Genomic DNA, 117,500 nt, shown 5'->3' on the forward strand with positions numbered 1-117,500 from the left:
GAAAATTAAAAAAGGATGATAATATACCTCACATGCCTCACATACTGAATGAAGACCAAACTGACAGAAACATTTTCCTCTGAATGATGAAGTGAATGATCTGGACAAACACATGCAGACTAAACATAGAGCTTTTGTGTACCACGTCTACCGTTGCTACAACCTACAGGCAAGTGTTACCAATGACTAAATTAGTAGCCTAGATACCAGAGTTGTAGGAACATGACTTACAAGCACCAATAACGCCTTGCAGTGCTCTAACTCTGCCTTGTGTCAAAGGTCAACTGTCCCCAGTAGCGGCTAAATTTATGTCAGAGGCAGGCATGCTTTAGAGTTACTTTTGGGGTCAACCGCTCATCCAGCTGTCAAGCACATGTCCACTGCCCACACACACATATAGGGACCATCTTGATTAAGGGTGGCCTCGCGATGTGAAAATCCAACCATGGCAGCAATCATGTCATCATCTCTGGTTTATTTACACAAGGACTTTATAGCATACATCCAGCTCATCACACACGCGACTGCAAGCAGAATCACTGCTCCTATGCAATCAAAAAATCCCACAAGACATCCGTTTCTGGCCGCCAAAGCCAGAGGGTCCCAACATAGTCATTCTGGAACACACACACACACACACACGTATACACACACACACACGTATACACACACACACACACACACACACACACACACACACACAGAGATACACTCTCTCTCTCTCTCTTTCCATCTAGGTCTCACTCTATCTCTCTCCCACCATCTCTCTCTCTCTCTCTCTCTCTCTCTCTCTCTCTCTCTTACTCCATCTCTCTCCCACCATCTCTCTCTCTCTCTCTCTCTCTCTCTTTGCGTGTGTGTCTTTGGCCAGCACTACCAGCCCATACTCAGCACTCCCTCCTTTCCCACATATGGTTTGAATAAATGTGCTTTACACCACTCTCCACCTAATCAAGTTCAGGCCCTAAAGCACAGCAGTTTGACAACTCCCTCACCCCAGTCTCCCTCCTTCTCTCCCTCTCCCTGTTTCTCTATCTATCTATCTATCTCTCTAGTGTAGTATATCAATGTATATTCTCTATGTGTATGTACACACAGTACATCTACAGATATCCCTCCCCTCTTCCCTTCTCCCCATCACCTTTTCCGTCATCCTTCCTCTCATTACCACACTCTTCATCATTAGCAACACTTTCTCTCTCTCTTTTCCTTTCTTTCTCTCTCCCTCCATCCAACATCCCAAACGTTTAATTTACTCTCTCAGACCAGTCTTATTAGCTGTCACATTAACTTTTTTTTTACTGTTTCAAAATCCACGTGAGAAGAGAAAGAGACCGAGAGCGAACATTAGAGCCTGAGGCTGACACGTAAAGGAAGAGAGGAGTAAACGACACAAAGAGGGTTGGGAGAGAGGGTTTGACACTTGTTTATTGGACCAGTATATAGGGCTTTTACCGCACCATTACAGACCTTTAAAACCCTACAACCTCACAACGTGTAAGCAGACAACATATACACTAGAATCCACAGAAGAGAGTGAGAGACAGAGATACATAGACAGAGAGGGAGAGAGAGAGAATGAGAGAGAGAGACAGAGAGAGAGAGTGAGAGATAGAGATAGATAGACAGAGAGAGAAAGAGAACGAGAGAGAGACAGAGACAGAGAGAGAGAGAGTGAGAGACAGAGATAGATAGACAGAGAGAGAGAGAGAACGAGAGAGAGAGAGACAGAGACAGAGACAGAGAGAGAGAGTGAGAGTGAGAGTGAGAGACAGAGATAGATAGACAGAGAGAGAGAGAGAGAGAGAGAGATGACAGAACTACAGGTATGGTGATCTAGGAGCAAAGGGGCAAAGAAAAGAGAGAAAGAAGGAAAGCGCAGGGGTGAGCAAATACAAAACAAATACAGTAAAATGAAAATAATAAAAATAAATGAATAAATCATCTAGGCTGCACAAGGCTTCTCTCAGTCTGCCCTAATCTGATCTAGTCATCTCCTTTACTCAGTCTTGGGACCCAGGTGTGGATCTTTAATCATTTGTTTGTTGATGGATGGTAGTTTGTTGGAGATCAGGAGCTTTGATTACAAATTTAATTTGGTCGAGCCCAATGGCTCGTGTCAGGTTGGCACGCTGTCAAGGGCTGCTGCAGTCCTGCAGAGGCTATTTTCTTTCATTAAAGAGCTTTTAGATAATGGCATAAAGGGGTCTTTTCACCTTTGCTCACGTTGTCATCTCTTCTTTCACATTGGAGTGCAATTGCTAACAGGCCTAGCAGACACTGGGTTCTGTTTAATATTCCAGCTGTGGCCAGAGAATAGAACAGAATAGAATTGAATAGAATGCCTCTGATGTCATTGTGCAGCGCAACGGAACATCTTGGCATGTTCCTCATGTTTCCCCAGGTTTCTGGGCTGGTTCCTCGTGTTCTCTGGTGTTTCTGCAGGCAAAGGCCAAACACCAGAGGGAACGTACTGATTCTTAGTTCTCTGTTCCCTCTCTGATCAAGCTTACACAGCAGACCAACTCACATTATGATGTTTGGATGTGTGTGATTTTTGGATGTGTGTGTGTGTGTGAACTTTTAGATGTGTGTGTGATGTTTGGATGTGTGTGTGTGTGATGTTTGGATGTGTGTGTGATCTTTGGATGCCTGACACACCGCTCCCTTTGCATGGCGGTTTAAGATATGTGTGGTTGGGTCAAGGAAACAAAACCGCGGCTGTAGGCACGAGGGCCAGCCTAACACACAGCCTTGGAATCTCGACCTCCGGGTACGATCCTCCCGGCCACCAACGGCTACAGTACCCTTGCAGCAGTACACAGGAGCGAGTGAGAGAGAGAGAGAGAGAGAGAAAGAGAGAGAAAGAGAGAGAGAGAGAGAGATAGAGAGAGAGAGAATAAGAGACGCTCTTCCACTCTCCTGGAGAACAACTCAGGGCCTCCTTATTGCCATACAAAGCAAGTTCACGAGGGTGAAGAATGTGGGTAATTTAGTGGGCTGCCCCACTGTCCGCTAAAGCTTCAGAAATAATGGGAAGGGGGGGTGAGGCGGCTGGGATGAGGGGGGAAAAAGGTATGCTTTATGCCTACACCTCACGCCCACAGCGCCCCGGGTCAGGTATTCCAGCTATCCTTCCCTTACGCCCATCCTTCCAAGGTTTTTTTTATTTTTTATTTTTTTATATATATGCCTTGGTCATGTAGAGTTAAGAAGCGCTTGCTGTGAAGTCATTTACAGCTGTGCTTTGCAGAAGGAAATGTGTGACCCAGTTGTCAAAATATTCTCAGCTGTTTTAGGAGGTCGGGATCGGCAGAGGTTGTGCCGGTGTGTGTGTGTGTGTGTGTGTGTGTGTGTGTGTGTGTGTGTGTGTGTCCCGGTGTGTAATGGAAAAAGTGGCACTCGTGGGCTGCATGGTGATGAAGTGAGCTTTCACGCTGAGAATGATTTCCGTCAACTTGCCAACATGGCTGGGAGCTTGTGTGTTTATTACAAAAGAAACCAAAGTGTGGCGTCAGGGTGTCTTTTTATCCATTTCCCACCCCTGTCTCGTCCTATGTTTCTGTCTCCACCAATTCTTACACACACACACACACACACACACAGACGCACACAGAGACTGACACAGCTCTATGTCATTCAACACACTCACAGAAAAACAGTCACACACAAACACAACACTCTCACAACACTGGCCGTCTTTCTCACACACATATGCGTTTGCACATACACACACACTCAAACACACGCACACACACACACGCTTCAACTCTCTCCCACTGAGCTGGCAGAGAAGACACGGCTCACTGGCCGGCTCTCTTAAGCATGCTGCCTGTGGGCTGCCCAGCAGAGACACTGAGCCTGTGTGTGTGTGTGTGTGTGTGTGTGTGTGTGTTTGTGTGTGTGTGTGCTGGCTTCATCAATAAATCACAGAGACTCACAAACTCAGTGTTCTCACCTGTTAGAGCACACACACTAGGGATGGGCATAATTAATCGACGATCGATTAATTGATCATTAAGAATTTCCTCGATGAAATTATTTTTTCATCGATTAAAACTAATGCATGTTCTGTTGCGTAGTGTGCGTGTAATTGATTTATTTTAGGGCTGTCAAAGTTAACGCGTTATTCTATGAGATTATTGTGGCGGAGATTAATGCAATCAAATATTTGAACGCAGTTAACGCAACTTTGTTTACTTCCGGTGCGCGTTGACCCGTGGCACGAAACCGCCCCTTGTCTGCAGTCAGTTAGATAGAAGAGACCGAGACGGTAGTTGAAGATGGAGAGAGCTGAGGGATTGTTGGGCGGAAAGTTTCTGTTTAAGAGGCAAAATGACAGAACAATCGACAAAACTAAAGTTGTATGTAGCATTTGTCAAGCTGAATGTAGCTATCACAGAAGCAGCTCGTGTTTAAGTTATCACCTTAATGCAAAGCACCCGACAGAAAGCAGTCCCAGGTTAGATGGTCGCCAACCCACACTCCACGACTTCTCTAGGAAATTAACTAGACCAGTCCGTGAAAAGGTTACCAACGCTGTAGCAGTTTAGGTTGCGGGTGACTGTCGGCCCATCAACATAGTTGAAGACGGTGGGCTGACTGAGGTGATTCGAATTGCTTCAGGGGACAATTCTTACGATTTACCGTCGAGGGGCACCATTGTGTCTCGCATACATTCCTTGGCTGATGGCGAGAGAGCACGAACAAAATACAATTAAACAACAGTGTCTGAATGAAGTGATTACTCGTTAATTTATAAGATTTAGTCTTTAGAAGAAAACAAACTTTTAATCACGATGAATCTAGATGAATGAATTTCAAAATGTGAGATTAATTAGTTAGAGAGAAAAAAAAACGAAGGTCCGTTGTGTTTATGAGCACCGGCTTCTAGCTGTCGGCTCCGCTGCTTAAGAGTACAGCAGCGCATATTTTCAAGTGTAACCATTGAACGGATCCCGTTTAACTGCCACAAGAGTTGTCCATCTTGTAAGTTTAACTGCCACAAGAGTTGTTCATCTTGTAATAAATATCTCAATGAGGAAACACGCTGTGTTTTTTCTATTTTCACTGCATTTTAATATAGCCTATAAATAGTGAATTTTAATATAAAAATATTAATGATTAATCGAAAATCGATCGTTAATTCTCCCGACGATCGATTAAGACAATTTAATCGAATGCCCATCCCTAACACACACACACACACACACACACACACACACACACACACACACACACACACACACGCACACACAGGCACATTTACATATGCACATATGCACATGCACACACACACACACACACACACACACACACAAATGCACAGGCATGCACACACAGGCACATTTACATATGCACATATGCACACACACACACACACACACACACACACACACACACATACATACATACATACACATACACCCACACACACATGCACGTACTGTATACACATATGCACCCACACTTATGCATACACAAACACATATACACACACATGCACACACACACACATACATGCACACAAAACATACATCAATATAGACACACTCACACCAACAATGCTTATTGATTTTGACATATATTGATTCACAGCACTGTGCACAAAATTGTTTTCAAAATAATCCTGACAAAAAAGGTGTTTACATGAAATCAACCAATCTCTCTTGCCAACCAACCAAACTCTCTCAGTCCATCAGAATGCATGAGAACTGTGCTATCAGTCTGCAAATAATCTGACTGCAGCACAAATGATGATGTTTTCTGTCTGTTTTACCTGATAAACACATATAAACCATTTGATATGATAGTATCCATGTGGGACAATATCTTTGCTCGCGTGCAAAGGGCTCGCTTGAAATTGATGTGGCACAAAAGGACTCAAATCAGATAAAGCATTCGTGTTTGTACAGTCATTGGCCCATTTGGGTGGTTGCCATGTCAACCCGTCAAAACACTTGATAAGCTCTCCTCTGGATGTGAAACCTCAAGGGTCTCCTCAGAAATTATATCTGTATGACTGCCGATGCAAACAGAGATAGAGGACTAGCCACTCCACCCAAAGAGTTAGAGGTGCAGACTTAAGGGTTTGGTTGAAAAGCTCTTAGACCTATATCATGACATATATCTTGAAGTATAATAATATTAGACGATTGTTCCTGTGTGTTCTATGCATTTGCTTGAGGTGTTTTTTTCGACAGTTTAGAGCATGGTATCTAAAAGAATGGACACCAGTGGATGGCTAAGTCCATGTATTCATTGGGACACGTCCTCTGTTAGATGATATGATTTCACACATGCCATGGTGCAAACACACAGTCACGCGCAGAGAGAGAGAGAGAGAGAGAGAAAGAGAGTGTGTGTGCGAAAGAGAGCGAGAGAGAGAGAGAGAGAGAGAGAGAGAGAGAGAGAGAGAGAGAGAGAGAGAGAGAAAAATGACTCAAACACATCTGCCTAGGTTTGGGTTTCTCTGACAGCAAATGCCTCATCCTCATCTTACCACTTAAGACTGCAAAAATAAGATAAGCATTCTTAGGAGTTCTTAAAACATTCCGTAATTTCTGTTAACGGGCCTCGACCTGATTATTCCTTACCCTCGTACTAAGTCATCCGGTTTGGATTCGACTGCGATGAATGAACTCTTACAGGCACTCCACTGAGTCATTCATCCTCTCAAACCTGGAGAGAATCACTCAAGACGCGCTCTCTCTCAGACACACACACACACACACACACAGACAGACACACACACACACACACACACACACACACACACACACGGAGACATATAACACACACAGAGACACACATGCACATAATTGCTCATTTAAGTCTTGCAGATGCAACACTTACATTCCATATGGACACCAAAGCTTGGGTAGGAGGGGATGAGATAGTGTTCTTTTCATTTTTTGACCAAAAACCATCCAAACCTAGGTACCCTATATGCTCTGCCACCCACCCTGTCTCACATGAAATGGCAATAAAATTACCCCAGGAGGGGGTTTCAGTGGGGGACTTGTGGAAGTGAGTGTTTAGGAAAACGGTTAAGCTTACACCAACCTCAAGTAATTGCAACCATTTGCAGGGCACGGGGGAAGAAAATTTCCCCCAGTCATAATTATCAAGCTGGAACATATTGGCTCAAGGAGTCATTGGGCTTAATCTACAATTATTGTTTATGTGCTGTCAGAGAGCAGAAGTTAGATAGGGGTTTCTTACCGGCCGGTCATGAGTTGACTTCGGGAAGGGCTGCAGAGAGGCTGTACATAGTAATTCTCCAGCTTGACTCCAGTAGCGGCGAGTCTGTCTATTGCTGGGGTCTTGATTTCGGATCCGTGATATCCCACATCACGGAACCCTTGATCGTCGACCATGATGAAAATGATGTGCGGTTGTGATGAGCTCTTGTCCAGTTCATTAACGTGATTGGGCAGTTTGGCGTTTATGTTACCCCAGGATGAATAACCACATACAGCACAACTGAGCATCGACAAGGTAGTCAGCACTTCCAAAGCAAACATCTTGTACCGCTGGTGTTTCTCCCCCTCAACTTAAAGTCATGAGCTACTAATATTGCGGGACGAAAACAGTCCTCAAAGCTGAAAAAATGTCATCAGATACAACGTGCACCGTACAGAGATCGCCGTATGTCATGCTGACCACGGATCATGCGTTGCATGTGTATGGTCCGCTCGCTCACTAGCGGGTGTAACAGAGGCGCTTGGAAATCGGGTCCGCATTGTCTAACTTGGCGCGGTTGATGAGTTCTACCTCTCCGTTATTCTCTCCACATGTCAACGACAAACAATGCGATCACTTTGTAGAACGAATTCCCCAGAAGAGACCAAACGTAAAACAGAACGGGCTCAGTCTTTAAAACATGGACCTTCCCCCTTTCTCCATAGCGGCGGCGGCGGCAGGTTCCTCTGAAGTTGGTTATCATGCACTCATGACGAAAGCGATTCATGAGCCGTATTGACACTCATGTTCCAATTTTGATTCGAATACTGTGTTTCCTCCAGTATATTTGAATTTGCGCTACCGGTGTGTCCAAAAGTATCCAAAAGCGTGGAACTTAAATTATCCTCATAGGGCTCGTCATGTTAGATCTCTGCATTCTCTACTGGCACATATGTCTTAAATTCGGCATTCCACATTGCTGCAAGCCAATGGTAGTGCGTTGAAGTTTCTGGTTGAGTCCTTCCCTCCAACCACCAGCGTCAAAACGGCAAACAGCCTATGCGTGAGACAGCTTGTGAGATGAGCACGGCAAAATGCAATCGAAACAGCCCTGCGTGCTACTTAATATCGCGGTCACCAAGCCGTAACTATATTGTGTAACCTAAAGCTTGCTAACACCATGTACTCCCGTTACACCACAATCAAAGCACGTCACGAAATCACATCGTTCTGGCTATGTAAGGAATGTTGTCAAATATCTCGGAGGGATATTTTCATGTTTTTTCCGCCGATACACTATTCACACTTCTAACGTAGCAGATTTAATATGTATTTAAAATATAATCAAAGGCTACGTAGGCTGTAGGCTACTGAGAATACTCTCCCGTAATGTGACTGAGGTGTGCACAACGTTCACTGACTCTAAGCACCACTATTTTAATATGTACCCCGGAAAAAGAGGCTCATTTGATAAAGAACATTACTACAAAAAGTTCATCATTCAAATATGAGAGTAAGTTTGCGAACCATTCAGCATAAATGAAGAGCCAGAATTAAATTGGTTCGTGGAATTGGAAAAGACAGCCATCTGTTTGTAACTGCCTTCTCTGACATTAATAAAATTGCAATACACCTTTTTGAAATATCTTATGAAAACATCATACACCAGTGGCTTACTGTATGTTCTGCTAAACTGTCAACAAATAACCAGCTGAGTGACCTGGGATTTCTCTGCCTCGACTTCACACTGAACCCGTCAATTCACCGATACTTTCAGCCGTAGCCATAGCTACCGAGAATGGATTCATTCAGTTCGAGTTATCTCATTGGCTGTGATTATTTGTATAGGCACACGGCAGCCGGTCCCACCTCACACCCCTCCAGCACAGCGGTGTGTGTTGTGACTGCAACCGCGGGACCTTGCATGGGACACAGGTTAAGTAGGAGGTGTTATGTATCCAAACAGCACAGGTACTATAGCAGGTAGCAGGCCAAGTCAACACTGTGGTTTTGTTTCCAGTGCTGCAGTAAAAGTCTAAATCAGTCAGTTGATTTTCTCAGGAGGACAAACATTTATTAACTAAGATGAAATAGTAACCTATAGGCTTATTTTCATAAAAAAAACCTCTCCCTGTAATATGGATTGTAACTAGTATTATTTGTGCGGTCTTGTCATGATGCAGTTTCTTGTATGACTCAGGAAATGGCGTGGTTTCATTCCCCTTACAAAAAGACAGAGAAAGGACAGCTATTGTACATTTCTGTAGACTGTAGTGAGACCCGAAATTTCATGACAGCCATCCTTTCCCAACATTCTTTCCCCATCTTATGCATATTTTCATCTACCAGTAAACATTCACAGTAAGTCTACACTTTCTGAACTTCCAAAACTATCATGTATGTGTACTGAAACTACACTTTTAGATATTCTAGAAATAGCCCAGAGAATTCTTGTAAGCTATGTACACTCCTGTTCTGTTTTTATTACATCAATATTTTGGCAGAGTAAACATTAACTATAGCTAACACACACATAATGAGTCCACAGGCACAGACAAACCACAGAAACTCACAACACATTAACTGCCCTTAATGTGAGACTGTGGAGGTGCCATCACTGATTACCTAAATTTCCCTCGGGATTAATAAAGTATCCATCTATCTATCTATCTATCTATCTACACCACAACTTGAGAACTGCAGATTTTTTCGTACACGCATTGGTGTAGGCCACTGGCACAACTGGACAAATCTCTGTCCGTCAAAAAAATCCTTGAAGATTTCACCGGCACTGTCTCTTTTTATCGACCATCTCCAGCTGCCTGTCACTCAGGGTGCACATGAGGGTGTGCTGCGTGCGTGTTCCTGCACTGGGCACACTGGCCAATCACAGTCAAATGAGTTATTGTGCGTTAACATGTTACATTAATGCAAAGGTAGCGCGCAGCAGTGTTATGGTCAACGAAAGCCATGGACAAGCAGAGAATGTTGAAATGTAACGGAAGGCCTGAAAATAATAGCAAAAAAAATAAATCAGACATCAGACAGATTAACCAGATTAACCTGTACATCAACTCTCCCCACTACCCCTGGGGTCCCCGGGCCAAATTCCGTTCCCAGTACACCCCTGCCTATAGGCCTTCTGCTTCTCTGCATTCTTGTCTATCTGGTTGCGCCTCTCCTCATAGAAAGGTGCAGAGCTCACATTGTTTTCACACAAAAGCCTACAGGCCTCCAATTATACGGGAGATCGTTTGGCCGACCTGATAAAGGGTTGCTGAAAGGAAAATGTAGGAGTGGGAAGATTCCGATTTGAAAACTGCAAAGGGCCCTCTTTTTAGCTGTCAGTTCCACAGAAGTCTGTGGCCTCATGTGGATGGATTGCAAGAGCTTGGTGCATTTGTTTTCTCTTAGAATGTCAGAAGCTATAATCATGGCTGACAAAACACTTTTTCTTCATACTACAGGGAACGGTCCCCAGTGTCCTTTTCATTCATCTTCTCCACAAGATTGGTTGAAGCAGCACATTTGCCGATCTGATCAGCATCAATCTGGACTTTAGCTCTGATCTCCTCTAATGTGTTTATATGTGTTACAGGTGTCTTGCTTGTGGTCTGGGGGTGCAGCAACAAAATAAAAAACAAATAAAACAAATATGGAAGGGAATGGAAGGGAAGAAACACAATAAATAAAATGACATTATGCTTTTTGTTGTTATGTTTTATTCTGAATCAAGCTTCTGCTGAAGTTCATAGCTTAACGTAAATCCAAAGGTTGAGCCATAAGCAACCCCTTTCCTCTCATACTCACACACTTGTGCACACTCACAGACACACACACAGAAACACACACTCACATGCACACACACACACACACACACACACACACACACACACACACACACACATTTGTGCGCGCACACACACACACACACACACACACACACACACACACACACTAATACAGTAACAGTACAGTATATTTAAACACACATGCATGCTTGTGTACACACACACATATCAACACACATACAGACGAGGCCCGTAACAACACCCACTCCATTCTTTTGAGTGAGACACTGCTTGGGTGCCAAACCTCCTCTCTTCTTTCTCTCTCTTCATTCTTATATAGTCTGCCTCCCCCCGAGGATAATTGCCTCATTGGTGATGTGACTCATTTTACTAGCAAAAATGCCCCCTTTAAAACAACAGGCTCACATCTGGCCGACACTCATCTGAATCTCACTCCACCAATCATTAAAAGCTGACAAACAGCGGTATATTGGAATGAAAGAGGATAGGAATTTCACATAAAATGACCCTCGGTCAGGATATACCTGAGAAACGCATACAGTATACAATACACTTGAAATAATCAAATTTTTCAAATTTCCAATCAATTTCAATACCATGTATACTTTTTCAAAAAACCTAAACACAAAATGACTCAAAAATGCAATTTTTTCTTTTCTTTTGCAGTGCAACACTAAACTGTGCAAAAATAGAGGATACAGCAACACATAATATGTGCATTTTGCAATGCTTCAAGTTGCCTGTGTTTTTTAGTTCATTTTACAATAAGTGATAAAGTAGTTTAATGGGAGAGAACATATGATATAGTTATGGCAGCATGAGTCACGTTTGGGTGAAGTATAAAGTGTTTTGGTGGTTGTAAGACAAGGTCAACTGATGTGCTGAAGTGTGTGTCTGTAAAGCCACTTGTGTGAAGAGTTTTGAAAAAGTGGACATGGTATTGAGTGTGAAAATTATTGGAAGTGTAACAAAAAACGGCAATATGACATTTGCACATACTATATTGCCTGACTATCAGTGGTGCAGAAGTCTACTGTTGCCTTCACCTAATCCATCCTATCTTCTGCATTTGGCCAGAGACCTTTATCAACACAGAATGTTGTCTCCTGCCATACAACAGGACAGCATCTCACATACAACAGTGTCTTATCCAGCCTTGGAAGTATTCCACTGTTATGTCCATACACCCAGCAGCCATTGCATCTAAAAGAGACATCTGGTCATGTGGGCGGTGATCATAAACCTTTCATTTCCATGCTGAAAAACATTCTTCTATGGGGTTGAGGAGAAGAGAGTATGGTGGCAGGAATAAGGACATCATCCTGGGATGGGCTGTACACCACCCTGTAACCTGGTGGGAGTGGTGAAAGGCCACTTTGTCCCATACTTTGACAAATGTTGGTAAATTCTGCCTCTCTTGCTCTCTTGCTGCTGAAAGCCTTTCATAAAGTTGTTCAAGAAAAGAAATAAGGCATGCTGTATTGTATGAGCCAATGACGGCCTTACGTGCTGTATTGTATGAGCCAATGACGGCCTTACGTGCTTTATTGTATGGGCCAATGACGGCCTTACGTGCTGTATTGTATGGGCCAATGACGGCCTTACGTGCTGTATTGTATGGGCCAATGACGGCCTTACGTGCTGTATTGTATGGGCCAATGACGGCCCTATGTGCTGTTTTGTATGGGCCAATGACGGCCCTATGCAGCTGCAGTCCATCAGCAGATATTGCTGCATACATGATGATGTTCGCCCCCTCTGGCCTGGAACATCTGCAGTTGCCCTTTTCCCAACCACATCCCTTCCACGGCGGCATATTTTGCCAAGTTGAAGCCGGCCTCGTCCACAAAGATGAACGTATGTTCGTTTTCACTGGCTTCAAGCTCCATGACGCTTCAGTAAATTAGAGAATACACAAAATACCATAAGTCACAAATTGCATAGCTTACAGTTTTGTGCAAAATCTCAAACAAAATGCCTGTGTTGTTCAGTCTTACCTGGATGTATTGGTACCGGAGTTTCTTTACACGCTCAGAGTTCCTCTCGATGGGGACAGTGTACACCCTGATCTGATGCTTCAGCAGCACTCTTGAAATGGTTGTAGTGCCAACATTCTCAATGTTTGCAAATATGTGGTTGTCTGTGATTATGTTATTGCGTATTTCCCTAAGCCTGATACTGTTGTTGGCAATGACCATCTCCACTATCGCATCCTCCTGTTGAGGCGTTAATAGTCTTCCCCTTCCCCCTGAGGGAGGCAACCGCTGGGTCCTACAGTAGTGAGTCAAAGACAGATGTGCACTGATACGTCAGGAGACTTTCCGGAGACTTTTCTCATATGACATGTATTACTGTAATATGCACATCAGCCAGATGCCTTCTGTCAGAATGCTGTACATACTGTATAGTACCTGTTGGTTTGCCTGAAAATCCTCACTATCGATGCCACTGTGGATCTAGGCAAGTTTGGTTGAACCCTGAGACCTGCTGCCCTCATGGACACAGACCACAATGTTAATAACCGTTGCTCTGATTTCATCAGACACAGCTGTTCTTACTCTTCAGCAATGTTATCTTCTTCCTCTTCCTCTGCGTCTGGCTACATCCATTTTACTGACAGCCTAAAGAAAGCAAATGCCAATCCAAAGATGGCCCCTTTTGTATATGTGATAACAAGGCGCAAACAAAAAACACCTGGATAGGTCTTCAGCTGAAATGACAACCAGGTGTTTTTTTAGGTATGTAGCTTGACAACTTGAAGCTTTGTAAAACGTATCCTCTGTTTTTTGCATAAATAACTATATGTAGTGTTGCATTGCAAAAAAGTAATTCCATTCCATGAACTATGGTACACTGAAAAGACACTAAAAGTCTGTTGTAGCCCTACCCAATGCTGATTCATGGTGTCCTCTATATTTTGTCTGTAACAGTAGTGTAGATCCCACTATTGACTAAATCAGTACTGTAGATCCCACTATATACACTTATTTTTCAATGTAAATGGGGCCACTTCTGCAGAGATGGTAACCTGGATAAACTTTCCGCTAAAATAAGAATAAGTTGTCTTATTCAAGCATATATCATTTGTGTGTCAAAATACAGCATCTTTCTATCTACAGTGATCTAAGTTTTGTTAAGTTTTGAACTGAAAGTTAACTGTTTTGAACAAAATATCTAAATGTCCGCAAAAATTGCTGTAGTTGCACAGAGTTTTGTTGGTGGTGAACATTGACTGAGACAGGTATCCATGAACTTTGGAAGAAGTGGTCATTGAATGCATTTTGTATCTAAGCAATAGAAAAGTATCCACAGTTTAGTTTGCATAGTCTACTGATAAGCTGAATGTGTTATGTTTTAAAAAAAAAGTGCACATGGTATTGAGACAAGTGTGAAATTGAAAAAAAATTGCAGGATAGAGCTGTCTTGAAGCATATCGCTGAATTTCATATTTACTGTATTTTATTTTATATTACAATATGAATGTGGTGTCATACTTTTTTCGTTTCTTTTGCAATGCAAAACTAAACTGAGGATACAGCAACACATAACATATGCATTTTGCAATGCTTCAAGTTGTCTGTGTTTTTTAGTTAATTGTACATTGAGTGATAAAGTAGTTTAATGGTAGAGAGCATATGCTATAGTTATGGCAGCATGAGTTATATTTGGGTGAAGTATGAAGTGTTTTGGTGGTTGTAGTGCATTCTGTACCAAAGGTCAACTGAAGTGCTGAGGTGTGTGTCTGTAAAGCGCACTGTATGAAGAGTTTTGAAAAAGTGGACACGGTATTGAGAAGTGTGGAAATCATTGGAAAAAAGCTGTAATAGATTTGTATTTGTGTATGCTCGTGGATCATCATATCCTTTATGTGAGGATAATCTTACTCAAACTTTATGAGTACCTGAGTGTTGACCTGTTCTGTCATTGTGGATCAGGGATGAGTTCTTATCTGTGCATTAAAACAGGTTGCCTATGTGGTATGTGAATGTTTGACCTTTTTTGCTACTGAAAACTGCCTCAGTTAAGACCAAAGTTTCTTCTTGACTTAACCCCTCATTGAGCAGACATGATCGAATTCCATCCCTTATTTACTGTGGCAATGGCTGCCTGTCATGACTGCGGCTTAACCCTGTGTGTTTGGTATACGCACGGAAACAGGATCCCCCCCCCTCCTGCGAGCAAGCAGGTGTTGACACAGGGGATCACAGGTGGGAGACGAAGCACAGGTGAGGACCTGTAGGATCAGAGGCACTCATCTGTGGCTTTTACAGTGGCAGGCATTCCGGGTCGCCAGGCTCACTCGCATACCAGCACTGCCGGTGCAGATGCAGAGGGCTCCAAATTTCCCCCTGACATCTCAACCTGCACATATGGAAACGATTAAGGCATTTTTTGTAAATGTCAGAACCGATTAAAACATCATCAATGCAAGGGCAGCAGAATAAAAAGAATGGATTGTGAGCTAACATGCCAATCACACTGTGCTGTAGTGTCATTTGGTTGTGCATACATTTGAGACCACATCCGCACATCCATTGACACGTCTGACAGAAGCGCTTGCCTCTGTTTCTAGTAGTCAGGAGCTGAAGGAAAATATGAGATTGCACCTGGTCACCAGCACACTGCTGTTATCAGACTAGAGCAGAGTGTGATGGCCCACACAAAAGAAGAGAAGGTCCATTTGTGAAATATACTATTGACAGTGATTCAGAGCACTGAAAGTGGAAACAACAGATAGTTTTACTAATGCTCAAAGAGGCAGGTTAACATGACAACACCTACGTCTGACAACTGTATCTTGCTATCATTCGTTTACTGAATACGCAGAATTAAATAAAACAAACCAACTAACGGAGTTCACAGAAGGGTGGTTTGGTTTGTAGTCCCGTTGAGCCCATGCCATGTGTCTCTCACACAGCACCTAGCCGGTCACATGTGGTAAAGTTTTCCTGGATTGCGTGAGGAACGTCTATGCCAGCAGCCGTGGTCGGCATGGTTATGTTCCACTGTTCTCCCCGTCACTTGATTGACATGGAAATTGAAAGGACTTTCAGTCCTTCTCACAATCACAGACTTACCACACAGTTCAGGAACTTGTGCGATTCAGCTTTACACCTTTACCACTACTCTGTCATGAACAGCGCCCTCTGTGGCTAGGGAGCTGTATTGCCCTGAGTGGACTCGTCCCTAGCGTGTGGGTAAAAATCAACTGTACGTGTTGATTAGATTTTTATCTTCACCAATGACCTCACTGCTGTTTGTCAGGCATAGCACAGACTAACCGGCACATGTGGCTACCTGCACTGGTAGGGGGGGCTTTTTGTTTACTCTTCACAGATGCTGGGCAGGCATGTAGCTATCTGATAGGAATCTGTGTGTTTGGTTTTGGGTGGGTGTGGAGGGCAGGTGGTTATTGTGAAGCGGTGAAGAAAGAGGGAGAAATAGCATAGGGGAAATGCATTAAACCGAAGAAAAGTATTACAAATAGGAAAGCACTGTGTCTGAAATGGAAATAATTTTCAAAACATAGCTGGTTTGAACCTTTCTCCTACAAAAATGCATTTTCCTTGCTGGTTAGGTATATAAGGTAGGGTAGACATAGTTTATAACTGGAAACCTAGACCAACAGGTCTGAACACTCAACATTTGAGGGGGTCTAAGCTAAGATGTGTATCCATGCTATGAACCCAACTCATAGCACGACAGTAGAGCCGATCAGAGACAACAATGTGTGCATGAGATGGAAGGATTTGGTTGTGGGTATTAGATATCTGCTATGGTCAGAGGCATCATAAAGGACTTTGATACGTCCCAGGTGGACCATACTTTGATACGTCTCAGGTGGACCATACTTTGATATGTCTCAGGTGGACCATATTTTGATATGTTTCAGGTGGACCATACTTTGATATGTCTCAGGTGGACCATATTTTGATATGTTTCAGGTGGACCATACTTTGATATGTCTCAGGTGGACCATATTTTGACATGTTTCAGGTGGACCACACTTTGATATGTCTCAGGTGGACCATATTTTGATATGTTTCAGGTGGACCATACTTTGATATGTCTCAGGTGGACCATACTTTGAGTGTTGAGGCATAATTTAGAGGTACAGAAGTGACCTACGGGCACGCAATGGGACGAGGGAAGAAAACAAACATGGAAAGAGGAGATAAATCAGAGGAAAAGACACAGAGAGAAAATGAAATGCTTTTTCAATTATTAAATTATAACTCTAAATCCCTTACAAAGCTGTGTCCTGAGCTGAGGCTTTCTGTCTCAATTTGTGTCACATCTCACACATTCCCCAGATCAAAAATGAAAAATGATGCCCCGAAAACAGACAGATTACCATTTCAGCATTCTTAAGCTGAGCGGGAGCAAACTAAACAACGGCGAAAAGATAATAGTCGTAATACCCAAAGGCCCCCTTGCCTCCGAGCCATGCTATAACTATTAAGATTTGTGTTACTTTTTTTCAGCACAGGTTTTTTTTTCTTTTTCGTTTTCTTTTTTGCCACGTGGGCCTCTGCTGGAGAGACCCGTGCGCGCGTCGCTGCGCAGAGTGCTTAATGTGTTATCCAGTTGGCTCAGATGACTGGATCAACAAGCTTTTGTTTTTGCTCCAGGGCTCCTAGAGTTAATGTGACCTTCAATGCAAGCTGCCAGCTGCTCCAAGGCTCATCCTGGGACTGTGCGAAGCCGAGCTTTACAGCGGGCTTCTGGAGACACAGAAATAAGTCAGAAATTGACAACAAAAAACAATAATAATAAGAAAAGAAAGATGTCCATCAAGTTTAGGTGAGTGTGTATTAAACATGAAAAATTGCACAGGAGAGGGGGGGGGGGGTGGAGAGGGATAATTTAGTGAATTAATTGTGCTTGGCCGGGAACGTTTGATTCTGCCCCAGGATGTCCCTCTGGACAAGATGAGCGTCTGTACACCTCTTTAAGTGCTCTTAATCTGTCTCAGTTGTTGTTTTAGTTTGTCTGTCTCTGACAGAGAGAGAGAGAGAGAGAGAGAGAGGGGTGCTATTCTCCATCTGTTGCTCCAGGTGGGTCCTGGGGTCCTGATTTCTCCACTGACATGGGCACACTGAGACAAAGGATTGCATGGAGAGAGAGAGGGATAAAAGAGAGGTTGATGAAATTAATACAATCTGATGCACACAAAGAATGAAAGTATAACTCACTTTGATTGCTTTACCAGTGTTTCTAAAGGTCTGACATATTCTCTCTCACACACACACACACATATGCACATGCACACACACACACACACACACACACACACACACACGCACACACTAGCTTCACAAGTTTGGGTGTGTTGCACATGGTGCAGCCAAGCTGTATGCTGATGCAACTTGTTAAGTGAGTTTGTTGCTTCAACGGCTGCCAAGGATAAAGTCACTGCACAGCCAAGCTATGCACCGCGCAAGTCATACTACCCAAAGCTGATGGATCCGGCCCATGGTGACTCAAGACTCCCACACCCTGCTGAGTGCACCACCACCTCGGCCTTCATCATCATCATCATCACCAACATCATCATCATCATCCCCACCATCATCATCATCATCACTATTCTCTACTAGTTTATGGTATGTATAGCCTTTTTCACAGCTCATTTCAACTCAGTTCAATTGTATTCTATTTCATTTGCCTATAATATTTATTTAGAAGGAAATGTACTTGGATTTATGTAGACATATTATGTATTCATTCTTGTACACACAGTCAGCACGATGATATTTATAGAAATATTTCCTATTGTTGTGTATGGAATGTGTTTTCTGTTCTACTAAATGAATTGAGTGCATTTGTCACCAGGGCCTGCGTTGTGTACCTTCACATTTCCCTCTGTGTTGATTTTGTTTTGAGCGAGCTGGCTCCAGTGTTTACGGACATTTTTAATCAGTCTCTCAATTTATGCCGTGTCCCTGTATGCTTCAAATCTGCTGTCATCATTCCAGTGCCGAAAAAGCCCAAGATCACCTGCTTAAATGATTACAGACCGGTCGCCCTCACCTCTGTAGTCATGAAAGTATTTGAACGCTTGGTCCTCTCCTATCTCAAAGCATCCACTGACCACCTCATGGACCCCCTCCAATTTGCATACAGACCCAACCGCTCAGTAGACGATGCAATCAACATAGCCCTTCACTATATTCTACAACACCTGGACAATCGGAACACCTATGCAAGGGTCCTGTTTGTGGATTATAGTTCTGCCTTTAACACCATCATTCCCGACCTCCTCCATAGCAAACTGACCCATCTGAACATCCACCCCCTTACCTGCTTATGGATTACAGATTTTCTCACCAACAGGAGACAGTATGTCAGGCTGGGCCCGCATCTGTCACAGCCCCGCACAGTTAACACCGGTGCCCCCCAGGGTTGTGTGCTGTCCCCCCTGCTCTTCTCCCTGTACACCAACGACTGCTCCTCTGGTGACCCGTCTGTCAAGACCATCAAGTATGCAGACGACACCACCATGATAGGTCTCATCAGCAACAACAACGAGTCTGCCTACCGGAGGGAGGTCGGCCATCTAGAGTCCTGGTGTGCAGTCAGCAACCTAGAGCTCAACGTCAACAAGACAGTGGAGGTGATTGTGGACTTCCGAAAAAAGGTTCCGACACATCTTCCACTTGTCATCAACAACTCATCTGTCACTGTAGTAGAGCATTTCAAGTTCCTAGGCACAACCATCACCAACACACTAAAATGGGACAATAACATCACTCAATTAGTGAAGAAAGGTCAGCAGCGCCTGTTCTTCCTCCGGCAGCTGAGAGGACTACAGGTCAGCCCCCCCATCATGGTGCAGTTTTACAGGGCTATCATTGAGAGTGTGCTTACATCCTCTCACTCGGTCTGGTATGACTCTGCCTCTGCCCGCTCTAAGGCCAGGCTCCAAAGAGTCGTACGGGCAGCAGAGCGCATCATCGGCTGCCCCCTTCCCTCCATCAAGGACCTTCACAGCTCCAGATCCCTCAGGAAAGTAATGAAGATCACGGCAGACCCCTCACATCCTGCTAACAGTCTCTTTAACCGTCTCCCCTCTGGACAGCGATACAGGGCCATCATGACCAAAACATCACGTCACCTCAACAGTTTTTTCCCCCAAGCAATAGCCCTCCTAAATAGCTCTCACACACGAACTTTATCGCACTTTATTTAACTTTATTTAACATTATTATTGTTGCACTACCTCCATTCTTATTTATTATTTTGCTCATACTGTCTGGTACTATCTGTCCTTGTATTGTTGTTCTGTGTTGTCTTGTTGTTCTATCTGTGATACTATAGCCTGCATGGAGAAAACCAAAAACAATTCCTAGTATCTGTATACATGGCGAATAAAGTTGAATTGAATTGAATTGAATTGAATTTGACCCTTACTGATCAGGGGCGTCCCTCTCTACCTTCAAGAAGCTTTTGAAGACCCAACTCTTCAGAGAGCACCTCCCTTCCTAACTGGCACCTTGATTAGTGCTTAACTTGCACTTCAGCAGTTACATTCCTGCACTTCTTTTTCCTTTCTAGGTCGTTTTTCTATTTCTTATGTAAAGTAGTATTTATTGTTACACCAGGTCTTTTATTGCTCTTAGCTTGACTGTTCTCTCCCTTGTAAGTCGCTTTGGACAAAAGCGTTTGCTAAATGACTAAATGTAAATGAATACAAACTACAACAAACACTCATCAAACGACCTCCGTGACATCAGGAAGTGCTTCAACTGGTTTGCAGAGAAAGGCGTCTCTCTCTCTCTCTCTCTCTCTCTCTCTCTCTCGTGGTGGTGATGCAAGAAATGGGGGGTGGGTGTTGTCAGGGCCGAGGGGTGTTGAGGGTTAATGGACATCCGATGGGCCGATCCGAGGGCTTCTGTGGACCGCTTCCAAACATATTTCAGGAGGGGCTGAGGGGTGGAGGTTGTGTTTGCACATTATAAATCGTTGTTATACAATTAGCTTGTGGCCTGCTGCAGTGGCTGAGTAAGTATGTATGTAATGTGTTTTTGAATATTTTTTTTACTTAAAATACAATAAAGTGACATTTTTTTTCTTTTTTTTTTCTAAAATTCAGTTTGTGTGAAATGGAGTTACTACACAAATGTACTGACATACACAGAAGTCAAGAAGATATTGATTACATTACGTATCACATCAGGCACAAGAAATCCTTCTGAATCTATATGCCATGGGTTCTTTTCCATAAATAATGTGTTCTGAAGTCATATAAAATGTTTGGAACGTTTGTCTACCTATACCATATGCTTTAATGGTGTTTGTTTTTATTTTGGCAGAGGTACTTCCATCCTGAAGGAAACACATAAAAGTTGAGAGGAAGCACTAAAGATTTACATCACTCCGTCCTTGACTCTTGTATCCTTTACATGTAACACACACACACACACACACACACACAAACCCGCGCACACAAACAAACACATAAAATGTCCACACTCACCGATCCCCCCTCTCGCATTCACTCAACACTCAAACTTCGATGTCCATGCAGTAATCCCAATACCTAGACTATATCTCAGTTATTGTGGGATGGCAGTAGGGCTGAACGATTAATTGCATTTGCGATTTAATCGCGATATGATAGAACGCGATTTTCTAACCGCAACGTTCGCGATTAAAAAACGTGGTCACAAAAAAAAAAAAAAAAAAAATTAAATAATTTTTTTTTTTTTTTAATATGGTACATTTTGCACACAGTGTTTAAAAAGTGCATGCCTAGTGTTTATACTTAAAATTACTTTTTTTAAATTACTTAAATGCACAGTGGCAAAGCTACCGTTGTTGTTCTTGTTTCTGTAATGAGCAGTTAAATAAAAATGTAAAATGTGGGAAAGAATATTTTACACTAAATGTATCTAATATTGAGTTGGTCATATTTAAATCATTCATTACGTTTTGTTCGGAAAAAAAGAGGATACATTTTTTTTTAAAAATCGCATATCGAATCGCAATCGCAATATTTTGGTAAAAAATCGCAATTAGATTATTTTCACAAATCGTTCAGCCCTAGATGGCAGTGCCAGCTGCGCAGGCCCCAGACACAGGCAGCCCTGCATGTTTGCACATGGATACCGGGTGAACGGAGCGAGACCCATAACTCCCTCTATTGTTTCCCACGGGGGATTTCATGGCCGGAGCAGACAGATGCAGAGGGCATCAGAGAGCATGATGCCTGCTGCCCTGTGAGGTCCCCAGGGAGGGATCCATTACACACCCCTCCCCTCCCCCCGCGAACCACAAAGAGACCCTGTTGTGCTTCAGCAATATGAGGGTACAGGTAGAGCAAGGAAGAAGGAGAAGAGAATAACTAAAAGAAGACGAAGGAAGATGGAGGGGAAAGGAAGGTGAGTGAAAGATAGTGACTTGAATGTCACTTCTGCAAGTTTTTTTCTATCATCAATAAATACTGCTGCAGAGAAACATGTCTGATTTCCTGTCAATAGTGAACTGGAAATTATATTCAAATTATATGCTTACATTTTTCTTTTTTTTTGTGATTGATTATATATATCAGAATTCTGTCTGTAAAAAAGAGGCAGAGAGAGAGAGAGAGAGAGCTGCAGACAAACACGCATGTTGAGACTTCAGGCTGCACGTGGCGCATGTCAGCACGCCACTCTGGCGCAATTAGTTTGCCCCAATTTTACAAGATGCCAAACGTCGCACACAGGAAGCTCACTGTAGCTCAACAAGATCTATTTTTAGCTCGCTGAAGTGCATGCTGGGTCCCCCCTTTATAGATGTGTGCGTAAGCTTGGCCATAATCAGAGGCCCAACAGGCCAGCAGACACTAGATGAATGAGCACTGTTTCACTCAAGCACAGTGACGTCCTTTCACCATACATAAACCTGTTGAAGAGATCTTTTGCCTCGAGCAGGGTCTAGTTGAGATGCAGAATGCGCTAGCTCAACCTAACATCTAACGCTAATGTCTCTCTCGCTGTTTTTCCTCAGGCCTCAGGATATGACGGATCTGTGGACTTTACTCAAGTCTGGCAGATCGAGGCAGAGAATAAACAGTGTGGGTCACAACTGGCAATTAAACATCATTAATTACAGTTCAGAGTAGTAAACCAGGCATGAAAATAATCAGTGTAGATGTGCAATGCGTTGTTGATTAGGGGGATATTTACCAATTCAGTCTTCTACTGGTAAGTAAGGGATATGCATTGTTCATTCAGTTCAAGGAAGACTATTTGGTATTTTAGTCAGCGTTACTAAAGCTAGTCTCTCATAGTTTATGTGTGTAGTCATAAGGCAATCACTGGTCTCACCATACCTCTAAACTAACTATCTAACACAAATCACAGGTCTCATCATACCTCTAAACTAACTATCTAACACAAATCACAGGTCTCATCATACCTCTAAACTAACTATCTAACACAAATCACAGGTCTCATCATACCTCTAAACTAACTATCTAACACAAATCTGTCATGACTTTGGACTATGATTGTCTCAGTTTGGGGACATTGGCGCCATCTGCTGGCCAAAGGACAATTGGACAGTCTTATCGTTATACAAGTGTCATTGTGTTACTCACCTGTGTCTCATCTATACTGATTGTCAATCAGTATAGATGAGACACAGGTGAGTAACACAATGACACTTGTATAACGATAAGACTATCCAATTGTCCTTTGGCCAGTAGATGGCGCCAATGTCCCCAAACTGAGACAATCATAGTCCAAAGTCATGACAAAATCAAGATTGACTTAGAACACCAAAACTCTGTTTAGAAAATGGGAATGAATGGGTTGAATTGGAGTAGGGGTGTGTATGTAGACGGGGGGATGTCTTCTTAATATAAAAGCTAAAAGTGCATTTTCTCTGCATTTACCTGTTCATCGTTTGTTGTATAACAAACAAGCATACATTCCTTTGTTATGTGGCACTACAAATGTCCAACTTGTATTTTGATAACAATTTAGGAATGTGCTACTATTAATATTCCTGTGTACACTGTGCATTATTTTTTGTTATTGTTAATGTTGTACATTTTTGCATATGTTTAAGTTGCTTAGGATAAATGTGTTTGCCAAATACCTTAAACTTACTTTCACAATGCATGTTTATCGGTATATGACCATTCAGCACTATTTTATAGACAAAAGAAGACTAATTTCTGTGCCTAATTTCTCGCACACACATAGTTTTCATTTAGCAGCTGATATGTCATGCTAAAACACCTCTTGTTTGTTACAAATGGAACAGACCTGATTTAGACCTGCTTTAATGAGGCGGAGAATTCTCACGCAAATTACAGACGCACTCTCGTCAGGCAGTCTTAGTAAATACCACGGAATATATTATTAGGGGCACTTTACACATATCCTCCCATCTTTTTGAGGCGAACACCCTACCTCCCCTATTCATATTTATGCATATGTATAAGACGGGAAGCGCAACTTGCCTCTATCCGCTTCAGCGGCGGGCAATCTGCGATTTTACCCAAGTGCGCCTGAAGTGGGCGCAATTCTGTTAGTAAATCTGGCCCTGAGTCTTGCAAAACTATGAGCTAATTTTATGTGTTACACTTATTTTTTTAATTTCCAATAACACTTCACACATGATTAATTTCCTAAGACACAACACATTTTAAACTTGTGTGCCATTTCAAGGCACTGTCCTTCAAAAGGCTACATATATGTACCAGTTCTAAAGGAATATGAGAGCGTATTATTTCTCGTAAATTTACTTTTATAGTCTAACTGTATGAATAGTTGTGTTTGCCATTTCATTTTGAAAATGAATACTTTTTAAGATAAAGAAAAACTAATACAATTTCTCCCATTGACTTACATTGGGCCATTGTGACATCATGATAGGGTCATTAAACTGGCTTGCACCTGTGCTTGCCTGTGCCAAGGTTCCAAGGCCCCTCTTCTCTCTGTCCCTCTCCATTCAACTGTATAACTAAACATTTTAAGAGAAACCTTCCATACTCCACTTCTTTTTCTCTCCATCTCTCAATCTTTTTATCTATCCCTCTCAGTCTACTCTCTCTCACACAATCAAAGTCAAGTCAAAGTCAAAGTAGCTTTATTGTCAATTACTTTGCATGTTAAGACATACAAAGGAATCGAAAAAAACGTTTCCCACTCTCCCACGGTGAAACATATAAAGTGCACACGCACAACAACAGATAAGACAAGACATATAGATATACATATACATATAGTTATAAACATACAGATACATGTACAGCAGCATACGTTTACTTTAAAGTGAGGTTATGGTAGTGCAAAAAAAGGCAGCAAAAAGACATCCTGTGAGATGTATTTGTTACATTGGCAGTGCAAGTATAACAGTAAGTGGTATAGTGATAAAAGTGCAAGGTACAGTTTTGTTGCAGAGTCCTGAGTTATTGTGGGGGGGGGGGGAGGATTTCAGCCTCATGTCAGACTGACGGATATGGCTGGGGGGAGTGAGGGGAGAGAATTTAGCTTCCTGACAGCTTGGTGTATAAAGCTATTTCTGAGTCTGGTGGTGCGGCAACGGAGGCTCCTATACCTTCTTCCAGAGGGTAGGAGGCTGAACAGACTGTGTGCGGGGTGGCTGGTGTCATTCGCAATCGAGGTAGCTTTCCGGGTGAGGCGGGTGGTGTATATGTCTTGCAGGGAAGGGAGTGGGAGTGGGGCACCAATGATCTTACCAGCTGTGTTCACTATGCGTTGCAGTGCTTTCCTGCTGTGTTCAGTACAGCTACTGCCCCACACAGTGATGCAGCTGGACAGGATGTATTCAATGGTCCCCCGGTAGAATGCGTTCAGGATGGGTATGGGAGCTTTCACTCGCTTCAGCTTGCGGAGGAAGTAGAGGCGCCGCTGGGCTTTCTTCGCCAGTGATGCAGAGTTGGTGGCCCAGGAGAGGTCCTCACTGATGTGCACCCCCAGGAATTTGGTGCTGCTCACACGCTCCACAGCAGCACCATCGATGGTCAGTGGTGGGTGTTCAGTGTGGCTTTTCCTGAAGTCAACCACAATCTCCTTTGTTTTGCTGACATTCAGCAGGAGGTTGTTGTCTCTGCACCACGTGGTCAAAAGGTTGACCTCCTTCCTGTAGTGGGTCTCATCGTTCTGGGAGGGCCTATTTCACTAAGCAGAGGTATATATTTTGACTCCAGTCTTAGACACTTCAGAGGAGCTACAGGGCTACTAGACTGTGTGTGTAATTATATCTAACTGTACTGCTTCATCTTAGATTGAAACTGGGAGGGCCTTCAGCCGGGTGCAATCAGTGAACATGCTACTTCCATAGGGCTGTTGCTGAAGCGTCAGCGGAAGTGTCAGCCCTCGTGCTCAGCCCTTTTCGTGTGAAGACCTTTTTGGGTAAAGACGTGCAAGTCTACCTGTACAAGTCCACCGAAACAAGGCTCACAAACAAGGTAAACTTTTCATTTTGATTCTACCATAGCCATGTGTCACAGTAGCATCTCTGTTGTCACTGGTTGTCAAAAAAGATCACAGCGCAGCAGACGACAGCGCAACCTGGGTAATCTCCGCTCACTTCAACAAACCTCTTCGGCTGTAACCTCTTTTTCTGTTGGCCTGTGGAACTGTCAGTCTGCAGTCAGGAAAGCTGATTTCATCTCAGGTTATGCCAACCACCTCTCCCTAGGGCTCTTAGCTCTCACGGAGACATGGATCACACCTGAAAACAATGCTACCCCGGCAGCACTCTCCACCAACTATGCCTTCTCCCATACTCCCCGGCCAACTGGTCGTGGAGGTGGGACGGGGCTGCTGATTTCAGACAACTGGAAATTCACTCCACTGCTGCCTTCAAACAGGTATGCCTCCTTTGAATATCATGCAATTATGGTAACTGCTCCTGTTAAAACTTATGTGATTGTTATCTACCGTCCACCAGGACAACAGGGTGATTTCGTCCATGAGCTGGACACCCTGCTGTCATCCATCCCTGACCAGGAGTGTCCAACACTCATCCTTGGCGACATGAACATCCACCTAGACAATCCCAACTCAGCTGACTTTCGGACCCTGGTTCACTCGTTCGACCTACAACAGGTCCCCACTCCTCCAACTCACAAAGCAGGAAAAGAGCTTGACCTCATCCTTGCTCGGAACTGCACCACGGACAACCTAACGGTAACCCCTCTGCATCGCTCGGACCACTTCTTCATTCGCTTCGATGTTCGGCTCATTGAGCAACCCTCTGTCCCCCCTCCGATGGTCTCGTTCCGGCGCAACCTCCGCAACCTCTCTCCCACCCACTTTTCCTCTCTGGTTTCTTCTGCTCTTCCACCTTTATCCACTTTCTCCTCACTAGGTGTCGATGATGCCACAGAATCACTCTGCTCCACTCTGAGCTCATGCTTGGATACTTTGTGTCCACTTTCCACCAGACCTGCTCGTTCTACCCAGTCTCATTCGTGGCTGAGTGATACCCTCCGAACGCAGCGCTCCAATCTCAGAGCGGCTGAGAGAAAGTGGCACAAATCTGCAGCACTGGACGATCTTGCAAGCTACCAGACACTGCTGGCCTCCTTCTCATCCAGCATCACTGCTGCTAAGAAGACTTTTTTCAACGACAAGATCAACGGTGCAACTGACGCTCGGAAACTATTCTCCACCTTCAAAACTCTGCTCTACCCTCCTCCTCCTCCCCCAGCTACTAACCTCACTGCTGATAACTTTGCTTCCTTTTTCACAGAGAAAGTGGCAGCCATCGGGAAACAGTTCGACCAACTGTCTCCCCCCCCTAAGGGCGCAACCGTCAATGGCTCATCATTTCCTTCTTTCACCCCTCTCAGCGAGAGTGAGGTCTCCAAAATCCTAACAGGTAGCCGTCCAACTACATGCCCGCTGGACCCCATCCCATCCAATATCCTTCAAGCCATATCGCCTGCCGTCTTACCGGCAATAACACAGGTGATTAATGCTTCATTTAATTCTGGAACATTCCCCTCTTCATTTAAAGTGGCTCGGGTAACACCGCTGCTCAAGAAGCCGTCTCTCGATCCCACTCAGGTGGGAAACTATCGACCGGTCTCACTTCTCACGCTCCTATCAAAAACCATTGAGAGGGCAGCTTCCAAACAGGTCACAGAGTTCCTAGCAAGGAACAATCTCCTCGATCCAAACCAGTCTGGATTCAAAAGTGGTCACTCCACCGAAACAGCCCTGTTGTCTGTGACAGAGGCCTTGAAAACAGCTAGAGCAGCAGCTCAATCCTCAGCTCTCGTCCTGCTTGATTTATCAGCTGCGTTTGATACAGTCAACCACCGCATCCTTCTGTCCATACTGTCAAGTATGGGCATTTCTGGCAAGGCTCACTCCTGGTTTGAATCGTACCTCACTGGGCGCTCGTTCAATGTGTCATGGCAAGGTCAGCTGTCTGTACCTCACCACCTTACCACAGGGGTGCCCCAAGGCTCGGTGATGGGACCACTTCTCTTTGCCATTTACACCACTTCGCTGGGCCCTATCATCCGCTCGCATGGTTTTTCCTATCATTGCTATGCCGATGATACTCAACTGTTTCTGTCTTTCCCTCCTGAGGACACCACTGTCTCGGCGCGGATCTCGGACTGTCTTGCTGATATATCCACATGGATGAAAAACCACCACCTTCAGCTGAACCTGGCCAAAACGGAACTGATGGTCTTTCCAGCCAAACAGGCCATCCACCACAACATCAGCATCAATATTGACTCCTTGTCTCTTGTTCCATCCAAAACAGCAAGAAACCTCGGGGTCATTATTGATGACCAACTGACTTTCACGGACCACATTGCCTCTGTCTCTAGGTCCTGCCGCTTTGCGCTATTCAACATCCGCAAAATCAGGCCGTACCTAACCCAGTATGCCACCCAGCTGCTGGTGCAAACCTTGGTGAATTCACGCCTTGATTACTGCAACGCCCTCCTAACGGGCCTGCCGGCTTGCGTGGTGAAACCACTACAAATGATCCAGAACGCGGCGGCGCGTCTGGTGTTCAACCAACCGGAGAGGGCACACGTCACCCCGCTACTCATTGACCTCCACTGGCTGCCTGTAGCTGCTCGCATTAAGTTCAAGTCACTTATGCTTGCCTACAGAGTGCTTGATGGTTCTGCTCCTATCTACCTAAATGCTCTTGTAAGGGCAAATGTTACACCCAGGATGCTGCGCTCTTCTAGTGAGCGTCGTTTGGCACTGCCGTCTGTGCAAGCACGGCAGTCCAGACTATTCTCATTTGTAGTTCCACGTTGGTGGAATGAGCTGCCCAGCACTACCAGAGCAGGGGCGTCCCTCTCTACCTTTAAGAAGCTTTTGAAGACCCAACTCTTCAGAGAGCACTTCCCGTCCTAACTGGCACTTCGACTAGTGCGTAACTTGCAATTACAGCAGTTACACTTCTGCACTCTTTCTTTCTTTTTATTTCATTTTGTTATATTTCTAATGTAAAGTAGTATTTATTTATTGTTACACCAGGTTCTATTGCTCGTAGCTTGAATATTCTCTCCCTTGTACGTCGCTTTGGACAAAAGCGTCTGCTAAATGACTAAATGTAAATGTAAATGGTGATGAGACCCACCAGAGTTGTGTCGTCCGCAAACTTCACCATGTGATTGGTACTGTGGGTTGTTGTGCAGTCGTGAGTCAGCAGGGTGAAGAGCAGGGGACTGAGCACACAGCCTTGAGGGGCCCCTGTGCTGAATCTCTCTGCTTCAGTCCATTTTCTCTCCTTTCAATTAAATATTTTCTCTCTTTATTCTGTCTTTATCCATAGCCACTTTTGCTCACTCTTCTTTCCTTTCTTCTCTTTCCTTTCTTATTCTGTCCATGAATTCCCACTTTTTTTCAATCTTTTATGTCAGCTTTGTCTGACTTGCTTTCAACCAACAAGACTACCCTACCAGTCAGCATAGCAACCACTTAAATTAACATAGCAACCACCATGACTACCCTAGCCATGCCCTTGTAACCACCTAAATTACCCTTACAACAGCCTAACAACCATTACTATAATGACAACCTAGCAACGACCATAGCAACCACCAGGACTACCCTAGCAATAGCCTAGCAACCACCTCAATTGCTCAAAGGAAGAAAATTAAAGAAACTAAGAACATTCTTCAGTTGTGTACTCAGCCTAATGTTAGTAGGGAATTTAAATATAATGTATTCATAATTAAATATAAACATCTAAAGAAATTGTACTATCAACATTCATTTGACAACCCCTACAAGGGTGAATTTGACTGAACAAACCAAGCTTCATAACATTGCTATTAATTCCAATATACTAACAAATGAAACGAAAATGATGTTTTCAAGGCCATGGCAAGACATACCTGCATACTTTGTAATCTCCATTCCTGTGTTAAAGAAAAGGAAGGCAATTCATCAAGTACGTCCCTCATGTGTATCCTCAGCCTAATGCTAGTAAGGAATTTAAATATTAACATCTACAGAAACTTTACGAATATGAATATTTTAATTCCACCATCAATATGAATTCGACAACCCCTACAAGGGTGAATCTCACTGAACAAAAAACATCTTTAAAGTGCCTAACATAACATCCTTACCACCTTTAAATGTCAACAAAGAATTACTTTTTATTTACATTATCCTTTTGAAGGTGAAGCCTGCAGTAACACATGAAATAATATTTGCATTCAGACATAACTGTACCATACAAATTAAAGACCCAAAGCCGATTCAACCAGATCTGAAGACTCACTCTTCTGCAGTTTATCCTTCTCAGCAGCCATGGTGTCGAATTTGTTGTAACTGGTCTGCAAGTGGGATTTCTCGTTATTCGGGTTGTTTTAACTGGTCTGTAACTGGGATTTCTCGTTATTCAGGTTGTTGTAACTGGTCTGTAAATGGGATTTCTCATTATTCAGAATGCTGTAACTGGTCTGTAACTGAGATTTCTTGTTATTCAGGTTGTTTTGACTGGTCTGTAACTGGGATTTTTCTTTATTCAGGTCTTTGTAACTAGTCTGTAACTGGGATTTCTCTGTTTTGATGTTGTTGTAAATAATCTCTAGCTGTTGGTATTCTATGGTCATGTTGTCGTAACCTGACTACATCTGCTGTTTCTCTTTGAAGCTGGTCAGTAATGGTTGGCGATGGCAGACAGCAGGAGAGCACACAGCAGACCCAGACACACAGCAGCCCTCTTCCAGTGTCCTAAAGATGGGAGAGAGTGCAGCTAAATTACAGATAGGAATCTACTTCATAATGGGAGTTTGAGACTCCATCTCACTACACAGTATTATATCATTTTAAACAAGGTTTCTGTTATCACAAACAAGAAAGTTGACATACAGTACATTACATTGCGTTGACATACAGTACATTAAATTACAACAAATAAAGTATTTTAGAATATATGTTCAAAACAGAAATGCTTTCTTTAATCAAAAGCAGAAAATCATTGTATGGGTGCATCTATTGTTCAGACATGATGATATTACCTGGCTTTACTCCTTTTTGTCTCCCAAGTTCTGCAATTAGATACATTTCTCAATGAATGCTTCAATGTCTGAGTACTTTGTGATAGGTAGTACATGTACTGCAAAATCCCAAAAGTATTGTGGTTGAAAATGCTTCAAGACTGTTGCCATCATATATAAGAAGACAATATTTTGTTTTCATGTATGTTTTCATACCTCCTAATTTACTTTTTTACTTCTTACCTTCCTACTTTTATTTTGCTTCATCACCAATGAGGTTTAATATATTGTTTTAATTAAAACAATGGAACACAGTAGAACTCAATTATAATTGATTTTACTTCAAACTTTTCACTCAAAACTCATACGAGCTGCTAATCATGAAACAGGGTCAGCGTTCTTAGCATTTGTAATCTTTGCAAGGATGAACCATGAGTTCATGAGTTCCCCTGATTATAAATGTATATTTAGAAATTCATATTCACCAGAGGGTTGAAGACTTGGGGCTTCCAAATTCTCTCTGGAGTTTGAAGTCTTGCAGGGAAACTCGCCAGTGTCTGTTTCTTCATGTTTGTCCATAGAGGGTCTGTTGACTCCATCAGGGTCTAATTGTCGATAGATGCCCACATTCATCTCCATTCTGCCCTGCTCCTCTCTACCGGCTGCTCAGATGATCATGAGATCTTCTCCACTCTGTCTTCTGGAGAGTGACTGTAGGTGAACAGCAGACCCACAGAGTTTGGCCCATTTTATACTCTTAGAAACATCGATAGAGGAAGTCCCCCATTGTATGTAATGTTATTCTAAGTGTTACAGGGGTGGAGCTTCCCTTTTCTGACATGGGTGGGAATCATCGAGAGCACATAAAGTCTCTTTCCAGTCATTGGTGCAAATGATCAGAGTCAGTGAAACAGTGGGGTTTGTTTGTTTTCAGTATGTCTGCATACATGTCTGTATGTCTATTCCTCCTAAAATTGCTCATGAAGTTGAAAGGTCTGTGTGAAGAATGCCATTAAGGGAAAAAAGGTACATGCAATGTTAATTACAACTTTTAGCGGCATACAAAACTGTAAATTGTAAGGGGTTGCATTTGTAAGAAAATATAATGGTTGTGATACAGTGGTGTGGTGAACATGGAGCTACTTTGCTGAAAACGAGTGTCAAGTAGGGTCAGGCAGAGAGGGCCTACGTGCAGTTTGTTTACAAATGGTGCTGGCCACCTCCTATATGTTCATTGTTCTGTCTCGGGAGAGTCCTGTCTTGTCAGGTATGTGCATTTATGTAGACCTTTAGACTGCTGATTGTTGACCTCTGCTGATTTAGAGGATTAGCAGGTCTCCTGGATATTTTGAAGAGTATTAAAACATATATCTTTGAACTCTGTCTCTGAGCTTTTTTGACCAAACCCACATTTCGACGGCAACCCGAGGCTCGGTCCATCACAAACAGCATTTATCTTACATGGTCCTGTTGTTTCTACAGTGTGTTACAGGGCAGAGTCTTGTACAATTTTCATAGAAACGTACGGTGAAAAAAGAACATGTCATTTTATAAAAATGGGATTAATTAAGCTAAGATGGATAGAATTTCGTGAGGTTTGGTTTAGAGAGGGCACACGACTGACCCATTAATCAGGGGTTTGTGTTTGTCACTGTCTGCGCAGTACAGACCCTCACCATTTCACACGTTTTGTACTCTTTCAAACACGTATGGAGGAAGTCACAGCAGCTGAGAACAGCACTAGTGAAAACAAAATCCTACTCTTTCTCTTCCTCCATGGCAGGAAAATCAGGTCATCAGGGTTTACATTTAGACAATGTAAGACATTATTCATGTCCATGACGTATACATTGTTATTATGGATGCAGTCCTGAGCTCAGTGTTTGTTAATTTAATTAAATTCAATTAATTGTATTCATATAGCGCCAAAACAACAGAATTGTCTCTAAGTGCTTTGCAGAGCCCAGGGCCTGAACCTCCTTAGAGCAAGAACAATAGCAACAGGGGCAAGGACAAACTCCCTGTTAACAGGAAGAAGAGAGTATTTGAATACACCTACAGGTGGAGAAACTACAGCAGAATCCCACAGTGAAGATAGTCTAGACCAGGAGGGGAAGAAAGAGACAAAGTGAATGTGTAGAGTTCGGCTGCTAATATACGTTTTTGCACTTAATGGATATGGTGATGAGGAACAATGTTTCCACAGCCATCGGCATTGGTGAGCAAAGGTCACGCAACCAAAATTTGGTTAGGAAACATCAATTTGATCAATAGATTAAGATATAAATTTAGGTAAACAATTAACAGTAGATAATTAAGCCACTTTATCAGTTTCAGTGTTAGCATAATATGATATAGGGACAGTGATGGAGATAATTTCCAAACACTGTTAATGACTTAAGAATATAATATTTAAGTGCCTTGTATTAAGTATTTTAATACACCTACAGGTGGAGAAACTACAGCAGCATCCCACAGTGAAGATAGTGTCACGGGGTGACCACATTTAGAGGGGGAGGAACCACACTCCAGGGAATTCGGTTCCCATGGGAAAGCTGGAAACGTAACACACTGAAGCTAGAAAGTAAACAACAGCCTAGGTGTAGCTGTTGGCGGGGATAACGTATTTCCTAAAGGATCCGTATTGAAACCGGAAGTCGTCACTTTACTCCGTTTGATTAGGACTGTTTACTTTTTCGTTGAGAAGTTGTGTTGATCGCCTGACTTTTAAACGATTTTTTATTATTAATATTTTTGTGAAGTTATACGGCTCAATACTCAATTGACTTGTTAATCGAACTTTTATGAAGTCATACAACTAAACACACAAGTGACTTGTTAACCGAACTTTTACAAAGCTATATGACCAAAACACACAGCTAGCGTGCTAATCACACCGTGTCAAATAAGCCATTAATAGTTACAAGCTAGCGTAAGCTAGCGTGCTAATCACACCGTGTCAAATAAGCTATTAATAGTTACAAGCTAGCGTAAATAAACAAATTGCCGTCTTTGCTTGTTTGTTTATTTCACATCGGGTTAAACGTCTGTTGCTCATGTCACAAAGTGATTGCACTAACTGTCCGTAACACTATGTGTAATATACAACTGCAGAACAGTTTCATCCCCAGGGCCATTACAGAACTAAATAATCACACAACCCTCATACCCTCCACCCAGCACAACTGCACTTTTTTTAGTGGTTGCACAAACAAATTTCATTGTGTATCTAATGCACAATGACAAATAAAGTCTATTCTTCTATTCTATTCTATGCAAAACAATGTAGCACACCAATGCAAATAGCCCTGAACACCTCCTCGTATGCATCATGTTATTGAAATGAGTTCCCGAAAATGAAAAATGGTGTTTGTTTGTTTAACAAGAAGCAGACCACTGAAGCATGTTGACGTTGTCAGAGGAGTAGAAAACCTTTGTGATCGAAATGATTACCAAACAGTTTCCAACTGATGTCTTTGAAACAAATCCATTTAATTTTTGCCACAATCTCGACACATAACTGCTCTGGAATTGAAGTTATGTACTGACATCTGAGTACTTACACATTACAGCCATCAGTAGAGATATCAATAAATACATTTCACATTGATTTACAGGTTGCTTGCCTGCTTTTAAAGGGGAAAATTGAGAGAACCACAATGCCCCAGTTATAACAAGCAATGTTCATATAGCACAGTAGCTGAGCCCATGAAAACCTAGTGCAGTAATTATAATAGGTCACAAACCTTTTCTATTCATTTACGCATACATCATGACTGATCTACCCACAATTTGGCTAGTAGGTGATTCTTGGTTGCACTGGCTTGAGAGACATAGCCAGGCTGTAACGGTTCCGGACCTCTCTCTTCCCGGTAAAGTGCATTGGCTTGGTCGGAGAGGTATGAGGTGGGACGAGCTGGTACCTTTGCTGGAGACAGAGAGACGGAGAAGGAGTGCACCGCATGTTCTTGTTATCCACGTGGGAGGGAATGATCTCGGGTACACCAAGGGCACTAGTCTAATACGCAGGATGATAGACGATTTAGCGTTGATCATGTCAATTTACCCAGTTACCCAGATCGTTTTCTCCTACATCTGTGAACGCAGAGTGTGAATGAGAGGAACCTGTGACGCCCCAGGTCTGCTCGACAAGTCCAGGCGTAATGTGAATAAGTTGGTGGGTTCCTTCTTACGGCAATCGGGCATGAGTTTCTTGACTCACTCAAATATTCACCACTTCATGGCTCTTTACCGTAAGGACGGGGTTCATTTGAACACCTCGGGTAATGCAGTGTTCATGGCTAACATAATTGAACATGTCAAATTAGTCCTATCACAGTAGCCCCCTGAGCAACACAACGGTCCTTTTAAGGGCCATCCCAATGACTTATAAACAGCCTGCATTTGCGGGCTGTGTGTGCGTGTGTGCGTGCGTTTGTGCCTGTGACAGTGCTAGCTTTAGCTAACCAAACACTGTATAGTATATAGCAAGGTAGTTAGCTAACGTAAGTGACACAAGACATAAAAACATCGATGCACCCTCGCGGAAAAACAAATGAAATAGCATGGGGAGATATCAACCTCTGTTTCACAGCATTTGCGAGGATGAACCGTATTAAATGTCATCCATACAGTTTAGGCGTGTAAAGTTTATTTCCCTCAGGTAACGTCATGCACTGCCCACAACCATTTGACAGCGGACTTACCAAACACCGTATAGTACAGAACTAGGTCAATTAGCTTGCGTAAAATACTGTAATTTAAGATAACCAATACCCCAATTACCCCCAAAAACCATCGATTGTGTGTGTGTGTCTGTGAGTGCTAGCTTCAGCTAACCAACACACCGTGAGCTGCTCAAAACAATGTATTAACTAGCTAGCTAAATTAGCTCGCGTACGATACTGTAATTTAAGATAACCAATGACCTAATTATCACACAAAAAAACATCGATTGTGTGTGTTTGTGATGTGTAACATATATCCTTAATCAGTCATTCAAGTTATTAACGTTTATTTACCGCTAGCCGACACCGACACAAGGGTAATTCAATCGCTATTAATGTTGAACTTGAACTTCAACAACGTCACACAACATTAAAAGTCAGGCATCGGCATGGTTCCTAAAGAAAAAAATCAAAGGTCCTTGTCCATTTCTGTTCAGGACATGTGACAAGTTTTATCCAACCAGAGACCGGGGTAAAGTGACGATATCCGGTTTCAATACGGATCCTTTAGGAAATACGTTATCCCCGCCGACAGTAGCCATTCATTACCGTTTAGGCAAACTAGCTTCAGGTGCGCGGCAGAGAATAACTCAGCTGACCATAGTTAACCGTGTGAATGTGAGTACTTTTAAACCCCAGGTTACCGTCAGTATGCAGGCAGGCTTGGAAGAAGCAAGGACGGGAAAAAGCAGGGATTTGGAGGGGAGACGACGCCCCGATCAAAACAAGCAGACTGTTGGATGGAAGTCAAGTCAAGTGAACTTTATTTGCATACCACATTTAAATACAACAGGATTCTTTACAGCCGAAGTAAATACATTGATACACATTTTAGATAAAAAAAGGAGATAAAACAAATGAACATAGTAAACTATAGTTCATCAAATACAGAGCTCAGCATTTTAGATGACACTCCATTGATAGTGAAAAAGATATAACATTGGGTGCATTTCTGAGATTAATGGTCTATTCTAAGACCATTCATATTTTGAGTGACATCCCTATGATGGTGGAAATGAGATCATACTGAGAGCATTTCTGCCACCTGGTGTTGGATGTGTTACCAGTCATAGTTTAGTCTTAAGGGTTCCATCAAGCAGCACTATGCTCTTGATCTCAGTGTAAAGTACAATTAAAAGCAGCACAACCTTTCACTGGTTTAAATTTGTTTGTTTCTTTGGAGAAAATTCAGTCGGACAACGTAAGAACATTGTTATTTGACAGTACATTAGAAGGTGCAGTCAACGATTTTAATCCAATACAATTTTTGTCAGATAAAGCTAATTTCTCCTCAATATCCTCTAGCTGTCTCAAAAAAACGCTGGTGTTCGTACACAGTCGAGGGTCTGTAAATGGGAAACGAAGAAAGTGGCTTGGATCAGGGCATACACCTTTCCAGCCTATCAACACAATGCTTCAGGAGCACGGAAGAGAGGGGTGTAATTTGATTGGCTGTGACCTCAAATATCAACAACCTTTCACTAGATACACAGATTCACAGACTACACAAACTTTGAATTACTTGTTTTGATCATACCATTGAGGTGGTGGAGACTATAGATGAATAACACTCCTCAAAGTGTAAATTAATAAAAAAAAACACATAGAAGGAAATTATTATCATTTATGAAGTGCAGGCAGTAGGACTGATGATATTTAGTGGAGATGCGTTTTTGCCACCAGAATTATTAGTATATGGACTTAAAAATGGATAGATTTTCTCCTTGAAAGAGACACCCCGGAAAGAGTAGAGTAGACTACATCTGTCTGCATCATAAAAGGAGACCAAACCTGCCTCATAATCCACAAACACCCCCACCCTCTCTGGCTTCTCTTTAAGAGAGAGTACAACAGAGGGATCAGTTAGTGCTTCATACCTATCCCCATTTATAAGCTTCATTGTCCAGTATCCATTCTTAGGGCTCAGGACAACGCGACCCTTCCGGTTAACGGACTCTCTGGCTACTCCTAATGCCCATGATGTCTTCCCACTGACCTCAACCTCATAGTAAAATCTACTAGAGGTGAACCCCTGCTTTCCAAGAACACAAACAATAGGATCGAAGCGTTTGCGGTTGTATGGGAAATTCTGCGGTGTGTCGACATGCCTCACTTGTTTCCCATCAGCAGACAAGATGAGGTTGTTTTCAGCTGTGTCAGGATCCAGAGTCACATCCACTGCAAGAGTAAAGACACATGTCAGTATAGTTGCAAGCGGCGACCATCAGGGTCCAAGCAGGTTTTGTGAGGCACTCAAACTGGCAAAAGGTTGGAGGACTTGACAACTTCAATAGCTTAAAGAAGGCATTGGCACTTTAGGAAATGTGAGCAAAGTACAATTTCAAATTTTTGGCTTAATCAGTTCTTGAGATGTCGCATAAGTGTAAGTATACCTAATTTCAGATTTTTAGCTGAAGCGGTTCTTGAGATAGTGACATGTGTCAGTTGTAGCGCCCCCTATGGATGAATTTTCACAAAATGTGGTGTTTGTCCATTTGAAAAATAAGAATCTGAAAAAACTAAATGGATCTTTTTTGCCTTCTAACAGACAGTAGGTAACAAGCACATTGCTATGATTCCAATATGCTTACAGATGAAACGAAAAGGATGTTTTCATGGCCATGGCCATGTCAAGACATACCTGCATACTTTGTAATCTCCATTCCTGTATTAAAGAAAGGGAGAGAATTCTTCAGATATGTCCCTCGGTTCTATACTCAGGTTAATGCTAGTAGGGCATTTCAATATAAACAGCTACAGAAATTTTACCATGAACATGAATTTGACAACCCCTACAAGGGTGAATCTTACTGAACAAAAAAAAACATATTTATAGTGCCTAACATAACATCCTTACCACCTTTAAAGGTCAACAAAAGACTTACAAAATATTTACTTTCTATTTAGATTATCTTTTTGAAGGTGAATCATCCAGTAACACATCAGCTAAGTATGAAATAATATTTGCATTCAGACATAATTTAAGACCTAAAGCCGATTCAACCAGATCTGGACACTCACTCAGGTTACAAAGTCTCTTCTGCAGTTCATCCTTCTCGGCAGCCATGGTGTGGAATTTGTCCTGTAACTGGGATTTCTCTCTAATCAAGTTGTTATAACTGGTCTGTAACTGGGATTTCTCTTTATTCAGGTTGTTGTAACTGGTCTGTAACTGGGATTTCTCTCTATTCAGGTTGTTGTAACTGGTCTGTAACTGGGATTTCTCTCTATTCAGGTTGTTGTAACTGGCCTGTAACTGGGATTTCTCTTTATTCAGCTTGTTATAAGTGGTCTGTAAATTGGTATTGCCATTTGTCAAGTTGTTGTTGCTGTTCTGTAACTGGGATTTTTCTCTGTTGAGTTTGTTATATTTTTCCTGTAACTGAGATCTTTCTTGATTCAGACTGTTGTAACTGGCCTGCAACTCAGATTTCTCTCTATTCAGGTTGTTATAATTGTACTGTAACTGGGATTTCTCTCTATTCAGGTTGTTATAACTGGTCTGTAAGTTGGTATTTCCATTTGTCAAGTTGTTATATCTATCCAGTAACTGGGACCTTTCTTGATTCAGACTGTTGTAACTGGCCTGCAACTCAGATTTCTCTCTATTCAGGTTGTTGTAACTGGTCTGTAACTGGGATTTCTCTCTATTCAGGTTGTTGTAACTGGCCTGTAACTGGGATTTCTCTTTATTCAGCTTGTTATAAGTGGTCTGTAAATTGGTATTGCCATTTGTCAAGTTGTTGTTGCTGTTCTGTAACTGGGATTTTTCTCTGTTGAGTTTGTTATATTTTTCCTGTAACTGAGATCTTTCTTGATTCAGACTGTTGTAACTGGCCTGCAACTCAGATTTATCTCTATTCAGGTTGTTATAATTGTACTGTAACTGGGATTTCTCTCTATTCAGGTTGTTATAACTGGTCTGTAAGTTGGTATTTCCATTTGTCAAGTTGTTATATCTATCCAGTAACTGGGACCTTTCTTGATTCAGACTGTTGTAACTGGCCTGCAACTCAGATTTCTCTCTATTCAGGTTGTTATAATTGTACTGCAACTCTGATTTCTCTCTATTCAGGTTGGTGAAGCTGGATTTTAACTGGTAATTTTCTCTGTTCAGATCGTCCCAGTTGGTCTGTAATGTGGATTTCTCTCTGGCAATGTTGTTGTGACTGGTCTGTAACTGGGAATTCTCTTCAGTTAGGTTGTTGTATCCTGTTTGCAGTTGTGATTTCTCCCTGAGGAGGTTATGGTAACTGCTCTGTAAACTTGATTTATCTGTATTTAAACGGTCATTACTGGTTTGCAATTCTGATTTTTCTCTATTTATCTGATCATAGCTGCCCTGCAACTGGAGTTTCTCTCTGCTGAGATTGCTGTAACTGGTCTGCAGTTGGGATTTCTCTGTTTTGAGGTTGTTGTAAGTAATCTGTAGCTGTTGGTATTCTATGGTCATGTTGTCGTAACTTGACTGCATCTGTAGTTTCTCTTTGTAGCTGGTCTGTAACTGTTTGTTCTCCATCATTTTGAAACTGAGAAGTGCGATGGCAGACAGCAGGAGAGCACACAGCAGACCCAGACACACAGCAGCCCTCTTCCAGCGTCCTAAAGATGGGAGAGAGTAAAACTAAATGACAGGTAGGAATATACTTCATAATGGGAGTTTGAGACTCCATCTCACTACACAGTTTTATATAATTTAAAACGAGTTTTCTGTTATCAAAAACAAGAAAATGATTGCATAGGTTCAGTCTTTGCGTTGACATACAGTACATTAAATTAAAACAAATTAGGTATTTTAGTATAGAAGTTCAAAACAGAGTTGCTTCTGAAATCAAAAGCAGAAAATAATTGCAGTTAATGTTTAGACATGATGATATTACCTGGCTTTGCAAAACATTTTCTGTATCCAGTTCTGCATTCTGACACATTTCTCAATCAATGATTCAATGTCTGAATACTATGTGATAAGTACTGCAAAATTCCATTAGTATTGCGGTTGAAAATGCTTAAAGACTGTTGCTATCATATATAAGAAGACAATATTTTGTTTTCATGTATGTTTTCATACCTCCTAATTTACTCTTTCACTTCTCATCTTTCTACTTTTATTTTGCTTCATCACCAATTATGTTTAATATTTTGTTTAATTAAAACAATGGGATACAGTTGAACTCAATTACAAATTATTTTACCTAAAAAATTTACCTCAAAACTCATACAAGCTGCTAATCATGAAACAAGGTCAGCGTTCTAAGCATTTGTAATCTTTGCAAGGATGAACCATGAGTTCATGATTTCCCCTGATTATAAATTTATATTTAGAAATTCATATTCACCAGAGTGTTGAGGACTTCCAAATTCTCCAAATTTTGCTCCATCCCCAATGATATCTAACATATTGTTTTAATTTAAACAATGGGACACATTAGAACTCAATTATAATTTCATTTTACTTAAAAAATATCAATGAAATCATGAAACAAGGTCAGCGTTCTTAGTATTTGTAATCTTTGCAAGGATGAACCATGAGTTCATGAGTTCCCCTGATTATAAATGTATATTTAAAAATTCATATTCACCAGAGGCTTGAGGATTTGGGGCTTCCAAATTCTCTCTGGAGTTTGAAGTCTTGCAGGGAAACTCCAGAGGTGTAAAGTAACGAATTACTTTTACTCACGTTACTGTAATTGAGTAGTTTTTTTGTGTACTTTGTAATTTTTAAGTAGTTTTTTAAATCGGTAATTTTACTTTTACTTAAGTAGATTTTGACTGAAGTATTGTACTTCGCTACATTGGAAATTACATCCGTTACTGAGTAAAAAAAAAAACATAGTTCAAGGCAGGAATCGCGCACCACAATGCTCACTGCAGTGGTGGATGCTGCATAGAGTGGATGATGGAGTCGATGCAAGGCGCCAGTACGGTGCCGAGTCACGAGAGATATATATGGAGGAAGATGATAGTGCGGACTACCAACAAGCTGCGGACCACCAACAAGCTGAAGCACCGAACTTTCCGCCAGTTGAAATTAAAGAAGATGAAGAAAACGCGTGGCCACATCTCAGCAAGCAGTTTGCCTTCCAACGTAAAAGAGGCAACAGCTATATGCTGTGTAAACTGTGCCTAATCCGTCAGTCAGAACTTTCTGCTTATACAAATTCATCTTCAAATCTGCGCAAGCATGTGTTGGTAAGTACAGTATTTGTCCCTTTCCATTAGTAGTTCAGACAGCGTTTTTGTCATTTAGTTAGCTTTGCTCCATTAAGCAAAATATGCGTTTCATGGCACTAGTAGGTAGTAGCCTAATTTTGGCTAGCACTTGCAACCGACCTGAGTATGCTAACGTCGACAGCGGTCATCCAATAGACTAATAATACCATTCCTGTCTTCCATTCGTTTCAGGTCATAGAATTATTATGTTCAGTCTCTCATATTGTGTTAAAAACTGCAGATCAGTCATCAGCAATGAAATACACCACATAAACTGATATTAGGCTAATCATTTGGCTGCCTCCCATGCCTTGAAACAGAACAATGTGAATGCGCACACCATCGTTTTCAGACAGTTGGACAAGTCAATGTGAATGTCGTTATCTGCAATTTATCACGATGTTTAGTCAGATATTGATAACGATAAGTGGTGGCTTTGCAACGTGCACGTCTTTCATGTTCATGCTAAGGGGTCCCGGTTAGCAAGAATTGAGGATTATGAATTGTGATGCATGTAGAAATAGAAAATAATGCTATAATTCTGTATACTGTAGGTCTGTCATCTCAAGTAGCTATTTATAGCTATTTCTGTGTTATGATGCACTCTTGAATCTTGATGGCAGCTCAATACTTAATTGTCAGAAATGTTGTTTGTCATTCTACAGGTCTAGTCTATGTCAGACAACACCTTGACCGGATGTTGGAGGCTGGAGCAAGTTGGACAACATTCATCAGATGAAGATGATTTATTTTCCTCAATGAAGTCCAGAAGGTACAGGGGAGTTAGAAGGGTACCTAGCCTGTGTCTCAGTCAATATGGATCTGCTGAACGCCTTTCAGAATATCAAAAAACTGTCCCTGAAACTCAATACTGGCCTACCTGCCTCGGCCACCTGCGAGCGACTCTTCAGCTGTGCTGGATTGCTGTTCAATGCAAAGCTAGCCCGGATGAACTCTACTCATCTTGAAAATCAGCTGCTGCTCAAACTCAACAAGAAGTTTGTAGACTAATGCTCTAAAGGTGGACACAAGTAAAGTAACCAAAGTTTAAGTGGGGCAGCGGTATTTTAACTTTTTATTTTAGCTGTCATGTCTTGACATGTCCTCCCAAAAGTTCTTAAATGTTGTGTTGACATGTTTAATGTTTGACATGTTTAATGTCATTGCACTTATATTTCTAAAGATTCTCCTTTAATAAAAAATAACTAGTTTTTGTATTGGATTTATGACCCCTTGTCCTTTTTTGCACTATATAGGAGCGGCCCCCATCAAGTTGTTGAAAGTAACTAAGTAACTTTTACTTAAAGTACATTTTAAATTAACTACTTTTTACTTTTACTTGAGTAGATTTTTAGATGGGTAATTTTACTTGTACTTAAGTAAAATTTCATCAAAGTAATTGTACTTTTACTTGAGTACAACATTTCAGTACTTTTTACACCTCTGGGAAACTCGCCAGTGTCTGTTTCTTCATGTTTGTCCATAGAGGTTCTGTTGACTCCATCATCGTCTAATTGTGGATAGATGCCCTCAGTCATCTCCATTCTGCCCTGCTCCTCTCTACCGGCTGCTCAGATGATCATGAGATCTTCTCCACTCTGTCTTCTGGAGAGTGACTGTAGGTAAACAGCAGACCCACAGTGTTTGGCCCATTTTATACTCTTAGAAACATGGATAGAGGAAGTCCTAGCAGCTGACAACATCAGCAAAATACATTTAGTCTCCATTCAGTCTAGAGTTCATGTTCAGACATTGGTGGACACGTGTCATGTTTATGTTCAGGCCCTGTCAATGTGTGAGAAATTACGAGACTTCACTCGTTAAGGCAAGCGGCCATCTTAAACACACGTCAGAAGGGAGGTTACTTGGTTTCATTGTACAGGTCACTAAAGTAACTGACTGACTAAAACCTCCCTGATGTGGCAGATTGAAATGGAAAGGAATGGTCAGCAGAATCACATGTTCCTGGACTGTAGTCCAATGACCCTATTCACCCGTAAAGTTTAATCAAGTATACAGCTGGGTCATCTGGTTCAAACTTCACAGTGGTATGCCTTACACATAGGCTACCTCTTTGCATACCTTTCTAGATGTCAAATGCCAACACCATTTGTACTGTGAATGCCACTAAGAATACAGTATGTCTGCATACATGTCTGTATGTCTGTTCCTGGGTGAATCCGGCAGCAGTAATTCTGCTAAACTGCAGAAAACTAAAGGTCCAGCATCCGCGAAAACCCAATCCTTCTCTCTTTCTTCCTCGTTGGAGAAATATCAGGTCATCAGGGTTTACATTTAGACAATGTAAGATATTGTATATCTTCATATGGTACATTTTCATTAATGATGCAGTGCTGAGCTCAGTCTTTGTATGTTCAATACAATGGACCTCTCTCTCTCTCTCTCTCTCTCTGTGTGTGTGTGTGTGTGTGTGTGTGTGTGTGTGCGTGTGTTTGTGTGTGTGTGTGTGTGTGTGTGTGTGTGTGTGTGTGTGTGTGTGTGTGTGTGTGTGTGTGTGTGTGTGTGTGTGCCAGCATAGTGAAACAAGGATGGAGGAAGTCACAGTAACTGAGAACATCAGCAAAAACACATTTACACTAAAACTCCATCTTTCTCTCTTCCTCTGTGGGAGAAGACTCAGTTAAGAATCAGAGTTCACCGTCAGACAATGTTGGACATTTGTGTGTGCGTGTGTTTAGAAGGAAGGTCTCTTGGGTTCAGTGTTTAATCAGTTGAGGTATTTGACTGACTAAACCTCGCTCTTGACATACCTCACAGAGGGAAAAGGGCATACCTGCCGAGGAGAGGTCACACCACTGGTACACTATACAGGATCCCGTGTGTCTGTGTGTCTGTTTGTGTGTTTGTGTGTGTGTGTCTGTGTGTGTGTGTTTGTGTGTGTGTGAGAGAGAGAGTAAAGGAAGGACTCTTGGGTTGTGAATTCACACAATGTAAAATTATTTAAAGTATCTGACTGACTTAAACCTACCTGATGTAGCAGATGGACTTTACTTTAGTCCCATTGCCTATTTCACATTTAGACAACACCATTTAATGTCAATGTAGAGTACAATTAAACCAGCATTTAGTTCGTCTCGTTCTCGTTCAACCTTATGCAGTACTCCACATTTCCAAAGGTGGCTTCAAAACACCAACTGACTAAACTCGCTCAATTATGGCGAAACTCATATTATTGTCAAACTAAATGTTCAACTCCGTTACAGTTGCACACCTATTATACCTACAAAAATATTTGGGACATTTTTTGTGTCCTGAATTTTCAGCTGGCTGCCTATTAGTTAATCCGGCACTGCTGAGCAGCCTTTGGGATCCTGCAATTCGTCCACAAGGCAAAGCGAGAAAAGCGGCAGGCATCAGAGAGCTACGGGAAAGCTCTGCAGTTTGAATTTAACAATGACGAGTATCTCAGCGCCCAGTGTGACCTTCGGTAGTCTTTGCAGGAATTCTTCCTCCGTGTCACATTGAGACAAAAAAACTCCACAGCCGGAATAGCTCCAAACTACTACACAGGACATACATGTAGTCTATATCTTGCCACATCTAATATCTGAAACTTGGCTATTGTGACTGCAGTCATTTGTGTGCTGGTGCACATCTGGTAGGAAGATTGAGCCTACTGTCATGCAGTTGATCATCATAATGTCATGCATTCTCACAATAGACTGCTTACTATACTGAGTTACTTTGCACTTAATGTTTTCGAAATGAAGATTTGTCACCAATTTGTAATTTGAAGGTGTTTGTTTTTATAGATTCAGTGGTTTCGGATGCACTTGGACGGATGTTTAATTTCAAAGTAAGACTATAAAAAAGGTTTTTGCACAAAGATGATAGCTTGAAAATGTTCACCATTCCTGAAAAGTGCACAACAGTCCTCTCTGTCTGTAATTGCTATTGCTATTAAAACATGTTTTCTACACATAGTACCACGTCAGAAATAGACACAGCAAATGGTATGACCTGTTGTTAATTTATTTGTAAATATAGATTATTTGATCATTACGTTTCAAAACCATTAAAGCGATGCTAACCACCATATGCATCTTTTGTGTATTAGCCTCCTTTTGTCTGCTTTAACACTTGGGAGTCCAAGACTCTTTTAGGTGGTCTGACATGCTTTGATGCTTTTGTATATTTCCCCTAACTAAAAACATTGAGGCAAAAGTGGCATGTATGATTATATTGTAGAAGACCTGAGCAATAATAACATGAGAGTAAAAGGAATGTAGTAGAACAATTTTTTTTACTTAAATCAAATCAAAACCTACCCTTACAAAAACTTAAATATTCCCCACGGGACCTCGTAGACCTAACTTTTCAAGGATTCAACATTTGTCCAGAAGGGGGCAGTGTGTTCCATTGTGCCAACTACATGCAGTGTGGGTTATTGTAAAGTGCCACTATTATCTAGATCAGATTGAAAAACTCTTTAACTATATAGACCAACCTAGAATAATATGCTCTGAATTCAACTGTGAGAACAATGTTCATACATATATATTCCAAGAGGAACAGGCTAAGTTTTTTCCATCTTCTTTTCTGACATTGTTTGCCATCATGCTGATTTGTAACAGCGCTCTACTGCCCTCATGTGAAAAAAATGGATTAAGCAGTAAATATGAAACACACAGTGGACCTATGGTAAATCAGTGAGAGATTTTCAGTGGATGTATACAATAGAGTATGAACATTTTAGTTTTAGCATTTTGTATTAAGTTCGAACATATTTTAAACAAATGATACAAGGTCAAACTGTGGAGTTGTACCATGCTTAAGGTAACTGACTGATTAAAACCCTCCTGATGAGACAGATGAAGATGGAAAGGAATAGTAGTAGCAGAAATGGCATAATAATGTTCCTGTACTGTAGTTTCATGGCCTCATTCACAGGTAAAAGTTTGAAGTTTAAAAAGTTTAGACATGAGTCGCGGTATGAGCGGTGCAGAGTGAAGTCACATTCCTTTGAGCTCCTCATCAGAATCGTTCATTTTGTATATATTAGCTATATTTTGAATTGTACATTTTTGATAGTCTTACTTTAAATAATTCTGCGTATTTTGGAAACACTACGACCACATTTTTGCGCCTGATATCTTAGTTTTTCCATCTGAACATGGCAACTCAACAAAAACGCGCCACTGCTAATGCCACTGCTAAGGCTAAATCGAGACCAGAGGCGAATCATCTGATACCATTCTAGATGCGATCCGATGCCTAAGGGACGACCTGCTGAAAAAAATGGACGACAATGCCAAGACGCAGTCCTTGGAACTGAAACAGCAAATCTCCCAGCTGAGAAGTAGCATTGAGCATGTTAGCAGCAGGACTAGGACGCTCGAGGGCACGGTGGAGAGCCTGCAGTCCGCGTGCAATGGCCACTCAGACATAATCGCTGAATTGGGGGAGCAAGTTAAGCAGCTGACAAGGGCAGTGTCAGATAAAAATGAGGATCTTGAGGCCAGATCAAGGAGGTGCAATCTCCGTATCACTGGAGTGAAAGAGGGACGGGAGGCGAAGAAAGCACCTGTAGCTTTTATTGCAGGGTTGCTGAAGGTCACGCTGGGGCTGGACAGCCCGCCAACACTGGACAGGTCACACCGGACCCTGCGCGAAGGCCCAGGAGATGAGGAACCACCCCGTGCCTTTGTGATTAAGTGCTGTCGGTAGGGAAAACGTATGCCTAAGGAATGTGTATTGAAACCGGATCTCGTCACTTTAATCCGGTCTCTGGTTGGATAAAACTTTTCAACAGAAATGGACAAGGACCTTTGATTTATTCTTTAGGAACCATGCCGATGCCTGACTTTTAATGTTGTGTGACGTTGTTGAAGTTCAAGTTCAACATTAATAGCGATTGAATTATCCTTGTGTCGTGTAATCGCTAGCGGTAAATAAACGTTAATAACTTGAATGACTGAATAAGGATATATGTTACACATCACAAACACACGTAATCGATGGGTTTTGGGGGAAATTAGGTAATTGGTTAGCCTAAATTGCAGTGTCTTAGGCGAGCTAATTGACCTGGCTAGCTATAGCGGAATTAACAGTGCTAGCTTTGTGTTTGGTCATATAGCTTCGTAAAAGTTCGGTTAACAAGTCACTTATGTGTTTAGTTGTATGACTTCGTAAAAGTTCGGTTAACAAGTCAATTGAGCATTAAGCCACCTGACTATAATGGGTCTATTCATATTAGCATGCTGACGTTATACTTATTAGCAGCGAGGCTAGCTAGCTACTATGTGTTCCAATGGATTGTTGGTCTAAGCGTTAGCTTCAGTTAAGTCCTGCAATACTCTGCAACATTCGTGTACCACATGAACAACTAACCGAGTCAATGTAGACATAGGTTAACAAGTCACTTGTGTGTTTAGTTGTATGACTTCGTAAAAGTTCGGTTAACAAGTCAATTGAGCATTAAGCCACCTGACTATAATGGGTCTATTCATATCAGCATGCTAACGTTAGACTTATTAGCAGCGAGGCTAGCTAGCTACTATGTGTTCCAATGGATTGTTGGTCTAAGCGTTAGCTTCAGTTAAGACCTACGTGTACCACATGAACAACTAACCGAGTCAATGTAGACATATAAAAAGTTGTGTAGATAGCTTTATTCACATAAGCCGTATAACTTCACAAAAATAATAATAATTTAAAGAAAACCGATCGTTTGCATGTCAGGCGATCAACACAACTTCTCAACTAAAAAGTAAAGGTCCTTGTCCATTTCTGTTGAAAAGTTTTATCCAACCAGAGACCGGATTAAAGTGACGACATCCGGTTTTAATACACATTCCTTAGCCATACGTTTTCCCTACCGACAGCCTGCCTTGGTGCTGACGTTAGCTCCCGCCTATTTAGCTTAGCCAATAAGGCTAGCTAGCTACTAGCAGTAAATGTGATGTTTTTTTTTAATTTTTTTATTAATATCCCTCACGTCAAGTTTCCTGACGTTACGCCTGGCAGTAGGCACTGTTTATCTGACGTTCTCTTGTTATTTCATCATTTTATAGTAGTGAAGATATTTAGTAATAATTAACATTGCAATTCTGAATAAAAAGTTTAGACATGGCCTCGTTCACGTGTAAAAGTTTAAAGTTTAAAAAGTTTAGACATTTGTATTTGTACATGCAAATTTAAGTAAAAAGTCCTTGTGAAGAGTCTTGTGTTTATTATGATTTGTGTGTGTGTGTGTGAAAACTAAACCAGTTGTGTTCAAAAGGTTCAAAAACGACATTAAAATTGCTCATACAAATACAGTTGAAAAGCCCCTGGAATGATTCCATTCAGGTTGAAAAGCTACATGCAATGTTTATTTCAACTTTAAACGGCATAAAAAAATTGTAAATTGTAAGTGGTTACATTTAACGTACATAAAAAAGAACATGCAATTATATAAAAATGGGATTTATTAGGCTAACAAAGACACAATTTCATGAGGTTTGGCACTCGACTGACCCATTGATCAGGGGCTTTTGTTTGTCACTGTCAGCGTAGTATAGACCCACACCATTTGACATGTTCTGTACTTTTAGAAACACGTATGGAGGAAGAAGAAGAATCACGTGTGGCTGTACTTTAGTCCCATTGCCTAGTTCACATGAAGACATCATTATTTAATGTCGGTGTAGAGTACAATTAAACCAGCACTTAACTTCTTTTACCTTTGAGAGTAGTTTATTTTTAGAATATTCAATCAAATACAAAACTCGGCATTTTGGTTGACATTCCTATGACAAGTGAAAATGAGATGAAATTGGATGCATTTCTGCCAACTAGGGGTGGATTTGATTGTTGGATGGAAGTCAAGTCAAGTCAAATTAACCCTATTTATGTAACACATTTAAAAACAACAGCAGTTGTACCAAAGTGCTTTACATCTGAGGTAAATACATTGATGAAAACTTTAGATAATAAATGAAGGAGGAAACAGGAAATTAACAAATAAAACAAGTAAAAATAAATAAAAGAAGAGGAAATAATCAAAAGTGAATAATGATGAAAAATACTAGAAATTCAATAGAAGACCACAATTAAAAGTGATGAGTAAAAGCAGTAAAAAATTATAAAACATAATGAAATACCAGCAAGTTAACATTCATTTTGGGCATGTAATTTGAGTCATGATAATCAGAGGAGATGAGTTTTTGCCACCATCATGAAGACCTGGACTAAAAAATGGATAGATTTTCTCCTTGAAAGAGACACCCCGGAAAGAGTAGATTAGATTCCATCTGTCTGCATCATAAAAAGAGACCAAACCTGCGTCATAATCCACAAACACCCCCACCCTCTCTGGCTTCTCTCTGAGGGAGAGAACCACAGAGGGACCAGCTATTGCCTTATACTCATCCCCATTTCTCAGCCATATTGTCCAGTATCCATTGACAGGTGACAGGACACGGGGTCTCTTCCTGTTAATGGACTCTCTGGCTACTCCTAATGTCCATGCAGTCTTCCTACTGACCTCAACCTCATAGTAAAATCTACCAGAGGTGAACCCCTGCTTTCCAGGAACATTAACAACACGATCAAAGCGCTTAGGGTTGTCAGGACGATTCTGTGGTGAGTCACTATCCCTCACTTGTTTCCCATCAGCAGACAGGATGAGGTCCTTGTGAGCTGTATCAGGATCCAGAGTCACATCCACTGCAAGAGAGTAAAACACATGTAAATAACGTTGCAAGAAGCGACCATCAGGGTCCAAGCAGGTTTTGTGAGGCACCCAATCTGGCAAAAGGTTGGAGGAATTGACTGTTTCAAAAGCTTAAAGAAGACATTGGCACTTGGGTAATGTATAAGTACTGTTACATATGTCTTGTATGTATACATGTTTTAGGCCTACATGTATTGTGTTCTGTGTTGTCGGTTTGTGTTGTTGAGCTATGAACCAAAATGTGAATGTGATTATTACTTTTGCAAATTTGTTTTATATTTGGTACATAGCTTCTATGTCCCATTCTGACATAATAATCCTATGAAATTTCATGAAGATCGTCCATTCAATCTGGCAAATATTGACCGCTGAAATTTGATGAGTGAGCCAATTTGTAAGGTCTGTGTTCTGTCCGTGTTTAATTTCTGCGTTTGTCTCCCTTGTGTTGTCACATGTTTGTTCCCTTTTCTTGTCCTCGTGCTTCCTTGTTCCCGCCATGTGCTTTCCTATGTTTGTTTGTCTATGCCATGTGCCCTCTTGTTGTTGTCCGTGTCTCCACCCCTCACCTGTTCCCAATCTCCCGGTTTGTTTGTATTATTGGTTTCACCTGTGTCTTGTTAATTCCCCTTGTTTAGTCCACCTGTGTCTTTGTCTGCCCCGCCTTGATTGTTCTCACCTGTCCCTCGTTATCTGTTGCCTGTGTGTATATATAGTCCTTGTTTTCTTGTTTCTCGGTGCGTCTTTGTAAATTGTTGTTACCTGGTATGTTCCTTGTTTTTGCCGCTGTTCCTCGTGTTACTAGCGATTAGCGATTCCGCCTTGTTAAAGTGATTACTCGTGCTTCTGACCTCTGCCTGTACTACGACTATTCTCCTGCCTATTCCCTGTTTGGATTTGTTTGCTATTCTTGGACTGCCTACCTGTGTACCGAACCCGGCTAGTAAAACGTTTCACCATTTCAATCTACCCCTGTGCTGAGTCGTGCATTTGAGTCCTGCACATCACTCACCATTCGTAACACAATTGACACTAGCAAATGGGGCCAAGTGTAAGTATACCAAATTTCAGATTCTTAGTTGAAGCGGTTCTTGAGAAAGTGACATGTCAGTTGAAGGGGCCCCTATGGAGGAATTTTCACAAAATGCGGTGTTTGCCCAAATAATCTTGTAGTGCGAGTGAGTATCAAGGTTTGTTCATTTGAAAAATAAGAATCTGAACAAACGAAATTGAGCTTTTTTGCATTCTTACAGACAGTGGGAACAAACACATTGCTATTATTCCAATATACAAACAGATGAAACGAAAATTATGTTTTCAAGGCCATGGCAAGACATACCTGCATACTTTGTAATCTCCATTCCTGTGTTAACCCTCCTATTATGTTTGGGGTCAATTTGACCCCATTCAATGTTTAACGTCTCTAAATAAATGTTTGACATCATTTTTTTTGCTTCATATTTAATGACTTTTCCTAATTTAATGGGGACAACTGGGTAAAGACAAAATTAACATGATATGTTTTCAATGATCTGTACACATACTGTACGCATAGGTGTTGTTTGGAGTCAATTTGACCCCAGGCTGTTTTAATTGTATAAAATATACAAGAAATATCAACTTTTTTCATCACATTGTTACTTTTCTTGATAAAAGAAATAGTTTCTTACTCCAAATGTTATAGATAGCAACAATATGTACTTAGAAATAATATGAAGCCATAAAAACACCAGAAGGATATCTCTTTCCAATTTTAGGTCAATCAGTGAGATTTTATGGGGATCTGCATATTTCTCCATAGTCGCGTAACATGTATTCTGGATGTATAAAGAGGGTGGGTGGGGGTATTGTTTTATTTTTAAGGGCTATTTAGGTAGTCAACAAACACACCTAAAGTACCTGACACAAAAACTTCGGTAAAAAAAAAAGAATTATGATAATTTTTTGGAGGTTTAAATTGCTGGGGTCAAATTGACCCCAAGCATAATAGATGTGGGTAAAATTTGAACATAATAGGAGGGTTAAAGAAAGGAAGAAAATTATTCAGATATGTCCCTCGGTTGTATACTCAGCTTAATGTTAGTAAGGAATTTAAATATTAACATGTACAGACATTTCACGAATATGAATATTTAAATTCTACCATCAATATGAATTTGACAACCCCTACAAGGGTGAAGTTGACTGATCAAAAAACATCTTTATAGTGCGTAACATAGCATCCTTACCACCTTTAAAGGTCAACAAAAGATTTGCAAAAGATTTACTTTCTATTTAGATGATCCTTTTAGATGATCCTTTTAGATTTACTTTCTATTTAGATGATCCTTTTGCTTTCTATTTAGATGATCCTTTTGCTTTCTTGCCTTTAAAGGTGGTAAGGATGCTATGTTACGCATGTTATGCTATGTTTAAGGGCTATTTAGGTAGTCAACAAACACACCTAAAGTACCTGACACAAAAACTTCGGTAAAAAAAAAAGAATTATGATAATTTTTTGGAGGTTTAAATTGCTGGGGTCAAATTGACCCCAAGCATAATAGATGTGGGTAAAATTTGAACATAATAGGAGGGTTAAAGAAAGGAAGAAAATTATTCAGATATGTCCCTCGGTTGTATACTCAGCTTAATGTTAGTAAGGAATTTAAATATTAACATGTACAGACATTTCACGAATATGAATATTTAAATTCTACCATCAATATGAATTTGACAACCCCTACAAGGGTGAAGTTGACTGATCAAAAAACATCTTTATAGTGCGTAACATAGCATCCTTACCACCTTTAAAGGTCAACAAAAGATTTGCAAAAGATTTACTTTCTATTTAGATGATCCTTTTGCTTTCTTAGAGACAGTGGTAACAAGCACATTGCTATTATTGCAAAATACTAACAAATTAAGCAACAAAAGGATGTTTTCATGGCCATGGCAAGACATGCATACTTTATAATCTCCATTCCTGTGTTAAAAAAGGAAGAAAATTCTTCAGATATGCCCCTCAGTTGTATATTCAGCCTAATGCTAGTAGGGGATTTAAATATAAACATCTAAAGAAATTCTACTATCAACATTAATTCGACAACCCCTAAAACGGTGAAGTTGACTGATCAAAAAATATCTTTACAGTGCCTAACATAACATCCAAAAGGTTGACAAAAGACTATTATTATGTGCACTCACTGAACTCAACTCTGAATTGTCATTTTGAAGGTGAAGCATCCAGTAACACATCAGCTAAATATGAAATTATATTTGCATTCAGACATAACTCTACCATACAAGTTTACTTCAAAAGCCGATTCAACCAGATCTAGACACACTCAGGTTACACAGTCTCTTCTGCAGTTTATCCTTCTCGGCAGCCATGGTGTGGAATTTGTCCTGCAACTGGGATTTCTCTCTATTCAGGTTGCTGTAACTGGTCTGTAACTGGGATTTCTCTCTATTCAGGTTGTTGTAACTGGTCTGTAACTGGGATTTCTCCCTATTCAGGTTGTTATAACTGGTCTGTAACTGGGATTTCTCTTTATTCAGGTTACTATTACTGGTCTGTAACTGGGATTTCTCTTTATTCAGGCTGTTATAACTGGTCTGCAACTGGGATTTTACTGTATTCAGGTTGTTATAACTGTTTTCTAACTGGGATTTCTCTCTATTCAGGTTGTTGTAACTGGTCTGTAACTGGGATTTCTCCCTATTCAGGTTGTTGTAACTGGACTGTAACTGGGATTTCTCTCTTCAGGTTGTTAAAACTGGTCTGTAACTGGGATTTCTCTTTTTTCAGGTTACTATTATTGGTTTCAAACTGGGATTTCTCTCTATTCAGGCTGTTATAACTGGTCTGTAATTGGGATTTCTCTTTATTCAGGTTACTATTACTGGTTTCTAACTGGGATTTCTCTCTATTCAGGTTGTTTTAACTGGTCTGCAACTGGGATTTGACTGTATTCAGGTTGTTCTAACTGGTTTCTAACTGGGATTTCTCTCTATTCAGGTTGTTGTAACTGGGATTTCTCTCTATTCAGGTTGTTGTAACTGGTCTGTAACTGGGATTTCTCTTTAGTCAGGTTGTTGTAACTGGTTTCTAACTGGGATTTCTCTTCATTCAGGTTGTTGTAACTGGTCTGTGACTGGGATTTCTCTTTAGTCAGGTTGTTGTAACTGGTCTGTAACTGGGAATTCTCTTCAGTTAGGTTGTTGTATCCTGTTTGCAGTTGTGATTTCTCCCTGAGGAGGTTATTGTAACTGCTCTGTAAACTTGATTTTGCTGTAGTACAACAGTCATTTCTGGTTTGCAATCCTGATTTCTCTTCATTTAGGCTATCATAGCTACCCTGCAACTGGAGTTTATCTCTGCTGAGATTGCTGTAACTGGTCTGCAGTTGGGATTTCTCTGTTTTGACGTTGTAATTAATCTGTAGCTGTTGGTATTCTATGGTCATGTTGTCGTAACCTGCCTGCATCTGTAGTTTCTCTTTGTAGCTGGTCTGTAACTGTTTGGTCTCCATCATTTTGAAACTGAGAAGTGCGATGGCAGACAGCAGGAGAGCACACAGCAGACCTAGACACACAGCAGCACTCTTCCAGGGTCCTAAAGATGGGAGAGAGTGGAACTAAATGACAGGTAGGAATATACTTCATAATGGGAGTTTGAGACTCAATCTCACTACACAGTATTATATCATTTAAATCAAGGTTTCTGTTATCACAAACAAGAAAATAATTGCATCTAATTTACGCCAGCTGAGTTATACCTATTTTATTTATTTGTATTTGTATTTATTTATTATTATTATTTTTTTTATTCAAATTTGTATTAATATATTTGTATTTGTATGTATGTATTGGATTCATATTACCTTGCTGCTATTACACGGCAATAATACAAGTTTATCTATCATCTATCTATACAGTGCATTCAATTATTTAATTTAATTTACTTAACTTTAATTTAATTTTCTTAACAAATAAAGTGTTTTAGAAAAGATGTTCAAAACAGAGTTTTGCAGAAAATCATTGCATGGGTTCATCTATTGTTTTGAGATATTGCCTGGCTTTGCTAAAAAGAATTCTCCCAAGTTCTGCATTTAGATACATTTCTCAACCGTTGCTTTAAAGTAACACTATGGAGTTTCTGGAGCTGCCAGGTAGGGGGTTACTTTTTGCTGGACTATTCAGTAACTTATTTGCTGTCTTGCTTTGTCTTGTATTGCACTTGCTTGATGTTTGACTTTGAAAGTTGTTGACTTGCTAGTTTGTCATAAACAAAGTAAGCAGATGTAGCCCTTTGGAAAAGTAGGCTAGATGCTTAAAGTTCATTAAAAGTATAAATAGAATAGGTTCATAAATAATATAATTAGAACAAGTTAATACATAGAATACATTTAAAAGATTAAAAACAATTAATACGGTTGTTATTGCGTATGTTTCCTCGTTAAGGTCATGTATTGTCATATACCAATGTGAAATGTATTTTGATTTCTTTTCTACTAAGTTCCTGATGTTGTAAATGTTTTCAAGGTTTTTTTTTTTGATTACTAGAAATTGAAATGTAAGAGTTTATATGATGTTGTTATTTGTAAGCCAATGAGATCGGAGTTGTAGGTCAGGGGTCAAGGGGTCAAGATTTGCTCCGCAACACTTCTAAGTTTAATGTGAGAAATACCCTCCATTAAGCGTATAATTGTCATTGTGTGTTAGACTAACTACTAGTGAAGCTTATAGGACAGTGAACAATTATTTAGTCGTGGTTGGATAATAGTTCAGAGAACTTGGAGGACTGAGCCACTGATTTGCTCTGAAGGCTAACTTGGCGCTAGCCTAGTATTAACGGGTGTGGAAAAGGGTAGTCTATTCGGCAACCTTATTAACCTAATTGTTTGATACTCTGGGCCTCATTTACTAACAGACCTGCACCCACTTTAGGTGTATTTTTCGCGCAAATTGCGGGGAAAGACACGGAACCGTATTTACACTTGCGCACTTGAGTAAAAACGCAGATTGCCTGCTGCTGGGAGGGTATAAGGGAAAGTGGGTGTTCGTCGCAAAGAGATGGGAGGAGATGAAGTGCGCCTAATTATGTATTAGTAATGAAACAAGAGGTGTTTTAGCATGACATATCAGCTGCTAAATGAAAACTGTGCGTGCGAGAAATTTGACACAATTAATAATTTTTTTTAAATACGAACATCAGAAATGTTATTTGTTTAAATGTTTATATTTGATATATCATTTAATATAGGCATATAACAAATTGTCCCTCCAGCTAGCTGTTCTGCCAAGTCTTACCCAGAATCGCCACTCAATGTATGGTTTACTTTAAACTAAGGTGGCCAGATTTCTATTCATATTCTTTTCCTTTTCCACCCATCATTCAAGCACACCGGGTACAGTGCTCGCCTTCTGCGTAGGAGTAACGCGTATCTATTCAAGAAAATAACTTGTACCTGAAGTACAGTAACTAAACTACCGTAAATCCTCAAATTGTGGCCGGGGTCTTTTATTTACTTAGGCTGCACAACGCACAGGCCTTTATTTGGGGCAGGCTTGTATTAGGGGCAGGCCTTTATTTCTTACTTATCTTCTGTTATAGAGTTTTATTATTTAAATCAAATAATGGGCATAATTACAGTAGGCTAATATCATTCATTGCATATGCATTCAACACTTCCTACAACCATTTACCGGTAGGCTATAGAATGAAACCAGTAGACCTATAGGCTAATCAACTTTCTGTAGGCTAACCATGTAGAAATGAATCAGTAATAAACCATTGTGTCAGTCTTAAGAGACATCGTTTATTGCAGATCTTTTTCAATGTTCTCAATTTCAAAAATATCACTCGGCCAAATAAAAAGTTTATCGAGTAGCGCTCTATGTGCAGTGTCAACGTAACAATAAACATATGGTCCCGTCAAAGGAGAGCAATCACAGAACGAACAGGAGACAACCAAAATGTAAAGATCCATTCGACAAGCCTGGTTTCCATATCCAGGCTAACTTTCTTTCTTTTCGGCTGCATTCAGTTAATTTTTTTGATTCTTCCAGTATCGAATTAATCTCGGGTCAATGTCAAACTGCTTTGCTGCTTTTTCTCCCGAATGTTCTTCAGCATACTTCAAAACCTTCTCTTTGAATTTAATATCAAATTTTCGCCTTGGTGCCATAGTCTACTGCTTCTGGAAAAAGTGGCCTAGCCAACTAAAACGTTAAAGATAAACCACAGTAGGCTACAATACATGCATTTAGGCTAAACAATAACAAATGGCCAGATGCGCCTTCATGAACACTAACAAATTCGCCTAGTAGGCCTACGTGGGAAAATGTATTTTCTTATTGCAAACAGCCCATGAAATTAGCCAACAACATTATACATGAGGAGAACATGTATTTATGAAATGCATTAAATTAATGTCTGCTTTGTGCTGATGGCATAGGCGGAGATCCCGGGGGGGACGTGCATGTGAAAAAGATGGCAACATTTCGTCGCGGTGGGAGGGGGCGGGGTCATCTGCATGTGAAAAATATGGGTCATCTGCAATTTTCCTGTGTCCCCCCCCCCAGGAATTACTCTCTGAAATTGTACTGTGTATTGTCCCCCCCTACAATGAAATGGGATCTCCACCAAAATAAAGCTTTTTGGCAACAAACATTAAAGGTGGGTTTGGCGTAGACAGAAAGATAGCCATACAGAAAAGCACCTCATACCCACTGTCAAGTATGGTGGCGGATCTTTGATGTTGTGGGGCTGTTTTTCTTCCAAAGGCCCTGAACATCTTGTTAGGATACATTGTATCATGGACTCCATCAAATAACAGCAGATATTAAATGAAAACCTAACAGCCCCCTCCAGTAAGCTTAAAATGGGCCGTGGTTGGACCTTCCAGCAGGACAATGATCCGAATCACACCTCAAAATCAACACAAAATAGTTCACTGACCGCAGAATAAAGGTTTTGCCATGGCCATCACAGTCCCACAAACGAAACCCCATAGAAAATCTGTGGGATGAGCTGAAGCCGAGTCTACAAACGTTGACATCAGAATCTGAAGAATCTGGAGAGATACTGTATGTAGGAATGGTCTCAGATCCCGTGCCATGTGTTCACCAACCTCATCACGCATTATAGGAGAAGACTCAGAGCTGTTATCTTGGCAAAGGGAGGCTGCACAAAACATTAAATTAAGAGGTGTCAATAATTGTGGCACACATGTTTTGGGGAAACATATTTATTTAATGTCAACATTTTTTTTCTTTCAATAATTTTACTTCAATGAAAAGGTAAGATTTTTGTGAATATTTTGAGTGAAAGACCAAGAGAATAAACAGCGAAGACATATTTTTTCATAGCCTGTTTTACTCATATTCACTAAGGGTGCCAATAATTGTGGAGGGCACTGTATCTGAAGCCCGGCCTCTAATTGAATCCCGGTCTTTATTTTAGGATTTACGGTAAGTAAATTGTAGAGACAGAGCAGCATATAAATTTTACCTTCCATGTTTATTTTGACGTTATAGCCTATCGAGCGCAAGCTACCCCCAGTGCCATGGCTACGTCAGCGTATCTGAAAACCTCCGTTACCCCTGACAACGTAGTTTGGACTGGTTATTGTGCAGGTGGTGGGTGATATACAGTCAGACCAGGGATTCCACACAATGGCTTTATTTCTGCATTCACAATTAAAAATAGATTGCATGAGTTTTTCAGCAATCGCGACAGCATTCCAGATCTGAAGTAACGTAAAAACAAGATCAGGACAATGCTCTCTTTAACTCATGCTATTATCTCGGTTAAAACCCTTGCAAATTGCTGTATAGCATTGCATCGGTTGACTCAACTTATATGTACATTTAATCAATCAATAATTTAAGAATACAAATTGGTTAATTTATTAAAATATCAAATAATTCATGGAGCACTCCCAAAAGCTAAATTTGCTGTAACCTCGTGAACCAAAAGCTCTAATACTAATTATAATTCTAATTCATCATCCATGGTGGCAGGAACACGCAGGCCCTTTCTTCCCTATTTTAGCGGCGCGCTAATAACACTAATGGGCAGGGTTAGGCACTGATTATGCGATAAGTTTCTTGTTCGATAAATACGACGCAAAATGCAGAAACACACCGTGCGCTATATGCGGTTTGGCAAAGGCGCTGATTACGCTGCGCTCGCAAATGTAAGTAAATGAGGCCCTCTGTGTGGTTAAATGTATTGTATTGCTATTCTGGTTATGAAACTGTCAAAGACCGTCATTTTGTTAATTAATACTTGTGTAAATTTTCCTAAGTAAATAGTTAACATTATCGGTGCTAACTTGCGAATGATTATTTGTATTAGTCCCATATTATATATATTTAGGTATTTAGCGTAGCTTTGTCAGTTATCGGACAGTGTCAAACATCGGCCATTCTGTTAAACAATCTAAATTCTAAATTTGATAATGGATTAACAATCGATATGCTCAGTTTAATAATGGATTAACATGACAATGCGAACGTTTGCCGATAACACACGTCGTCCGATAATTAACACCATTACGATAGTGCATATATACAACTCTGGGGTGAACAGGTGAGTGATTGTCTAGTATTGATAATATACTTGTTACACAATAATTCACCCTCCAACAGTAAAGACAAATCAAGCATAAATGTAAAAGTTAATAGAGGTAACATATGAGTTAAAAGAACTCAGGTTAGCTATCCCTAGTAATTGCCCGGGACAGCAAAGGGGCGCTACCCAAATTGCAACAGGTTTCGCTTAGTTTAGCAGCTAGCAAGTCATCTCGTTAGCGATGCTAGCAAGCTTGTTATAACACGCTTGGACATTGATGCTAGTAATAAGTGCTCTCGCGTCGGCTTCTTTGTAATGTTATTGAGATAGCTATGTTGGCTAGCTTGCCAACAACTTTCCAAACACAGTCAAACATCAAGCAAGTGCAACACAAGACAAAGCAAGACAGCAAATAAGTTACTGAATAGTCCAGCAGAAAGTAGCCCCCTACCTGACGGCTCCAGAAACGCCATAGTGTTACTTTAAAGGACCCATCGTATGCCCATTTTACCACAAGTTGATATGGTTCCTTGGGGTCTTAATGAAATGTCTGTAATATACTTTGGTCAAAATACCACAAGAATCATTTAAAACAGCACCCTTTTTTACCCTGTTAAAAACAGCCCTCCACAGAGTGACCTGTTTTGAGTGCCTATTCCTTTAAATGCTAATGAGCCACCTCCCCCCTCCTCCACGAGATGCACTCGCCTAGCTTTAACACCTCCCTACACCCCAACACGAAGCCCTTTCACAAGGGAATGTTTTTTGGATGAGAACTATTTCTCATAAAGACAATATATACTTCGACACAAATTCCACTCCATAGACATCCAATGAACTATCTACTGTAGAAGTAAGCATAGATCAAATAGGCTAGCTTAACTGTTCACACAAAAATGCGTGGGCCACATCTTTAGCGATTGCTGTACACCAGCTGGCTCCTACACACTACAACATGCTAATGTCGCTAACTTTTACAAAGCCTATCATTTCACTGTCAGGTTATTTTGTGTCAACAATTCATCTCGAAAACCTTCAACTACCAAACTAGTTCACAGAAATATTTTTGTTTGCGGTAGGCACTATATACCCATGCAAACGTAAATTCTCACAGGAATTACATCCAGACGAACTGCTAAGCTAGCCTATTTGATCTATGCTTACTGGAATAGCTAGCTAGCAGCATGAAGCAAATTAAGCCCTCAAGATGCGCTGTGGTCGGCTGCACAGATCTGTACATAACGTCCCAGCCTCAGAAGACACAAGAGCGGAATGGATTGAATTCATATTTAATGGTAATGTTCCGGAAAGAATTGGCAAAAGTGTGTTGGTGTGCAAAAGCCACTTTGAATTGGACTGTTTTACCAATCTGGGCCAATATAACTCTGGACTGGCAATAAGATTGACCTTGCAAGCGAGATCGGTACCATCTAATTGTCGCAGTACAGACGAGGGAATTGTAAGTATCTTTAAAAATAATTATTTTGACCGTTTAGTGTGGGTGGTTAGCGACGTTACCAATGTTGGAGAGGGGTTGGGGGGATGTTATGTGATCCCTTAGGCTAGTCATGTATGCCTTGTAAATATGAATTCAATCCATTTCGCTCTTGTGTCTTCTGAGGCTGGGACGTTATGTACAGATCTGTGCAGCCGACCACAGCGCATCTTGAGGGCTTCATTTGCTTCATGCAGCTACCTAGCTATTCCAAGTGTATCCGAGGTTTGTAAAAAACGAAGTGTAGTGCTTTGGCAAATATCGTATCTATAGTGCGTGTAGGGGGGGCGGGGGATGCGATGGGGGGGCGGGCCAAGGCCATGTAATAGAGACTCCCATATCATAGTGACGAGAGAATGATAAGGAAGCTCATTCGCAGTCACTCAAGCATGACGTTTTTGACATACTAGAACCATAACAAATCGCAGGAGTTTTTTCCTGAGTTTTTGGGTCGGTAGACATGCCACATACCCAAATTAACGTGTAGAAGCACTAAAAAAGTAGAATTTTCATAATATGTCCCCTTTAATGTCTGAGTGCTTTGTGATAGGTACTGCAAAATTAAAAAATTATTGTGGTTGAAAATGCTTAAAGACTGGTGCAATCGTATATAAGAAGACAATATTTTGTTTTCATAGCTCCTAATTTACTCTTGAACTTTATCTCAATTTTTACTTTTAACCTTCCTACTTTTATTTTGCTTCATCACCAATGATGTCTAATATTTGTTTTTATTAAAACAATGGGACACAGTAGAACTCAATTATAATTTCACTTCAAACATTTACCTGAAAACTCATACGAGCTGCTAATCATGAAACAAAGTCAGCGTTCTTAGCATTAGTAATCTTTGCAAGGATGAACCATGAGTTCATGAGTTCCCCTGATTATAAATGTATATTTAGAAATTCTTATTCACCAGAGGGTTGAGGACTTGGGGCTTCCAAATTCTCTCTGGAGTTTGAAGTCTCGCAGGGAAACTTGCCAGTGTCTGTTTCTTCAGGTTTGTCCATAGAGGGTCTGTTGACTCCATCATCGTCCAATTGTCGATAGATGCCCTCGGTCATCTCCATTCTGCCCTGCTCTTCTGTACCGGGTGCGCAGATGATCATGAGATCTTCTCAACTCTGTCTTGTGGAGAGTGACTGTTTGTGAACAGCAGACCCACAGTGTTTGGCCCATTTTATATTCATAGAAACATGGATTGAGGAAGTCCCCCATTCTATCTAATCTCACCCTACGTGTTACAGGGGTGGAGCTTCCCTTTCCTGACAAGGCCCTTAATCATCGAGAGCACATAAAGTCTCTTTCCAGTCACTGGTGCAAATGATCAGAGTCAGTGAAACAGTGGGTTTTGTTTGTTTTCAGTATGTCTGCATACATGTCTGTATGTCTGTTCCTGGGTGAATCCAGCAGCAATAATTCTGCAGAAATACACCACTTGAGTTGTAAAGGTTCAAATCCATGTAACTACATTAAAATTGCTCGTGAAGTTGAAAGGTCTGTGTGAAGAATGCCATTAAGGGAAAAAGGGTACATGCAATGTTAATTACAACTTTTAGCGGCATACAAAACTGTAAATTGTAAGGGGTTGCATTTGTAAGAAAATATAATGGTTGTGATACAGTGGTGTGGTGAACACGGAGCTACTTTGCTGAAAACGAGTGTCAAGTAAGGTCAAGCAGAGAGGGCCTACGCGCAGTTGGTTTACAAATGGTGCTGGCCACCTCCTATATGTTCATTGTTCTGTCTCGGGAGAGTCCTGTCTTGTCAGGTATGTGCATTTATGTAGACCTTTAGACTGCTGATTGTTGACCTGTGCTGATTTAGAGGCTTAGCAGGTCTCCTGGATATTTTGAAGAGTATTAAAACATATATCTTTGAACCCTCACTCTGTCTCTGAGCTTTTTGGCCAAACCCACATTTTGATGGCAAACCGAGGCTCGGTCCGTCACAGACAGCATTTATCTTACATGGTCCTGTTGTTTCTACAGTGTGTTACAGGGCAGAGTCTTGTACAATTTTCATAGAAATGTACGGGAAAAAAAGATGTAATTATATAAAAATGGCATTAATTAAGCTAAGATGGATAGAATTCCGTGAGGTTTGGTTTAGAGAGGGCACACGACTGACCTATTGATCAGGGGTTTGTGTTTGTCACTGTCAGCGCAGTACAGACCCTCACCATTTGACACGTTTTGTAATCGTATGGAGGTAGTCACAGCAGCTGAGAAGAGCACCAGCGAAAACACAATCCTTCTCTTCCTCTTCCTCCATGGCAGGAAAATCAGGTCATCAGGGTTTACATATAGACAATATAAGATATTCTTCATGTCCATGACGTACATTGTTATTATGGATGCAGTCCTGAGCTCAGTGTCTGCAAATTCAACTCAATTCAATTAATTTTATTCATATAGCGCCAAAACAACGGATTTGTCTCTAAGTGTTTTGAAGAGCCCAGGGCCTCAGCTTCCTTAGAGCAAGAACAATGGCAACAGGGGCAAGGACCAACTCCCTGATAACAGGATGAAAGGGAGGGGAGATAATCAGAAAAATGGCATAATCAAATCAGAAAACGTATCAGGATGAGATGTGGTAAATGCACACAATGCATACAAACATAATATGGTATACACATGATTCACACAAACTTAATAGTGGATAAGGTGGGGAGAGAGCATTCAAGTATTTGAATACACCTACAGGTGGAGAAACTACAGCAGCATCCCACAGTGAAGATAGTCTAGACCAGGAGGGGAAGAAAAAGACAAAGTGAATGTATAGAATTCAGCTGCCAATATACGTTGTTGCACTTAAGCAAAGCAGCACGCATCATGCAGCTCAACTCCATCATATTAAAAAGGCAGTGCACACAATGGATCCAACAAAAGTCCTTGCAAGGATACACATGCAAGATGAGACATTTCAAGCATCAGGCTCCAAAAATTATTTGACAAGAATGCAAAGAATTGCCTTTTCAGCTGCCATAGTTGCAATGCTTGGGTAACAGGGTGTTCAACGCACCACCATTTCAGTTTAAATAAAAAAGAATTACGTTTTGTCAGGGCTGAATGTGGGAGATGTAAAATGGCGATTATCGTCAAGGGTATAATCCTGATGCCTCTCAGAACATCTTCCTTTCCCTGCAGACGGGAGTAGGGACCACTCATATTCGGTGTTAAACAGTTTTCTTATTGGTGCATTTATAGGCCTTATGAAATTATATGATATGACATATGAAACATAACAATACTGTTGACTTCAGCGACCTCATCGTCACAATTTAATTAATTTATTTATTTATCCACAAATAGAGGCAGTCAGGTTTTACCATGTACACAGTGCTAATTGGTACCATAATCTTTGTTGGTGTTACTGGAATGGGGCTGAAAAGTCATTACACAGTTATTTCTTCCACCTCAGATAAAGTATAAAAGTTACTTTGGCAGCTTAAGGCCCCGTCACACCATGACGTTCTGGTCAACGTTCTCTGAACTTTCTAATCGTTCAATTTCGAGCGTTCTAGGGCGATGTGGACACATCTGGCGTGTTACTAACAAAAGAATAGCGTAGGACTGACACATGACTAGCGTGGGACTGACGCATGAGGAGTGTGTAACACCGACCAAGTGACGTGTCACTGGTCCGCGACAAACGTGTGCTGACGTGTCACTCCAGCGCGACAAACGATAAGTCAACATTAGAAGAGCGTGTTAAGAGTGTAATTAACGTGTGAATAATGACAGAAAAGCGTTTTGCGGCGTGTGGGTTTTATGGTCAAACGGGTATAAAACGCTGGAAAATCATAGTGGATTCAGTTGATCTGAACAGTGAACATCATGCCTCCAAGACCACGAAAAGGTGTGGGGGGGGGGGGCTTCTGCTACTAGCGCTGCTGAAAGTAAGAAGAATACAAAGCCTCTTTCACTAGCAATGTCTTCGGACGAAGATTTACTGTTATTATTACTGTGATTTAAGAAATAACGGGCGTTATTCCTGGGGTTTTATGTTATTAAAATAAATGATTTAAATTTGACACTGAATTTGTGTTTCTCAATGTTTATTATTAGAAAACATCAACACATCCACACACATTGTCCATGTCACAAGAGTCTTCATATCATATCCATCTGCCATGGAACAGCACCAGCTATAACAGTGCTCAGCTATGTTCAAGTTCAGTACATCTACTTCATGCTGGCTCAAGCAAGCAAATACCCTCCACTCCGCTTTTCGCTAGATTATGCAATGACCTTGCATGACATGATAGCATTGGATATGTAGATGTATAGTGCACAGAATAACGTTTGCAATGATGTAAGTTGCGTTTGTTGATCACGTATGGTTAATAACATATTAATTGTATGTAAGATCTTCCCTTGGTGAAAAAACTTTCGCCAATATCTTCCTACGAGAGATGGGTTAGGTGCTCAAATTTCCCTCGATCAAAGAGGACGTTAGTAGGCATGTCCAAACTAAAAATCACGTCTCAGGATTGCTGCGCACATAAGTTATTTCGGGTGCATCAACTGTAGGTACTCAGTCTACCCTACCCAACGACTGACTACGATAGCCAAACGCGTGCAAAGTTAATAAAACGTTCCACGAAAGTTCTCCAGCGTTTAAATTAAACGTTGATGAACGCTGATCTCCATGAGAACTTTTGTGCATGTTCAAAACTTTTTTTTTGGACCAGCGTTCTCCTCCGATCACCGACGATTACCGACGATTACAGCGTTCACCAGCTTTCACACAAAGCTCTTCTGGCGCAATACCAGCGACCATGGACGATTACCAACGTTTCCTCTAACATCATAGAACGTTGACCAGAACGTCATGGTGTGACGGGGCCTTTAGATTTAATGTAGTCCACAATGTGAAGACAGATCCAAAGATCGATCTATTCATATATGGAGACTAGTTTTAAAGATCCCTGGAATTTCAGGAATTGTATATGTACTCACCAAGTTAACCCCATATATACGCCTAAGGTACACTGGGATATTTTTCAAACGAGATATTGTTGTGCATAACCTGTTTCTTCCATAAAGCTGCCCAGTGTTTGCTCTCATCTTCTCTCACACACACCGCACAACACGCCCCTACTCTCTACCTATGTCTGCGCAAGGCCACTAGGCATCATAGTGGCCAGCGTAGTCGGGATGTGTCCATGAATGTAAAGAGTTGTTAACGGTATTATTGACTTATATTTATACACCTAAAAACGACTTTAGACCCTTGTTGTTAAACATATGTTCACCAAATCAAAACCTATATGCAGTATTCATGCAGTTCAATCACGTTATGCAAAACATCACTTACAGTGGCTTTGAGGTCGATTTTTCGTCCATATCGCTCAGGCCTAAGATGACAACTTTTTTTTTTGTAATAGTATAATATTAATTTGGCATAAGATATGGATAACTATATTAATACTGGGCTCTCAAGCGATTAAGAAAAATCGAATTAATTACATGATTTGTTATTTATTAATCTAAATTAATTGTAAATTTCAATTTGCTGTGAGAACAATTTAAAAAATCTGTCAAATTTGCCAATGACGTGAATTGACAAAGTAAATAAAGCTTTGGCAGTGTGATGTTCAGCTAACGTTAATGGCAAACAACAGATACTTCAATTAACTTTATTTAATGAAGAGCACATTAATCCATCTAATTGTTTATTGATGACTCTAACTCTGACCAATGCCATGCCTTTACATAACTAATATATAAACAATTGGTTTTCTACAGTGCTTGGCAACATTGTAGGCAGTATCATAATTCAACATTTTATTAGGGCTGTCAATCGATTAAAAAAAATTAACTAATTAATCGCACATTTTGAAATGAATTAATCGCGATTAAAAGTAATTTTTTTTCATTAGACTAAATCTTATAAATTAACGAGTAATCACTTCAGACAGCGTGTATTTTAGACACTGTTGTTTAATTGTATTTGTTTTTAAACACAATGGTGCCCCTCGACTGTAAATCGTAAGAATTTCCCCTGAAGCAATTCGAATCACCTCAATCAGCCCACTGTCCTCAATTATGTTGATGGGCCGAAAGTCACCGGCAACCCAAATGGTAACCTTTTCACGGACTGGTCTAGCTATTTTCCTAGAGAAGTCGTGGAGTGTGGGTTGGCGATCATCTAAGCTGGGACTGCTTTCTGTCGGGTGCTTTGCATTAAGGTGATTAAGGTGATAACTTAAAGACGAGCTGCTTCTGTGATAGCTAAATTCAGCTTGGCAAATGCTACATACAACTTTAGTTTTGTCGATTGTTCCGTCATTTTGGCTCTTAAACAGAGACTTTCCGCCCCCAACAATCCCTCAGCTTTAACTCTTTAACTACCACAGTGGTTCTCAAACTTTTTCTGTCATTCCCCACTTTGAACAAGGGGTGCTTTTCAAGCCCCACCTGTCCCTCATCGCTCCCATAAAATGGTAGGCCAAGCTTAAAATGGTCAATTTATTGAAATAACCTCAATACCAGCGACCACCTTCAGGCACTGTCTACCCTGAACAGTGAAGCACTAGCATGGTTCGCGGACACAAGCTTAGTCATCTAACAGTATGAAATGTATTTTGAGACATACAAATATATAATATATATAAGGCACACTGAAGACTCACTCAATGCTAGGGCAGAAAGAAGAGATTAAAATCACCATGTTGAGGCCTGGTTTGCCATTGTAAAACATAAATGTCCTCAGCACAAGAGATACCTCGGCCAGCACAATTGGTCAGACACATGTACTCCAGGTTGTGACACGGAACACATCCTGATGCATTCCCTATGTGAAGACTTATTAAAACCGATTTGTCCTACCAAGACAGCACTGGACACTTTAAAAGATAAATGGTTTAAAAGAGAAAAACTGAGCAACACCCCTAAATCTAAATATTTCAGTGCTCCACTTATCGTTCCAGTCCCCAAAAAGAACCTCTCCACAAAGAAAGCTGAAGGGTCTGACAGCAAAGCTGTGAAGCAGGTACTAGAGATTTTAATAATAAGTGCTAAATGATTCCTCACCTAAAATCATGTCCATATTTATAATCTAATTTCAATCCAGAATCCACAAGGTAATATTATTTCCTTCCAACTTTTTGATGTGAGTGGAAACGCCTGCAATGTTTTTAAAATAAAAAATAATAACAAATAGCATCTTATTTAGGTCAGCAAATGTATATTGCTTGAAGTGATTTAATGTTTCATGTTGTAGTGTATTGTTGCTATAGACACGCACACATGGACGGATTATGAAACCATTGGTTAGGACGTGTAACAAAATACACCGCTTCCAACCACAAATAAGAGATACATTTAAGCCACTTCTGATATTAACAAATACAAAGTCTAAAAACAATTGACAGCAAGCAAAGTTAATAACAGCGACTTCACGCAGAGGCTCTAGTTTAGGGCCCCCCTGAGCTCAGGGGCCCTTGGGCCTGGGCCTGTTCAGCCCGTTTGGTAATCCATCCCTGCACGCACACAGTATTGTATTTCTTTCTGTTGATGGACTTTTACTTTGACAACGGTGACAGTAACGCACATGTCTAGTAAGCCTCTATTAAATTATGCTTTCCCTCGCACGCTCAAAAACAATGACTAAGTTATTTAGCTGTCTCACACTGTGATAAATATGTTTAAGTGACCTACGTATGTTCAAATTCTATGAACTGTGTTAGTTCGTTGTAACGTAAAATGTTATTATTATTCATTTAGATACGTTAGGTTCTAATATGTGACCGTTAGCACACCATTCATTCACAACTCAGTTGGTGGCAGACGTTAGCACTTATTAGCCAGCTGTGTTGTAATTTGTTGCTCTGATTCTTGGTGTAATGAATCTAATAACTCGCTGTGTTTCGTTAAGATACCTTCTAAGTATTTTCCGTTTCTTGTGTATTATTGTTTCACTCATAAGTTTTCACCTGACATCAATAAAGGAGCAAGGCGAGTTAACCGTAGCCTACACAGCCCTAACTAAACTAAAGTTTAAAAAAAAAAAAAAAAAAATGTTTTTTTTTTTAATTGCGTTAACTGCGTTAAAATATTTAATCGCGTTAATCGCGGTTGCATTGATCGCTGACAGCCCTACATTTTACACAATATTTACCACAGTAATGCATTCTACTGTCCCATAAAGTTCTTACTTGGATAAAAGTCAGGTGTATTTCATCATTGGTAACATTTTGACCATCCTTACAATAGGACATTGATAAAATGTCAATAATATCATGTTAGTGTTGGCTCCATGGGTTTAAATGGGTTACATTCAAATACTGTGGTGAGGCAAAGTATCACTCTTTTTCTTCTCTGGGATTTTTCCCCTCTTAGGAGTGGCATTCTTCTTAGATACCTGTCAAGGCACACTGACAATATGAGCTACCTCCACGTGGTGTTCCCCGGACAACGTCTCTGACGGCTAACTGCTCATAAACCAGTCCCTTTCGACATCTCTTACTGCAATGACTAAGCAACCCAGCCATAGAATCCTTCAAGAGTCTACGGGCCCCTGTATCCTACAGCTCAACGTTGAAGGACTTACACATTCCAAATGTGAAGTGATTGAACGACTTGCTACAAAGCACTCAGCCCAAGTCCTCCTCCTACAAGAAACCCATACCAAGGAGGACAAAGAGATTAAGATCTACGGCTACCACCTTGCAGCTTCAATTCACTCCCAACACCATGGAATAGCCACGCTAGTGAAAAATGGACACACTTACTCCATACTGGATTCCTCACATAGTAGTGATCAACAATGGATTGCTGTATCAATCGGAGATACCACAGTGGTAAATGTATACAAACCACCAAAAACAAGTTTCTCCAACTTGCCGATCTATGACCATCCTGTCATCTACTCTGGCGACTTTAACTGCCAAAACGAACAATGGGGTTACAAAAACACAACACCAGACGGAGAAGCACTTGCAAACTGGGCATCTACCACCAACCTAACACTCCTCTATGACAGCAAACAACCATGCTCATTTACCTCTGGTCGATGGCAAACCGGCACCAACCCTGACCTGGCTTTCTGCAGCTCCCGAGATCGCTCTACAGCACAGCGTACTGTTATCAGTAAGTTCCCACGCTCACAGCATAGACCTTCTCTCATCACCCATCCAGCTCTTGTTACTCAAAGAAGCTTCACACTGCACATCGACCATCAAAAAACCAAAAAGAAAATGCTAAAGAATGGCGTGCCTCAGGGATCTGTTCTAGCTCCAATTTGCTTCAACATCTATACCTCTGATTTACCGACAACAACCAGCAAAAAATACACCTATGCAGACGACATCGCACTCCTAACTACAGGAACTTCTTTTAGCTCACTAAGTGACACCTTAACAAATGATCTTACTAATCTGAACAAATACTTTATTAACTGGCGACTGAAAATGAATGAAACCAAAACCGTCAGCAGCAACTTTCATCTTGCCAACCGACTAGCCAACACCCAACTAAAAGTAAAATGTGCAGGAAATACTATCCCATTTGAAAAGTCTCCAAAATACTTGGGTGTTACTCTGGATAGAAGCCTCACCTATAAACAACACCTCCAGCAAGTCAGAGCCAAGGTGGAAGCAAGAAACTGCCTCATTCACCGTCTCTGCGGAACCTCGTGGGGAGCAAGTTTCCCTGTACTCCGAACTGCTACTCTAGCACTGGCCTACTCAACAGCAGAGTACTGTGCACCTATTTGGTGCAAATCCACTCATACCACCAAGCTTGACATAGCTCTCAACAACAGCATGCGGATGGTTTTCAGGATGTATAAGATCTACACCAACCTCATACCTACCAATCCTCAGTGGAATCCCACCACCAGCAATCCGCCGTGAAGCAGCCTGCCTAAGCCTTGCACAGAGAGCTCAACGCAGAGCCAGCCACCTACTCCATCATGACATCAACTCAAACGACCCACCACCACGCCTACCGTTGAGGGCACCAATCTCTGCAAGACTTCGGGGTCTGCTGCATGAGGCAAATGGTCAGCCACCTGGGTCCTGGACCATCACACAATGGACCAAACAGTGGGGCTCAGCCAACACTAAACTACATGGCTACATCAAAACACCGTCCACAAGGCCTGCAGGACACACCCTCAACAGAAACTCCTGGGTACGACTCAACAGATGCCGAACAGGACATGGACGCTTCCGAGCCAATATGCACAGGATGAACCTATGTGATGCTCCAGACTGCCCCTGTGGGGCCCCAGAGCAAACTGCTGATCACATTATCAACGACTGCACCAAGTACCAGTGCCCTGGCCTTCAGGCACTGTCTACCCCTGAACAGTGAAGCACTAGCATGGTTCGCGGACACAAGCTTAGTCATCTAACAGTATGAAATGTATTTTGAGACATACAAATATATAATATATATAAGGCACACTGAAGACTCACTCAATGCTAGGGCAGAAAGAAGAGATTAAAATCACCATGTTGAGGCCTGGTTTGCCATTGTAAAACATAAATGTCCTCAGCACAAGAGATACCTCGGCCAGCACAATTGGTCAGACACATGTACTCCAGGTTGTGACACGGAACACATCCTGATGCATTCCCTATGTGAAGACTTATTAAAACCGATTTGTCCTACCAAGACAGCACTGGACACTTTAAAAGATAAATGGTTTAAAAGAGAAAAACTGAGCAACACCCCTAAATCAAAATATGTCAGTGCTCCACTTATCCTTCCAGTCCCCAAAAAGAACCTCTCCACAAAGAAAGCTGAAGGGTCTGACAGCAAAGCTGTGAAGCAGGTACTAGAGATTTTAATAATAAGTGCTAAATGATTCCTCACCTAAAATCATGTCCATATTTATAATCTAATTTCAATCCAGAATCCACAAGGTAATATTATTTCCTTCCAACTTTTTGATGTGAGTGGAAACGCCTGCAATGTTTTTAAAATAAAATACCAGATGAGAAATTAATTCGCTAGAGGGGGTGGATTAAATGCAGATTTGCATTTCCTAAAATGCAATTTAGATGGAAAAAATGTGCTCGATTTTGATTAGGACTCCCTTGATTAGGAGTATGTCCATTTTTTATTTGGATAAAACAGGTGATGGAAACGTGCACACACTCGAATGTTAATGAATAATTTCAAAATATGCAAATGAAAGCTACTGGCTACTACACCTGCCCAGATTGGCTCCTTTCACATCATGGTCTGTTTGTCTGAGGTGCACTTCACAGCAGGGCAACATTAAGTGTTACTTTTGCTGCTTTGTCAGGCACGCAAGGCCGAGGTTCCCCACTGTATTGGTGGATGTATTGTTTACGACAAAGTTCTCTAAGCTGTGATGGCCGAGAGGTAAAGGCGTTGGACTAGAAATCCAATGGGGTTTCCATGCGCAGGTTTGAACCCTGCTTCCAGCGAATCTCTGACTTGTTAGAGAGCTTAATCTTAACCTTGAGACATAAGATGGGAATCTCTATGATGTATTACATCCAACGAAACATGAAACGCTTATTTCATAGCTGTGTAAGTGCGACAACTTTGCTTCACAGGAACCAAAGTGGATGAGTTGGTACTCCTTCTCTGTCATATGTTGAAGTGTAAACTTTGCTGCTCTGTCCATTTTTTTGTCGTAGGTCTAGAAATGCTGTCAGTCAGCTGTGATGGCCGAGAGGTTAAGGCGTTGGACCTGAAATCCAATGGGGTTTCCCCGTGCAGGTTCGAACCCTGCTCGCAGCGAATCTCTGACTTGTTAAAGATCTTAATTTTACCCTTGAGACATAAGATGGAAATCTCTATGATGTATTACATCCAACGAAACATGAAACACTTATTTCATAGCTATGTAAGTGCGACAACTTTGCTTCACAGGAACCAAAGTGGATGAGTTGGTATTCCTGCTCTGTCATATGTTGAAGTGTAAACTTTGCTGCTCTGTCCATTTTTTTGTCGTAGGTCTAGAAATGCTGTAGGTCAGCTGTGATGGCCGAGAGGTTAAGGCGTTGGACTTGAAATCCAATGGGGTTTCCCCGCTCAGGTTAGATCCCTGCTCACAGCGGAGCTTTGGACTGTATACTTTGTTGCAAACACTGCATTCTTGAGATGCATCGCTCGTACGGTTAGAACGCAAAACACGTGGGACGACAGACATCAAAATGGACTCTTACGGCCAGCTGGTCCCTTACCTATGTGCATTTCAAGCTGCATAAGTCCAAGCTGCAATCTGCGTGTCTCTTAGTTGAGCTAGTAGTCCTTCTTTGGCCACATGCTTTAAAGATCCTGCCCAGATTGGCTCCTTTCACATCATGGTCTGTTTGTCCGAGGTGCACTTCACAGCAGGGCAACATTAAGTGTTACTTTTGCTGCTTTGTCAGGCACGCAAGGCCGAGGTTCCCCACTGTATTGGTGGATGTATTGTTTACGACAAAGTTCTCTAAGCTGTGATGGCCGAGAGGTTAAGGCGTTGGACTCGAAATCCAATGGGGTTTCCCCGCGCAGGTTCGAACCCTGCTCGCAGCGAATCTCTGACTTGTTAGAGATCTTAATCTTACCCTTGAGACATAAGATGGGAATCTCTATGATGTATTACATCCAACGAAAAATGAAACGCTTATTTCATAGCTGTGTAAGTGCGACAACTTTGCTTCACAGGAACCAAAGTGGATGAGTTGGTACTCCTTCTCTGTCATATGTTGAAGTGTAAACTTTGCTGCTCTGTCCATTTTTTTGTCGTAGGTCTAGAAATGCTGTAGGTCAGCTGTGATGGCCGAGAGATTAAGGCGTTGGACTTGAAATCCAATGGGGTTTCCCCCCGCAGGTTCGATCCCTGCTCACAGCGGAGCTTTGGACTGTATACTTTGTTGCAAACACTGCATTCTTGAGATGCATCGCTCGTACGGTTAGAACGCAAAACACGTGGGACGACAGACAACAAAATGGACTCTTACGGCCAGCTGGGGGGTATTCGTCGTAGCTCGCTAAACGGTTTAGCGAGCTAATTTTCAGGCTAAGATAAAAAACGCCCCTCTTTTTGGTTCGTGGAAGCAACTTTTGATAAATCACCATAGTTACATATTGATTAGCACTAACCTGCTCCAGGGCAGGCTAACTTAAGTGTAGCTGGATAAGCTTGCCACACCCCCGGAAAAAGGAGGGATCCCATTGACCAAGGACTGATATTAGAGTTAGATTAGCGGAGGGAGAGAGTTCTTTGCGATCGCAAGATCAATTATTCTTGTATGAGCGCTACCGATTCAGCCGACAAGGAATCATTAATTTACAAGACCTTCTCGAGTCATTTATTGCAAACACCACATTGACTGTCTTGCGCTTTTTTGCGAGTGGTAAATTTGTGTAGTGTCGGTGATGCGGAGAACAAAGCACTCATAATTATATGAGTGTTATTAGTACACCATAGCATATCATTATTGTAGAAAATGATTACGGTGGACTCATGATAAGAATAGAGAGAAATACAGACAATTTATTTTCACTGCTTCAATTTATTGCATTTGTTATTAATACATTTAGTCATTTAACAGACGCTTTTATTCAAAGCGACTTCCAAGGAAATGTAAAACTACATCGCGGAAGGAGGTGAGGGGATTTGAACTAGCAATCATGCAGATTCAAACCGGTAGAGGAAACCTCTGTACCAGCTGACACTTGCCGTCAGGTATTCATACATAGATATCACCCTATAAACATCCCAACACACCTTGCTCTCACAGCGGTGGTGGTGTTGAATTTTGCCATGATTATGGTCTTGTATTCTTCATAAGCGTTCATGTTCATCTCCTACTCGCCAGCCGAGAAAAAAAGAGCCCTTTTCTTTGAGTTTAGAACCATTATACCGTTAAAAAATCATGGTTTTGGTGATCGACCTTTCCTGCCTTTTGAAGTAAGACGTGCACGTGCAAATGCCATGATAACTTTAGCCTGCTTGAAATTAACCACATGATTAGGATGGGGGTCAGCCGTTAACAAACCGATATTTGCTGTTCTCAATCAGCTCGCTAATCTTAACGGGCTAAAAGGCCAATTGATTAACTTAGCTTCAATCCTACGACGAACGTACCCCTGGTCCCTTACCTATGTGCATTTCAAGCTGCATAAGTCGTTTGCATGTCTCTTAGTTGTGCTGGTAGTCCTTCTTTGGCCACATGCTTTAAAGATCCTGCCCAGATTGGCTCCTTTCACATCATGGTCTGTTTGTCCAAGGTGCACTTCACAACAGGGCAACAAGGCCGAGGTTCCCCACTGTATTGGTGGATGTATTGTTTACCACACAGTTGTCTGAGCTGTGATGGCCGAGAGGTTAAGGCGTTGGACTCAAACTCCAATGGGGTTTCCCCGCACAGGTTAGAACCCTGCTCGCAGTGAATCTCTGACTTGTTAGACATCTTAATCTTACCCTTGAGTCATAAGATGGGAATCTCTATGATGTATTACATCCAACGAAACATGAAACGCTTATTTCATAGCTGTGTAAGTGCGACAACTTTGCTTCACAGGAACCAAAGTGGATGAGTTGGTATTCCTGCTCTGTCATATGTTGAAGTGTAAACTTTGCTGCTCTGACCATTTTTTTGTCGTAGGTCTAGAAATGCTGTCGGTCAGCTGTGATGGCCGAGAGGTTAAGGCGTTGGACTTGAAATCCAATGGGGTTTCCCCGCGCAGGTTCGATCCCTGCTCACAGCGGAGCTTTGGACTGTATACTTTGTTGCAAACACTGCATTCTTGAGATGCATCGCTCGTACGGTTAGAACGCAAAACACGTGGGACGACAGACAACAAAATGGACTCTTACGGCCAGCTGGTCCCTTACCTATGTGCATTTCAAGCTGCATAAGTCCTTTGCGTGTCTCTTAGTTGTGCTAGTAGTCCTTCTTTGGCCACATGCTTTAAAGATCCTGCCCAGATTGGCTCCTTTCACATCATGGTCTGTTTGTCCAAGGTGCACTTCACAGCAGGGCAACAAGGCCGAGGTTCCCCACTGTATTGCTGGATGTATTGTTTACCACAAAGTTGTCTAAGCTGTGATGGCCGAGAGGTTAAGGCCGTTGGACTCGAAATCCAATGGGGTTTCCCCGCGCAGGTTCGAACCCTGCTCGCAGCGAATCTCTGACTTGTTAGAGATCTTAATCTTACCCTTGAGACATAAGATGGGAATCTCTATGATGTATTACATCCAACGAAACATGAAACGCTTATTTCATAGCTGTGTAAGTGCGACAACTTTGCTTCACAGGAACCAAAGTGGATGAGTTGGTATTCCTGCTCTGTCATATGTTGAAGTGTAAACTTTGCTGCTCTGTCCATTTTTTTGTCGTAGGTCTAGAAATGCTGTCGGTCAGCTGTGATGGCCGAGAGGTTAAGGCGTTGGACTTGAAATCCAATGGGGTTTCCCCGCGCAGGTTCGATCCCTGCTCACAGCGGAGCTTTGGACTGTATACTTTGTTGCAAACACTGCATTCTTGAGATGCATCGCTCGTACGGTTAGAACGCAAAACACGTGGGACGACAGACAACAAAATGGACTCTTACGGCCAGCTGGTCCCTTACCTATGTGCATTTCAAGCTGCATAAGTCCTTTGCGTGTCTCTTAGTTGTGCTAGTAGTCCTTCTTTGGCCACATGCTTTAAAGATCCTGCCCAGATTGGCTCCTTTCACATCATGGTCTGTTTGTCCAAGGTGCACTTCACAGCAGGGCAACAAGGCAGAGGTTCCCCAATGTATTGCTGGATGTATTGTTTACCACAAAGTTGTCTAAGCTGTGATGGCCGAGAGGTTAAGGCGTTGGACTCGAAATCCAATGGGGTTTCCCCGCGCAGGTTCGAACCCTGCTCGCAGCGAATCTCTGACTTGTTAGAGATCTTAATCTTACCCTTGAGACATAAGATGGGAATCTCTATGATGTATTACATCCAACGAAACATGAAACGCTTATTTCATAGCTGTGTAAGTGCGACAACTTTGCTTCACAGGAACCAAAGTGGATGAGTTGGTATTCCTGCTCTGTCATATGTTGAAGTGTAAACTTTGCTGCTCTGTCCATTTTTTTGTCGTAGGTCTAGAAATGCTGTCGGTCAGCTGTGATGGCCGAGAGGTTAAGGCGTTGGACTTGAAATCCAATGGGGTTTCCCCGCGCAGGTTCGATCCCTGCTCACAGCGGAGCTTTGGACTGTATACTTTGTTGCAAACACTGCATTCTTGAGATGCATCGCTCGTACGGTTAGAACGCAAAACACGTGGGACGACAGACAACAAAATGGACTCTTACGGCCAGCTGGTCCCTTACCTATGTGCATTTCAAGCTGCATAAGTCCTTTGCGTGTCTCTTAGTTGTGCTAGTAGTCCTTCTTTGGCCACATGCTTTAAAGATCCTGCCCAGATTGGCTCCTTTCACATCATGGTCTGTTTGTCCAAGGTGCACTTCACAGCAGGGCAACAAGGCCGAGGTTCCCCACTGTATTGGTGGATGTATTGTTTGCCACAAAGTTGTCTAAGCTGTGATGGCCGAGAGGTTAAGGCGTTGGACTCGAAATCCAATGGGGTTTCCCCGCGCAGGTTCGAACCCTGCTCGCAGCGAATCTCTGACTTGTTAGAGATCTTAATCTTACCCTTGAGACATAAGATGGGAATCTCTATGATGTATTACATCCAACGAAACATGAAACGCTTATTTCATAGCTGTGTAAGTGCGACAACTTTGCTTCACAGGAACCAAAGTGGATGAGTTGGTATTCCTGCTCTGTCATATGTTGAAGTGTAAACTTTGCTGCTCTGTCCATTTTTTTGTCGTAGGTCTAGAAATGCTGTCGGTCAGCTGTGATGGCCGAGAGGTTAAGGCGTTGGACTTGAAATCCAATGGGGTTTCCCCGCGCAGGTTCGATCCCTGCTCACAGCGGAGCTTTGGACTGTATACTTTGTTGCAAACACTGCATTCTTGAGATGCATCGCTCGTACGGTTAGAACGCAAAACACGTGGGACGACAGACAACAAAATGGACTCTTACGGCCAGCTGGTCCCTTACCTATGTGCATTTCAAGCTGCATAAGTCCAAGCTGCAATTTGCGTGTCTCTTAGTTGTGCTAGTAGTCCTTCTTTGGCCACATGCTTTAAAGATCCTGCCCAGATTGGCTCCTTTCACATCATGGTCTGTTTGTCCAAGGTGCACTTCACAGCAGGGCAACAAGGCCGAGGTTCCCCACTGTATTGGTGGATGTATTGTTTACGACAAAGTTCTCTAAGCTGTGATGGCCGAGAGGTTAAGGCGTTGGACTCGAAATCCAATGGGGTTTCCCCGCGCAGGTTCGAACCCTGCTCGCAGCGAATCTCTGACTTGTTAGAGATCTTAATCTTACCCTTGAGACATAAGATGGGAATCTCTATGATGTATTACATCCAACGAAAAATGAAACGCTTATTTCATAGCTGTGTAAGTGCGACAACTTTGCTTCACAGGAACCAAAGTGGATGAGTTGGTACTCCTTCTCTGTCATATGTTGAAGTGTAAACTTTGCTGCTCTGTCCATTTTTTTGTCGTAGGTCTAGAAATGCTGTCGGTCAGCTGTGATGGCCGAGAGGTTAAGGCGTTGGACTTGAAATCCAATGGGGTTTCCCCGCGCAGGTTCGATCCCTGCTCACAGCGGAGCTTTGGACTGTATACTTTGTTGCAAACACTGCATTCTTGAGATGCATCGCTCGTACGGTTAGAACGCAAAACACGTGGGACGACAGACAACAAAATGGACTCTTACGGCCAGCTGGTCCCTTACCTATGTGCATTTCAAGCTGCATAAGTCCTTTGCGTGTCTCTTAGTTGTGCTAGTAGTCCTTCTTTGGCCACATGCTTTAAAGATCCTGCCCAGATTGGCTCCTTTCACATCATGGTCTGTTTGTCCAAGGTGCACTTCACAGCAGGGCAACAAGGCCGAGGTTCCCCACTGTATTGCTGGATGTATTGTTTACCACAAAGTTGTCTAAGCTGTGATGGCCGAGAGGTTAAGGCGTTGGACTCGAAATCCAATGGGGTTTCCCCGCGCAGGTTCGAACCCTGCTCGCAGCGAATCTCTGACTTGTTAGAGATCTTAATCTTACCCTTGAGACATAAGATGGGAATCTCTATGATGTATTACATCCAACGAAACATGAAACGCTTATTTCATAGCTGTGTAAGTGCGACAACTTTGCTTCACAGGAACCAAAGTGGATGAGTTGGTATTCCTGCTCTGTCATATGTTGAAGTGTAAACTTTGCTGCTCTGTCCATTTTTTTGTCGTAGGTCTAGAAATGCTGTCGGTCAGCTGTGATGGCCGAGAGGTTAAGGCGTTGGACTCGAAATCCAATGGGGTTTCCCCGCGCAGGTTCGAACCCTGCTCGCAGCGAATCTCTGACTTGTTAGAGATCTTAATCTTACCCTTGAGACATAAGATGGGAATCTCTATGATGTATTACATCCAACGAAACATGAAACGCTTATTTCATAGCTGTGTAAGTGCGACAACTTTGCTTCACAGGAACCAAAGTGGATGAGTTGGTATTCCTGCTCTGTCATATGTTGAAGTGTAAACTTTGCTGCTCTGTCCATTTTTTTGTCGTAGGTCTAGAAATGCTGTCGGTCAGCTGTGATGGCCGAGAGGTTAAGGCGTTGGACTTGAAATCCAATGGGGTTTCCCCGCGCAGGTTCGATCCCTGCTCACAGCGGAGCTTTGGACTGTATACTTTGTTGCAAACACTGCATTCTTGAGATGCATCGCTCGTACGGTTAGAACGCAAAACACGTGGGACGACAGACAACAAAATGGACTCTTACGGCCAGCTGGTCCCTTACCTATGTGCATTTCAAGCTGCATAAGTCCTTTGCGTGTCTCTTAGTTGTGCTAGTAGTCCTTCTTTGGCCACATGCTTTAAAGATCCTGCCCAGATTGGCTCCTTTCACATCATGGTCTGTTTGTCCAAGGTGCACTTCACAGCAGGGCAACAAGGCCGAGGTTCCCCACTGTATTGCTGGATGTATTGTTTACCACAAAGTTGTCTAAGCTGTGATGGCCGAGAGGTTAAGGCGTTGGACTCGAAATCCAATGGGGTTTCCCCGCGCAGGTTCGAACCCTGCTCGCAGCGAATCTCTGACTTGTTAGAGATCTTAATCTTACCCTTGAGACATAAGATGGGAATCTCTATGATGTATTACATCCAACGAAACATGAAACGCTTATTTCATAGCTGTGTAAGTGCGACAACTTTGCTTCACAGGAACCAAAGTGGATGAGTTGGTATTCCTGCTCTGTCATATGTTGAAGTGTAAACTTTGCTGCTCTGTCCATTTTTTTGTCGTAGGTCTAGAAATGCTGTCGGTCAGCTGTGATGGCCGAGAGGTTAAGGCGTTGGACTTGAAATCCAATGGGGTTTCCCCGCGCAGGTTCGATCCCTGCTCACAGCGGAGCTTTGGACTGTATACTTTGTTGCAAACACTGCATTCTTGAGATGCATCGCTCGTACGGTTAGAACGCAAAACACGTGGGACGACAGACAACAAAATGGACTCTTACGGCCAGCTGGTCCCTTACCTATGTGCATTTCAAGCTGCATAAGTCCAAGCTGCAATTTGCGTGTCTCTTAGTTGTGCTAGTAGTCCTTCTTTGGCCACATGCTTTAAAGATCCTGCCCAGATTGGCTCCTTTCACATCATGGTCTGTTTGTCCAAGGTGCACTTCACAGCAGGGCAACAAGGCCGAGGTTCCCCACTGTATTGGTGGATGTATTGTTTACCACAAAGTTGTCTAAGCTGTGATGGCCGAGAGGTTAAGGCGTTGGACTCGAAATCCAATGGGGTTTCCCCGCGCAGGTTCGAACCCTGCTCGCAGCGAATCTCTGACTTGTTACAGATCTTAATCTTACCCTTGAGACATAAGATGGGAATCTCTACATCCAACGAAACATGAAACGCTTATTTCATAGCTGTGTAAGTGCGACAACTTTGCTTCACAGGAACCAAAGTGGATGAGTTGGTATTCCTGCTCTGTCATATGTTGAAGTGTACACTTTGCTGCTCTGTCCATTTTTTGGTCCTAGGTCTAGAAATGCTGTCGGTCAGCTGTGATGGCCGAGAGGTTAAGGCGTTGGACTTGAAATCCAATGGGGTTTCCCCGCGCAGGTTCGATCCCTGCTCACAGCGGAGCTTTGGACTGTATACTTTGTTGCAAACACTGCATTCTTGAGATGCATCGCTCGTACGGTTAGAACGCAAAACACGTGGGACGACAGACAACAAAATGGACTCTTACGGCCAGCTGGTCCCTTACCTATGTGCATTTCAAGCTGCATAAGTCCTTTGCGTGTCTCTTAGTTGTGCTAGTAGTCCTTCTTTGGCCACATGCTTTAAAGATCCTGCCCAGATTGGCTCCTTTCACATCATGGTCTGTTTGTCCAAGGTGCACTTCACAGCAGGGCAACAAGGCCGAGGTTCCCCACTGTATTGGTGGATGTATTGTTTACCACAAAGTTGTCTAAGCTGTGATGGCCGAGAGGTTAAGGCGTTGGACTCGAAATCCAATGTGGTTTCCCAGCGCAGGTTCGAACCCTGCTCGCAGCGAATCTCTGACTTGTTAGAGATCTTAATCTTACCCTTGAGACATAAGATGGGAATCTCTACATCCAACGAAACATGAAACGCTTATTTCATAGCTGTGTAAGTGCGACAACTTTGCTTCACAGGAACCAAAGTGGATGAGTTGGTATTCCTGCTCTGTCATATGTTGAAGTGTAAACTTTGCTGCTCTGTCCATTTTTTTGTCCTAGGTCTAGAAATGCTGTCGGTCAGCTGTGATGGCCGAGAGGTTAAGGCGTTGGACTTGAAATCCAATGGGGTTTCCCCGCGCAGGTTCGATCCCTGCTCAGAGCGGAGCTTTGGACTGTATACTTTGTTGCAAACACTGCATTCTTGAGATGCATCGCTCGTACGGTTAGAACGCAAAACACGTGGGACGACAGACAACAAAATGGACTCTTACGGCCAGCTGGTCCCTTACCTATGTGCATTTCAAGCTGCATAAGTCCTTTGCATGTCTCTTAGTTGTGCTAGTAGTCCTTCTTTGGCCACATGCTTTAAAGATCCTGCCCAGATTGGCTCCTTCCACATCATGGTCTGTTTGTCCAAGGTGCACTTCACAGCAGGGCAACAAGGCCGAGGTTCCCCACTGTATTGCTGGATGTATTGTTTACCACAAAGTTGTCTAAGCTGTGATGGCCGAGAGGTTAAGGCTTTGGACTCGAAATCCAATGGGGTTTCCCCGCGCAAGTTCGAACCCTGCTCGCAGCGAATCTCTGACTTGCTAGAGATCTTAATCTTACCCTTGAGACATAAGATGGGAATCTCTACATCCAACGAAACATGAAACGCTTATTTCATAGCTGTGTAAGTGCGACAACTTTGCTTCACAGGAACCAAAGTGGATGAGTTGGTATTCCTGCTCTGTCATATGTTGAAGTGTAAACTTTGCTGCTCTGTCCATTTTTTTGTCCTAGGTCTAGAAATGCTGTCGGTCAGCTGTGATGGCCGAGAGGTTAAGGCGTTGGACTTGAAATCCAATGGGGTTTCCCCGCGCAGGTTCGATCCCTGCTCACAGCGGAGCTTTGGACTGTATACTTTGTTGCAAACACTGCATTCTTGAGATGCATCGCTCGTACGGTTAGAACGCAAAACACGTGGGACGACAGACAACAAAATGGACTCTTACGGCCAGCTGGTCCCTTACCTATGTGCATTTCAAGCTGCATAAGTCCTTTGCGTGTCTCTTAGTTGTGCTAGTAGTCCTTCTTTGGCCACATGCTTTAAAGATCCTGCCCAGATTGGCTCCTTTCACATCATGGTCTGTTTGTCCAAGGTGCACTTCACAGCAGGGCAACAAGGCCGAGGTTCCCCACTGTATTGGTGGATGTATTGTTTACCACAAAGTTGTCTAAGCTGTGATGGCCGAGAGGTTAAGGCGTTGGACTCGAAATCCAATGTGGTTTCCCCGCGCAGGTTCGAACCCTGCTCGCAGCGAATCTCTGACTTGTTAGAGATCTTAATCTTACCCTTGAGACATAAGATGGGAATCTCTATGATGTATTACATCCAACGAAACATGAAACGCTTATTTCATAGCTGTGTAAGTGCGACAACTTTGCTTCACAGGAACCAAAGTGGATGAGTTGGTATTCCTGCTCTGTCATATGTTGAAGTGTAAACTTTGCTGCTCTGTCCATTTTTTTGTCGTAGGTCTAGAAATGCTGTCGGTCAGCTGTGATGGCCGAGAGGTTAAGGCGTTGGACTTGAAATCCAATGGGGTTTCCCCGCGCAGGTTCGATCCCTGCTCACAGCGGAGCTTTGGACTGTATACTTTGTTGCAAACACTGCATTCTTGAGATGCATCGCTCGTACGGTTAGAACGCAAAACACGTGGGACGACAGACAACAAAATGGACTCTTACGGCCAGCTGGTCCCTTACCTATGTGCATTTCAAGCTGCATAAGTCTCTTAGTTGTGCTAGTAGTCCTTCTTTGGCCACATGCTTTAAAGATCCTGCCCAGATTGGCTCCTTTCACATCATGGTCTGTTTGTCCGAGGTGCACTTCACAGCAGGGCAACATTAAGTGTTACTTTTGCTGCTTTGTCAGGCACGCAAGGCCCAGGTTCCCCACTGTATTGGTGGATGTATTGTTTACGACAAAGTTGCTTTACTTTGTTGCAAACACTGCATTCTTGCGATGCATCGCTCGTACGGTTGGAACGCAAAACACGTGGCCGTACGGCCAGTTGGGCCCCATTCGTCGTAAGGGTTGAAGCCAAGTTAATCAATTGTCCTTTTAGCCTGTTAACATTAGCGAGCTGATTGAGAAGAGCAAATATCGGGTCGTCAACGGCTGAACCCAATCCAAATCATGTGGTTAATGTCAACCAGGCTAAACTTATCGCGTGCACGTCCTACTTCAAAAGGCAGGAAAGGTCGATCACCAAAACAATAATTTTCTAACGGTATAATGGATCAAAACTCAAAGAAAAGGGCTCATTTTTCTCCGCTGGCGAGCAGGAGATGAACATGAACGCTTATGAAGAATACAAGACCATTATCATGGCAAAATGTAACACCGCCACCGCGGTGAGAGCAGCACACACGAAGCGGTGTGTTGGGATGTTTATAGGTTGATATCTATGTATGAATACGTGACGGCAAGTGTGAACTGGTACAGAGGATACCGCTACCGGTTAGTAATTGCAATGTTGCTAGTTCGATTCCCTCACCTCCTATCTTGGTGTATTTTTACATTTCCTTGTACGTCGCTTTGAATAAAAGCATCTGTTAAATGACTACATGTATTAATAAAAAATGTAATAAATTGAAGCAGTGAAAATAAATTGTGTGTATTTCTCATATAATTATTTCTCATTTCTGTCATATAATTATGAGTGCTTTGTTCTCCGCATTGCAGACACTACAAAAATGTACCACTCGCAAAAAAGCGCGAGACAGTCAATGTTCGACTGTGGTGTTTGCAATAAATGACTCGAGAAGGTAATTATTCCTTGTCGGCTGAATCGGTAGCGCTCATAAAATAACTCATCATGATGGAATAATGGATCTTGGTGATCGCAAAGAACTCTCTCCCTATACTAATCTAACTATCTAATATCAGTCCTTGGTCAATGGGATCCCTCCTTTTTCCGGGGGGAGGGGTGGCAAGCTTATCCAGCTACACTTAAGTTAGCCTGCGCTGGAGCAGGTTAGTGCTAATTGATATGTTACTATGGTGATTTATCGAAAGTTGCTTCCACGAACCAAAAAGAGGGGCTTTTTTATCTTAGCCTGAAAACTAGCTTGCTAAACCGCTTAGCGAGCTACGACGAATACCCCCCTGGTCCCTTACCTATGTGCATTTCAAGCTGCATAAGTCCTTCGCGTGTCTCTGTCAGGGATAAGACCCTCAACAGTTAGTTAGCAGGTTAAAAACACTACCCAGCATGTAAGTGAACTGGACGGTTTTCGAACGGGCCCCGAAGTCTGTCTGACGTGCCATGCTGAAAACAAGTCCTTTTATTCAAACAATGTTTACACAGTATGACAGTCAAGACGCTGGGATGCACTTAGGAGACCTTCAGCTCAGCTGAATTCTACTTCTGCTTAGCAACGAGTCATTTCACAACCCGCTCTCTCCTTCTTATCTTATGTAAACATATACGTGAGGTTTCTGGGTTAACATTCTTGACTCTGCTAATTGTCTTCCAAAGTCCAATCTACATGGAGAAGCAAGGCACACAGCATTTTGGAACAAACCTTAAAACAAAAAGACATTCATGATAAAATATACTAATACTTTCTTTAACAGTCTCCGTAGTCCTTCTTTGGCCACATGCTTGAGATGCATCGCTCATACTGTATATTACATCGAACCAAACTTGAAACGCTGGTCTTTACTGAAAATCCTGGTTCACCAGAGAAGTTTTGAACCGTACCTGTAGTGATTTTTTAACCGTACCTGTAGCGATTTTTGGACTCCTCTTTATTCTTATTTCCTCTTGAGACACAAGATGAATTTCTGCAAGGTGTATTGCAAACAACCATAAAGCCAGTTCTCATAGCTGTTTGTACTGTTACTGAAGCTGTGACTAGTTTGTCATGTAAATCTACTCTTTTGACTGCCTACTAACCATGAGATTGTGAAACAAATCAGGATCAGGATCCTGATGCAAATCTGTAAACTCTGAACATATGTGGCAAAAGAGCCAGTCAAACCCTAGCAAATATTGGGGCAAAAGAACCAATCAGCAATTGGGTTGACATGTAAATCTCATCACTGATTGGATATTTATCTGTATTGGCAAGTCTGAATGAGCATCTTGATGCTCTAGCTATGTGGCTGCAACATCTGGAGCCAGTCGAGTAGAGAGGTAGAGAAGAAGGGTGGGGAGGAGACAACAATCAGAAGCATGGCAGATTAACACAGGATCAGGATGAGCATGCTAGCAGACATGTGGTAAGTGTACACAATACATACAAACATAACATGGTATATACATGATACATACAACATTGATAGTGGATAAGGTGGGGAGAGAGCATTCAAGTATTGTAGAATAGCTTAGTGCAGGGGTTTTCAACTGGTTTTGTCCCACGGACCACCATTCTGATTAGAAAGTAATCCGCGGCCCCCTGATATGCCTGTGCGCGCGTGCGTGTGTGTTTGTGCATGCGTGTGTGAATATAACTTGTTCATTTACAAAAACAATGGTGGTTGTCGTCAAAAGAGAAGAGAAAACAAAAATAACCTCCAAGAAGCCTCACAATAAATAAATAGTCGCTGCAGCTTACCTCACTCGCGATAAAAGAAAAAAGAAGGTGAGTCTTCCGGGCAACTTCCTTACCTGCACTGTCTACCACTAAGCTAGAAAGGTGCAGGAAGCATAAACAAACAACCACCCGTGAACAACTAAGAGAAGGACAAAACGAACAAGCGCGTAGGATGCGTAAGGGTCTTTAAAAGGTAAAGTCTCTGTTTTAGTCCAAGTGTTGGGATAGCCAGGGAACGCTCAGACAGGTCGGGATCCTGGGGAAACCATCATATCCTCCTGTTCTTGATAACACGCGCCGCCATCTTGTGGAAGGCCGGCTTAATAAAGGGAGAAGTCCCGCCCAGCAATCAGTAGGGTCCGAGACCACGCCCACTCCACCTTATAGAGACTGGGAAAACGGCAGACACAGGAAAAGACCTCTACTATGCCCATAACACCATAACAGTGTGTATGGAGAGAGGGGAGACCTGTCAGTGTAATATCTGGGCATGGTGAAGTCCACACAGCCTGTCTATTCGTGGTCAAATGGTAGACAGCGACAGTCTCATATCATTCTCTGGTTCAAGCCTTGCCCTGTACGCCAGTGTAGAAAAAACGCTCTCACACAGGTAGGTAGTTTGAAAGGGCCAAAGACACTTCTGGAAATTCTGTCTGGCCCTAACTTATCCAGAACTTAAGTCATATGAAAATCACGCAACATCTTTTGCATGTACTCAATAGTCTTGGCATTCAAGAAAACGTGATGCGTCTCCATATGCCGCAATAGTTTCGACGGCTTCATGGCTTCAGTTGACAGTAATGTTGAACATACGAAACACAGTGGTACCTCCTCTCCTGCTCTGTCTGTCGTCACTGTAAATCTGTATTTGATGTGTTCCTTTGTTGGAAGCCTTTCCTTGTCCCTCTATCGTGGCAGCCTGTCCCTCTGTCGTGGCAGCCTGTCCCTCTGTCACTCTCCTCACTAAAAACCGATGACCAGCTAGCTCAACGTTAGTACGAAATGTTAGCTAAGGACAATAGATAACTTCATTCACCAAAAGTACACGTAGGCTATGCTTAACTGCAGATGCTTGTCAACTTCACGCGCGAGACTGTACGTTATGAATAATATGCGTATGGCGTGACGTTAGGAACGCAATGCATTAACACTGGCAGAGCACATAACAGGCTACCAAAGACTGGATAGGTGCAAGGCTACATTCTGTCAGTGTGAATCTCCTTTTTATTATTTTAGACATATTTTTCCTATTTCAGATATTTTTCACAACTCCTGGCTTAGTGGGTACACAGTGTGCTCGTAGGTTACTATTTCAAGGGTAAGCAGAGTAATGAAACAGAAAACTATGTTGATGGTGGCAATTATTTATATTGCAGGTAGAGCTAGCATAGAGTATGGGTTTTTTGCAAGTAGGTCAGGTGGAGAGACTACAGCAGCATCCCACAGCGAAGATAGTCTAGACCAGGAGGGGAAGAAAGAGACAAAGTGAGTGGGTAGAGTTTGGCTGCAATATGTGTAGTTGTACTTAATGGATACGGTGAAGAGGAACAATGTTTCCACAGCCAGCGGCATTTGCGAGTAAAGGTCACACTATAAGAGAGAGAAAATCTGATTAGTAAACATCAATTGGATGAACATATAAAGAAATGAATTTAGGTAAACAATAAACAGTAGGTAATATGGCCACTTTCACAGTATCAGTATTGGCATAATATGATAATATGAAGAGGCTGCCCGGGACAGTGTTTGGGAATTTAGTTTGTTTTCTTTTTGATGAGTAATGTTTAGTTATGGTTACATCCCATACCATATGGGTCTAGTGCCGGTTCCTAGGTTCACTTTCGGTCTACGGTCATTTCTCGAACCCACTCCCCAACTCTCTCTCCCACTTATTTCCCGTTGTATCTTCACTTTCCCATCAAATAATGTCTTGAAAAGCTCAAAATTAAAAGCTCAAAAACAATAGGGAGAGGTCTCAACTCTGGCGCACTGAACAGGATCCTGAGTGTGTGTGTGTCTGTGTGTGTGTAGGGGAATTTTGTTTTTAAGTTATGTTTAGTTATTATTGGCTGACATGGTGCATTCGGATTTTTGTTACGATAGCAAGGGTGGCAGGATGCACAACTCTGCACAACTGGCTGGCGACTTTATTGATATTGTGAATTTTAAATATGTTTAGTTGTGATGAGTTATGTTCAGTAATGTTGGCTGACTTGGTGCATGGGGATTTTAGTCATACAAGGATAGCAGGATACACATCAGTGCACAACTGACTGGCTAGAGCCGCAACACGTGACGCATGCTGTACCCGGTGTAACAGGCCATAGTATACACCCAGTCCCGACTATACCTGTGGTTAAAGGGGCCTAGGCTAGATTATACCCTGGGTATATTATGGCCTAGGCCAATTTATACTCCGGGGTTTAAATTGACCTAGGCCAATTCATACTCCCTCAGGCCAGATTATACCCCCATGATATCAGTAGTGTTGAGTGATATACACAAGAATTACTTAATTTTTCAACATTTTATTGGGGGTTCAGCTTTGTCAGGTAAATTAAGTGAGAAAGCTAACTGACTGAAATCTTAAAACTGTAAAACATAGACTTTTATTACTTCAACCAGAAAAACAGTAAAAATATTAGACTTCCACAAAGATCAAAGATTACTACATCCTGAAACCTCAGTTTTATCTCAGTTAAGGAGCAGGAAGTTGTTAGTCATCAATGCTTTTAAATCTTGCAGGCAAGCTTGGGTAGCTGTACATTTTCATCAGGTTTCATGGATAGGTAAAACTCAGTGTCATCAGCATGCAAGCAATGGAAGTTAAAAGCTAAACCAGTCTTGTCAAGGTTTTTTTTACAAAAAAGGGAAGTTGGATATAGGCTTATCGTTAACCAGATTATCACGATCAAGGTTAAGTTTTTTTGAGAAATGGTTTGATCACTGCTATTTTAAATGGTTGTGGAACGTATCCTGAAATTATACTTTAATTACTTTCATTACTTTAAGTAGTGTCTCATTTAAGGGTAGTGCGTGTTTAAGAAGTTTTGTAGGGATAGGGTCTGGTGATCAGGGAATTGAGTTCAGGGAGGTCAATGGGTGTAAAGTATCTAGGTGTGGACCAGGTTGTGGGGGTATTACAGAGGTGGTCATAGGGCATCTGGAAGAATTTTTTCCTTATTGTTTAATGTTGTTATTGAAAAAGGTCATGAAATTGTTACTGCTGCAGGTCATAGGAACAGGGTGTTCGATTGTATTGTGGTTTTCTGTTAGTCCAGAAATGGTGTTAAAGATGGTTGGGTCCGGATTCCCCCACATCAGTGGATGGGTCCAATCTAAACTAATTGGACCAATTTATGCCCATGGGCTGCCTAAGGGTGCCTCTTTGCTTAGTGGAGAGAAAGATTGTCTTTTTGCTTTATGTTTGTTCATTTTGTATATGTTTTGGGGTTGATGCCGAGGCCCCTTGTAAATAAGTAGAGCTATGTTTGTAAGAAAGCCACCATTTCCTGCCCCGTGTGTTTTTCCCATCTTCAACATCAACTCCAACCAGCCTACATCCCAAGATGTGGGCTGGCTGCCTCGGTCATTTTCACAGGAAACTGCTCGATTTTTTAACTCGGGCCATATTTTCCCACCTATTTGGGTCCAAATGTTAACTAGGGACAGAAACGATCGAAACTGAACCAGTATTGAGTGAGTGCTATAAGCGGCAAGCGCAAAACAGCTTTACAATGTCATCCTCTGGGGCATGCATTCTAGTCAAAGTAAACCACTTTTTATTGTGATTATGTAATAAGTGTCTGACTACATGGAAAGGATCCCTACAGACATAGACCTGTGCCTTTACATCAATAACTGTAAAGAAACTGTAGAAAATGTAATGTAGAAAAGAATGAATTGCTTTCAAAACAATGCCGGGTGAACTGTAAAGTGTCAGCGTGCTCTTGCTAGCTGTACACATTCATATACAATATGTGGACTCAAGCAAAGTTGCTGTGCATTGTATAAAGGGTGATTCCATGCAGACTGTGCTGGTATGTCATCAGCTGACATTGAAAGTCAGGTGACATTGGCATTACTGTCTCAGTAAATATTCCAGGAAGTTCATCTTAGATTACATATCCAAAAAGGGGACCAACAGGCCTTTGGTGCTCATAACAATTTTGGTAATATAGCCTAGGGAACAGATTTCATTTTAGCAAAACACTGACAGCTATGAAAGTTCATGCAGCCTTTGCTCTTGCGGATGGAATGCTTTCTGTAACCTGAGGTAAACCAAGTATGTGGTTTAGTGACAAACCTGGGTTAGTGAATTCAGAAGCAAGTGGTAAACCTCCTAATAGAAGAGCCGTATGGCTTAACCCTCCTAGCAAAACAAAGCCGTACTTGGAATACCCCCCTGCTGAGTCACATAATGTACTAAATTCCTTTCATGCACATCATACTGTCAGTAATATAGCAACACCATGGAATGGTCAAAAAAGAACATTCTCGACAAAGAATGTTCATAGTGCAGTGCATTCTGCATTCCGTTCCACTAGTATAAATGTTGACATTGGACCTCCATTACATGGGCAGAATTGCTTTTATCTACGAAATGATTTATTTTGTTAAAAGTGCATTCAGCATATTGTCCACAAAATGAACAACAGTCATTATAGTGGCCAATATGAATAATCTATTTTGACAGAATGTGCTCTCTTGTATTTCGTGAATACAATACTATAACAAAAACCAAATGCACTACAATGTAACATGGTTCCATGATGAACGAATGCACATGTCGGTCACACTTGGCACCCCAGAGGTCGCAAGAGAAATGAGGCAGAAAAATGGAGGGGATAGGTTTTTGATGTTTTGGGTTACTGTATACAAGGAGGGTGTTTGTGGGTGTTATGTACTGAGCAAAAGTGAGTATGTTTTCTCCACCAAAAAAAAGGTTTCTTTTCCAACCGACCACATAGCTACTGTCTCTGTTTTCCATCTGGAGAATAGCATTTATCCATTAGGCAAGGTGCGCAGGCTATACGTCCCATCTAAACAATACTTATCACCAGAAACACACAGTAGTAGGCATTACAGTAGTCTGCACAATGATAAAAAATCATGTAAATGAGAAATTAAGTGGCCCGGACTGAATTCAAAGGTACGACACCTACACCCGCCCCCCCCCCCCCCAATACGTTCCACAACCATCCAAAATTGTGTCCATGTATACAAGTTTATTACTCCTTGGAAATATGTATTTGCTAGGTTAACTAGTAGGCTAAATTCACAGTCATTCATGTAAATTAAATTATAACTTTGACTTGCCAGTTAAGCATACCCCCTTAACTACCACTGGTGTACTTAATATCATTTAAGAGTTGAGTGTGTGCGTGTGCGTGTGTGTGTGCGTGTGTGGTTGTTTGATTGAATGTGTGTGGCTGAATCTATCTGATTTGTTCCGCACTTCAGAGAGGGGCCTGTTTGTCCATTCAGATTCTGGGAAGAAGCCCCTGGAGTGTCATGGCAACCAACCCCCGTCAACCTCAACAAATTAAAACATTTGCATCACTGCCCCCTTGTGGCTATGCAGGGCATGAACGTGTTGGGGAGAAGAAGAGAGGGAGGGAGAAAGAGGCTCTATCAACACATTATACGGCAGGCTTATAAAGGAATGCCTGTGGCCGGCACCAGCACGCTTCCTGAAAAGAGTCTTTGTGCAGGGGAAGGAGAAGCATGGGCTAAAACGAAAGAACGAAAGAAAGAAAGAAAGAAAGAAAGAAAGAAAGAAAGAAAGAGAGGGAGACCAGTGGGTGGAACAATGGAAAATAATTAATGACTCTGCAATAGGAAGTTTGCCAGGTTTGAGAAAAAGGCAAATGCAGAGGAGAATAGCCCACTGCCAGCATGATAGGCTCTGTCCCTATTGGCCTGCCCTCTCTCCTTCTCTCTCTGTCCCTATTGGCCTGCCCTCTCTCCCTCTCTCTCTCTGTCCCTATTGGCCTGCCCTCTCTCCCTCTCTCTCTCTGTCCCTATTGGGCTGCCCTCTCTCCCTCTCTCTCTCTGTCCCTATTGGCCTGCCCTCTCTCCCTCCTCTGTCTCTCTGTGTGCTCTATTTATCCATAGCCATTATCTGTATTTTCATTCATCCATCCGTCATGTCTGTCATCCCCATTTTTTTATAAAAACAGCAACGGACAAAACATTGTACCTTGTGATTTTTAATCCAGTGAACAATAGAACGTTTTTGTGGAAGTGCATTAAAGGCCAAAACTTGAATCCATTTTGTGAAAGAAGTACTATGGGTGGCCTACAAGAAAAGCCATGAAGAAGAGAGAGAGAGAGAGAGAGAGAAGAAGAGGAAGAAAGAATGAGAGAAACACATTAAACATTTAATTTGAGATCCAGAAGCGACCAAAAAAAGGGGAGCTGTCTTGCGCTCGCTTTTGTTTCTGCATGGCAGCCTGAGTGTGGTCCATTCAGTCAGCCGTCAATGTCTTTGTGCATGCTAACGTGCCACATCGTCTGTCCAGAGCAGCTAAACGTGATTAGCCACAGGAAACACAATGCGCCCCCCCCCCACCCCACCCCCTTGACAAAGAGGCGTAAACAAGGGGGTGAATGCAGACTGAGCTGTTTTGTGACCTGGGGTTAATCCAATGAAGATGCACCACCAGCCAGTACTCATTCCTTCAGTAACCTGCTTAACTCAGGCTTTTAATGGCTTAATGAATTAGATGATCTGCTCTAATTTTGTGTGGCAGTGTGCTTAGAGTGCCCGGTTAGACCACTCTGGTGCCGGGACTTGTTGATGGTGGTGTTTATGTTTATGTTTTTGTGTTTGTGTGACTGTGTGTTTTTGCACTGAAGTGCGTGTGCATACTGAATGTTTGAATGTTTTTGTCCACATAGGCCGTGTTAATGAGTCAAAGGCTTTTGCAGTTACCCACATACGTAGGATGTGTCTATCTCTATTATCACTATAAAGAATTGAGAGCTGTAGTTGAATGCTGTTTGATCCAACTATTTTTAACAAATCTCCATGTCATCATTCAATGAATTCACTGATTGCCAACACCACTGTACCACACCATTGCAGAGGCTGTTCTTGTGACAACTTTTAGAATGTCACTCTATGTATCTTGGTAACATCTCACTATAGCTGTAATTCAGCCTAGATTCCACTAGGGGGAGTGCTGGTACAGGGTTTGATGAGGAAAGCAGTCCATTCCATTGTAAAGTTGAGCTGAGTGGAATGTGCTTGAAGGTCTGGGAGAAGCCAATGTAAAATCTTTTAAACTTCTTAGAACAACCTGATGGTCAGTTCTCTACAGAACCCTTTTAGCTTCAAAGCAGGTATCAGTTTGTTATAGATTAGTAGACAGCATTTCAGAAGGACAAAGTGTGTAAAATATTATAAACATGAAAATGATCAAATATAAAGATAAAGATAAAGAAGAAGATTGGATATAGAAGAATCAATTAAATAGATATAGTGTGTGTCCTTGCGGGTATACATATTTATATCACATCTCTGGGACTTACCCATCATGCATGAGGTTTTTTTTTGCGGACACATTATTATTATTTATGGATCAAGGGAAATGGGTGGGCGCATGGCATTCCGGCACAGGATGCAGGGAGGGACATTCACCAAAATATCCAACTTACAACAGGAACTCATACAACACCACAATGCTTGTTCGTCTCTGACACACCACACACTACACACTCACATACACATACACACACACACACACAACAAAATAAAGAGAATGAGAGGCACACACCCACAGCAAAAACTGAACCCTGCATTGCATTTCAAGGCACCTTAGTACACAGTGACAAGAAAAGATGAAAGAGATTTTCAAAGCAGTTTTCCAAACCCAAACTCCCAGCCCTCCTTTACTAGCAGGGCTTCCCACCCTACCCCCTCCTCACCCTTCTGGCACTCACACTCTCTCCCTCTCCCTCTCCCTCTCCCTCTCCCTCTCTCTCTCCCTCTCCCTCTCTCCTCTCCCTCTCTCCCCTCTCCTCTCCCTCTCTCCTCTCTCCCCTCTCCTCTCTCCTCTCACTCTCTCCCTCTCCGTCTCCGTCTCCGTCTCCGTCTCCCTCTCTCCCCTCTCCTCTCTCCTCTCCCTCTCTCCCCTCTCCTCTCTCCTCTCCCTATCTCCCCTCTCCTCTCCCTCTCTCCCCTCTCCTCTCTCCTCTCCCTCTCTCCCCTCTCCTCTCCCTCTCTCCCCTCTCCCCTCTCCTCTCTCTCTCTCCCTGGTTCTTTTCCTTCCCCTTTCCTGAGCTGAATGAATGGAGAGTCCCGGTAGCACAATGCATCTCGTCTCGGAGGAATGTCAGTAATGTCTGGAGTCAGCATGGGGGCCAGAGTGGGGTGCTAAGTAACACGGGGAGGGACGTGCCGCACTCGTCCGTCCATTACATCACAGCCGCATTCCTTCCTCCTTCTTGCTCTCTCCCTTTTTTATACTCCCTCTCTTTCTCTCTCTCTCTCTATCTCTCTCTCTCTCTACTTCCTCCTGTGTGTGTATGTGTGTGGGTCCTGGTGTTCCATACAGCTTCACTTTACTTTTTTGACCTAAGCAAACCAAAAAGAGGTTATCGGCCAGAATGCTAGATGTCGGTATGTGTTCCTTGGACTAGTGGTGGTAAATGACTCAACAACTCACAATTACCCTTCTATTCAGTCTCTATTTTGCACATTCTCTCTCTCTCTCTCTCTCTCTCTCTCGCTATCCCTCTCTCTCTCTCTGTCTCTCTCTCTCTCTCTCTCTCTCTCTCTCTCTCTCCGTCTCTCTCTCTCCCTCTCTCTCTGCCCTTGAATGAAATGCGGAGCTCAGTGGTATGGTGGGTGCCTTGGAGTGAGAGGGGGTGAGGGGGGACGGGGAAAGAGAGAGTGGCTACTTACATTTTCACCACAATCAAGTCTCTCAGATTCTGATCAGGTTAACACTCAAACTTCCCCTGTTGGCCTGCTTTGTAGTCTGCCATGGGACTGTCCTCGACTTCTTTCTTTTGCTGTGCCTGTGTGTGTCTGGCTGACCTCACTCACAGGGACAGGTGTCACTGTGTGAAATAACGTCAGTGAGGGTCAGTCACAGCCAAACAGGTCGATGCCTCTCCCTTTAATCTCGGGCCAGGGGAGAATCAGATCTCTTTCGAATAGAATGATGCAGGAACAATCTGCTGTGTCTGATGTATGTGATATTGGATTGCAGCCTGTGTGTGTTATTTCGCTCTCTCTCTGTGTGTATATGTGTAGAGAGAAAAAGATTTTTCTCTCCCGCTCTCGATCTATCTGTCTCTCTCTCTCACGCACACACAAACCCTTCCTTCTCACTTTCTTTCTGGCTGGTGTTCAATTTCACACTTGGGGGAGCATAGTGACGAGAAGGTCAGGGCTGTGTCAACAATGGCCCACTTTTTTTGCTGATTCTGGGAGAACCATCCAGAGAGAAAGAGGGGGGACCCTGGACCATACATTCTCTCTCTCTCTCTCTGTCTTTCCCTCCCTCTCTTGTTTTACAAAAGGGGGGTGAATGCATGGTAGACTCAGCGTCAGCGTCTGCTCCTGCCATCTTCTCTCAGTCCTCCCACATCACTCGCTCACCACACTCCCCATCCCAAGCAGTGATCGATCAGGAGACATCAGGGAGGAGGGGGTTAAAGACACTGCATTCCCCAGGTGACACCCAGGCAACGGTGGGCCATCATTCCCATCGACTGCCTACTACTCTGTGGCAAAGCTGTTAGGTGTGTTTGGATCAGGACCTCCAAAGAGTCGCTAACCACGTGATGATGATGATGATCGGCTAGGTGCTAACCACAGGAAGCAATTAGCAGACTCTTGATTACGTGGTCATGAACTAACTGAATGTAGGACAAGCATCCCATGAATACCCTTTCAGAGGATAAAGGATAAAAGACCTACAATCAATGAATTCCAAAGAAACTGAAAAGGACGGATAGATAGATTGATTGATTGGTTGAACTCCCTCTCGTTCTCAGTTCAGTTTAGTTCAATTCGACACTTCCTCACTGTCACGATTACCAACTGTTGGGATGTTTTTTGTTGTGCAATTCCTGTAGCTTTGTTGTCATGGTAACATTTACTACAAGAAACACAACAGAAGACAATGGCATTTATCGTGTATTGCAATGCAGTCGTGATAGAGGCAGGAAAAAGAATGAGTCTTTGTTCTTTTTTGCTCCCTCTCTCTTTCTCTTTCTCTCTCTCTCTCTCTCTCTCTCTCTCTCTCCCTCTCTCATTTTCTTTCTTTCTGTGCTGGAAGGCTTGGGTTTGTTCACAGTGAGCGAAGGGAGAGATTACTCACTGGCTGGCATCGGGGCAAACTGATGGTGCGATGCCAGCTTTGCCAGCAGGGCACAACGGATTTACTGACCTATTGCTAACCCCAGGCACTTCCTCTGCTGAGCTCACCCCATCGCTGCCCACATCCAGCTGCACTGCATGCACAGCCTCAGTGGAAAGCAATCACCCTCCACCACCCCCCAATCACCCTCTACCACCCACCATGACCCTCCACCACCCCCAATCACCCTCCACCACCCCCCATCACCCTCCACCACACCCCACAGCCCTTACCTACCAACACCCTCCACCACCCCCCATCACCCTCCACCACCCCCCAATCACCCTCTACCACCCACCATGACCCTCCACCACCCCCAATCACCCTCCACCACCCCCCATCACCCTCCACCACACCCCACAGCCCTTACCTACCAACACCCTCCACCACCCCCCATAACCCTCCACCACACCCCACAGCCCTTACCTACCAACACCCTCCACCACCCCCCATCACCCTCCACCACCCCCTATCACCCTCCACCACCCCCAATCACCCTCCACCACACCCCACAGCCCTTAGCTACCATCACCCTCCACCACCCCCATCACCCTCCACCCCCCACGGCACTACCTACCAACACCCTCTCACTTTCCTATAGGGTGAGCAGGTATCCTGCTTTATGTTGTACTGCACAGCATTTTGAGTCTTTATTGAGCATTATTTGAGCATTTTGAGCCTTTATCCCACATATTGAGATAATGTCCTGCGTTTCCATTCCTCCTTTAGTTTTTAATTATGACAAATAAGAACACATGGATGCATTCTTTGACCCACCAAGCATATGCTGTTGCGGCATAGTTTCGACTCTATTTAATAGCGCTACGTCAAAAGCGGCCTGGCTCGTACAACAGCAGCATAGCCAAGGTTTTCTAAAAGCCTGGATTTCATCCAGTGGCTGAGAAGAGAGTAGTGAAGGTGGTCATCAAGAGGTTGTGACACCTGTCAATCAACCTGTGCAGATGTGGGGCCGGTGAACTTTGCAGGTACGGTAAAAGCTTCCAGGCGACATCTTGGCTACAAAGTTAGACGGAGATGGGGACTCCAAAAGAGTGTTCTGCAGTCTTTATAAAAACAGTTTTTTTTTTCATTTCACATAGAGGCGAATACAATGTGAAGTTTTTTTCTATCCCTAAAGAAAAACAACCATCCAAATCTATGGATTTGTTTCAGATGAAGTCCAAAGAAGACAGCCTGCTAGATGGGATCACTGAAATAAATCACAGCTTGACCAGAAGCCAAAGTATAGGTGTTTACAAGCCAAGAGGCAGAATAAAAAAAGAAAAATTCAGTTAGATAGACACATCATGTTTTAGGTTACCTCTCAGTGTTGGTAATGTGTTGTTGGTAAATGAGCCGGCCATCTCATGATGTGGGATGTAGGCTGCTGGAATGTGGTTGCAGGTAGGCAGGAGCACACACAGCGCAGGAGACAGTGGCTTTTTTATAAAAATAACTAATTTATTAACACAGGGTAACCCAAAAACATATAAACAAAACCAGGGTTATCACAACCCCAAATCATATAAACAAAACCAGGGTAATCACAACCCTAAAACATAGAAACAAAACCAGGGTAATCACAACCCTAAATCATATAAGCCAACCTGAACCAAACTAAAGCTCTACAACAGACAAGGTACACCTCTGTACTCACAACCTTTTCACAGTGTCCCACAGTGTCCCACACAAACGTACTCCTCATCCCACGTTTGGTCTGTTTGCATCTTGTGGCCCTACCTTCCCTCCCTCCCTGGCTAACCACAACGAGGCCATCCATCCACCCCCACCTCATCCCACCCTGCCAGCCACAGAACAAACTGATGGAGTCACTGTCACTTGAACAGTGAAACAAATTAATTGAAATATGTTGTGAGGTCTGTTCGGGTCCTGATGGAGACATTTTGTTGAGGGATTAGTGTAATACAGATTTGATGTAATCGGGGACCCATCCTTTCAAATGACAAAAATAATAATGATGTGCATTTTAATAATTAGAAATGGAATTTAAAAGATTAAATACAGCATATAAAACAACAGGGAGTCTTTTATGTAATGCTGTCTCTTTTTTTTTTTAAATAGTACTCTTTTTTTACAGAAAGCATGGCACATTGCTAAATTGCAGGCTACTCAGTGGAATTCACCATTAATTTGAGTTGTGTGCTGGCTAGCTTGAATTGGAAAATGGTCTCCCGGTGGTTTTCAAATGACTTTGGAAGGGATGAGGCCACATTCTAATGGCCTGATCACAGGCTTGTGTATGTGTGTATGTGTGTGTGTGGGGGGGGGGGGGGGGCGCATGTGTTCAGAATTGGTCTATGAATGTGTTTCCATATTATGAGTTTGCGTGCATGTTCATGTGTGTAATTGTATGTATTTTGCATGTCCTTGTGTGCGAGTGTGTGTGTGTATCTATGTGTCTGTGTTTGAGGGCTTTAGTGTGTGTCCGTCGCCCTTGAGCCAGCGAACACCTGTGTGGCACCTGTAAACCCGACTCCTCCTCTGTGCCTGGGGATGGCTGAAGCAGACCTTCAGATAAGCTGGATGAGGAAATGAGAGCACATCTGGAGGCTTTGTGATAGGTCACTCTCTCCCTTCTCTCGTCTCTCTTTTCTTTTTTTCTCTCCCTCTCTCTCCCTCTCATGTTCTCAACCACTTTGTGTCACTCCATCTCTCTCTCTCTCTCTCTTTCTCATGCTGTCTCATGCAAATTCTAATTCAAATTCAGACACGCTCTATTGGTATAACAGTGAGAATGCCAAGGGAATTATGAGCATTTCACAAACTCACACTGAAGTTTTGTGCTATACAGACACCAACAAGACAATACAGAGCAAACTGATCATTACAGTTTATAATTACAGACAGTGAAAAAGGCCAGCTCTAAATCCCTGGTTTTATGCTCATGTTTGGTAGGCTTCCGGCATAATGTATTCTCTCCTTTAAAACTTCAGCTGGTTTTGGTTATTCATATTGGTTAGCGATATGTGTTGGCGAAGAGATTATTTGTATTGGTTACCGATATGTGTTAGTGAAGAAATCATTAGTTTTGCTTAGCGACACTTTTAGCGATACTAAAGTATAAGAACCCCCTTTGTAACTATAGTGTCCATGCTTTGTTTTGGTTATTGTTTTTCCAGCATTCAGCAGATGGGACCTTTGAGACCCTTGTTTTTTTTTATCAGTCGGTCAGCTCTAATTGCTGGTTGGTTTGCGGTGCTGGTCTGGACATGTAGCACATCATGTGTTATTGGTTTCGGCCAGTTTTAGCATCAGCTGACGGAAGCGCACTGGTTTGAGGGCTTAGCCCTTGGGTTTGGGAGTGCTTTGCTTTGAGCTCAACTGGACCTTGGACACTTAATTTGAGATGCCTCCGGAACATGAAAGCTTCCCGTTGCTTTTTTGTTGAGTGGCTCAAACCATTCAAACATCTGAATTATGCCCTGCATACATTTGTTGACGGTTGTTTTTCTTTCTTTCTTTCTTTCTTTCTTTCTTTTTTCTCTTACTTTGATTCTGTTTACTTCTCTCGCTCTCTCTCTCTTTCTTTCTCTCTGTCTCTCATTTCTTTCTTTCTCTCCTCACCCTCCCTCCCACTCAGGCAGTGAGTGAGCTGGTAGGCTTTGATGGTGCCGTGCTCAGCTGGCCTGGCAACAGAGCTGGGCATGTTTTCCGGCTCTTTCTTCTGTTAGTACTAGCGAGGGCAGGTTACAGATACACTGAGTTCATGCTGTTCCAATAAATGTCCTTTAGACTGGCAACTCTCTCTCTCTCTCTCTCTCTCTCTCTCTCTCTCTCTCTCTCTCTCTCTCTCTCTCGCTCTTTCTCATCCGCACATACACCCCTTTTAGACTTCCTTTTCACTGTCTTACTTATAAGACCACGGACAATGTGCCTCCTTTACCTATCTATCATACACACACACACAAAAGAAAAAAATCAAGAATGTAATTTCTTTCTATCTTCTCTACCTAATCCCGCTCGTTTTCTACCAACTCTCCCCCCCCCCTCTCCCTCCCCCTCTTTCTCCCCCTCTCTTTCTGAATCGATTCCTGCTGGTCTTTTATCAGTTCATCTGCCTTTTTTTCACATTGTGAGGTAGGGAGACAGGTCATCTCAGGTACAAAAGAGAGACGGGGGAGGAGGAGGGGTGAGGTACTGAGAGAATGAGCCAACAGTGAGAAGAAAAGGAGAGAATCCAGACTGTCTGTCATTACTCCTGGGATCAAGAGTGCCTCAGTGTGTGGCCTTTCCTTGAAGAGAGAGAGAGAGAGAGAGAGGATAGAGATAATACATAGATTCAGATCCCATGGGTTATGGGTTGTGTGTGTGTGTTTGTGTTTGTCTTTTGTTGTGTGCATTTGCATGCATGTGGATCTATCCTTTGTATGTGGTAGGTGTTTGAGGGGATATTTTCGGCCTCTCCGTAAAAACACATTTGCACATCAGCCTTTTTTATTAATCCTGCTGCGATATCCAAATGATTGTTTTAAAGACAAGCACAAAATACTGTGATGATACATCGCAGCGTCCTTTTGTAGCTGAACTCCAGATTCAATCAAGCACACCATATGCCAGTTATGTCATGGGCATTGTTTGGCCATCGTTACAAATCAGTCTGACAGACTTTTGTCACTGCAGTGCAACCACATCTCACATGTATTAAAGATGTCATATTTAACGTCTCATCTCTGCCGTACATACTGAATAGAGTGCATTAAGTGCATGGTCAATGGGCAATATGCTATCAGATACAGAATGACATGTAAGTGCAATTATCTGTGGCCTTTGTATGGAAAATATAACCAAAATGTAGAGAGAATTTCATGAAAAATGCTTGTGGTTGAAGATGCAATAGGTAGGTTTTGCAGTCAAAAATGAAATTGTTTACTGACTAACCATGACAATCAAATTCTGCAAGGACAGGAAAACAATAGGGACATATTTCTCTGTGTTCTACAGACTGGTTCTTTGTTACAGGTGTTTAACGCAGTCATTTTCTTTTGTCAAGGCCACAGAAAAACTGAATGTAGAGGAATACCAGGACGGCTTCTGCCATGCCCTTAGAATGACTTAGTTGTTAAAAAATAAGTTTAAAGTTTAATTTAATAATTTAGTTTTTTGACATGTTTAGTCATCATTTCCTAGAAGAACATATATATCTACCGGTACTGTATTTCCTTAGGCCAAAGTTTAAAATGTTTGTTCTTTAAATTAAATTAAATTAAATTAAAAGAAATTAAATTTGACATATGATTTGAAATATAATGACTTATTTATATCGGTTCCCGAGTCTCCTTCTCTTTCTCTCTCTATCCCTCCCATATTTCCCATATGTCCACTTTAAACTCTGCTCTGATTGATGTATGTTGGTATTTATCTGCTTGTTGACTTCATTAATCATTAATCCTCCCTAGCCTCTGGTGCTGGTCAGCACCCCCCCCCCCTCCATCTCCCTTCAGCCTTCACTGATTTGGCCTTTCTGACTGCACTCACGCGGGGCGTTTATTTGGGTTCGAGGGGCCAGCATCCCACAGGGGGTCTTTATGATGCACTAATCTCTCTCTGACTGTGGAAAGGTGGGGGGCTTCTAATATGGGGTGGGGGTTGTTGGAGGATGGGTGGGTGGGGGGGTGGGTGGATGGAAAATAAGATTCGGGGCCCGCGTGAGCTCCCTCCTGAAAGTACAGCCCCCGCTCCCCATGAATGCTGCGAGGAGCCATGGTGCCGTGGAGGGAGAGAAGTTGCATTCTTGTTCTTTTTTTTTTCTCTCTCTCTCAAGCTTCAGCTCGAGCTCTGTGCGCTCACTAATGATGTTTTCAGGGGTCTTCACCTCCTGCGGTGTCCAGAACAAAACCACAGGGAGAGAGGGAGGGAGAGAGGCAGGGAGAGAGGGAGGGAGAGGGGGGAGAGAGAGGGAGAGACGCCTGACCTTGGCTGGTGAAGAGGGTGGTTGGTGGGTAAATAGATTGCATTGAGGTTACCTTGACAACTGTCTGTGCTGCTGATTTTGGCTATCTCTGGGCCTGGGGATGGAGAGAGGGAGAGAGAGGGAACGGTGGGGGGAGGCTCAAAAGGTAGACAGAGAAGGAAAGAATGAGAGAAGGAGAGAGAGAGCATAGAGAGTAAGAGAGAGAGTACAGAGAGAAAGAGGGAGAGACAAAGTGTGTGTGTGTAAGAGAGAGAGAGAGAGAGAGAGAGAGAGAGCTGGAGACACTCAGAGTCTGCCAGGCATGGAATTCTTCTGACTTCATATTAATCATTAACACAATGTTCCCGAAAGCTCCTGCCAAACGAACACGGAAGAAATTCATGATGCTTTTTTTCTTCTCCCTGTCTGTCTCCCTCTCCCTCTCCCCTCTATTCCTCTCGTTTTGTTTTTACAGGGGGCTCGTTTTAGAGAAATTTACCATCTCTTCTGTCGCAACCACCACCCGAGGGAAATAGAAGGACAAACTGTGGCCAGGACATTAATTATTTACCCCCCCCCCGGAACACACATAAACACACATGCTCACACACTCTTATACACAACCACACATACACATATACACTCAGACTGGCGGTATATGCTCCGGCCTCCTCTCACTTGTTCAGGAGCACACACAGACAAAAATCTTCCTCTGTTTCTCTCTCACTCATTTTCACACACACACACAGACACACACACACACACACAAACACACACACACACACACACACACACACACACACACACACACACACACACACACACACACACAGACACACACACACTGACATTGTTTGTACCCAAAATAGTTTGTGTTTTTTTTATTTTTTTAAATACCCCCTTGTAAATACAGACATAAATATACATCTGCACATGTACAAACTAACATACATACGTATATAAACACCAATGAAATCTCATAAACTCACCTGTTCACATACACACAAATACACTCCCCCTTCTCTTTATGCAGCAAATACACACATGCAAACAAGCAGGCACAAAGAAAGATCCATACACAGAGAAACACACTATATACAGTGGCATGTAACATTTTGGGCTTTCCTGGTCAAAATTATGACTACTGTGAATAGTTTAGTAAGTACATGAACTGATCTGCAAAAGGCAAAAAGGTCCAGATGGAACATTATTTTCAACATTTTAAGCAAGCTTAGGGTATTATTTTAGTTTTGTACAATTTTGGAGTGGAAAAAAGATAAATTGCACCATGCAAATGTTTGGGCACCGCGAGAGATTTGAGCTTTCAGACCTTAATTAGCTCATTAGGTCTATGGCTTGTTCACAATCATCGTTAGGAAAGGCCAGGTGATTTTTCAAATTTCAAAGCTTTATAAATACTCTGACTCCTCAAACCTTGTCCCAACAACCAACCGCCAAGGGCCTCCCTCTTAGCAGCTGTCTGGCACAAACTAAAGTAAATGATGTCCGCTCAGCAGGAGAGAGCTATACGAAGATAGCAAACCGTTTTCAAGTAGCCGTTTCCTCAGTTCCTAATGTAATAATAAAAAAATGGCAGTTAACAGGAACGGTGGAGTTGAGGTCTGGAAGACCAAGAAGACTGTCTGAGTAAACTGCTCGTAGTTTTGCTAGAAAGGTAAATCAAACCCCCCATTTGACTGCAAAAGATTTAGCAGTCTCCGCTAAACAGTAACGATACATTCTTCTACTGTACGCAACACCTGCACAAATATGACCTTCGTGGAAGAGTCATCAGAAGAAAACCTTTCCTGTGGGATGGATGGATGATCCTGAACACATCTCAAAATCCACAATGGACCTGCTTTATGAGGCACAAACTGACGGTTTTGCCATGGCCCTCACAGTCCCCTCACCTACACGGGATTGAAAAACTGTGGCTGGACCTCAAAAGAGCAGTGCATGCAAGACGGCCCAAGCTCTATTCCTCTCTCTCTCCCTCTCTCTCTCTCTCTCTGTCTCTCTCTCTCTCTCTCTTTCTGTCTCTCTCTTTCTGTCTCTCTCTCCCTCTCTCTCTGTCTCTCTCACTTACACGCACACATAAATATACATATGTATATGAATACACTACCATTACCTATCCATCACCTGTACACACACACACACACACACACACACACACACACACACACACTTCCCCAATCTGATGCCCCTTTGCTGCCTGTTGCTGGCGGAGAAGGATTCCTCTCTCGTTTGCCTGCTGTGCGTCTTGCGGCGGCGCTGAGTGCTCTGTGCCAAATTGAAATTTCAGCGCTGGAAAAATGGAGCTGAGAATCCATCAGGGTAATTGAATGGGCCAGGCGTTGAATAGAATGATGCGTAAGCCACATCTTAGTCTCCTAGATGGGAAGTGTGTGTGTGCGTGTGTGTGTGTGTGTGTGTGCATGTGCGCGTGCGCGTGTGCGTGTGTGTGTGTGCGTGTGCGTGCGTGCGCGTGTGTGCGTGTTTGTGTGTGCGTGTGTGTCCGTGTGCGTGCGTGCGTGTGTTTGTGTGTGTGTGCGTGTGTGTTTGTGTGTGTGCGTGCGTGTGTGTGTGCGTGCGTGTGTGTGTGTGTGTGTGTGACTACCGGTTTGGGGTGTGGATGTGTGTGTGAATAGTCTGTGCAAGTATCACCACAAGTGGGTGTGTTTAGGTTTGTGTCTATATGCACATGTTCAATTGCAAAGGTGTGCATTTCTTTGGGATTGAATGTGTGAGTGCATATTGATCGATTCATATGCATGTATTTGACTGTGAAAGTGGACACTTTTGAGAGTATATGTGTGCTTGTATGAGTAGGCCCATTCATTGGTGTGTGTGTGTGTGTGTGTGTGATCTTATCTAATTTGGAGAGATGACCCAGAACCTTCCATTTCTCACCGGCGCTGGACGTGGAGTAGGAGGAGGAGGAGGAGGAAGGTTGTTTACGGTGCTGTAATTGACGAGCTCCATAAAGTTTATTTTCTCTTGCATGAGCTCATCTCGCCCAGCCACACATCACTGCCTCGGCTCCACAGACTCCTGTCGCCACCGCCACAGTGGACACTGTACACCGCATGTGTGTGTGTGTTTGAATGTGTGTGTGTGTGTTTGAATGTTTGTGTGTGTGTGTTTGAATGTTTGTGTGTGTGTTTGAATGTGTGTTTGAATGTGTGTGTGTGTGTGTGTGTGTGTGTGTGTGTGTGTGTGTGTGTGTGTGTGTGTGTGTGTGTGTGTTTGAATGTTTGTGTGTGCGTTTGAATGTTTGTGCGTGTGTTTGAATGTTTGTGTGCGTGTTTGAATATTTGTGTATGTGTGTGTTTGAATGTTTGTGTGTGTCTTTGAATGTTTGTGTGTGTGTTTGAATGTTTGTGTGCGTGTTTGTGCCTTTAGGTGTGGATGTGAGTGTTTGTGTGTGAGAGAGATAGAGTTTGTGTAAAGGTGATCATAGGTCATCTGTTCCATGGAGCGAATATAGTGTTATCGTCACTCTGATTACAAGTTATGCTGTCTTTTTCTCTTTATATTCATCAGAGGATGACAGACACAGAGAAAGAGAAAGTATGATACGGGACCCCCTGAAATGACCGTTAACTGACTGTGCTAGGGACTCCATCTTGACCTTGGTGGTATGGGTGACATCACTGCATAAACACAATGTGGGTGGAATGAGTGGTGTCATTATGACTCTCCCACATTCTGTCCCTGTTTCTCGGGGTGTGTGTGTGTGTTTGTGTGTGTGTGTGTGTGTTTGTATGTGGTCTTTTTGTATGTTTTTTTTTTTGCATGGGAGGATGTGTTGGTGACTACATGTGTTTGTGTGTGTGATGTGTTAGAGCAACCAGGTCTAGTAATGAGCGTGGTGTGTGTGTGTGTGTGTGTGTGTGTGTGTGTGTGTGTGTGTGTGTGTGTGTGTGTGTGTGTGTGTGTGTGTGTGTGTGTGTGTGTGTGTATGTGTTTCACAAATGCCTGGGATGCTTGAGGACAGACATGGGCACTATCTTTTCTTTTCCGCCCACTTCTCTCTATCTCTCACTCATTTAACCATTTTTTTGGTGATGCACAACACAGGTCTGTTGTCTGTTTTGAAGGTACATATATATTTTTTGGTGGTTCCTTTGGGAATGTCGACGTCACTCTCTAAATTGAGTTCAATTGAAATTGAACAGTGAATTGAATTACTAATGTAAACAAAGAAACATACATACATATGGAGAAAGACTGCATTCGTTTGGGGAAAAAAGAATTGGACATTTGGACATTGGAAAAGAATTGGACAGACAGTGGGAGAATCGGAGAGAGACAGAGTGAGAGAGGATGGGTGAAAGAGAGACAGAGTGAGGGAGAGAGGTAGAGAGAGAGAAAGAGCGAGAAAGAGAGTGGGGAGAGTGAGAGAGGATGGGTGAACGAGAGACAGAGTGAGGAAGAGAGAGAGAGAAGGAGAGAGAGAGAAAGAGAGGGAGGGAGAGAGAGGATGGGTGAAAGAGAGACAGAGTGAGGGAGAGAGAGTATTTCTGTGTGTTACAGCACATTTGTAACCTGATGCCTTATGGAGGAGTAGCAGGGAGTGTCTGAATGCTTGAGATTGCTATCAGTGTGGGATCACTGTGTGTGTGTGTGTGTGTGCGGTTTTGCATGTGTGCGTTTGTCTCCAGCCATCTGTGCAATGAAGAGCCAAGGTTTTTTTTTTTTTTTTAAGAGTGGGTCCAAACCATTGCCTTCACACTGATAAAACACAATATGGTGCACTTGTTAGGTGCGTAGGGCTGTGCTTTTGAGACTGTGATACACTGATGGTACTTGTGACAGTGCATCTGCCATTCACAGTACTGTGACAGTCGCCAGGACACAGGAGCGCAGGAGCTTCTCCAAAGACATCCTTGATTTACCAATAACTTTTTGAATAAGGAGTAGAAATGTTTTCAAAATCAATTCATGCAACATCATCGAACATTTTTGAAGCTGTGTCTGGGATCGTTCTTGGAAGCCACATGTCCAGATGCCCATCTTATCTCACACTTTAAGATGGAGCTGTTTGTTGTTGTTCTAGCTCCCATAACTTGCATTTTTATCTAAGATGCTTGTCGTGACATGTTAAATTGGGAATGAAGAGCAGAGGGAAAAAAATATTAACGTGTGTGTGTGTGTGTCTGTGTGTGTGTGTGTGTGAGAGAGAGAGAGAGAGAGAGAGAGAGAGAGAGAGGGATGGAGGCAGTAAGAATGCATTTGTGTTTGGGGGTGCATGTAAGACAAGTGTGCCTGTGTGTGTAGGAAGTAGAGAAGGAGAGAACCCAAGGCAGACACAGAGAGTGCAGGAAAGAGAGAGAGTGGGAAGAGAGAGAGAGAGAGAGAGAGTGGGAAGGGAGAGAGAGTAGATAGAGTGGGGAGTGGGGAGAGAGAGTAGATAGTGCACTCCTGTTGTAACCCAAACCCTTGTGACTCCAGGTGCAGAAAGAGGATCGGTGTGGTGGTGTAGTTGTGGCTGGTGTGGTCTCTCTCTCTCTCTCTCTCTCTCTCTCTCTCTCTCTCTCTCTAGCTAGCATTCTCCTGTCTCACACCCAGCCTTTGTGTCTTTGCCAACCTGCATCTGTGTGCCTGTGCTGGGCCTCGACCCCCCCCCCCCCCCCCCCCCCCCCCCTCCTCTGCATGTCCCTCTCACCAGCTGGGAAGGATGAGGGTTTAGACGCTCTCTCTTTCTCTGCTGTCTTTGTGTGTGTGTGTGTGTGTGTGTGTGTGTGTGTGTGTGTGGGTGTGTGTGTGTGTGTGTGTGTGTGTGTGGGGGGGTGTCTGTGTTTGTGTGTCCACAAACACCCCATCCTAAATGACTAATGCAAAGAGAAAAAAAAAATTCCCTTTGGACACAGAGTTCTTGAATTAACAAATAGGAAAACATCCACACACCTGAATTGAAAAGCGGTCCCGCGCAGATGCGTGCGCGCACACACACACACACACACACACACACACACACACACACACACACACACACACACACACACACATACAGGACTGCTCTCGGCCTCTTCTGTGCCCTGCACTTGAGTGTAGGCCAGCAGGATTGGGTGTTCCCTGGGTATAAAGTTTAGAGGCATCCGGCATGGTTTTGGACCGCAGTTCAAACCAAGGGAGGAGGAGAGGAGGTGGGCAGAATATTACCTGCTCGTGACACGACTGTACTCACTACCACCCCCACAATCCCAAAAAACACACACAACCCCCCTATTCAGCTAGAGCAGCAGAGTGGAGTCTCGCTCACCAGTACCTCCTTACCATATCAAAGCAGTTCAGAAACACAGCCGGATTTGCCTACTTTTTTTTATTGAACTGGACTGTGAAAAGTATGCTTGCTCTCTTTTTCCATTTGATCTCAACAAAGGGCTCATATTTAATTATTTGTTAAATTGATGTGTCAGGTGTCTTTGCTTAGTTGGGTTTCTCACCAATGGAGTCATTATTTCCCTGTTGTACACACAGCTTATTGAAGCTCAATATCTGACAGGGGGTCTACTCTTTAGATGCCTATCATTGTCAAATCGAGGTCTCCCCTCTAGCAGAATGCTTGCCCTTGACTGTAATTGGCTGATATGTCACTAGATAATTGCGACCAAAAGCTTATTTAATTATTGTATTTTTTAACTCAAACACTGTGTTATGTTTTTATGCTGTACAGTTGTATTGTTTATGTTTGTAGCAAGTATTATTTCAATATATAAATGTTGTAATTGTTTTATTAAAATAGTCCACCTTGAATATGCATTTGTAATAAAGACAAGTAATCTGTCTCTACCCAGACTGAGAACCTAATAGGATAGAACATAAATGTTACATTTGTATTACTCTGTTGGTACACGTGTGTGCATAGATTCCACGAACAAAGGAGTGAACAGATTAAAGGAGTCATTACTAATTTATGTCACTAGTGCCACTCTTCTGTTCTTGCTGTGTGTGTGTGTGTGTGTGTGTGTGTGTGTGTGTGTGTGTGTGTGTGTGTGTGTGTGTGTGTGTGTGTGTGTGTGTGTGTGTGTGCAGCGCTTGAGTGAAATGTGGTGTGCGAGAGAAGCGCTCTTATCTCCCATCGGCGGGACCTTCCCTTGGGCTGCACAAGCACATTACCGTCTCTCTCCCTCTCTCTCCCTCTCTCTCTCTCTTTCTCTGTCTCTGGCTGCTCTTGAGAGGTGGAATGTCCCTTTAAGAGGGCGCGGAGAATGGAAGAAGCGCATCTCCTCCTCCGTGACATCGCGCAGGATCGCGTCCTATCGCGTGCGTCACTCCGCCCCTCAGCCAGGAAGCCAGCCAGGGCAAGGCTGCCCGTAAGCGACCGCGCTGTGTGTTGGTTTGATACAGACGTTGTGTCATTAGATTGCATACGGCAACTGAGGGGGGATGAACTTGCCTGGCACTTCAAGGGAATGTCAAAATAGCTCTATTTTTCCTGGATCCTGAACTTTTAAAGTGCGTCGTCAGTCGCGTTTTCACACACTGAACTGTACAATCACTTGATTGTCACGATTGTTTTTTGACAACCCCCCCCTCTTTCTTTTCTCCTTTTCGTTTTATTTTACTATTTTTTCTATTGTGAGTGGATTCACATATTGAAACAAAAGTGGATTTAACAGACGTTGCGCTGTCCATCACTTCTCCAAGATGCTGTTGGTGTCCCAGCAGCTGCTAGACACACCTCGCATGGAGCCAATAGTAAGTTCATGAGTTTATAACCACTAACTATGAAATGGTGGGCTTGCCTGCAGTTAATGGTCACTGAGCGTACAACTCTCTTTTAAAACCCAATTACCGGGTCTGGTGTCAATGCTTGTCCAAGGCAGCGACTGACCCATACAACACACGCGCGCACACTTAAACACATGCACACTCACACGCTGTGTTCTTTACGTACAATAAGAATGGCTATTTAAGCTTCAAGTCAGAGATACAGTATCAATGTTTATCTGGTGGGCATTATTAAAAGAACTTGAATGCAAAAGGGGTTGGGCTGTTTGAGCTACGGGCACACAGAGCCTGGTTAGAAGACATTAAAGATTAACCTGTCCGTCAATGTGAGGAAGTTCCATTAGCTTGTTATTTCACACTTAAACCGCTTCTCAGCACATTTCTGAAATTGTCCGTCCACGCAGGTACCTAATGTACGATTTCAGAAATGCTATCAGAACTGCCGTCAGATATTGGAGTGGAGGGAGATCTTGTTCGGTCGCTATCAGTGGTGCTACTGCAGCTTTTATCGGTAGTAATGTGACGTTTGATAGCCTTATAAAACACCCTTTTGTATTCACGCGTTCGCTCAAACGTGTTGTTGAGAGTCGCTTAAACGTCTCCGTGCAAACGGGGAGAAAAAAAAACCAAAACCCTTCACACTGTTCGACCAGCATGTGGTCTGCTTGATGGAATTAAAAGCCATTTATCAGACTTGGCTCTCCGTGTGGCTGCTGCCTCCCTCCGTAACAAAAGACAAGAGAGCCGTGAGTCGGTGCTGCTCACTGACGGCGCATCTCTAGAAGCGTTTCAGTGTAAACTGTTTGGTGGTGTCGCCACAGAATCGGACGCTAGTTCTCCGCGTCTTTTGTGTTAAGCAGGGTTTTTGTTCATTCGTGAAAGACACGGGGAGAGCGAATGAGTCTGAAATCGCACTGACATGAGGAAATGTGAGAGACGCAGGCTGCCACCGTGTCCAGGATTTAACAGGGCCACTAGAATGCGTAATGGGATTAAGAAGGTGGCGGAGGGCCCCTCAGCTCGCCCTATCATGTATTGTGCGAGGCGATTGCATCCAGCTCCTGAACGTGGCGAATTTAAAGTTATTCACTTGCTTGAATAGACTGCGAGGTTGGGAAGGGGTATTTGGGGCTTCAGTGCCAGTCAACAGAGTAGAGCATGGTTTGCTCGCTCTCCTCTCTCTCTCTCTCTCTCTCTCTCTCTATATGTGTGTGTGTGTGATTCAAAATGCTGATGCCGTGTGTTCTGTCGATCAATAATGTCGACCAATTGACTAAACGGGAGCATTCACTCAGTCGTGATTTATGCACCGCCCCTGCCGTGGCATGGCTTTGCTTTGCTTAAATACATGTCCTGAACCTTTTATTTCTGTTGATTGCCACTGGTCCAGCATGCTTTCGTGGTACTTCATTAATCAGGAGATAGCTTTAGATCTACATGGCACATGACTGACATTTGTGCTGCTTGAAGAATGAACATTCCAAGCTTCGGTTCTCTCTCTCTATCTCTCTCTCTCTCTCTCTCTCTCTGTGTGTGTGTGTGTGTGTGTGTGTGATGCAATGCGTGATCTAACGGATTGGAATGCAAGGAGGGTTAAAGTTAAAGTTCTGGAGAGACGAGGGAAAGCTGGAATGTGCAGACGTGATCAAGAATGTGCTCGTGTAATAGCCGAGAAGTGCAACATTTACTGAAGTTGTAGTTCATTTTATGTCATTTGTCCACTTTAATGAAAATACAACGTTAAACAGTGACGTTGTATCCCGTGTAATTATTCCCTTACTTCCATAGCATGTTCTCGGGTGCGTTTCAAAAGAGGGACTAAGTCGCATTATTACTACTGTTATTATCTCATATCAAGAGTAGGCAGGTTCATTGTTTTCATGAAATGACTTCCTATAACCAATACTTCATCCACCAATAGTCTCCGTAATTTTTTGAGTCGTAAACACCGATGCTACCTACATGAGATGGTATGTTACCACAACTACCTTACTCATTTCCCGCGGGCCAGTGTGTGTGACCGCAGGACGAGGGCGAACCTTCCCAAAATGTTCTCTGGTCTAACTTGATATAGAAGTGGGCCGCATAGCAGTGGGGAAATCCTAACAATAGATGTGATTCTTGACCATATGGACTTTTCACAAGGACTCAAAATAACACAATGTTTATTAAAAACTGAACACATATTGGGTGAAATCAGCGACCAATTTGGAAAGTACGCAGTAGACGGAAGAAAATTGTATCTTTCTCGGGAACATGGTAATAGACATATCTGGCTGTGGTGATGTGTGATTTACCTTGTTAGTATATGCTTAGCTATGAACCTAAGCCGGCAGATGCCCCGGTGTATCTCGCTGTATGTCTCAATTTGAACTGAACCGCGGCCAAATTAGTCAGACAGGGAACTTTGAAGTCCATACTGAGGACAACTCATCTGTGGAATGCCCGATCGCCTCAGATCTCGCAATGGGGAGTTAGCGGCACTGTAATGCAAGCGTCTGAAGAAAGAGTTTTTTTTCCTTTTGGTGTCGTGAATAGGGTTGGATTCCACCTCAAAGTTCTGTTAACTAAAAACAACAACATGGCGAAAGGCTTTCATCTCGCCGACGGTCTTAAAAGATGAGATCACTGAATAAATTCGTGTGTGCTAGATGCGGGGCAAGAATTTAACTTTGAGACTGGGTCGCTGCCTCTTCCGAGTTCAAAAGCAGCGCAGTCTTCAAAGCGTCAGAATCCCCTCTTCACCTCCTAATACAAACAGGCCGTCTGTAATTTTCCAGTGAAAATGACCCCCCCTCCTTTTTTTTTCTTACTGTGACTGTGAGTGAGTGTGTATGTGTGTGTGTGTGTGTGTGTGCCACAAGGTGAATATCACCCTCCTCCTTTCCTTTATACATGAAAGATGGAGGATGAAAATGTGCTGATTTGCAGCAGAGCCATATGGTGGCTCCCTGAGAGAGGGAAGGAGGGAATGAGGGATGGGGGGGAGATAGCAGGGGGGTGGGATTGAGGGTGGTATGGAGGTGAAGATGGTGGGAGAAAGAGCGAGAGAGCTGAGTGGGGAAATGAAAGAGAGAGGTTAGGATGGCCTTGAACATATTTTGTGTGGGCCAGCGGTTTGTAGCACAACCTGTCAGTGAAGGAGCCTGCTGCCACCCCTGCAAGCAGTCTAGAGAATGGCAACCTCAGCATGTAAACTGACAAGGACAATCACTTGAATGTAGGTAAGAGTTTGCATGTGTGTGTATGAGAGAGATGCGTATGAGTGGAGTAACATTTACCTCTGACAATATGAAAAGGAGTCAACATTCTCATGCACACACGTACACAGACAAACACACACACACACACACACACACACACACACAACCAATACCCCTCCATTCATTAGCCAAGCGAAAAAGGCATTGATTTTTTTTGTCCAACCCTGTTTAATGTCTGAAAATGGCACAGCACCCCACCCCACCCCACCCCACCCCACACACACACACACACACACACTTTCTCTCCAATCTGAAAGGGTCCGGGTTAGAAGTGGTGTGGAGATTGACAGCTCTGATTGACAGGTAGCTTTGTTCCCTGTGTTCCAGTTTCAGTGGTTGTCCTAAGCAGGGAAGGCAGGGAGCTGTGGTGGCCAACTCAGACCCCCTCCCCACCACCCCGCCCATTAATGGGAGAGCACTTGAAGTTGAGCCAGGCAAAGAGTGAGGAAGTGTGTGTGTGTGTGTGTGTGTGTGTGTGTCTGTGTGTGTGTGTGTGTGTGTAACAGAAAGAGAGCAGAGTGTGTGTGTAAGAAAGCGAGAGAAATGGTTTAGAGTATGATAGAGTGAGACACACTATAGGTGTGTGTGGTGCAGTATTTACGCAACTGTGTGTCTATGTGGAAGTGAGATCAAATGTGATGGTTTTTGTTTACAAGAGAAACAGAGACTGAGAGTTAAGGAAAAAAATGAAATGCTTGGGTTTGGCGGCATCCTTTAAGTCAACTTGTGTTTTTCCTGCTATCTGTCTGGTTCAGTGACCCAGCTCTGTGGTTTGACGTGAATGAGGGAGAAAAAGTGACTGAGAGAGAGAGGAGGGAGCGGGAGTGGGAGCGGGTGAAGGGGGGGGGGGGTAACTGCTAGCCAGCAAGTGCGTCAGTGTGACTATCAGACAAAACCCCAACCAGGAAATAACAGTGTTGCCTAGGGATCAAAAACAAATAGGAGAACATACCAAAAATCAGGTTGTGTGTTGTCCACCCCCCTTCCCCCCTTCTCCCTTCTCCGCTCATACAATAACAACCAGGAGTCTATGTGTGTGGTATAAAAATGAACACACACACACACACACACACACACACACACACAGAGACATACACAAACACACACACAGACACACACACACACACACACACACGCACGCACACAAAACTCTGCAACTGCCAGCACACCCCACTCATTGAGCCAGGGAAACCACCCTTGCTGTCTCTGTTACTGCAGGATGATATACTATCTCGCTTGACGTGCGTCTGTGACCAGTTCAGAAAGAGGACCCAGGGACAAGAGAGGACACACCACGTTAAAAAAAAAAATCCAAAACAAACACACACAAAACAAAACAAACACACGGATATCTGTCTTGCAAACAGAATTCACCATGCGAGGTTTACTGCCTGTTTGTGTATCTGTGATCGGTCTAAGCGCTCATGTGAAATAGTCGCCATGACGCCAGCTCCTCGCCCTCAAGGGAATGGTGAGTTGGATGGAGGCCGATGGAGGGAGGCTTATTTACCCACAATGCTCTACGATCGCTGTCCATCCATCTGTCATTGGTCAGGGGGAAGAAAAAGGGGGAGAGAAAGAGAGAAAGCTGGATACATCAGGGCAGCTCCCGTGTCCTGAGGGCATTAGGTGTCTGTTTGAGGCATCAGATGTCCGCTGAGTTTTTCTTCTCCTGTCTCCAATACATCACTGCTCACAGAGAGAAGCTGTGGCGGCCTCCAAGTCAATACAGGGCTAAAAAACTGTGTCAGAACACTCTAAGTCAGTTGTTGGCAAAGGTGGTCCTTGGTGTGTCTTGGAAAGCTGTACAAAGGTTTTACGCCGATCAAACTTATCTTGATAAAATAATCTCTTTTGAACCCTTCTGGAACCCCTTTGGCGGGGGTATCAGGTCCTGGTAGGCCTTTTTAGCACTGTTGAAGAAAAGTGTTCGTTCCATAGAAAAGAAAGTTCCTTATAGGGTATTTAAAGGGTTATGAAGTAAAGTTATGAAGAACCCTTCAGGTTGTAGATTCTAGTTCACATTCTTTCAACGACTAACTGTGATAATGAATTCTCTCTAAGCTGTCTGTAAATGTAATCAGGAAGAAAAGCTCCTTCTCCCAGCGTCCCACATCTTAACACCTTTGTTGCTCATTAACAGACACTATCTCACTCCCAAAAATGATGCACCTTCCTTCACTTTCAGGCTTATATTTGCGTGCAGTGTCCCACTAATTTATCACACACTGTTTTACAGCCCATACACAACCCAAACCCTATGTGTATCTATCGTATAGGTTTCTTTGTGTACACGTGTTTGCTAAATGATTCAGTGGGATTAAATGTTAATGGAACACCTTGAGGATTACCACGAAAGATCTCAGGTTGGATTGGAATCGGACTGGACCGAGGTAACCATAAGAAGCTGGAGAGTTATCTGTGGGTGGAGGTGCTGAGAGATGAAGACTTAAGTGGAGTGTATGTGTATGTGTGTGTTAGCGTGTGTGTGTGTGTGTGTGTGTGTGTGTGTGTGTGTTAGCGTGTGTATGTGTGTGTGTGTGTGTGTGTGTGTGTGTGTGTGTGTGTGTGTGTGCGTGCGTGTGAGTGTGTATGTGTGTGTGTGTGTGTGTGTGTGTGTGTGTGTGTGTGTGTGTGTGTGTGTGTGGTTGGGTGGTGAGGTTTGATGATGTGATCTTTACAGATGGATATGGAGAGTGGGGTGTGGGTCTGTAGGGGTATCCTGATTTGCCTTGACTCAGCCTGAGGAGTTCCACAGCGT

At 42.6% G+C, this 117,500-nt stretch overlaps 4 protein-coding genes and 28 non-coding genes across 32 annotated transcripts in view; 29 read left to right on the forward strand and 3 right to left on the reverse strand.

Annotated features, from left to right (window-relative positions):
- Positions 1-8,287, reverse strand: part of arsj (arylsulfatase family, member J) — an 18,411-nt gene extending 10,124 nt beyond the window's left edge. Inside the window, exon 1 of the mRNA XM_031585329.2 lies at positions 7,225-8,287. Coding sequence (XP_031441189.1) covers positions 7,225-7,526 — 302 coding nt within the window. The 5' untranslated portion in view covers positions 7,527-8,287. The remainder of the gene's footprint in view (positions 1-7,224) is intronic.
- Positions 8,288-36,934: 28,647 nt separating this feature from the next.
- On the reverse strand, positions 36,935-54,705 carry LOC105907234 (zinc-binding protein A33-like). The gene is made up of 3 exons (XM_031585545.2): positions 54,405-54,705; positions 38,824-38,847; positions 36,935-38,360 (listed from the first exon to the last, which is right to left on the reverse strand). The coding sequence occupies exons 1-3, from the start codon at positions 54,433-54,435 to the stop codon at positions 37,807-37,809; spliced, it is 609 nt and encodes a 202-aa protein (XP_031441405.2). The 5' UTR covers positions 54,436-54,705; the 3' UTR covers positions 36,935-37,806.
- On the reverse strand, positions 50,095-52,427 carry LOC122133730 (zinc-binding protein A33-like). The gene is made up of 2 exons (XM_042710430.1): positions 52,406-52,427; positions 50,095-51,062 (listed from the first exon to the last, which is right to left on the reverse strand). The coding sequence occupies exons 1-2, from the start codon at positions 52,425-52,427 to the stop codon at positions 50,512-50,514; spliced, it is 573 nt and encodes a 190-aa protein (XP_042566364.1). The 3' UTR covers positions 50,095-50,511.
- Positions 54,706-73,451: 18,746 nt separating the features above from the next.
- On the forward strand, positions 73,452-73,533 carry trnas-aga. The gene has a single exon. It is a non-coding gene; the product is annotated as a tRNA-Ser (tRNA).
- A 237-nt stretch (positions 73,534-73,770) lies between these two features.
- Positions 73,771-73,852, forward strand: trnas-uga. The gene has a single exon. It is a non-coding gene; the product is annotated as a tRNA-Ser (tRNA).
- Positions 73,853-74,089: 237 nt separating this feature from the next.
- Positions 74,090-74,171, forward strand: trnas-uga. The gene has a single exon. It is a non-coding gene; the product is annotated as a tRNA-Ser (tRNA).
- Positions 74,172-74,550: 379 nt separating this feature from the next.
- On the forward strand, positions 74,551-74,632 carry trnas-cga. Its single transcript has one exon. It is a non-coding gene; the product is annotated as a tRNA-Ser (tRNA).
- Positions 74,633-74,869: 237 nt separating this feature from the next.
- On the forward strand, positions 74,870-74,951 carry trnas-uga. Its single transcript has one exon. It is a non-coding gene; the product is annotated as a tRNA-Ser (tRNA).
- A 1,461-nt stretch (positions 74,952-76,412) lies between these two features.
- Positions 76,413-76,494, forward strand: trnal-caa. The gene has a single exon. It is a non-coding gene; the product is annotated as a tRNA-Leu (tRNA).
- Positions 76,495-76,731: 237 nt separating this feature from the next.
- On the forward strand, positions 76,732-76,813 carry trnas-uga. Its single transcript has one exon. It is a non-coding gene; the product is annotated as a tRNA-Ser (tRNA).
- Positions 76,814-77,148: 335 nt separating this feature from the next.
- Positions 77,149-77,231, forward strand: trnas-cga. Its single transcript has one exon. It is a non-coding gene; the product is annotated as a tRNA-Ser (tRNA).
- A 237-nt stretch (positions 77,232-77,468) lies between these two features.
- On the forward strand, positions 77,469-77,550 carry trnas-uga. Its single transcript has one exon. It is a non-coding gene; the product is annotated as a tRNA-Ser (tRNA).
- A 335-nt stretch (positions 77,551-77,885) lies between these two features.
- On the forward strand, positions 77,886-77,967 carry trnas-cga. The gene has a single exon. It is a non-coding gene; the product is annotated as a tRNA-Ser (tRNA).
- Positions 77,968-78,204: 237 nt separating this feature from the next.
- trnas-uga lies at positions 78,205-78,286 on the forward strand. Its single transcript has one exon. It is a non-coding gene; the product is annotated as a tRNA-Ser (tRNA).
- A 335-nt stretch (positions 78,287-78,621) lies between these two features.
- Positions 78,622-78,703, forward strand: trnas-cga. Its single transcript has one exon. It is a non-coding gene; the product is annotated as a tRNA-Ser (tRNA).
- Positions 78,704-78,940: 237 nt separating this feature from the next.
- trnas-uga lies at positions 78,941-79,022 on the forward strand. Its single transcript has one exon. It is a non-coding gene; the product is annotated as a tRNA-Ser (tRNA).
- A 344-nt stretch (positions 79,023-79,366) lies between these two features.
- Positions 79,367-79,448, forward strand: trnas-cga. Its single transcript has one exon. It is a non-coding gene; the product is annotated as a tRNA-Ser (tRNA).
- A 237-nt stretch (positions 79,449-79,685) lies between these two features.
- Positions 79,686-79,767, forward strand: trnas-uga. The gene has a single exon. It is a non-coding gene; the product is annotated as a tRNA-Ser (tRNA).
- A 335-nt stretch (positions 79,768-80,102) lies between these two features.
- On the forward strand, positions 80,103-80,184 carry trnas-cga. Its single transcript has one exon. It is a non-coding gene; the product is annotated as a tRNA-Ser (tRNA).
- Positions 80,185-80,421: 237 nt separating this feature from the next.
- Positions 80,422-80,503, forward strand: trnas-cga. Its single transcript has one exon. It is a non-coding gene; the product is annotated as a tRNA-Ser (tRNA).
- Positions 80,504-80,740: 237 nt separating this feature from the next.
- Positions 80,741-80,822, forward strand: trnas-uga. The gene has a single exon. It is a non-coding gene; the product is annotated as a tRNA-Ser (tRNA).
- Positions 80,823-81,157: 335 nt separating this feature from the next.
- On the forward strand, positions 81,158-81,239 carry trnas-cga. The gene has a single exon. It is a non-coding gene; the product is annotated as a tRNA-Ser (tRNA).
- A 237-nt stretch (positions 81,240-81,476) lies between these two features.
- trnas-uga lies at positions 81,477-81,558 on the forward strand. Its single transcript has one exon. It is a non-coding gene; the product is annotated as a tRNA-Ser (tRNA).
- A 344-nt stretch (positions 81,559-81,902) lies between these two features.
- Positions 81,903-81,984, forward strand: trnas-cga. The gene has a single exon. It is a non-coding gene; the product is annotated as a tRNA-Ser (tRNA).
- Positions 81,985-82,211: 227 nt separating this feature from the next.
- trnas-uga lies at positions 82,212-82,293 on the forward strand. The gene has a single exon. It is a non-coding gene; the product is annotated as a tRNA-Ser (tRNA).
- A 335-nt stretch (positions 82,294-82,628) lies between these two features.
- Positions 82,629-82,710, forward strand: trnas-cga. The gene has a single exon. It is a non-coding gene; the product is annotated as a tRNA-Ser (tRNA).
- A 227-nt stretch (positions 82,711-82,937) lies between these two features.
- Positions 82,938-83,019, forward strand: trnas-uga. The gene has a single exon. It is a non-coding gene; the product is annotated as a tRNA-Ser (tRNA).
- Positions 83,020-83,354: 335 nt separating this feature from the next.
- trnas-cga lies at positions 83,355-83,436 on the forward strand. Its single transcript has one exon. It is a non-coding gene; the product is annotated as a tRNA-Ser (tRNA).
- Positions 83,437-83,663: 227 nt separating this feature from the next.
- Positions 83,664-83,745, forward strand: trnas-uga. Its single transcript has one exon. It is a non-coding gene; the product is annotated as a tRNA-Ser (tRNA).
- Positions 83,746-84,080: 335 nt separating this feature from the next.
- On the forward strand, positions 84,081-84,162 carry trnas-cga. Its single transcript has one exon. It is a non-coding gene; the product is annotated as a tRNA-Ser (tRNA).
- A 237-nt stretch (positions 84,163-84,399) lies between these two features.
- trnas-uga lies at positions 84,400-84,481 on the forward strand. Its single transcript has one exon. It is a non-coding gene; the product is annotated as a tRNA-Ser (tRNA).
- A 26,393-nt stretch (positions 84,482-110,874) lies between these two features.
- The window catches only part of si:ch73-211e3.1 (mastermind-like protein 2), an 88,774-nt gene continuing 82,148 nt past the window's right edge, over positions 110,875-117,500 (forward strand). The window contains exon 1 of the mRNA XM_012817809.3: positions 110,875-111,443. Coding sequence (XP_012673263.2) covers positions 111,393-111,443 — 51 coding nt within the window. The 5' untranslated portion in view covers positions 110,875-111,392. The remainder of the gene's footprint in view (positions 111,444-117,500) is intronic.

Source organism: Clupea harengus, chromosome 18, assembly GCF_900700415.2.
Source record: "Clupea harengus chromosome 18, Ch_v2.0.2, whole genome shotgun sequence".
Lineage (NCBI taxonomy): Eukaryota > Metazoa > Chordata > Actinopteri > Clupeiformes > Clupeidae > Clupea > Clupea harengus.

Bases quoted from the DNA above. Each gene is read 5' to 3' on its own strand.
- LOC122133730 (XM_042710430.1), bottom strand. From the start codon at position 52,427: ATGGAGATTACAAAGTATGCAG. The intron at 51,063-52,405 runs GTATGTCTTGCC...ACTCTCTTGCAG, and splicing joins GGAGATTACAAAGTATGCAG to TGGATGTGACTCTGGATCCT.
- LOC105907234 (XM_031585545.2), bottom strand. From the start codon at position 54,435: ATGGCTGCCGAGAAGGATAAACTGCAGAAGA. The intron at 38,848-54,404 runs GACTGTGTAACC...TCTTTAATACAG, and splicing joins GAAGGATAAACTGCAGAAGA to GAATGGAGATTACAAAGTAT. The intron at 38,361-38,823 runs GTATGTCTTGAC...TTACTCTTGCAG, and splicing joins GGAGATTACAAAGTATGCAG to TGGATGTGACTCTGGATCCT.